The following is a 144179-nucleotide window of genomic DNA, read 5'->3' as shown; positions in this document are numbered from 1 at the left end:
AAATGCTGGTCACATTGCATACTTATTGTTGTATTTGTTACACATGTTTGATATTGTTTTGTACCAGGTTTTGTTGTACTGCCTGACATTCTGTATTGACATCCAAAAATATAATTAAAAAAAAAAAACAAGAATGTCAGATTTGAAATGTGTATCCTACCAGAGCTGGTGTTAGACGTGGCTAGGACACTGGGTATAAATTTGGGAGGGGACCCCAAAGCCCCCTACCAGGCCATGCCTTCTTCAGCTTTCAGCAGGTTTAGGGCTCTCTCTGGCCAGGGGGCAGTTGTCCTAGTTTCACCCCCCTAACATCATTTCTGGCATGTGTGAACTTGATATTTTGCCTGGTATAGGAGGAAATGCATCTCTTTCTATTTCTTTGGTGTGGCTTCTTGGGGGTTTGGTTTAATATATGTTTATCAATTTTGGTCAGCTATTATGTGTTTCGCATATGTGTTCTATATGTGTGTCCAAGGTATACTGTTAGCCTGAATTTTCTATGTAGCGTTCTGTAGTAATTTGTCCCCATGTCATTCTCTAGTCCCTAACTGGCCCTTCCTGATGCTCTTTGGGAATGACCCAGTATGGGTGATGCTGTGTTAGTACATGAAATTGGTCAATGGGCTGTTGCTCATTGCAAGAATTATAATTGCAAGACACTGGAAAAGACCAGTGCCACAGTCTATTACACAGTGGCTTAGAAAAATGTGAAAGATTGTCAGCAGCACAGAGCAGGTAACATATGCGGTGGAGGGGAGGTATAGGGGAGGTAGAAAGTGCAGGTAACATATGAGATGGAGAGGAGTGGAGGGTCCAGCAATGCTCACTCTCTCTTCCTCCCCTCCAACTCCTGGTCCAATATCACTTCCCCTCCATCCTTCCCTCCCATTATCTAGCATCTCTCTCTCTCCCTCCTCCCCCCCCCCCCCCCCCCACCCACTGCATGGTCTGGCATCTCTTCCTCCCCTCCCTCTCCACTTGCAATTCAGCATTTCTCCCTTTCTCTCAATCCACCCCCAAACTACCTGAAACTTGTCTTCTAGAGAGCAGCAGCACAGCAATACATCTAGGCCTTACATGGATGCTTTAGAGAAAATATTGCCCCAATCTATAATAGTCTGGGTCCATTATAAGCTTTGATCTGAAAAAGTTGTGTGCTATAAGAGATCTTATAGCTTTTTTGATTACCATCTGATGCCTTTGTGTCCTTTCATTATATTGCTTTGAGTTTATCTAAATTTAATTTAACTATAATATTTTGCCTTTTGACATTGATAGGGTTTGCCTCAATTTATAGTTCTACCTGTTTCCTCTTGCATTTGTTTGTTTTTTTTTGGGGGGGGGAGAGGATATCTAGTTTTCCCCTTTTTTCTTTTATGAAATTTAAAGGATGCCATATACGGAGAGGTCCATTCAACCTTTTCCACTGCAGATTTTCACCTTAAGTGGGCCACTACAACATCTGCTTGATCAAGACTGTGAAGTAACCTGTAACCCAGGCAGGGATTAGAATTTCCCTATATGATAAGGGGTTAAAATATTATTCTATTGTAACCCTATAGGTTAAATTTTAAAAGATTACCTGGCTCCTTCTAGATCTGGTGTAGAGACAATGAGCAGTGCAGTGAAACTGAGTAGTCTGTGTGCATACACTGAGTATTCCGCATGCTGATGAACTCTCAAGAGAGCGACAAACAGCTCAGGTTGGCAGCTAGAAGGGAGCTGTATTGGTGAGAACATGTTACTAGCAAAAGACTGGAAGAAAGTTGATGCTGGAGATCATCACCTGAAAGAAAAGGCGCCCACCGTTCAAGAGAGCCAGAGAGAAAACAAAGAGAACAGCTAAGTGACTGAAACTATTAAAAAAGTGCACATAAGAGAAAATAGTAAAGGAAACCTGAACAATAAATGAGAGATAACTAAAAGAAAAAGAAAAGTAGGGGAAAACTTACCTGTTGAGATCCTTGAAGGTCTCCGGAAATCTGAAAGATAGGAGAAAAGAAACATTAAAGAATCTAGTGTTTTGTAAAATTGAATGTGCTTAAATGATTTATGTAATATTTATACTTATCTGAAAATGCTCTCAATGTTTCTAGAGACTAAACTGATTTGTGTTGCAAACCTGTAATTGAAATACATATGTTAAATTTGCAAGTTGGTAAAATTTCATTAACATTTAAATATAATTCAAAAAATAAAAAAATATTTTCTTTTTATTGTCAAACTCCCTGGTTGCCGTTGAGTCTTTTTGGGGAAACACTGTGTCATATTTGGTACCATCAAAGTAATACCTTGCTCTGCCACCAGGGGGTTTACATTATTTTATATTAGTTTAGTTTATTATTCTTGATAAACCAAAACCACGTTTCAGCTGAGCACATCAACAAAGCTTAAACAATTTCTTTTGTTCTTCTGCTTACGTTATCTTTATAATGGGGCTTTTTGAGAATTTCTAGCTCTTTACAAGCCTTTTATTTCTGGAATTTTTTTTTTTTTTTTTGTGAAGGAACCAATTTACCTGTGCATAGGAAACTAGTCCTAATGCACGGGGATTCCCTTTTAAGCAAGCAGAAAAGAATTGAGGCAACAGTTTTTGTAGTGTACAAATTGTCTTCCTCTTTTACTTAAAAAAGAACACAAAATTTCTGTTGCCAGCTCAAATCTGTAGGAGAACTGTAGTAGTAGTAGTCCTCAATGATTTCAGAGAATGTTGAAACTGACATAAAAGCAGAGATGACAGATTTTGTGAACACTGCATAATTACAGTACTTCACTTCTAGCTTATCGTGAATCCCTGTTGTGTCACCTAAGATTGCAAAACCCACCAAACTGCAAGATCGGCAAGATCAGCATTCTAAGAAATCTGCAGCAGTAGCTCACGTAGATGTTCGTGTCTGGTGACAGCACTACAAGTGAGATCAGAGACCAGAAAATGAGGAAATGACTTTCAAGCATCAGGTCACAACAGTAGTGGGAAAGGGAGGAGAATGACAGAGTTGTGAGAGAATAGGGAAGGAGATGTAGGAAAGGAGGAAGAAACTGATTCTATTTTTTTTTTTTAATTTTCAGATCAAAGTGCATTTCCTCCTGAATTTACATTTTTCTGACAAAAATGTTAGTGTTTATTGAACAGTATCATAGATACATATATATATGAGACAACTATTTATATGTGGCAACAAATACCCCCACACACTCCCAACTCAGTCACATGATTCTTCTTTCCTCCATCCCCCACCCCTATCAAGTTATTAAAACATGTTGAAAGAGAAGAGCTTATGTACATATATTTAGGTCATAATATCAGATTATGCGCCTGCATCCCACCAGGCCTTGAATGGTTTCTGGACAGATGAACTGTTGGAGCTTAGTTTTGCACCATGGGAGAGCAGGTAGAAAAGTGCTCATTTCTTTTTTTTTTTATTCATTTGTTATCATTCCATTTTATTTTCTAGTAGCACATGCTATTTCCAGATAGGATGTGATTTACTATCGATTTTTTAGTTTTATTTATGCATTCACATTTCATTACTATAGTACAAGGGACTTAAGTTAAATCGCGGGAGGATTGTGAAAAATTACAAGAGGACCTTACGAGACTGGGAGACTGGGCGTCTAAATGGCAGATGATGTTTAATGTGAGCATTAGTGCAAAGTGATGCATGTAGGAAAGAGGAACCCAAATTATAGCTACATCTTGCAAGGTTCCACGTTAGGAGTCACCGACCAAGAAAGGGATCTAGGTGTCATGGTTGATGATACGTTGAAACCTTCTGCTCAGTGTGCTGCGGCGGCTAAGAAAGTAAATAAAATGTTAGGTATTATTAGGAAAGGAATGGAAAACAAAAATGAGAATGTTATAATGCCTTTGTATCGCTCCATGGTGCGACCACACCTCGAATATTGTGTTCAATTCTGGTCGCCGCATCTAAAAAAAGATATAGTGGAATTAGAAAAGGTGCAGAGAAGGGCGACGAAAATGATAAAGGGGATGGGACGACTTCCCTATGAGGAAAGGCTAAAGCGGCTGGGGCTCTTCAGCTTGGAGAAAAGATGGCTGAGGGGAGATATGATAGAGGTCTATAAAATAATGAGTGGATGTGAAGCGTCTGTTTATGCTTTCCAAAAATACTAGGACTAGAGGGCATGTGATGAAGCTACAAAGTAGTAAATTTAAAACGACTCGGAGAAAATGTTTCTTCACTCAACGTGTAATTAAACTCTGGAATTCATTGCCAGAAAATGTGGTAAAGGCGGTTAGCTTACCAGAGTTTTAAAAAGGTTTGCACGACTTCCTAAAGGAAAAGTCCATAGATCATTATTAAATTGGACTTGGGGAAAATATTTCTGGGATAAGCAGCATAAAATGTTTTGTACTCTTTTTGGGATCTTGCCAGGTATTTGTGACCTGGATTGGCCACTGTTGGAAACAGGATGCTGGGCATGATGGACCTGTGGAGGGGCATTTTCGAACGGGGACGCCTATCTCTAAGGGCATCCATCTCTAAGGATGTCCCCGCGAAGGGGCGGGGCATCCCGTTTTATCAAAACAAGATGGGCGTCCATCTTTCGTTTCGATAATACGGTCAGGGACGCCCAAATCTCAACATTTAGGTCGACCTAACAGATGGTCGACCTAAATGTTGAGATGGTCGACCTTAGAGATGGTCGTCCCCAGTTTTCGGCCATAATGGAAACCGAGGATGCCCATCTCTTAAGCACACCCCCGCCCCGCCTTCGGTACACTGCCAACACGCCCCCGTGAACATTGGTCGTCCCCGCGACGGAAAGCAATTGAGGACGTCCAAAATCGGCTTTCGATTATGCCGATTTGAACGACCTTGAGGGAAGGACGTCCATCTCCCAATTTGTGTCAGAAGATGGGCATCCTTCCCTTTTGAAAATAAGCTAGTTGGTCCGTCCCAGAATGGCAATACTTATGTACTTATAAGATATCAAGAAAACAAAAAATTAAATCTAAGAAATAATTATATAAGAATGGGAAAATTAGGTTCTTACCTTAGTAATTTTCTTTCCTTTAGTCATAGCAGATGAATCCATTAAGAGTGGGTTGTGTCCATCAACCAGCAGGGGGAGATAGAGAGCACTGAAAAACCATAGTGCCTCATGGCCAGCTAGCTCCACCTGCCTCTTCAGTATTTGAAGCTTCCAAAACAGTGTTACACCGCAAAGCATAATAACATGAACTTTCCTCACAGCGGATGAACGCCCCAGAACAGGAGCAACAATTCAAAGGAGGGACGAACTCAACCTCCTGTAACAGAACAGAAATCCTGAAGACTGTTTTCCAACTTCTCCCAATGAGGGAACATATCTACAGGAAAAACTGAACATAAAATAAACATCAATCACGTGGAGGGGCATAATCGAACGCAAACACCTATCTCCATGGGCGTTTATCTCCGAGAATGGGTCCGTGAAGGGGCGGGCCGAACCGTATTTTCGAAAAAAATGGACGTTTTTGAGCTGGGCGTTTGTTTTTTATAGCGATAATGGAAACTAAAAACGCCCAGCTCAAAAACGTCCTAATCCGAGCCATTTGGTCGTGGGAGGAGCCAGGATTCGTAGTACACTGGCCCCCCTGATATGCCAGGACACCAACTGGGCACCCTAGGTCAGTGCGGTGGACTTCAGAAAAAGCTCCCACATGCATAGCTCCCTTACCACGGGTGCTGAGCTCCCAACCCCCCTCCCCCAAAACCCACTACCCACAAATGTACAACACTGCCATAGCTCTTAGGGGTGAAGGGGGCACCTACATGTGGGTACAGTGGGTTTTGGAGGCCTCCCATTTACCAGCACAAGTGTTACAGGTGGGGGGGGATGGGCCTGAGGCCACCTGGCTGAAGTGCACTGCGGTACCCACTAAAAGTGCTCCAGGGACCTGCATACACGCAGGCCTCTAGGACTTGTTGCTGCTGTATAACATTGGCACACCAGTTGACACCTGAAGACTAATCTCTCCGAAAATGTCTTTTATTGGAATAACCGCGTTTACTCACAGTTAACTGCAGATCAGAGGTTGTGCCCCACTGGCAACGAGTCTCCCTGGTACTGAGATGAGCAGTAGGTCAGAGCTGGCAGAATGCTGTACAATGCCCTCTTTCAGCCACATTCAAGGTAAGAACTAAGTTCTCTAACGTGGCTAACACAGGAAAGGGAACTAAAACTGGCTTACAAAAATGGCCACTACCACATGGACTACAACAGGAAACACAACAGGGCACACTCTGACCCAGTAGGCAGGGGGAAAAGCACCATGGGAGAAGAGCCTACCAACTACCAACATCGTGAGACTGTAACACAAGCTAATGAAATCACGGAGCCCAATACCCTACACCCACCACAATGCAATGCTGATGTGACCCTGTACTGCACCCGAGAGCCACATCTGACCCAGGGAAAGGCTGTGACAGGATCAAACACATTCTGCTGTCATGGAGGTGGGTACGGCATTTGAGGCTGGCATACAGGCTGGAAAAAAAGTTTTTAAAGTGGGGGTTTTTTTGGTGGGAGGGGGTTAGTGACCACTGGGGGAGTTCGGGGAGGTCATCCCCGATTCCCTCCAGTGGTCATCTGGGCAGTTGGGGCACTTTTTTGGGACTTGTTTGTGAGAAAAAAGGGTCCAAAAAAAGTGACCCAAAATCGCGGTCAAAACGCCTTTTTTTTTATTGTCATCTAAAGAGGCCCATCTCTCCTCAGCTGATAACCACGCCCCAGTCCCGCCTCCACCACTCCTCTGACATGCCCCATCAATTTTTTCGTTTCCGCTACGGAGTGCAGTTGGAAACGCCCAAAATCAGCTTTCGATTATACCGATTTGGGCGCCTTTGCGAGAAAAACGCCCATCTCCCGATTTGGGTCGCAATATAGGCGTTTTTCTTTTTCGATTATAAGCTGGTTAATGAATCACTGAGGGAGGGCTCATGGATTCATGTGCTATGACTAAAGAAAATTACCAAGGTAAAAACCTAATTTCCCTTCCTTGTCATCAAGCAGATAAATCCATTATGAGTGGGATGTATCAAAGCAATCCCTAGGTAGGGTGGAAACAAGCCACACCACGCACAGGGCCGTGCCAACACGGCAAGCGGGATAAGCATGGCAGGGGGGCGCCACCCTCTGGGGGGGCGCCACCGCATCATGCTCACCTCGCTCGCCCTCCCGCTCCCATTGTTCAACTGCCCGCCCTCTTCTCCCCCCCCCCAACATCCCTTTTCTTTTTAAATTTATCTCCGTGGCGGTCCAGCAGCGCAACGTCAGTGAAGGAGGTGGCGCTCCCGACGTCTCTAGCCTTCCCTTCGCTGTGTTCCGCCTTCTTCTGACGTCATGGAAATGACATCAGAAGAAGGCGGAACACAGCGCAGGGAAGGCTAGAGACGTCGGGAGCGCCGCCTCCTTCACTGACGCTGCGCTGCTGGACCGCCACGGAGGTAAATTTAAAAAGAAAAAAAAGAAAAGGGATGTTGGGGGGAGAGAAGAGGGCGGGCAGTTGAACAATGGGAGCGGGAGGGCAGGGGAGAGACGAGCATGGATGCGAAGGGGGAGGGGAGAAAAGGGCGGGCCAGGCCAACTGGGACATAATGGGAGCAGGAAAACAGAGGAGAGAGGAGCATGGATGCGAGGGGGGGTCATGGAAGGAAGAGAGGGGAATTGCTGGATAGGGATTAATGGAGGGTGACAGAGGAGCATGGATGGGAGGGGCAGGGCTCAGGGAGAGAGGGGAATTGCTGGATAGGGAATTAGGGATGAATGGAGGGGACAGAGGAGCATGGATGGGAGGGCAAGGCTCAGGGAGAGAGGGGAATTGCTGGATAGGGATTAATGGAGGGGGACAGAGGAGCATGGATGGGAGAGCAGGGCTCAGGGAGAGAGGGGAATTGCTGAATAGGGAATTAGGGATGAATGGAGGGGACAGAGGAGCATGGATGGGAGAGCAGGGCTCAGGGAGAGAGGGGAATTGCTGGATAGGGATTAATAGAGGGGGACAGAGGAGCATGGATGGGAGAGCAGGGCTCAGGGAGAGAGGGGAATTGCTGGATAGGGATTAATGGAGGGGGACAGAGGAGCATGGATGGGAGGGCAGGGCTCAGGGAGAGAGGGGAATTGCTGGAAAGGGATGAATGGAGGGGGCAGGGGACAGAGGAGCATGGATCGGCATGGATTGGGAGGGCAGGGCTCAGGGAGAGAGGGGAATTGCTGGATAGGGATGAATGGAGGGGACAGATGGGCATGGATGGATATGGATTGCAGAGCAGGGCTCAGGGAGAGAGGGGAATTGCTAGATAGGGATGAATGGAGGGGGCAGAGGACAGAGGAGCATGGATGGGAGGGCAGGGCTCAGGGAGAGAGGAGAAATTGCTGGACATAGATGGGAGGGAAGAGAGATGAAGGAGATGAAATGAGGGAAAAGGGAGAAAAACTGCACATGGATGAAGAAAATAGGCAGAAGCTGAGGACTAGAAATGAAGAAGAAAGGAGGAAAGGAAAGAAATAAATGGAAACAGAGTTAAGAGGACAGATAGCAGCAGAATCAGATACTGGGCCAGCATGATCAGAAAAAGAAAGTCACCAGACAACAAAGGTAGAAAAAAATCATTTTATTTTCATTTTAGTGTTTGGAATATGTCCAATTTGAGAATTTACATCTGCTATCTTATTTTGCAATGTATAGCAATTTGTTTCTAAGAATATTGCTGACAATTCCTGTCAGTGTGGCAAGTGGTGAGCGATCATTTTCACGGGGGGGGGGGGGGGGGGGCTACCGCCGCCGCCGCCGCCAACTGATAGTCTGCAGGGGGGCGCCAGAGACCCTAGGCACGGCCCTGACCACGCGCCACCACTTGTGCTTCAAAATGCGCGTCTCTCCTGGCAGCCACATCCAGCCTGTAATGTCGGGCAAAAGAGAGCTTAGAAGCCCATGTTGCTGCACTGCATATCTCTTGAAGAGAGAGTGCTCCAGTTTCTGCTCAGGAAGAGGAAATCGCTCTTGTGGAATGTGCCTTAAAGGCTTCAGGCGGAGGCCGGCCAGACAGCAAATATGCTGAAAAAATAGCTTCTTTGAGCCAACGGGCTATAGTGGCCTTAGACACTGGAGACCCTCTGCGCGGACCTGACAATAGAACAAAAAGATGGTCAGAGGTCCTGAAGGCATTTGACATGTGCAGATATTGCAACAGAGCCCTGCACACATTCAGAAGGTGCAACTGCCCAAATGATTCTGGAAATTCCTCTTTAGAAAACGAAGGCAGGAAAATAGGCTGGTTTAGGTGAAACGCTGAAACCACCTTAGGCATGAAGGAAGGCACCGTACGTACCATAACTCTGGTCTCTGAAGATTGCAGAAATGGGTCTCGACAGGACAGCGCCTGGAGCTCAGATACCCATCTCGCCGATGTAATGGCCACCAAAAGACCGTTTTTAAGGATAGATCCTTCTTCGAAGCTCGCCTAAGTGGCTCGAAGGGTGAACACTGAAGGGCCTTTAAAACTAGCCCCAGTTTCCAGGCCGGATAGGGAGCCTGCACGGGAGGACAGAGCCGAAGCACCCCTCTGAGAAACCGTGCCACATGCGGGTAAGCAGCCAGGAAGGGCCAGCGACCTTCCCTCGAAAACATGCTAAGGCTGCCACTTGAACACGCAGGGAATTATAGGCCAAGCCTTTTTGTAAACCATCCTGCAAAAAGTCAAGTATCGGCCAGACAGAAGCTCGCATGGGTGTGATCGCTTTAGAAGCACACCAAGCCTCAAATTGGCGCCAAATCCTGGCATAAGCCACGGAAGTGGAACGCTTGTGGGCCTGTAGGAGAGTGGAAATGACTTTACTGGAATATCCCTTGTCTCTCAATTGCGCCCTCTCAATAGCCATGCCGTAAGATCAAAGCGGCAGGCGTCCTCCACGGTTACTGGTCCCTGTGACAACAGATTCAGTACCAGAGGTAACGGCCAAGGTGCCTCCACCAGCATCCGCCGGAGGTCCGCATACCACGGCCTCCTGGGCCAATCCAGGGCGATGAGAACCACCTCTTCTTGATGTAGCCGAATCCGCAGGAGAACTCGCCCTATCAAGGGCCACAGAGGGAACACATACAGGAGGCCCTGAAGCCAGGGTTGAGCCAGGGCATCCAACCCCGCCGAGCGAGGATCTCTCCATCTGCTGTAAAAGCATGGGACTTTGGCATTTGCACTTGAGGCCATAAGATCCGCTACAGGCGTCCCCCATTTGAAACAGATCTGCAGGAATACTTCGTCTGCAAGGTCCCACTCCGCTGGGTCGATTTGATTCCTGCTTAGATAATCGGCTTGCACGTTGCTCTGACCTGCAATGTGAGCTGCTGACAGAAACTGCAGATGTAGCTCGGCCCAGTGGCATATTTGAGTGGCCTCTGCGGCCAATGCTTGACACTGAGTGCCGCCTTGTCGATTTATATAGGCCACTGCTGTCGTGTTGTCTGACAGAACTCTGACAGCCAATCCTTCCAGGGTCAATTGAAAGGCCAGAAGCGCCTGAAATATCGCTTTCAACTCCAAGCGATTGATGGACCACATCGACTCCTTGGGTGTCCAGAGACCCTGGGCATGTCTTCGCCGGCAATGTGCACCCCAGCCCTTCAGGCTGGCATCTGTTACCACCAGGCACCCATCGGGGAGCGCTAGCAGCATTCCTCGCCGCAGCATGCTGTCTGAGAGCCACCACTCCATACTGAGTCGGGCTGCAGTGAGCCACGTGAGTCTGCATTGATAATCCTGAGATATTGGAGACCATCGTTGAAGCAGGGAACACTGCAGAGGTCTCAGGTGCGCTCTTGCCCATGGCACCACTTCTAAGGTGGCCGTCATCGACCCCAACAGCTGGACAATGTCCCAAGCTTGCGGGCGAGGCATCCTCAGGAGCAGACGAACCTGATTCTGAAGCTTGCACTGCCTTTGCTTGGGTAGGAATACATACCCCGATGCTGTGTTGAACCGGACCCCCAAATATTCTAGAGATTGCGAGGGGGTCAGGTGACTTTTGGCTATATTGATGACCCAGCCCAGAGATTGCAGTACTGAGACCACGCTGGCTGTAACATGATGACTCTTTTCTGCAGAGTCCGCTCTGATGAGCCAGTTGTCTAGGTACGGGTGAACCCGGATACCCTCTCGCCTGAGAAAGGCGGCTACTACCACCATTACCTTTGAAAAGGTTCGAGGAGCTGTGGCGAGGCCAAAAGGCAAGGCCCAAAACTGGAAATGTTTTCCCATCACCGCAAAACGCAGAAACCTCTGGTGCGGGGGCCAAATTGGTATGTGCAAGTAAACTTCTTTTAGGTCTAGAGACGTGAGAAACTCTCCTGGCTGTACCGCCGCAATGACGGAGTGCAGGGTTTCCATGTGAAAATGCCACACTCTCAGAGACTTGTTGATTTCTTTTAAGTCTAGGATTGGCCGAAAAGACCCTCCTTTTCGCGGCATCACAAAGTAAATGGAGTAACGGCCAGAGCCGAGCTCAGCAGAAGGCACTGGGCACACCGCCCCTAGGTGAATCAAACCTTGTAAGGTCTCCTCTACTGCCGCCCGTTTGGCGGCAGAACCGCATCGGGACTCCACAAACACGTCTCTTATCGGGGCATTGAATTCTATTCTGTAGCCATCTCTGATCAGGTCCAAGACCCTCCTTATGAAAGAGGAAAAGTCGTCCTCCAATAACAGGGAGCGAGGAGAGGGCTGGCGCACCATCAATGAGAGGGTCGCCCTTGAAATCCAGGCGTTGAACCAGCTGCTGCGGAACGCTTGTCCGAGCGAAAGGAGTTCCTCTGCTGAAAACGGGCACGAGAAGTGAACCCAGCAGAACGCCCCGGGCGGTACCTTCGAGCTTCTCTGAAGCGAGGTCTGTAAGAGGAGGGAACCGCCTGACCCTTGGAGGAAGGCCGTGGCCTGTCCTCGGGTAAGCGCTGGGGTTTAGTATCCCCCAGGCCTTTAACAATGATCTCCAACTCCTCACCAAATAGGAGAAGGCCTCGAAAGGGCAACTTCACCAACCTTTGCTTAGAGGCCATGTCAGCCACCCAATGCCGTAGCCACAACAGGCGGCGAGCCGCCACCACCACAGCCATCTGTTTAGCCGAAGCTCTGACCAGATTATAAAGGGCGTCAGCCAAGAAAGACAAGGCTGACTCTATCCGCGGTGCCACCTCCGCAAGGGGCTCTGCTCCATCTCCGGGCTGTTCCACTGCCTGTTGTAACCAAGCAAGGCAGGCTCGGGCAGCGTAACAGCTGCTACACCCGTAAGGATAGGCCTGAAATCTCAAAGGGCCGCTTTATAGCTGATTCAAGGCGTCGGTCCTGCATGTCCTTCAGGGCAACTCCTCCTTCAACCGGGATGGTAGTTCTCTTTGTCACAGCCGTGACTAGGGCATCCACTTTAGGCACAGCTAGGCGCACCAAATTCTCCTCACTTAGAGGGTATAATTGCCCCATAGCACTGGCAACTTTCAAAGGCCCCTCGGGGTCAGCCCATTGAGCTGAAATAAGCTCTTGGATGGAGTCATGCAAAGGAAAGGCTCAAGCAGGCTTCTTAGTACTTGTCATCCTCGGATTAGCAGAGGAGAGCTCAGCACTCGCAGGATCTTCGATAGAGAGGGCCTGCAGTGCATTAGAAATCAGCGCTGGCAGCTCATCGCGGTGGAAAATCCTCACCGCGGAAGGATCATCTGGATCCAGTGGCAATCCTGCACCTTCCTATGGCTCTCCAGACCACGAGGGCCTGCCAGACCCCTCACTCCTCACATCCTGACCACGGAGGGGGGGGGGGGAACGGGGTTGCGTCACTCTCTGAAGGGGAATCCACCCTTCTGCGCTTGTCCTGCGACCATCTGTCAGGGGAAAATGCACCTGACGGTAATTCAAGGCCGGGCTCTACTGGAGGGGACACAGGTAGCCGGGCTGATTGAGACCCCTGCGGGAGAGCTCTTTTTAACATAAATGCTTTATGCAGCAGTAAAAGAAATTCAGGGGAGAATAGCTCACCCTGGCCTCCCGGTTCCAGTCCGGGGGAAATGGCTCTCATATTAGCCTCCATTCGGCTCCCCTCCAGGCTCACACCCCTCCGCCTCAGCGGGGGTCACGCCATGCTGTTCCAAAATGGCGCCCCCTGCCAGCTCCACAGAGCGGGAAGAAACCTCGCTCGCCATGCTCGGGCTGGCTCTGACGTCAGAAGAGCACGATTTACAGAGCCCTGCTGCTGATCTGCGCTTGCCACAACAGGAACAGTGCTTTACAACCTCCGCAGCCATCGCCGAAAACGGAGGAAAATTCAAAATGGCGGATTCGCGCCAAAATCGCCCCGAATGCGGGCCCACCCCGGAGGAGCTTCAAAATACTCTTACCTCTCCGGATCGAGTCGACAGCTCTGATCCGCTGCACAAACTGAAGGAAAGCCTCTTTTCTTGGATCACAGCGCTACGCGACTTTTTTTTTTTTTGACGCTGTGAGGAAAGTTAGAGGCAACAGCGCAAGAGGCAACTTTTTCCACTCCGGAGGATCAGTAGCGTGGGAAAGGCAGTGAAAGGGTGAACCTATGTGCCTGCATCCACAGCGTGGGCAAAGACAGGGACAGGGCTTGCCTATGTGTCTATATCCACATCGGGGGCCGGGTAAGGCAGAGAAAGGGCGTACCTATGTGCCTTTAAAGTGGACACCATCAGCCACAACACCCCTGCTACAACTGGCAACAGCACAGGAGCCACCCCAGTGATTTGGACGTTTTGGCATTAAAAATGTCCATCTGCCCCTTTGTGCTGCTTTTTGGACATTTTTATGTTTTGAAAATTATTATTATTATTATTATTACATTTGTATCCCACACTATCCCACCTTTTTGCAGGCTCAATGTGGCTTACAATTCATCGTGGATACTGGAAATAGAAAAGAATGTACATTTGGTTTTACAGCAAGTTTTGGGTACATGATGGTGAAATACATAATACTGGAAATAGAAGAGTGTACATTTGGTTTTGCAGAAGTTTTGGGTACATGATGGTGAAATACATGATAGTGTTAAAGCCATAGACATTAGACACATGATAGTGTGAAAGCAAAAGACATTAAAGAACATTCCTGGATATCTTAAAGAATGTAGAGTTATGCGTGTTGTTCTTTATGATATATTTTGTCGAAGAGATAAGTTTTCAGGAGTTTGCGGAAATTGGTCATTTCATAGACCGTTTTCAGGTTGCGTGACAGTATGTTCCAGAACTGTGTGCTTGTATAGGAAAAGGTTGATGCATGCATTAATTTGTATTTCAAGCCTTTACATTTGGGAGGATGAAGATTGAGGATTGTGCGGGAGGATTCTTTTTGCATTTCTGGGTGGTAGTTCTATTAGGTCTGATATGTAGGCTGGGGCATCACCATGGATGATTTTATGGACCAAGGTACAGAGTTTGAACGTGATGCGTTCTTTGAGTGGGAGCCAGTGTAGTTTTTCGCGAAGGGGTGTTGCGCTTTCGTATTTTTGTTTGCCGAATATAAGTCTGGCTGCCGTGTTCTGGGCTGTCTGGAGTTTTTTTAGTATTTGCTCTTTGCAGCCGGCATAGAGTGAATTACAATAGTCCAGATGACTGCGTACTAGTGATTGTACCAGGTTGCGGAAGACATTCCTTGGGAAAAATGGTCTGACTCTTTTTAGTTTCCACATTGAATGGAACATCTTTTTAGTTATGTTTTGCATGATTCTCAAGTGTTAGGTGTCGGTCAATGGTGACTCCAAGGATTTTTAGGGTGTCTGAGACTGGTAGACTTAGATTAGGTGTGTTGATGGTGGTAAATTCCTTTTTGTTGTATTGCGAGGTGAGTACTAGGCATTGGGTTTTTTCAGCATTTAGTTTCAGTTGAAATGCATCTGCCCAGGAGTTCATAATGTGTAGGGTTTAGTTGATTTCGTCGGAAATTTCTCTTATATCATGTTTGAATGGGATAAAGATCATTACATCATCAGCATATATATATGGGTTTAGATTCTGATTCGATAGTAGCTTAGCCAAGGGTGTCATCATTAGGTTGAATATGGTCAGTGAGAGGGGGGATCCCTGTGGAACTCCGCATTCAGGTGTCCATGTGGCTGATGTAATCGAGTTTGATGTCACTTGATATGAGCGGGTGGTTAGGAAACCCTTGAACCATTTGAGAACGTTACCTCCGATTCCGAAGTAATCGAGGATGTGTAATAAAATTCCATGGTCAACCATGTCAAATGCGCTTGACATGTCAAATTGTAACAGTAGTATGTTGTTGCCGTTTGCTATCAATTGTTTGAGTTTGGTCATAAGCGTGACTAGTACGGTTTCCGTACTGTGATTAGAGCGAAATCCTGACTGGGAATCGTGCAGTACCGAGAACTTGTTTAGATACTCTGTGAGTTGTTTGGTCACCATGCCTTCTGTTATTTTGGTGATTAAGGGAATGGATGCTACTGGTCTATAGTTCGTTAGTTCATTAGTATTTTTCTTTGCATCCTTGGGTATGGGGGTGAGTAGAATGTTACCTTTCTCCTTTGGGAAGAGTCCATTTTGTAGCATGAAATTCACATGGTTAGTTAGATCCATTATAAATTGTTGGGGGGCCGACTTCATGAGGTTGTTTGGGCATATATCTAATTTACAGTGAGATTTGGCGAATCTTTTAAGTGTCTGTGAGATAAGATCTTCTGGTAGTATAGTGAATTCAGTCCAGATCCTGTCTGCTGGGTGGATTCCGGGTTCTGGGTCTAGGCATTCTAGGAGTGTAGTATATTCGATTGGGCTGGCTGGTATTTTGAGTCGTAGTTGTATGATTTCTCCTTGAAGTACTTCGCCAAGTCGTCGGCTCCTGGAGTGTCTTTGTTGTTTTTGGTGACTGGGGTTGTGTCTAATAATTATTCACGAGTTGGAAGAGTTTGTGTGTGTCTTTGTAATTTGGCCCGACTTCAGTTTTGTAGTATTGTCTTTTGGTTTGTCTTACGGTATATTTGTATTTCCTTCAGAGTAGTTTCCAAGCGTTAAGAGTGGGATCATCTTTTTTTTTTTTGTTCCACATACGTTCTAGTTTCCTAACTTGTGTTTTGAGTTTTTTCAATTCTTCATTGAACCATGGTATTGAGTTTTTCCTGTGCGAGGTTCTGGTTTGGATTGGGGCAATGTTGTCTAGTATCAATTTGCATCTATTATCCCAATTAGAGAGGAATTGGATTGTGTCTGTCTTTGTTGTCCATCCGTCAATGTAGATCTGTTGCCAAAATTCAGCTGGGTCTATTTTTCCTCTTGTGGTGTAAGTTTTTCGTGTTTGTTTGTTAGGTAGGTCTTTCATTCTCCATTGGAGGGTGATGTTTGCTTTGTAATGGTCTGACCACAGTATAGGTGACCAATTAGTATTAGTTAATATAAAGTTTGGTTGTGGTCAAATTTGTGTGTTATGATATCTAATGTGTGTCCTTTTTCGTGTGTCGGTTGCGTATTTGGTTCTTGTAGGTCCCAGAGTTGTAGGAATTCTTTGCAGTCTTGGGTACTTGTTGTGGTGAGATCTTCCAGGTGTAAGTTGATATCTCCTATTAGGATAAGGTTAGAGGAAGAGATACAGGTGTTCGAGATAAAGTCCATGAAGTTTGTTTGGCTATCACGCCAGTTTCCTGGTGGTCTGTAGAGTATAACTGCGTTAAGGTGTTCCTGTAAGTTTGGGTGACTTATTCTTATGGAAGCGATTTCAAGTTGTGGCAGTATGGATTCAGCTATGTTTGTGATGTTGAATTCAGATTTGTATATTATGGCTATTCCTCCTCCTCTTTTTCCGTTTCTTGTCCAGTGTGTAATTCTGTATCCTGGTGGACATAGTTCTAAGATTATAGGGTCTTGAAGGTTATGGACCCAGGTTTCAGTGAGCACCTTAGTCTACAATATTAAAGGAGGCCAAGGAAAAAAAAAAAAGGAAAGACAAAGGCAGGACTACAGCAAGTCAATTACACAGCCAGACTTACCACCATGAGACTGAAATTTTTGAATTAACAACTTCCCTGATATTCAAAAAAGCTAAGAGCTGTTTGGAGTGAAAAAACAAAAATGAATTACCCTCAGAGATAATCAAACACCAAGAAATGTTAAAAGAAAGCTAGCTCCAAGGGTTAGGACCCTAGGTTTTATTATCAAAAAGTCTTTTCACCACTTCTGCACTGCTTGTGACAGATCAGGAAATATATATATTTTAGTTCCCAAAAACAGATCATTCAAGTTCCTGAAGTATAGACATAAAACCAGGTTGTGGGCAGATTCCAAAGCAAAGGTAATCACCAAAGTGGTCCTCTGCATAATCACCTCTAGAGAGGATTCCATAAACCAAGTGAGATCCACAGACTTCTGAACAGTAGTGTAGTAAAGGGGGAGGGGGAGAGTGGATTGCCTCGGGTACCATCTTAGCAGGGGCACCACCCAGCAATAGCACAGCATCAATGTGGCTGGCAGGGATCACCAAGCACTACCAGCTGATGACTCCCGGCATCTCTCCTAACCCCTACCCCCAACGATAGTGGGTCCCTTAACTGCACTCACCCCCCCCCCCCCCCCCCCCCCGGTACCTTTTAAATCCTTCTGTTCTTCACTAGCAACGAGCAGGTACTCCTACTTGCTGCTCACACCAGCCCCGAGCCCTTCCTCTGACGTATCTTCCTATTCAGGAAGTTACGTCGTCAAAGGGAAGGCTTGAGCCGGTGCAAGCAGCAGGTAGAAGTCCCACTGGCACCATATTGAAAGGGTCACCTTGATGAGGAACCAGGTTTTTTTTTTTAACAAAGTGAAGTTTTACCAGCTTCTTTATTTGCACTTACTATACCGCTTTAGCTTGTGCACAGATCAAAGTGGTTTACATACTAACAAAATACAACTAAAAGAGACAAAGAAAAGGAACTCCAATATCCAATAGGACAAGTGGGAAAGAAAAAAACACCACACATATACCAAACAAAGGCTAGGAGAAGCCTTTCACCTTATTCCCTGTGTGGCTGTGTTTACTAAAGACTCAGGCCTGTCCGCGGAGTCACACTACCACATCAAGATAAACAGGACAAATAAGAGATTAGGGAGTTACTAGTACATTTATTATGTGAATAATAATCATTCACATAATAAATGTACCGTACCAGTATTAAACAGGTGAATAAAGGGTTAAGAGTTAAAAAGAGCCTCAAAAATGTGGGCTTTTAGCCATGATTTGAATAGGGCCACAGATTGAGAATAATGTACCAACTCAGGAAGTCTATTCAGATTATGCTCTTTAAAGTACTGCTGGCAATTTATAAGATTTGAGATCTTGATTGTTATATGTATTTCTTTTTTTTTAAATGTTTATTTATATTTATTGAACATACACAAATCGCACAGAAATAATTGTGAACAAACAGTATCGCCACTTCCCTCTGCTACATCAACATTAGTTTTTGTTTTGTTTCCATTACTCTGTAATCCCCTTATATGCCCCTTACCCCCTCCCCCACCCTCTACCCCCTTCCTCCCACTTAGTTAATTGTCAAGGCAGGGTCCGGCTGCGCCGACCACTCAATATATGAGTCCCATATTCGATGATACACTACCAGGCGACCTTGTCGCATCGCCGTTAGCTTAGACATTAGGTGAATGTAGTCCAGTTTCCTTATAACAGTCCTGAGTCCCGGCAGAGTTTGTTGTTTCCACGCCGCTGCTAGCACCAACTTGCCAGCCACCAATATCTGGGTAGCCAGCTGATACATATATTTTTTGGACCCCTGGGGTCGCATATGCAAAAGGCAAAAGTCCATTGTCATAGGAAAGTCTGATTTCGTTATGCTTATAATCAATCTCACCACTCCTGTCCAATACTGTTGAGCATGAGGACAGGCCCACCATATGTGAGCCATATCTCCTAACATTTCACATTGACGCCAACAGAGAGCCGACCCCCCTTTAAACATTTTAGCTAATCTCTGTGGTGTGTAATACCAACTATACAATATTTTGTAGCCATTTTCTACAAGAGCATTGGAAATTGACACCTTAAGCAATGAAACAAACACTCGTTCCCATACTGAGTATTCATGAGAGACCCCCAGTAATTTTTCCCATTTATGTGTGTAGTATAGAATTGGCTGTGTTTGCAATAAAAGTGCTTTATATAGCCTAGAGATTCCCCCTCTACCCCCTCCTCCGGCCATAGCCCTCTCTAATTGCGTTTCCTCCAGACTCAACTCTTCCTTTGCTCTCCTCAAAATGTAATCCCTTAGTTGGGTATATTGAAATGCATTAGACGTTGGGATCCCGTATTCCTCTTGTATTTCTGCAAATGTTAATATTTCCCCCTCCTCCCACATCTGCCCCAGCTCCCATAAGCCTCCCCGCTCCCAATTCCTATATCGCGAATCCAAAGATCCCGGTGTGAATCCTGGTGCATGACGTATTGCGGTATGTAAAAAGTGTATGCGTCCTCTAAAGAATCTACTACGTATATTACTCCAGGTTGTGAGTGGCCACCTAATAATCGGCGGCACTTCTTTTATTATCTCTCTGATCTCTCGTTCAGAGAGCCAAGGGATAACCCTCAAGGGGTGCGAGCCGCACCAAGTCTGCTCCATAGCCTTCCACGCCTTCCCACCTCCCTGCAACCACTCTGCTAAAATGCGAAGGTGAGCCGCCTGGTAATAAAGCAAAAACGAGGGCACCCCCATACCCCCATGTACTCTCGGCTGATGCATCACTGACCGACGCACCCGTGGCGGCTTCCTTTTCCATATGAAGGAGAAGACTCTGCGCTGCAACCCCTTAAGAAACTTGTCAGGTAGAGAAATAGGAAGCGCCATAAATAAGTAGAGCAGCTTCGGCAGCAAGATCATTTTAATCGCATTTATCCGACCCATCCACGAGATTGTTAGGCCTCCCATCTCTCCATTTCCAAGAAAAGTTCCCGTACCCTTACAGGGAAATTGGCCGCATACAGGTCCTCAAATCGCTTTGTAATATTCACCCCTAAGTATTTGATACTTCTGGAGGCCCACCTAAAGGGGAAAGCGGCTCGCAACCTTGTTACTTGGTCCATTGGTATGGAGATGTTCAACACCTCGGATTTCTCCATATTAATCTTAAATCCAGCCACCCAGCCAAAATCCCGCAATGCCGCCCCTATAATTGGAAGTGATGTACCGGGGTTTGTTAGAGTAAGGAGAATATCATCCGCAAATAATAGCACCCGAGTTTCAGTGGTTCCCATCCTCAGTCCACGTACGTCAGGGTGTGATCTAATGTAAGCCGCCAAGGGCTCCACGACCAAGGCGAAAAGGAGTGGTGACAAGGCACATCCCTGTCTCGTCCCCCTCCGCAACAAAAACGGTGTGGACTGGCTCCCATTGACCTTAACCGAGGCCGTGGGCGCTCGATATAATAGATATATCCAGTGCATGAACCCTTCCGGAATACCTACCCTCTTCAGGGTTGCAAACAAAAATGGCCAATGCACCCTGTCAAACGCCTTTTCTGTGTCTAATGAAAGGATACATAGTGGCTGTTGTTTTATATGTGCAAATTGGATGAGGTGGAGTGCCCTGCGAATATTATCAAATGTTTGGCGCGCCCGCACGAACCCCGCTTGGTCTTCGTGAACTAATTGCGGTAAATACTGCTGCAGACGGGATGCCAGGATCGCAGTAAAGATTTTATAGTCCACCCCCAGAAGAGAGATTGGCCTGTAAGAGCCGCACAGCTGTGGATCTTTGCCTGGTTTGGTAGGACTATGATATTCGCCTGGTGCCAGGTCTCCGGAAGAGACCTTTGTTCTCCCAAATCATTAAACGCCTTCAACAGTATAGGAGCCACCAGGGACCCAAAAGTTTTATAAAACTTGTTCGTAAATCCATCAGGTCCTGGTGCTTTGCTGGGTGCTAATTCCTTTATTGCCTGTAAGACCTCTTCTAACTCAATTGGTCTGGAAAGTCTAAGCTTGGCACTCTCCGTAAGTGTGGGCAGTACATTCCTATCCAGGAAGGCCTCGATCTCAACTTCCTCTGGACTAATATCTGGAGTATAAAGTTTTTCATAAAAGCTCCTAAAGGCTTCTTGTATGGCCTGAGGATCCGTTATGCGGTCCCCCCTGTCATTTCTCAACTGAGTGACATGCGCTTTTTTTGCCTGTTGCTTTAATTTGTGTGCCAATACCCTGCTGGCCTTGTTGCCAAACTCAAAATGAGTCTGGCATATCCTCTGCAGTTGCTCAGATAGGTCCGCCAATTGGAGCTCCCTAATCTCTTGCCTTAACTTATGCGCTTGGTCTAGCAGAGTTCGTGCTGGGCCTCCCTTACCCTGTCTACTTATTAATTTCTCCACCTGTGCCAATTGCTTGCGCCCTGACTCCTCTGCTCGAGTTCTTTCCAGTCGCACATGTGCTTTCAAGGCAATAAAGTGGCCTCTCATCACCGCCTTGAAGCCCTCCCATAGCACCCCAGGGGTCACCTCCCCATTATCGTTAAATTGGATATATTCTTTAATTATCTTCTCAAATTGAAGTACATGAGTCACCTCAGCCAGCAATGCATCATCCAAGCGCCACTGTTATATGTATTTCTTAAAGTATTTTCTGTTATGCAGGGGGGGTGATATATTTTTCCATTTTAGGAGCATATGTAAAGTGCTGTAATTTTGAGGTTCCTTCCTCTACCATAATAACATAAGAAAATAAGAGTAGCCTTACTGGGTCAGACCAATGGTCCATCTAGCCCAGTATCCTGTTTCCGACAGTGGCCAAGCCAGGTCACAAGTACCTAGCAGAAACCCAAATTGTGGCAACACTACATGCTACCAATGCAAGCAGTTGGTTCCCATGTCTGTCTCAATAGCAGTCTATGAACGTTTCCTCCAGGAACATGTCCAAACAATTTTTAAAACCCAGATACGCTAACCGCTGTTACCACATCCTCCGGCAAAGACTTCCAGAGCTTAACTATTTGTTGAGTGAAAAAATATTTCCTCCTATTTGTTTTAAAAGTATTTCCAATTAACTTCCTTGAGTGTCCCCTGGTCTTTGTACTTTTGAAAAGAGTAAAAAAAATCGATTTACTTCTAGTCATTCTACACCACTCAGGTTTTTGTAGACCTCAATCATATTTCCCCGTCTCTTTTCCAAGCTGACGAGCCCTAACCTCTTTAGCCTTTTCTCATATGGGAGAAGTTTCAACCCCTTTATCATTTTGGTTGCTCTTCTTTGAACCTTTTCTAATTCCACTATATCTTTTTTGAGATATGGCAATCAGAACTGAATGCAATACTCAAGATGCAGTCGCACCAGGGAGCAATATAGAAGCATTATAGTATTTTCGGTCTTATTCACCATCCCTTTCCTAATAATTCTTAGCATCCTGTTTGCTTTTTTGGCCGTTGCCACACACTAAGCAGAAGATTTCACCATATTTTTCTTGAATGCTGACCCTCAAGGTGGACTCTAGCATAGGGTAACTGATTTAGATTAATCTTTCCAATGTGCATCACCATGCAGTTTCCTAGTCTTCCTGCAATATTTCACAGCCCACATGTGTTTTAACAACCTTGAATAGTTTGGTGTCACCTGCAAATTTAATCATCTCACTCATCGTTCCTATTTCCATATCATTTATAAATATGTTCAATAGCAATGGTCCTAGTACTCATCCCTCCTCCAGTGAGAGAAATAAACATTTAACCCTACCCTCTGTTTTATGTCCAATAACTAATCCCTAAACCTAATCCACACCAGAACCTTGCCTCCTATCCCATGACTCTAAGTTTCTCAGGAGTCTCTTATGAGTACATAAGTACATAACGTAAGTATTGCATTACTGGGACAGACCAAAGATCCATCAAGGCCAGCATCCTGTTTCCAAGTGGCCAATCCAGGTCACATGTACCTGGCAAGATCCCAAAACACTACAATACATTTTATGCTGCTTATTCTAGAAATAAGCAGTTGATTTTCCCCAAGTCCATCTTAATAATGGTCTATGGACTTTTCCTTTAGGAAGCCAGCCAAACGTTTTTAAACCCCACTATGCTAACTGCTTTACTACATTCTCTGGCAACGAATTCCAGATTTTAATTACACGTTGAGTGAAGAAATATTTCCTCTGATTCATTTTAAAATTACTACTTTGTAGCTTCATTGCATGCCCCCTAGTCCTAGTATTTTTGAAAAGAGCAAACAAGTAATTCACATCTACCCGTTCCACTCCACTCATTATTTTATAGACCTCTATCAACCTTCAGCCATCTTTTCTCCAAGCTGAAGAGCCCTAGCCACTTTAGCCTGTCCTCATAGGGAAGTCGTCCCATCCCCTTTATCATTTTTGTTGCCCTTCTCTATACCTTTTCTAATTCTGCAATATCTTTTTTGAGATGCGGTGACCAGAATTGTACACAATATTTGAGGTGCGGTCGCACCATGGTGCGATACAAAGGCATTATAACGTCCTCATTTTTGTTTTCCATTCCTTTCCTTGTAATACCTAACTTTCTGTTTGCTTTCTTAGCTGCAGCCAAGCACTGAGCAGAGGGTGACTCCTAACACGGAACCTTGCATTACGTAGCTATAATTCAGGTTCCTCTTTCCCACATGCATCACTTTTGCACTTGCTCACATTAAAGGTCATCTGCCATTTAGATGCCCAGTCTCCCAGTCACTTAAGGTCCTCTTGTAATTTTTCACAATCCTCTCGCAATTTAACGACTTTGAATAACTTTGTGTTGTCAGCAAATTTAATTACCTCACTAGTTACTCCCATGTCTAGATCATTTATAAATATGTTAAAAATCAGTGGTCCCAGCACAGACTCCTGGGGAACCCCACTATCTACCCTTCTCCATTGAGAATACTGACCATTTAACCCTATTCTCTGTTTTCTATCTTTTAACCAGTTTTTAATCCACACTAGGACACTACCTCCTATCCCATGACTCTCCAATTTCCTCTGGAGTCTTTCATGAGGTACTTTGTCAAACGCCTTTTGAAAATCCAGATAAACAATATTGACAGGCTCACCTTTATCCATGTTTGATCTCCCCTTCAAAGAAATGTAATAGATTGGTGAGGCAAGATCTCCTTTCACTAAATCCGTGTTGGCTTTGTCTAATTAATCCATTCTTTTGGATATGCTCTGTAATTTTGTTCTTTATAATAGTCTCTATCATTTTGCCCGACACTGACGTCAGGCTCACTGGTCTATAATTTCCCCAATCTCCTCTGGAACCTTTTTTAAAAATCGGCATTACATTGGCCATTCTCCAATCTTCCAGTACCATGCTTGATTTTAAAGGTAAATTACATACTACTAACAATATTTCTGCAAGTTCATTTTTCAATTCTATCAGTACTTGAATTTTAGATCTGTCAGTGCTGGTGAGACCTCTAGTGGGGGATTTAGAGAGATGCATACATCTTTTGCAAAAGCTATGCAAGGCTGTTAGGTTACTCCTAGACAAGCGATGCTGTTTGCAGTGCCTTATCCAGAAAAATTACATTTTACAGCACCTCTGACAGGAGGTGCTATGAATGTGAGTCCAAATTTACAGTCTTTAAGAAAACGTTCAAGTGTCTCCTAAATATTTGTAATAGAAGACCATGCAACCCAATATTCAAAAGCACCTATTTGGCCCTATCTGTAAATTTTCAGCAGCATTCTGGAGTTAACAGTGCAGCTACAGGGAGAGGTATAAAAAAGTAACCCCCTACGGTTTTTTGCATTTTTCTCAGCAACCGTTTTGAATTTCAAAGAGAAATTTTACATATTTATTTAGTTATCATACTTATGTATTACTATTAAACAGCATTCAATTATCTTATATTATATTGATGTTACTACCTAGCAATTTTTGCATGTTAAAAATATGTGAGCTAAAACACAGTAAAATAATGAATGTTAAACAAATGATACAATTAATGCGTCGGAATTTTGCAGTCACTGTGAATGCTCAAAGTGTGCACCCCTAGCTTTAACACGGGCCTTCTGTCGCTTTGGGAATTTCTTAACAACCTTTACGATCAGTCCCTGTGGCAGGCTGTCCCAGATCATCTGCAGTGCTTCCTTGAATGGAGCTTATGATAGGCCGCCAACATTGCTCCCCAGACATGGTAGTCCAAGAGGTTTAGGTCCTGCGAATTTGGAGGCCACTGGTCCTTTGTATTAAAATCTGGACAGTTGACCCGTTTTCTTTTCTTTCTTTTTGTTTTTTTTTAATAATGGTAGTTTTACAATGCAAACTTTTTGAATACACAAAAATTGCTGGGTGATCATGCTAAAAAGTCTGTAACATTGCCAGGTTTAAAGATACTATCCAACTTATTTTCGAAAGAGAAAGCCGGCCATCTTCCAACACAAATCGGGAGATAGCCGGCCATCTCTCAAGGCCAGCGAAATCGGCATAATCGAAAGCCGATTTTAGCCGGCCTCAACTGCAGTCCATCGTGGAGCCAGCCAAACTTCAAGGGGGCGTGTCGGAAGGGTAGTGAAGGCGGGACAGGGGCGTGCCAGGGCGTGCTTAAGAGATGGGCGCCCTCGGCTGATAATGGAAAAAAGATGGTGTCCCTGGTGATAATTTGGTCCACTTTATTTGGTCCCTTTTTCAGGTCCAAGTCCCAAAAAAGTGCCCGAACTGACCAGATGACCACAAGAGGGAATCGGGGATCACCTCCCCTGACTCCCCCAGTGGTCACTAACCCCCTCCCACCCTCAAAAAAACAACTTTAAAAACGTTTTTTGCCAGCCTCTATGCCAGCCTCAAATGTCATACTCAGGTCCATCACAGCAGTATAAAGGTCCCTGGAGCAGTTTTAGTGGGTGCAGTGGACTTCAGGCAGGCAGACCCAGGCCCATCCCCCCCCTACCTGTTACACTTGTGGTGGAAAATGGAGCCCTTCAAACCCACCCAAACCCACTGTACCCACATGTAGGTGCCCCCTTTCACCCATAAGGGCTATGGTAATGGTGTAGAGTTGTGGGGAGTGGGTTTTGTGGGGGATATAGGGGGCTCAGCACCCAAGGTAAGGGAGCTATGCACCTGGGAGCTATTTTTTTTTTTTAATTTTTAGAAGTGCCCTCTAGGGTGCCCGGTTGGTGTTCTGGCATTACAGGGGGACCAGTGCACTACAAATGCTAGCCCCTTCCACGACCAAATGCCTTGGATTTGGCTGGGTTTGAGATGGCCGGCATCGGCTTCCATTATCGGCGAAAACCAAGGCCGGCCATCTATGACATTTGGCCAGCCCCAACTGTATTATCGAAACGAAAGAGAGCCGGCCATCTCGTTTGAAAATACGGTCGGCCCCGCCCCTTCGCGGCGCCATCCTCGGAGGTGGGCGCCCTTAGAGAAGGGCGTCCCCGGTGAAAAATGCCCCTCTATCTATATTTATGTGCCAAGTGGAATGAGATTAACATCAAATAAAGCTGTAAAATTTCATGTTGAAATTCTAAGCAGTTGCTGAGAAAATAGCAAAACACTTTAGGGGGGGGGGGGGTTACATTTTTTTGCCTCACCCTGTATATGAAGGTACCTACTTTCCTTTATATAATACTAGTATAACCAGTATATATGCTTGTATGCAGTTAGGGGCGAGCACTTATGCCAACCATAGAGATGGTATAGGTATTTGCACATGTTACAGTATTATATGTTATGTATGTTTGAGCCCCCCCCCCCCCCCCCCGGCTCCACCGAGACTTGTGCAGAAATACACATATGTATTGAATCACGCTTAGGTGCAATTTTGGCATTTACCCACATATGTGCATGCATGTAATCAGCTAGTGCTTATTTTACAGAATTACCTCTATGGGGCAACTCTATAAGTTTCAAGTTTATTAGGAAAATTTACTATCCCACCCATCAAATGTGTGCCTGAACAGCTTACAATCTAAAAAAAGAGATAGAGTGAGAGAAATAAGACATGTGGAGGGGCATAATCAAACGCAAACGCCTATCTCCATGGGCGTTTATCTCCGAGAACGGGTCCATGAAGGGGCGGGCCGAACCATATTTTTGAACAAAATGGACGTTTTTGAGCTGGGCGTTGTTTTTTTTAGCGATAATAGAAACTAAAAACGCCCAGCTCAAAAACGTCCTAATCCGAGCCATTTGGTCGTGGGAGGGGCCAGGATTTGTAGTACACTGGCCCCCCTGATATGCCAGGACATCAATTGGGCACCCTAGGTCAGTGCAGTGGACTTCAGAAAAAGCTCCCACATGCATAGCTCCCTTACCACGGGTGCTGAGCTCCCAACCCCCCTCCCCCAAAACCCACTACCCACAAATATACAACACTACCATAGCTCTTAGGGGTGAAGGGGGCACCTACATGTGGGTACAGTGGGTTTTGGAGGCCTCCCATTTACCAGCACAAGTGTTACAGGTGGGGGGGGGGGGGTTGGGCCTGGGGCCACCTGGCTGAAGTGCACTGCGGTACCCACTAAATGTGCTCCAGGGATCTGCATACACGCAGGCCTCTAGGACTTGTTGCTTCTGTATAACATTGGCACACCAGTTGACACCTGAAGACTAATCTCTCCGAAAACATCCTTTATTGGAATAACCGCATTACAAACAGTTTAACTGCAGATCAGAGGTTGTGCCCCACTGGCAACGAATCTCCCTGGTACTGAGATTAGCAGTAGGTCAGAGCTGGCAGAATGCTGTACAATGCCCTCTTTCAGCCACATTCAAGGTAGAACTAGTTCTCTAACGTGGCTAACACAGGAAAGGGAACTAAAACTGGCTTACAAAAATGGCCACTACCACATGGACTACAACAGTAACACAACAGGGCACACTCTAACCCAGTAGGCAGGGGGAAAAGCACCATGGGAGAAGAGCCTACCACCTACCAACATCGTGAGACTGTAACACAAGCTATGAAATCACGGAGCCCAATACCCTACACCCACCACAATGCAATACTGATGTGACCCTGTACTGCACCCGAGAGCCACATCTGACCCAGGGAAAGGCTGTGACAGGATCGAACACATTCTGCTGTCATGGAGGTGGGTACGGTATTTGAGGCTGGCATACAGACTGGAAAAAAAAGTTTTTAAAGTGGGGTTTTTTTTGGTGGGAGGGGGTTAGTGACCACTGGGGGAGTCCGGGGAGGTCATCCCCGATTCCCTCCAGTGGTCATCTGGGCAGTTGGGGCACTTTTTTGGGACTTGTTCGTGAGAAAAAAGGGTCCAAAAAAGTGACCCAAAATCGTGGTCAAAACGCCTTTTTTTTTTCGATTATCAGCTAAAGACGCCCATCTCTCTTCAGCTGATAACCACGCCCCAGTCCTGCCTCCACCACGCCTCCGACACGCCCCCATCAACTTTATTCGTTTCCACGACAGAGTGCAGTTGGAAACGCCCAAAATCGGCTTTTGATTATACCGATTTGGGCGCCTTTGCGAGAAAAACGCCCATCTCCCGATTTGGGTCGAAATATAGGCGTTTTTCTTTTTCGATTATAAGCTGGATAGAACCTGCAATATGAGGAGCAGAGGAAGAATTACAAAATCAAAAAGAGAGGTGGAAGGGAGAAACACAAAAGGGTAACAGTGTGTTCCAGCACACAATTTGTGACCCAGCAGTCAACCATGAGCATCTGCAAAAAGGAAAGTCTTACGATCAGCCTTAAATTAAGACAGAGAGGGAAGAAGTTTGAGAGTAAGTTGCAATTGGTTCCAGAAGTGAGGGGCCTGAACTGAAAAGAAAATGCCGAATGGCAAATGGTAAAGATTCATGAAAAGAAGTTACAACAAGGGGTCCTGCTGTGGCGGACCACAGAGTTCTAGAAGGGCGGTAAGGGAATTAATGACAACAGAGAAAAGAGGGTTCTTTAGTGGAGCAAATTTTTATACACTAGGACAAGAAGTTTGAAAGTGATGCAATAAGTGAGCAGCCTTTAGAAGTGGAGTAACATGGTCATATTTTTGTGCCCCATAATTAGCTTAATGGCTGTGTTTTGGATAAGTTGTAGTAATTTAGTTCTTTCAATTTGATTCCTGTATAAAGAACAAGTACTGTATACAGTACTCAAGCTGGGAAATGATTAGGGAGTGTACTAAAATATTTAGTGCAGAGGGGTAGATGAAAAAGCGAATGGAACGAATCATTCTGAGCTGATGAAAAGAATGACGAACTACTGAGGATATCTGAGGGATAAACGTAAGGGAAGTGTCAATGATGATTCCCACTGACACTATCCACCAGTGGAATAGAGACAGTGCCCAGGAAGAGAAGTGCAGCTTATGTTTTGTCAATGCAGGCAGTAAATAATACTGCCTGTGATTTGGCAGGATTAAGGCAATGTTTATTCCCCTCGAGTGAGGATACAATTGTGGAGAGTTTCTGGTTGATACAGCCTATCTGCAAGGGGTCAGATGGATCAATAATGCTGAGGACTTGTATATTGCCTGCATGTAGGAGCAAAACAAGCACTATGAAACACTGTATACAGCACTGTATGCTCCTATATAACAAAAATATTTGGAATTATGATACATGGCACTATCCAGCATTAACAACCTGACTTTAAAAATGCAGACTCAGACTTATTTCATCTTTCACTGCTAAAGCCTTTTGTTTAATGAGCCTCAGCCTTGCATACAGTCAAAAGAATGCTGCCAAGGTTGTCAGTGTATCAGAATCACAACATTGTTATCAGTACCAACAAAATGGCTCAACAAGAACTTTTAGAATTTCCCTTGCAGCTGGAGAAGCACTGTGGCTGTCAAAACTGCACTTATGAAAACCTAGCTCCTTATCAAGGTGACCCTTTCAATATGGTGCCAGTGAGATAATCTTGTGGCCTTTGAAGCCACAACATGTGGGATGTTATGTGTGCATCACCCACAAGGCCAGAATGCATGACATCAACCCAGCTGCAGCTCATGATTACTGAGTAAAAAGGGGCTCATAACTGATATAAAAGGCTGCTGTGTTGACATTTCATCCAAGGTGCAGCCCCTGCTATCTGTCTGACTGACCATCTGAGGAACACTCTGCCATCTGCTGGACGACTACATCAGGTTGTATAGTTGTCATATATAGATATTTTAGAAGTGCTATGGGTTTAGATTAGCTGACAGAATTTGAATTCCATCTAGGGTAATGTATATTTACTCTGAACTATTTCTATAAGACTTTCATGGTCCTTATGCTTGCCTTCTTTTGACATTATTTTTGCTGCTATTGTAAATAAATAAGCACTCTATTTTTATAATACCCATGGTTGTGGTATTAGTTCTGTCATTATTTGGGTGTTGGGAATTCTGGTCTGAAGATAAAAGGGAATACATTTGCTTCTCACACTACATTGTCTAATGCTGGAACGTGGCTGAATCACATTCTTTTTGTAATCTGTACTAAGCATCAGGTTTACCAATAACACCCTAAAAGGTTATCTGTATACACCCACATATGTAAACAAAAGGAGCAAAATCCAAAGACTGAAGGAGTGTAAGCAATGGTGATAGAAAAATATTAAAAAGAGTAGGCGAGAGAATTGAACCCTGAGGAACACCAGAAGCTAAGGAGAAGGGCCGAGAACAGGAGGCAGGTAAATGGACAGTATAAGAATAATCAGTAAGGTAAGAAGAGAATCAAGCGAGGACTGTATTCCTTAACCCTATCTGGTAAAGTCTATGTGACAGGAAGGAATGATCAACCATATCAAATGTTGCAGAGAGATCAATGGAGAGAAGGAAATTAATTTAGCCTGACTAAGATTATAGTGGATTTAGGTGGTAAGCCCTAAAAGGGTTGTCTCAGTACTATGATTAGACCGAAAGCCAGAGAATGTGGTAAAGGCGGTTAGCTTACCGGGATTTAAAAAGGGTCTGGACAGCTTCCTAAAGGAAAAGTCCACAGACCATTATTAAACTGACTTGGGGAAAATCCATTGCTTATTTCTGGGATAAGCAGCATAAAATGTATTGAGATTTTGGGGATCTTGCCATGTATTTGTGGCCTGAATTCAGGGCCGGTCCTAGGGTTTCTGGCGCCCTCCTGCAGCCTATTAGTCAGCACCCCTACCCATCCAGGGGCAGGATCACTATGGCTCCGCCCCTACAGTAGTCACACCCCTTTTACTAGCCATAGCATCATTGAAAATATTACACCTGTCTTCCCTTCCCTCCCCTCCATCTATGTCCAACAATTCTCTCCCTGCCCTCCCCTCCATCCACCCATGTCCAGCAACTCCCCTGCCCTCCATCCATCTATCCATCCATATCCAGCAATTCTCCTCTCCCCAGCTGCCCCCCTCCATCCATCCATCCATACCCAGCAATTCTCCTCTTTCTCCCCTCCTCTCCATGTCTAGCAATTTCTCCTCTCTCCCTGGGCCCTGCCGTCCCATCCATGTCCATCTTTGTCCATCGATGCTCCTCTCTCCCCTTTCCTCCTCCATCCATCCATCCATATCTAGCAAGTCTCCTCCCTCCCCTCCCCTCCATGTCCAGCAATTTCTCGTCTCTCCCTGGGCCCTGCCCTCCCATCCATGTCCATCGATCAATGCTCCTCTCTCCCCTGCCCTCCCGCTCCCATGTCCACCTGCCCGCCCTCTTCTCTGGTTTAAATCTTGTGTTTAAATTCACCTCTGACGTCGCAGCAGCTGCGCAGCATCAGTGAAAGCGCTGCTGCCGACATCTCCCAGCCTTCCCTTTGCTCGTTCGTTCCCTCAGTGTCCCGCCTTCTTCTGACTTCATTTCCTTGCGAGGGCGGGACACTGAGAAGGGAACAAACGAGCGATGGGAAAGCTAGAGACGTCGGGCAGCAGCGCTTTAACTGATGCTGCGCAGCTGCTGCGACGTCGGAGGTAAATTTAAATATAAGATTTAAATGTCCTAGGACGACGCGGGTACCGGAGCAGGAAACCGAAGGCAGGGCTGCTGTCAGGGTCCGGGAGCTGAGGTAAGCAGTGAGGGTCAACATGGCGCGGCGGCGCCCTCCTGCCATGCTTACCTCGCTTACTGGGTTGGACCGGCCCTGCCTGGATTGGCCACTGTTCGAAACAGGATGCTGGGCTTGATTGACCTTTGGTCTGTCCCAGTGTGGCAATACTTATGTACTTATGTAAGAACATGAGTTTTGTTGATGAATTCAAGTAACTGCTGATGAACTAGCGACTCAATCAGTTTGGCAGTGAACAGAAGATTGGCTTTTCACTGATAGTTGTTGCAGTCACTCACTCACAGATTTAGAGGAGTCTGAGTTTAGGCCTGATAATAATTGTTTTCCAAGCTAGTGGCACATGGCCAGCAGTGAGACAAGTAGTGGCCAGAGAAAAAAAGAAACAGAATGAAAGCATTGGAGAATATCTTAATGAAGCCCGAGGGGATAGGGTCTTGAGGAGTGGTAATGAGTTTCAAAGACCTAAGAACCAGAGTGAGCCTAAACTGTGAAGGTAGTTCAAAAAGTATCACAAGGCGGGTTGTCTGTTTTCATTTATTTTTTGATTTATTGATTTTTATACATGACTTAAAGCCCACAGATACCAGTATAGTGCACTGTGGGTTACAAAATTTTAAATGAATGAACACATCATTCAGTTAACACAGCTTGAAACAAATAACACCAGTGCAAGTTAATCCAATCTATATTAAAAATCTCAATTAAGGGAAGGTACTAAATATTTCTTAATGAAAAAGGTTTTAAGCAAGCTCTTAAAAACATAATAATTACTAAGGGCCCTGTTTACTAAGCCGCGCTGTAGGTGTGCTAACCTTTTAGCGCAGGCTAAAAATGAGTGTGTGCTAATGCTAAAGACACCTATAGGAACATATGGGTGTCTCTAGCATTAGCACACGCTAAAATGTTAGCAAGCCTACAGCACGGCTTAGAAACAGGGCCCTAATTGTTCTAACAGCAAAGAATTCCAAAAGATAGGGACCTGATAAAAGAGAGAAGAAGTCAAAAATCTAGTAAATTTAACTTTCTGCACTAAAGGAAAATACAATAGAAGTTGACCACGCTACTGATCTGATTTGCCACCTAATGACAGATTCGACTCAGCTGCCAAATAATGCAGAGCCTCACCATGCAAAATCTTAAAAACTATAATCCTCAATTTAAACATAGATTCGTGACTCAACAGGGAGCCAATGTAAGGTCAACATAAAGGGGGTCAGAGATTCGAATTTGCCCAAGGAAAAAATTAATTGAATTGCCGTATTCTGCACAACCTTCAGACTTCTCAAAGAAGACTTAGTACAACCTGCATAGACTATTGCAGTAATCAATCCTGGACAAAATGGACTATGAGCTGAAATGTAAAAGTATCAAATATTTCCTAATATGGCAAAGCTTAAGTAGAAAAAAAGAATTGCTGACAAACAAGTTGATATTACGGGCAGGCACACTAACTGATGGCCTGCTACATGATAAATCTGGTATACAGCTAGTAATTTATGTTTGAAATGGGAAGCCAGAACCTGTGCAATAGGCATGGAATCAGGGGACACTTTAGTAGTATGAGAGACAGTGAGGAATCTTGATACCTGCTAGAGGGCAGCTGTATTTGGTGCCTTAGAAATTTTCTTTGAGTAATAATTATAGTTTATTAAAACTTGCTATACTACCCAAGCTGACTGCCAGAACTGGGCGGTTTATAGACTAAAAAGACAAAATAATAGAAAAGAAAAAGAACTACAATATTTTGATAGGAAAGTAATAGTAATCACAACAAGCAGTTAAACCAGAGTTTAAAAAAAGATTGGGTAATAGTAACAAGGACAGAGGTAAGGAAGGGCAAATAAGGGGAAAACAGGAAAAGGTAGGGGGAAGGGAAGAGGGGAGGGGGAAACGGTGATGATTTAAATGCAAGCTTCTCTCACGTAACTGTCCAGATGAAATGCTTGCATGAAAAGCCATGTTTTTAAAGCAATTTTAATGTTTTTGAAAGATAGTTTAGAATGTAAAGGTGGGGAGGGCAGAATTCCAATGGAAAGGAGCCATGAAAAAGAAAGCAACGACAGCATGTAAACTGAAGCTGTGCTGCCTTGGGACTAGGGCAAACCAGACGATGGTCATTTAAAGATTGCAAGAGTCTAGCTGAAGAATAGGAATATGTAGAGATGCAACATAATCTGGATAACCATACCTATGTACCTTAATTCTGTTTAGTGGTCAGGAGAGCTTTCTTATACAATATAGCCAGTTCCTGATATATAGTAAGAGCGACAGGCATCCGCAGACTCCACCATCATTGTTCAGATTGTCTAACAGGGCAGTCTATCAACTTGTATAGTAATCAAAGTACAGCAAAATATACAATAACCCCATTTTAAAAACGATATGAGATAACTCAGTATTTGTAAAAATCAGGAAGCAGCAATGTAACAAATGCAATGCGATCTGCGGAACACAGTTTTCTGTGAATCGCGTTTAGCGGATTGCATTGCATTTACTACATTGATGTTTCCTGGTTTTGACATACACTGAGTAGAGAGATGTGTAGCTGTTCTTCTAAAAGCAGTCAATAGAAATAGAATAAAATAAAACATAGAAAAGAAAATAAGATGTTACCTTTTTATTGGACTAACTTAATACATTTTTGATTATCTTTTGAAGGTAGCCCTTCTTCATCAGATCAGAAATAAGCAAATTTTGATAAGTAACAGCATATATAAGTGAAACATCACAGTATTTCAGTGACAGTCTGAAAGGATGAGAGAGGGATGGTTTTCTCACCTAGCCCACCCCTCCCTCATCCTTTCAGACTGTCACTGAAATACTTTGATGTTTCACTTTTATATGCTGTTACTTATCAAAATTTGCTTATTTCTGATCTGACGAAGAAGGGCTATCTTCGAAAGCTAATCAAAAAATGTATTAAGTTAGTCCAATAAAAAAGGTACCATCTTATTTTCTTTTATATGTTTTATTTTATTCTATTTCTATTGACGCCATATACTGAGTTATCTGATATCGTTTTTTCAATGGTGTTTATTACATGTTTTGTTATACTCTGGGGCTCATTTTCAAAGCACTTAGACTTACAAAGTTCCATAGGTTAATATGGAGCTCATTTTCAAAAGAGAAAAACGTCCAAAAAGTGGCATAAATCTGCATTTGGACGTTTTTCTCACAAAACTAATTTTTAGACATTTTTCAATGAAGTCCATCAGAAATGCGTTCAGATCACAAGGGGCTGTGTCAGTGTGTTAAGAGCAGGATCTGGGTGTTCATAGAACTTGGGATGTTTTTCAGCCATAATGGAACAAAACAAAACCGTCCAGGACTAAAACTAAGACATTTTGAGCTAGACCTGTTTTTATAACAAATAAGGCACATAAAGGTGCCCTAAATTACCAGATGACCACTGGAGGGAATCAGGGATGGCCTCCACTTACTCCCCCAGTGGTCACTAACCCTCTCCCTTCCCCCAAAAATGTGATTAAAAACATTACTTGCCAGCCTCTATGCCAGCCTCAGATGTTATACTCAGGTCCATTAGAATAGCATGTAGATCCCTGGAGTAGTATAGTTGTGGGTGTAGTGCACTTCGGACAGGTGGATCCAGGCCCATACCTCCCCCCTACCTGTTACACTTGTGGAGGAAACTGTGAACCCTCCAAAACCCACCAGAAACCCACTGTACCCACATATAGGTGCCGCCATAGGCGTAGACTGGGGGGGGCGAGGGGGGGCAATGCCCCCCCAAACGACGATGAGGCGCCGCCGCGCCATTAGTTTAAAAAAAAAAAAAAAACACATGCACGCACGCGCTCCTCTCCATCCGCTTGGCTTCCCTGCTCTCTCTGTCTGCGTCCCGCCTTCCTCTGACGTCAGAGGAAGGCGGGACGCAGACAGAGAGGGCAGGGAAGCCAAGCGGAGTAGCGGACGGAGAGGAGCGTGTCCGTCTACCCCTCTCTTTTCCTCCCTCCCTCCGCCGCAGGCAGCAGTCTTTTCCAGCGTTCCTGGCAGCGGTAGCGTTGTACACGCTGCCTTCGGTCTGCCCTGAAGCCTTCTCTTCAAGTTCCTGTTCCCGCATAGGTGGGAACAGGAACTTGAAGAGAAGACTTCCGGGGCAGACCGAAGGCAGCGTGTACATCGCTACCGCTGCCAGGAACGCTGAAAAAGCTGAAGACTGTTGCCTGCACCGGAGGGAGGGAGGGAGGAAGAGAGGGGGTAAACGGAGTCACCATCTTGGACCTCGCGGGGGGGGGGAGCAGAGGGAAGATGGATGGGACTGGGAGGGGTGGGGAGCAGAGGGAAGGAGCAGGAGATGAATGGGACTGGGAGGGGTGGGAAGCAGAGGGAAGGAGCAGGAGATGAATGGGACTGGGAGGGATGGGACTGGGAGGGGTGGGAAGCAGAGGGAAGGAGCAGGAGATGAATGGGACTGGGAGGGGTGGGAAGCAGAGGGAAGGAGCAGGAGATGAATGGGACTGGGAGGGGTGGGAAGCAGAGGGAAGGAGCAACAGATGGATGGGACTGGGAGGGGTGGGAAGCAGAGGGAAGGAGCAGGAGATGAATGGGACTGGGAGGGGTGGGAAGCAGAGGGAAGGAGCAGGAGATGAATGGGACTGGGAGGGGTGGGAAGCAGAGGGAAGGAGCAACAGATGGATGGGACTGGGAGGGATGGGACTGGGAGGGGTGGGAAGCAGAGGGAAGGAGCAACAGATGGATGGGACTGGGAGGGGTGGGAAGCAGAGGGAAGGAGCAGGAGATGAATGGGACTGGGAGGGATGGGACTGGGAGGGGTGGGAAGCAGAGGGAAGGAGCAGGAGATGAATGGGACTGGGAGGGGTGGGAAGCAGAGGGAAGGAGCAAGAGATGGATGGGACTGGGAGGGGTGGGAAGCAGAGGGAAGGAGCAGGAGATAAATGGGACTGGGAGGGGTGGGAAGCAGAGGGAAGGAGCAGGAGATGAATGGGACTGGGAGGGGTGGGAAGCAGAGGGAAGGAGCAGGAGATGAATGGGACTGGGAGGGGTGGGAAGGAGCAACAGATGGATGGGACTGGGAGGGGTGGGAAGCAGAGGGAAGGAGCAGGAGATGAATGGGACTGGGAGGGGTGGGAAGCAGAGGGAAGGAGCAACAGATGGATGGGACTGGGAGGGGTGGGAAGCAGAGGGAAGGAGCAGGAGATGAATGGGACTGGGAGGGTGGGAAGCAGAGGGAAGGAGCAACAGATGGATGGGACTGGGAGGGATGGGACTGGGAGGGGTGGGAAGCAGAGGGAAGGAGCAGGAGATGAATGGGACTGGGAGGGGTGGGAAGCAGAGGGAAGGAGCAGGAGATGAATGGGACTGGGAGGGGTGGGAAGCAGAGGGAAGGAGCAAGAGATGGATGGGACTGGGAGGGGTGGGAAGCAGAGGGAAGGAGCAAGAGATGGATGGGACTGGGAGGGGTGGGAAGCAGAGGGAAGGAGCAGGAGATGAATGGGACTGGGAGGGGTGGGAAGCAGAGGGAAGGAGCAAGAGATGGATGGGACTGGGAGGGGAAGCAGAGGGAAGGAGCAGGAGATGGATGGGACTGGGAGGGGTGGGAAGCAGAGGGAAGGAGCAGGAGATGGATGGGACTGCGAGGGGTGGGGAGCAGAAGGAAGGAGCAAGAGATGGATGGGACTGCGAGGGGGTGGGGAGCAGAGGGAAGCCTACTGGAAAGAAGACACTGAATAAAACAGAAGACACTGGGACCAAAGCGAATAGAAAAACTAAATGATCAGACAACAAAGGTAGATAAAAGTATTTTATTCATAATTTATTAATTGAAATGTGTCAGCTTTTTGAAATGTGCATCTGTGATATTTTGCCTGTAAATTCAATTCCTTCCTCCACATTAGCATATTCATTTGCATATGTATATATGCAAATGATATGCTAATATGCTCCGCCCATTCTTTGCCCCCCCAAATGAAACAGTCAAACTACGCCTATGGGTGCCGCCTTCACCCTTAAGGGCTATGGTAGTGTTGTACAGTTTGGGGTAGTGGGTTTTGGGGGGCTCAGCAGACAAGATAAGAGAGCAGTGGTGAGATGTGTACCTGGGAGCATTTTATGAAGTCCACTGCAGTGCTCCCTAGGGTGCCCTATTGCTTTCCTGGGATGTCTGGGGGACTGGCTCCTCCTACATCAGAATGGCTTGATTTTGTGCATTTTGCACTTGGACTTTTTTTTTGAAAATGGACCAAAAAACAAAATGTCCAAATCACAAAACCTTGTTCAAAACAGTATTTTTTTAAAGACATTTTTCTTTTTTTGAAAATGATCTTCTTTTCTATTCAGATTTTGGACGTTTTTTGCAAAACTTCCAGAATTGGACTTAAACATCATATCGAAAATGCCCCTCCACATAACTTTGTAAGTCTAAGTGCTTTAAAAATGCACCTCGACGACTACTATACAAGTTAATAGACTGATTTGTCCCTAAGACTCCTGAGCAAGGTGCCTTCCGTGTCGAAATGCAGGACTGGGTTGTCATATTTCGAGTTCTTGTATAGCATTGAATGGTTAATAAATATCCCAAGATTGGAACCTCAGTGGTCGCTCCCCCCTTTTTGTTGTTGTTGTTTGTTATGTGTTGTTTTTCAAAGGGGCCCTCTTCTGCTCTCCTTTTTTCATTTTAATAAATTGTTCACAAGTTTGTATATTTTTTTATGTTTATGTGATGGCAGCCTATAAACATTTCACATTATTTATTTGTTGTGTGATGCTTTTGTAGGCCCTCACTACTTATCTCCATATGATCTTGTTTTTGTCTGTGCTGTTTTTGTTCCACTACCTTTACAGCTGTCTGCAGCATCTCTTTGTGTTTAGGAGGTCTTGGTTGAACCAGAGCAAGGTTCTGGTGTTTGGTTTTCTTCTGTGCTATGTTATCTAGTGTTATTGTTCTCATCTCAACTCAGTGCTTCATAAATCTTGTTGAGGATGAGGCTAATTGGGTGATTAAGCTACAGTGAAATTTTAAGGTTTAGTCCCAAAAGAGGAATACTGATATTTTGCCTCTGGTGTTGTGATAGTTTACGTATTTGTTCTCTATCTACTGATCTTCTCTTTCCAGTAGAGAGTGAATGTGAGTGTTCTGTATCTGACCAGGGCACTGGTGATCATCTGTGTTTGGATATGGAGAAATCTATGTGGGATGTTAGTCTGTAAGCGAATAAGTATAGTAGGTGACCTTTGTTGTGGGAGAGTCTTTCGTTGGGCTTACAATGTTTCAGGATGCTATGTACTCTATTATTTCTTTGGGGTATTGGTCCTCTTGGTCATCTAGGTGGATATTTATGTCTTCAAGTATTAATACAATGGATTGAGATGTTGATATGTTTGAAGTGAAGTCCATAAAGTCTTCTCTTGTGTCAGGCCAGCTACCTGGTGGTCTATAGAATAGTATGCAGCTTATTTGTCCTTGTAAGGTAGAATCGGTGATTTTGCAGGCCAATATTTCTAGTATATTTGTATAGATATATGTATAGCTAGCATCTGCAGGATGCATATTTTAAATGCCACTGGCTCTGAAGCTAGTGGTGCTAAACAGGTGGACTGATAAGTGCTGTGACAAGTGTTTAAAACAAATGCTGACTGTAACATTTGAATGCAGACCCATTTGTTTATACCAGTATGCTTTCAGTGTAAATTGGGATTCTGGCAGAATGGAGATCCTGACATACCTGCTTTCAATGTGCTAAATGCTCAGTTTAAATTATTGACTCCAAATTATTTTGAAGTACTAATGCTATATCTATCCATTACTATGCATCCATAGAATTCAGAAGAGACTAATGACACCTAGATTTTCTCACACACATGAGTGGAGCAGTGACAAAGCACGAGGCGTTCAATTTCCATCTCACAGCAGAGACATTTTTAATAGCATCCCCCACTCTTGCATAATAAATTGCCTTGAAATATATAGAATAAACCTGGATTGATTAGGTACATCAAATTCATTGTGAAAATGTGGCAAACTACACCCCATCTAAATTATGTAAATGGACAATTTCTCATTCCTACAAAATTAAAGGGGGAGGGGTGGGACTTTCATATATAAACAATTTATTGCTGATAGGTCAGAACAGACCAGTATTTAAACTGAATGTCAAGGATACTCATATGTACTTTAATTCAATGATATTAGATAGGGTTATGCACATACAATTTGGGCATTTAAAACTGGAACTAGATCTCAAATAATCTCGATTGGCTCACTTATTTTTGCCCTGTTGCAGAATCATAGCATACACGTATTCAAACAGTGTCAAACATAAAGCACAGGAAAAACAAGATGCAAGATAGAGCTACTTAGCTGTTCTGGTGTCAGCTGCAGCTGTTGAAGTGTGCTTCAATTACAGAATGCCTCAAAGGAACGAGAAGCAAAGGGAAAACCGAGGCTCCAAAATGCAGTGCCATCTTGTTTACTGAGAGAAATCTCTTTGTTAAGGTTGCTAAGATGCCCAAAACATCATGTCTGAGTTGCCATTCTTAACATCAAGTTCCAGCGGAGAATATTTGGGAAGTTTCCCTGTCCTAAAAACATAAAAATTGTCATATTGGATCAGACCAAAGGTCCATCTAGCCTAGTATCCTGTTTCTAAAAGAATAATCTGGACAGGAACAGCCACATTTTGGTGATGGTACAGAAAAAGAAATGAAAGAGTTTAGCAGTCTGTGCAGAGAAAGAGAGAGAAATCAAAGATGATCAAAGATTATAAGCTGAAAAGACAAGGAGGATGACTGTGTTATCAAGAGAAACAGAGAGTGAGGAAAGAGAAGAAGTGGGTTTAGAGGGAATGATAATGTTAGATTGATTGTGAGCCCTTGTGCCTAGGCTGAGGCCTAGGAAGGATCTTGGCCAAGGCCTAGGGTAGACCAAACAGATGCTACACAGTAACAAGGGCCACGAAGCCCAGCACACTCAGGGACACCAGCAAGCATGACCAGAAAAGGGAGGTAGACCAGTCATACGGGCCGCAAGGCTGAATGGGAACCCACTCGTACAGAGTCCAAGCACACGGGTTGCAAGGCCAAACCAGAACCCAATCATACACTAGAAAAGGGAAACGGTCAATGAGAGGTCCCAGAAGGACTGACACTCGGGCGGCGCACACAGCACTAGGCACTGAAACAAAGGGAAAGACGTCAGAACCAAACAGGCAAATACAGATAATAACCAGAGGGAGAGACAAAAGGCTACACAGAGGGGCATAATCGAAAGGGATTGCAAGTTGTCATGAGGACGTCCTCACAGAACATCCCCAACCAGGGACGGGGAAACCCGTATTTTCGAAACAAGATGGACGTCCATCTTTGTTTCGATAATACGGTCAGGGACGTCCAAATCCTGAAATTTGGTCATCCCTAGATTTGGTCTTCCTAGACTTGGTTGTTTCTGATTTTCAGCGATAATGGAAACCAAGGACGTCCATCTCGGAATTGACCAATGCAAGCCATTTGGTCATGGGAGGAGCAGCATTCGTAGTGCACTAGTCCTCCTGACATGCAGGGAAACCAACCGGGCACCCTAGGGGGCACTGCAGTGGACTTCATAAATTGCTCCATATACATAGCTCCCTTACCTTGTATTCTGAGCCTTCCCAAAACCCACTACCCACAACTGTACACCAGTACCATAGCCCTTACGGGTGAAGGGGGGCACCTAGATGTGGGTACATTGGGTTTCTGGTGGGTTTTGGAGGGCTCGCTGTTTCCTCCACAAATATAACAGGTAGGGGGGGATGGAGCTGGGTCCCGCCTGCCTGAAGTGCACTGCACCCACTAAAACTGCTCCAGGGACCTGCATACTGCTGTGATGGAGCTGAGTATGACATCTGAGGCTGGCATAGAGGCTGGCACGACATATTTTAAAAGATGTTTTTTGAAGGTGGGAGGCGGTTAGTGACCACTGAGGGAGTAACGGGAGGTCATTCCCGATTCCCTCCAGTGGTCATCTGGTTAGTTCAGGCACCTTGTTGTGGCTTGGTCATAAGAAAAACACGGCCAGGTAAAGTCATCCACATGTTCGTCAGGGACGTCCTTGTTTTTTCCATTATGGGTCAAGGATGTCCAAGTGTTAGGCATGCCCAAGTCCCACCTTCACTACGCCTCCGTCATGCCCCCATGAACTTTGGCCGTCCCTGCAATGGAAAGCAGTTGGGGACGTCCAAAATCGGCTTTCGATTATACCGATTTGGACGACCCTGTGAGAAGGACGTCCATCTTCCGATTTGTGTTGAAAGATGGTCGCCCTTCTCTTTCGAAAATAAGCCCGACAGTAACCCGGGTAGCAGAAGGCAGTCCCCAATATCAGCAAAGGGGTAAAGCTGAGTAGGAGCGAGACTACTACTAGACTCACAGGACAAACAGGAGCAGAGCTCAACAGATACAGCAGGGAAAGGGTAAGACAGACTGAAAAGAGGGACTGCTAGAATACACAAGGCAGAAAAGGACCAGTGCTCACCAGAGCCAACTAACAGACACTGCAGACAAAGGGAAAAGCAGGCAAACGAGAAAGGACTACTTCTAAATACACAAGTCAGAAAAGGCGCAGTGCTCACAAGAGCCAAATAACAAGCACTGCACACAAAGGGTTTAAAGCAGGCTAAAAAGAAAGGCTGCATTTAAAAACACAAGTCAGAAACGGAGCAGTGCTCAGAAGAGCCAAATAGCAAACACTGCAGGCAAAGGGATAAAGTAGGCTAAAGGGAACACTAAACAAAGAAAGAACGTTCTTACCACAGACTCAGCCAGAACACACAGCCAGGCAGGGAAAGGCAAGGCAGGCAGAGAGACAGCTAACACAGCACAGAAGCAAAGTAATCAGGAAAGAAGCTGGCTATTACCGACACACTGAACAAACACAGACAAGGGGAAAAGGCAACCAAACTACAAACAAAACCCTGTGCCACATGCACAGGCTAAGCAGGACAACAAAAGCTCACAGCTGCTAGAGATAATGCTAGAGCATCCTATGTAGGGAGAGGTGTCACGACTGTGGCCGTGACCCCTCTTTGACTCACCTTATTTCTGATGGTCAGCTTCTGAGCTGGCTCCTGTCTGTTCTTTCACCTTGCATTGTTGTTTCTTCCTGTGTGTTTCAAGCCTCACTATGGTGTTCATTGTGTTTCCTGCCTCTGTCTTGTAGAGTTTCCACTTCCTGCACGTTTCAAGCCTCGCTTTGGGTGTTCAGTGTATTTCCTGCCTCTGTCCTGTTTATAAGGAAGTGGTGCACTTTCATTCAGGGTCTTTGCAATGCCAAAGGTCTCCAGGTTAGTCCGTGTGCAGTGTAGCCCTTCTGCCTTGTTCTAGTCTGTGTGCTCGTGGGCACTTCTGTCTTGATTTCTTGTTGCTTTGTTTATTGTCTGTGTGCCTGTGGGCACTTCTGTCTTGATTCCTTGTTTAGGGTGCCTGTGTGCACTTCTGCTTCTGTTCTTCTCGGTCTGTTTGTGTGCTAGGTTTAGCCTTCAGCCATAGTTCTGTTGTTTGTCTGTGTGGGTCAGCTTTGTATCCTGCTTGTGTCTGCCCTGTTTGCTTTCAGCTTCCATTCCAGCCTAGCCTGTTCGAGAATCCTGAATCCTGTTCCAGTATCCTGTTCCTGCCAAGCTTGTTTGAGAATCCTGAATCCTGCTTGAGTATCCTGAATCCTGTTCCTGCCAAGCTTGTTTGAGTATCTTAAATCCTGTTCCAGTATCCTGAATCCTGTTCCTGCCAAGCTTATTTGAAAATCCTGAATCTTGCTTGAGTATCCTGAATCCTGTTCCAGTCAAGCCAAGTCCGTTCCTGCATCTGGTTCCTGTCAAGCCAAGTCCTGTCAGCATCCAGTTCCAGCCAAGCCAAACTTGTTAGTCCAGTCCTGCTTGGGGGGTTTTGCCTCCTGCTGCCGCTTGACAATAGTAGGCCAAGGGCTCATGTTGTTCCAGAGTCCGTGACTGTTTGTTTAAAGCCTGGGACCGTGACAAGAGTTATGTTTAAATAGGGTTTAAGATCTGATATCTGCTGCCTCAGACGTCAGCCCAATCCCTGACATGGCCAATCAGGAGCGAATCCCAGTCACTTCCCTGCCTGTCCCAGTAGGATCATAACAGATAAGAAGCTCATCTTGGCCATATTTAGTTTCAGCTGGCAGAGGGACATCAGGCAGCAGCTTCAGACAAGCAAGCTGAGACTTGGGCCTGGATTCCTGGTGAAATTTCTGGTGTGGACAAGTAGATCTGGGTGTCATCAGCAAAATCATGGTACTGAAAACTATAGGATGAGATCAGTTCACCAAGGGAACAAGTATAGAGAGAGAAGAAAAGAAGTCTTAAGACAGGTACACTGACTGATAGCAGAAGATCCACCTCAAGACAGAACAGAGCCCTGAAATCCAAGTGAGGACAGTCTATCGAGGAGTAGGTGGTAATCAGCAGTGTAAAAGAAATAAATAGGTCAAAAAGGATGAGGATTGAGTAAAAGCCTCTGGATCTGGAGATTTTGTGAAGGAGAAATTAGATCTTAGCTGCTAATTTTCTTTCCTTTAATCTCATCAGATCAGTCCAGAAAGTGTAGGTGCTGCTGAGTTCATTAGTCAACAGGTGGAGATTAAAAATATAAAAGTTTCTATAAGGACACTGTGCAATATCTATGCTTCGATATTTTGTGTAAAATAAAAGGTTTATATATAAATGAACTTTCATTCCTATAGAAATAGAGTAAATACAGAATAAAACAGTGCAAAACTGAACAAGAGAGGAACCTGAACAGCGCAGCAGCCAACTACAGCATATGAAAACTGCATCTCTGATTATTGTTGGGAAGCTAGACTGATCTGGTAAGAACCAAAGGATAAGAAAACTGTCAAGCAAGATTTCATTTCTTTTCCTTGGCGTCCTCTCCAGATCAGTCCATAAAGTATGAGACATTAAAAAAGCAGTGATCAAGTTGGGAGAGATCCCTGTCTCACTCACAGAAACCCCAAAGGTAGCTTCTTCATGAGTTGTGACATCCAAGTGATAGTTTTTTTTTAACAGCTATGATGAGAAGACTATCTAGCTTATTTTCGAAAGGGAAGGATGCCCATCTTCCGACACAAATCGGGAGATGGGCGTCCTTCTCCCGAGGTCACCCAAATTGGCATAATCGAAAGCCGAATTTTTTGCGTCCTCAACTGCTTTCCGTCGCAGGAACGACCAAAGTTCATGGGGGCATGTCAGCAGTGTACCGAAGGCAGGACAGGGGCGTGGTTAACAGATGGGCATCCTCGGCCAATTATGGAAAAAAGACTTTACTTGGCCCCTTTTTTTCATGACCAAGCCTCGAAAAGGTGCCTGAAATGACCAGATGACCACTGGAGGGAATCGGGGGTGACCTCCCCTTACTCCCCCAGTGGTCACCACCCCCTACCACCCTAAAAAAAAAATTAATAAACATTTTTTTCCAGCCTCTGTGCCAGCCTCAAATGTAATACCCAGCTCCCTGACGGCAGTATGCAGGTCCTTGGAGCAGTGTTTAGTGGGTGCAGTGCAATTCTGGCAGGCAGACCCAGGTCCATCCCCTCCCCACCTGTTACACTTGTGGTGGTAAATGTGAGCCCTCCAAAACCCACCTGAAACCCACTGTACCCACATGTAGGTGCTCCCCTTCATCCCTAAGGGCTATGGTAGGGTGTACAGTTGTGGGGAGTGGGCTTTAGGGGGGGTTGGGGGGCTCAGCACCCAAGGTAAGGGAGCTATGCACCTGGGAGCAATTTGTGAAGTCCACTTCAGTGCCCCCTAGGGTGCCCGGTTGGTGTCCTGGCATGTGAGGAGGACCAGTGCACTACAAATGCTGGCTCCTCCCATGACCAAAGGGCTTGGATTTGGTCATTTTTGAGATGGTCGTCCTCAGTTTCCATTATCGCCGAAAACCGGGAACGACCATCTCTAAGGTTGACCATCTCAACATTTAGGTCGACCATCTCTAAGGTCGACCTAAATGTTGAGATTTGGTCGTCCCTGACTATTATCGAAATGAAAGATGGACGCCTATCTTGTTTTGATAATACGGGTTTCCCCACCCCTTCGACGGAACGTCCTTAGAGATGGACGCCCTTAGAGATGGTCATCCCCATTCGATTATGCCCCTCCACGTCACTACTTTGCAAATGCCCATTGAAGAGACTGCCCAAAGCTCTGCCAAAGATGCTGACATTCCCCTTATGGCGTATACCTTTAAGGAGACTGGTTGCCCGCTAGTAGATATGCTGAAGGAATCTTATCTCTTAACCAGTGAACTATCTAATCTAATCTAATATAGGCATTTCTATTCTGCTTTACCTTGGGAGGAACAAGGTGGATTACAAAGTAAAGCAAATGGAATAGATTCCATTTAATAAACAATTAAGCTCATTGAGTTGATCAACATTATTTATAACTGCAAAGTCCTACAAACATTGAGTAAACAAAAAGATTTTCAAAGCCTTTCTAAATGTAGTATAACAGGTAATATTTCTGATATCCTTAGGTCATAGGCGTAGTTTGACTATTTCATTTGGGGGGGCAAAGGAAGGGGCGGGGCATATTAGCATATTCATTTGCATATACAGTGGGGGAAATAAGTATTTGATCCCTTGCTGATTTTGTAAGTTTGCCCACTGACAAAGACATGAGCAGCCCATAATTGAAGGGTAGGTTATTGGTAACAGTGAGAGATAGCACATCACAAATTAAATCCGGAAAATCACATTGTGGAAAGTATATGAATTTATTTGCATTCTGCAGAGGGAAATAAGTATTTGATCCCCCACCAACCAGTAAGAGATCTGGCCCCTACAGACCAGGTAGATGCTCCAAATCAACTCGTTACCTGCATGACAGACAGCTGTCGGCAATGGTCACCTGTATGAAAGACACCTGTCCACAGACTCAGTGAATCAGTCAGACTCTAACCTCTACAAAATGGCCAAGAGCAAGGAGCTGTCTAAGGATGTCAGGGACAAGATCATACACCTGCACAAGGCTGGAATGGGCTACAAAACCATCAGTAAGACGCTGGGCGAGAAGGAGACAACTGTTGGTGCCATAGTAAGAAAATGGAAGAAGTACAAAATGACTGTCAATCGACAAAGATCTGGGGCTCCACGCAAAATCTCACCTCGTGGGGTATCCTTGATCATGAGGAAGGTTAGAAATCAGCCTACAACTACAAGGGGGGAACTTGTCAATGATCTCAAGGCAGCTGGGACCACTGTCACCACGAAAACCATTGGTAACACATTACGACATAACGGATTGCAATCCTGCAGTGCCCGCAAGGTCCCCCTGCTCCGGAAGGCACATGTGACGGCCCGTCTGAAGTTTGCCAGTGAACACCTGGATGATGCCGAGAGTGATTGGGAGAAGGTGCTGTGGTCAGATGAGACAAAAATTGAGCTCTTTGGCATGAACTCAACTCGCCGTGTTTGGAGGAAGAGAAATGCTGCCTATGACCCAAAGAACACCGTCCCCACTGTCAAGCATGGAGGTGGAAATGTTATGTTTTGGGGGTGTTTCTCTGCTAAGGGCACAGGACTACTTCACCGCATCAATGGGAGAATGGATGGGGCCATGTACCGTACAATTCTGAGTGACAACCTCCTTCCCTCCGCCAGGGCCTTAAAAATGGGTCGTGGCTGGGTCTTCCAGCACGACAATGACCCAAAACATACAGCCAAGGCAACAAAGGAGTGGCTCAGGAAGAAGCACATTAGGGTCATGGAGTGGCCTAGCCAGTCACCAGACCTTAATCCCATTGAAAACTTATGGAGGGAGCTGAAGCTGCGAGTTGCCAAGCGACAGCCCAGAACTCTTAATGATTTAGAGATGATCTGCAAAGAGGAGTGGACCAAAATTCCTCCTGACATGTGTGCAAACCTCATCATCAACTACAGAAGACATCTGACCGCTGTGCTTGCCAACAAGGGTTTTGCCACCAAGTATTAGGTCTTGTTTGCCAGAGGGATCAAATACTTATTTCCCTCTGCAGAATGCAAATAAATTCATATACTTTCCACAATGTGATTTTCCGGATTTAATTTGTGATGTGCTATCTCTCACTGTTACCAATAACCTACCCTTCAATTATGGGCTGCTCATGTCTTTGTCAGTGGGCAAACTTACAAAATCAGCAAGGGATCAAATACTTATTTCCCCCACTGTATGTATATGCAAATTATGCTAATATGGAGGAAGGAAGGGAGCAAGAGCTGGCTTTTTTGGGAATAACCAGTGTTCGTTTGACGATGGCTAGCCACTGAATCGGAGAGGCAGTGGGTTTGGCGGCAGGCAGTGGTGTGCTGGTAAATGTTAACAACAGACTCTCCCCCCCCCGGTCCCCCTCTGCGCCCCCCCCCCAAATTGCAGAGCTGGCTTTAGCCGGGAGAGAGCCTGGGGGGGGTGGGTATAAATAAGTAAATATAAACTTTTAATGTTGAGCACCTGATTCTCAAAGTGAACATATTCCAAACACTATAATGAAAATAAAATAATTTTTTTCTACCTTTGTTGTCTGGTGACTGTTTTTCTGATCATGCTGGTCCAGTATCTGATTCTGCTGCTATCTGTCCTCTTAACTCAGTTTCCAGTGCTTCCTTTCCATTTATTTCTTTCCTTTCCTCCTTTCTTCTTCATTTCTGGTCCTCAGCTTCTGCCTATTTTCTTCATCCATGTGCAGTTTTTCTCCTCTCTTCCTTTTCCCTCATCTCATCTCCTTCCTCACTCTTTCCTCCCCTCCATCCATGTCCAGCATTCTTTTCTCTCCCCTGCCCTCCATCCACCCATGTCCAGCGACCCTTCTCTCCCTTTGCCCTGCAAGCACCCATACCCAGCGACCCTCCTTTCTCCTTCCCCCATGCCCAGTGGCCCTCCTTTCCCCTGCCCTCCATCCACTCAGTCCAGCAGTGACTCTCCTCTCCCCTGCCCCCATGCCCAGTGGCCCTCCTTTCCCCTTCCCTCCATCCACTCAGTCCAGCAGTGACCCTCCTCTCCCCTGTCCCCATGCCCAGTGGCCCTCCTTTCCCCTGCCCTCCATCCACCCAGTCCAGCAGTGACCCTCCTCTCCCCTGTCCCCATGCCCCTCCTTTCCCCTGCCCTCCATCCACTCAGTCCAGCAGTGACCCTCCTCTCCCCCTGCCCCCATGCCCAGTGGCCCTCCTTTCCCCTTCCCACCATCCACTCAGTCCAGCAGTGACCCTCCTCTCCCCTGCCCCCATGCCCAGTGGCCCTCCTTTCCCCTTCCCTCCATCCACTCAGTCCAGCAGTGACCCTCCTCTCCCCATACCCAGTGGCCCTCCTTTCCCCTTCCCTCTATCCACCCAGTCCAGCAGTGGCCCTCCTCTCCCCTGCCCTCTCTTCACCCCCCCCTCTCCCTGTTCCTTCTCCCCCCCCCCCCCCCCGCAGCGAGCCAGTTCTCCTCCCTCCCTCCGGATCCATCCCTCACCAACTTGATCTTCGAATTCTTCGCCTGCCCGCTAGCGCTGACTCTCCCCTGCCGGTTCGCGCTTCAAAATGGCCGCCGAGACTAAGTCTCGCGAGGCCGGCTCTGGAAGTCTCGGCGGCCATTTTTAAAGCGCGAACCAGCAGGGGAGAGAGCGCTAGCGTGCCGGGCAGACAAAGGATTCGAAGATCAGGTCGGTGAGGGACGGATCCGGAGGGAGGGAGGAGAAGGAACGGGGAGAGGGCGGGGCGAAGGAAGAGCTGCCTGGTGCCGGCCCTGCGTTTGGGGGGGCATTGCCCCCCCTCGCCCCCCCCCAGTCTACGCCCATGCCTTAGGTAATTTGTTCTACAGCTCTGGTCCTTTACTAATTATCATTCTATTCCTGGTGATCATCTTACAACAGGTAAACATAGAAGGAACCTTCAGTCTTATCTCTAGAATAGGAACAAAGGGTCCTAGAAGTGGATGTCATGTCCCCTACCTCAACACAAGCGGCATCCTCAGGCTGCGCAGGGTCCCGTTGACCCGCACACTTGACTGGCACAGCTCTGAGCCATGTATGTGTAGTTTTTTCTCAGGGCTTGTTCAGAGAGACAGTGGTTGCAGGCTCCTTGATTGCTTTGCTTCCATGCACCTGTGTCTGCTCTCTCTCTGACTGGCTTCCAGGCTCCTTGATTTCTTTGCTCCCACGCACCTGTGTCTGCTCTCCCTCTGCCTGGCTTCTCTTGCTTCTCTCCTATTGGTCTTCCGGTTCCTCCTCCCCCTGCTCTTGTCCTAGGCTGTGCTCCTTCTCCCTGCTGGTTCCTGCTGATGTCAGACGCCAGCACTTTATCAGCTGAACTCTTCCTGGACTCCATGCTTCAGCTTCTACTTTGGTAGGTGTTACTTGCTCAGTAGTTTGCTTCTTCTCTACTTTGTCCCTCGTTGCTGACTTTGCCTGTACCTGGATTACTCTTTTGCTTGCTGCCTGCCTATTGACTTTAACTGTGCCTGGATTACTCTCTTGCCTGCTGCCTGCCTACTGACTTTGCCTGTACCTGGATTACTCTCTTGCCTGCTGCCTGCCTACTGACTTTGCCTGTACCTGGATTACTCTCTTGACCTGCTGCCTGCCTGGCTGATACGTTCACCACCAGCTCCGTCTCGTAAGTCCTGCAGGCCGCCCGCACCTAGGGGCTCAACCTCTGGGGAACAGCGGTCAGTGCAGGTGAAACCCGGGGTTGTCAAGCAGAACCTGGTCCGAGTACCGGGCTCAGCAGTGCTCTACTTGGTACAAGAACTCACAAGTCTGACAGTGTATTCCTCGTTCGCAAGATAATCATGAGCTAACCCATGTAAAATTTAAAAAAACCGATAAAAGCAACTTTAAATGAATTATACTCTGAATCAGCAACCAGTGTAATCTAATCAAAAAGGTGTAGCATGATTAGCATCTACCTCCTAAAATAAGCTTAGCAGCCACATTTTGCACATGCTGTGAGCACTGAATAGAGGAATTAAGTAATCCCAGCAAGACTAAATTACAATATTCTAACTGACTGGTAATTGTAGCCTGCAGAACTGTCCTTAGATGTGATGGTTCCAGAAAAGGCTTAACTCTATGAAGAAACTTCAGTTTAAAAAACAATATCAAATGATGACGGAACCCACAATGGAGGGAGCGACGCTGGATCTGGTGCTCACAAATGGGGAAAACGTGTCAGCCTTTCCTTCTTTATTCTTTCCATAGTTGTACAAAACGTACTTTCTTCCAGATACCTCATCATGGCCCTTCAAACATCAAGGAACTCAAGGACAAAACGCTGTACCATAATCTTCTCTTCAGAAGGATGGAAGAACCAAAGTCTGATTTAAGTGAAAGGGCAAAATCACCTTTGGAAGGAAGGAAACCATTTGAATGGAGACTCCCATTTCTGTAAATTATAAGAATGGATCTCTTCAGGAAGGTGCTTGTAATTCTGAAATTCAGTGAGCCAACGAACTTGCTACCAGAAACTGTTTTCAAGCTAAGATCCTTAATCGTAGCCTTTTTAAGGGTTGAAAGAGTGGCTTCTGCAAAGCTTTGAAGGCCAGATTCAAATTCCATTGTGGGCATATGGACTTCACAAGTGGTCAGAGCCAGTTAACCCCTTAGAGGAAATGAAATACATCAGGGTGAGAAGCCAAGGAGATGTTTCAAGACAGCCTCTAAAACAGGCTAAGGCCACAATCTGAACCCTTCTAGGGTTTATTATTTGTAGCATTTGTATCCCACATTTGGATGCATATGTGGATTTATATTTAAGTCCTTTGCAGCTGGGGTAGTGGAGATTCAAGAATGTGCGTGCTGATCTTTTTGTGTTCCTAGTTGGCAGGTCTGTGAGGTCTGACATATAGATCGGGGCTTCACAATGAATGATTTTGTGGACCAGGGTACAAACTTTGAACGCAATTCGTTCTTTTAGTGGGAGCCAGCGTAGATTTTCTCTTAGGGGTTTCGCGCTTTCGTATTTTGTTTTACCAAATATGAGTCTGCCTGCTGTATTTTGGACATACTCTTCATGTCCCCCTGCCTGTTGACATAGGCTATAGCCATCACATTGTTGGAGAAGATTCTGACAGACTTCCCCTGAACAGGTAGGGTGAAGTTCAGCAGTGCCTTGCAGACTGCTCTGAACTCAAGATGGTTGATTGACCATGCTGTCTCAACAACCACTTTCTCTAAGTCACATACCCCTTGCAATGGGCTCCCCAGCCTGCTACACTAGCATCTGTAGTGACACCCAGTTGGAGATGGACAATGGAACACCTTTCTGCAGGTTGCCAACATGTAGCCACCAGGACATGCTGAAGCAAGCCCATGATGTCCATGGATTGACCAATGTTGGATACTGGGCTTGATGGACATTCTGTATGTCTCAGTATGGCAATGTTTTTGCATTCCTGTACTTATGAAGGGGAGGATGGTTTAGAAATATGGAAAGTGAAGAGTCAGTCAATAAAAAAGGAAGAGAGGGACTTATCAGGGGTTTGATAAATAACAGCTACCTGCACAGGAAGTGGAGTGAACAGGCTGATGGAGTGGATTTCAAAGGAAGAAAAGGAGTGAGACTGAAGTAGAAAGGGTTGAAACTTACAAGAAGGGAAGAGTAGCAGCCCAACACCACTGTTGCAGCCAAGGGAGTAAGGTGTTGGGAGAAATGGTGACTTCCATGACAGAGAGCAAAAACTGAAGCACAGTCTTTGTAGAAAAACCAAGTCTCTGTTAGAGCAAGAAAATGCAGCATATGAGAGATAAAGAGGTCATGAATGTAGCCAATCTTGCTGTGACATTACACAGGGCTCATTAGAGAGGGAGGAAAGAGAGAAATAAGACTGGAGAGGTTGCAATTTAACATGCACAGGTGAGGTGAGTTATTTAACCATTTTTAGCCCACCTATGCCTAGGTAGAGTACAATAAAAAATACACACAGTTTTTTAAAACAACAAGGGCCCTGATTTAATAAGGTGCACTGGCGTTTTTAGCACGTGCTAAAAATTAGCATGCGCTAACGCTACAGACACCTATAGTGTGACCTAGTAAACAGGGCCCTTAAAAATAAACATTAAAAGCACACTGAAACACCCCCTATACCAATCAATCAATAATGCTACTCTGCCTAAGTGGATATCTAAGCATAAACTCATTAATGGAAAACTTGGGGGGGAAATAAGTCTTAAGCTGTTTCTTATAATGAGAAAAATCAAATGCCACAGCTGATCAGCAAATAGTTCCACAAAAAGGGACCGATAGCAGAGAAGTCAGTGTTCCTTCTAACTATATAATTTATTTTGGAAAAGAGGAGGGCCTGGATTGGAATTGATATCCACAGTGGAGAGGAGAAGGATAAAGATTATGGAGTTTAGGGGATGCATGCCAGCAGTGAAAAAGACAAGGTATGTTTAGTCAGAATGAAGGTGGTTGAATGAAAGGAACAAAACATTGAAGCTTGAGATCTGAGGAGAAGGTAGAAGACAAAATGGTTGAGATGATGAAAGTGTGATCTTGAGGAATGTAGTGATTTGAGATGGGAAATAACATTGGGGAAAGCTAACACCAGGAAAAGAAAGTGTAGAGGAGCTATAGGAAATCGAAGGAGAAAACAAAATGCAAACCCTGGCAGACAGCCAGAAAGAGCATAGGGTAAGAGTGGAGGCCCAAGTAGTATATGGGGTGGACCCAGTGGTGTGCTGGTAAATTTTTAACAACAGGCTCTCTCCATGGTCCACCTTGGCGTCCCCCCCCATCCACCTCGGCGCCCCCCCCCCCCCATCCACCTCTGCGCCCCACCCGTCCACCACTGCGCCCCCCACCCAACTCTGCACCCCCCCCCAAAAAAAATTGCAGAGCTGGCTATACCCCGGGGGGGGGGGGGGGGGGGGGGGGCGGCCAACACATTACTCTCTCCAGGAAAAAAAAATTAAATTATCCCAGGTTCCAACCTAATTCATGTTTAATATGGGATAAAATGCCATAAATAAGTAAATAAATATAAACTTTTAACGTTCAGCACCTGATTCTCAAAGTGGACATATTCCAAACACTATAATGAAAATAAAATTATTTTTTTTCTACCTTTGTTGTCTGGTGACTTTGTTTCTCTGATCATGCTGGTCCAGTATCTGATCCTGCTGCTCTCTATCTGTTCCCTTGACTCCATTTCCAGGGCTTCCTTTCCATTTATTTCTTTTCTTTCCTCCTTTCTTCTTCATTTCTGGTCCTCTGCAGACTTGACTGTACAGTGGATCCAACTTCTGCCTATTTTCTCCATCCATGTGCAGTTTCTCTCCTCACTTCCTTTTCCCTCATCTAATCTCCTTCCTCTATCTTCCCTCCATGTCCAGCATTTCTTCTCTCTCCCTTCCCTCCCCTCCATCCATGTCCTGAAACTCTCCTCTCTCCCATGCCCCCCTCTACCCACCCATGCCCAGCAGGTCTCTCCCCTCCCCCCCTCTACGCACCCACGCCCAGCAAGTCTCTCCCCTGCCGCCCTCTACCCACCCATGCTCAGCAAGTCTCTCCCCTGCCCCCCTCTACCCACCCATGCCCAGCAGGTCTCTCCCCTGCCCCCCTCTACCCACCCATGCCCAGCAAGCCTCTCCCCTGCCCCCCTCTACCCACCCATGCCCAGCAGGTCTCTCCCCTGTCCCCCTCTACCCACCCATGCCCAGCAGGTCTCTCCCTGCCCCCCTCTACGCACCCATGCTCAGCAAGTCTCTCCCCTGCCCCCTCTACCCACCCATGCCCAGCAGGTCTCTCCCCTGCCCCCCTCTACCCACCCATGCTCAGCAAGTCTCTCCCCTGCCCCCCTCTACCCACACATGCCCAGCAGGTCTCTCCCCTGCCCCCCTCTATGCACCCATGCCCAGCAAGTCTCTCCCCTGCCCCTCTCTACCCACCCATGCTCAGCAAGTCTCTCCCCTGCCCCCCTCTACGCACCCATTGCCAGCAAGTCTCTCCCCTGCCCCCCTCTACCCATCCATGCCCAGTAGGTCTCTCCCCTGCCCCCCTCTACGCACCCATGCCCAGCAAGTCCCTCCCCTGCCCCCTCTACCCACCCATGCCCAGCAAGTCTCTCCCCTGCCCCCCCTCTACCCACCCATGCCCAGCAGGTCTCTCCCTTGCCCCCCTCTACCCATCCAGCGATTCTCCTCCCTCCCCTGCCGCTCCAAAGCATGTCCAAAATGTCCTTCGCTCCCACCCTCCCCTCCCGCTCCCCTCCGTCTTTTAAAATTACCTCCGTCGAAGCGCGCCATTTAAAGCCCTGCTGCATGCTGGCCGTCTCCAGGCTTCCCCTGCTTGATTTGGATGATGTTCGTGCCTTAGTCCCGCCTTTGCGAAAAAAGGAAATGATGTCAGAATGAAGGCGGGACTAAGGCACGAACATCATCCGAATCAAGCAGGGGAAGCCTGGAGACGGCCAGCACAGAGCAGGGCTTTAAATGGCGCACGCTTCGACGGAGGTAATTAAAAAACGACGGAGGGGAGCAGGAGGGGAGGGTGGGAGTGAAGGACATCTTTGGACATGCTTCGGAGCGGCAGGGGAGGTAAGCATGGCCTGTGATGGCACCCTCCTGCCATGCTTACCTCCCGCAATGGAGCCGACTCGCCCCCAACAACAACCGGCTCGCAAGAGCTGTCAAAATTTAACAAGCGGCTCTTGTGAGCCGGTGCGAGCCGGCTCCAGCACACCACTGGGTGGACCTATAAGTCACCACTGAGGATGTAATGTAATGTAATATGATGCTTGTATCCCACTAACTCCCACAGAACAGTGGTTCAAAGTGGATAACAAAAGATAAGCAATAAAAAAACAAAGAGAAAAAAAGAACAAGTCCTAAAGTAATCAAGCCAAACATTTTTAAAATAAGTTGTCAAATTCATCCAAAAAAAGTAGTGTGAAGGAGAAGCTCGACTACGAAAAGGTAAAGAATGCCAAAAGTGTACTGCCTGAAAACCAAAAGAATTTTCCAATATTTTCTTATATCTGACTCCTGAAAAAGACGGAAAGAACAAAAGAAAAGAGATCCTGTTGTTACCAGAAATAATTTAAATGTTCTTAGTATCCATTAAAAATGTTACAAAATTGTCACAGTCCTAATATGATATTTAAGAACAAAGAGCAGGGGAATATTTTAAGAGCGCTCGCTAAAATTTCTCCACCACTTACTCACAAGGTAAGAACGATTCAAGAATAAAAGGAATTAAGTGTACTTATTGGATTGCATTAACCTGCATTACCAGGTCTAAAGGACAAGAACACTATATATTTAGATTCAAAAGGTTTATTATTTTACAATATGATTAATAACCCTTTATTATTCCAATTTATAGAAGAATCGGCTTCAGACACTCAGTGAGCGTATTATAAAAGTATTTAGCTCACTGACTCTTACCGGTGGCTTTCCATATTCATTTAATAAGCCTACCTCGAGTATCCTCATAAGCCTTAGACTTCTATTTTTTCTTTTTATATTTTTTCGTGTCACTTGCTGCAAGTTAGAAAGTATAGGAAGATCTCAAATTTGAAACGGTACTGCTCCTTATGAAGCTGGTGGCGAAACGGGAGCTCGCTGTAGGGCGTACCGAAGTCCTATATGGAGAGCAGCAGATAAGTGTACCTTTTAAGTAGAATATGAAAAAGTGACACGAAAAAATATAAAAAGAAAAAAATAGAAGTCTAAGGCTTATGAGGATACTCGAGGTAGGCTTATTAATGAATATGGAAGCCACCGGTAAGAGTCAGTGAGCTAAATACTTTTATAATACGCTCACTGAGTGTCTGAAGCCGATTCTTCTATAAATTGGAATAATAAAGGGTTATTGTCTTGCTATTTATAGTAGACTTGAGAAAAGAAGATTAGCAAGTTCCATTAGTTTATTTAATTGTGACAATATGATTAATGCAATCATATAAATAAGGTTTCAAATGAGAGATAGCTTTTAAAAAGGATCTTAGTACAGAGAATTTGTGCATAAAATAGAACAAAGTAACAGGTAGGTTAACTTACAGTCCTTGTTACAAGCATGCTGTGGTCCAGCTGATTGATGAGCATATGGTCAGGAGCAAGGCATCAGCAGACCCCAAAGAGAGCAGCAGGTCCCAAGAGAGAGAGAGAGAGAGCTGGGCAGGGTTGCCAGCTGGGAAAAATTTTCCCAGCCCAAAACCAGCCGTAAACCCGCCCAAAAACCGCCCGCAGCCAACCCCCGCCTCCTGCATCACCGAACCCGCCCCCCCGCATCACTAACCCCGCCTCCCGCGTCACCGAACCCCGCCCTGTGTCACTACCCCCGCCTCCCGCGTCACTAACCCCGCCTCCCGTGTCACTAGCCCCGCCCCTGACGTCACCCCTGATGTCAACCCCGCCCCTGAAAGGCTTCTATTGGACCAAATTGGACCAATAGAAGCCCCGGCAGCGGGAAAACCGGCCAATCGGCGGCCGCGAAAACCACCCAATCCCGCACCGCGGCCGCTCGAAAACCCGCCCAAATCCCCGCAACCCACGCGATTCGAAAATTCCCCGCAGCCGTTCCCAAAAAGCCGCCCAATTCTGCGGCTTAACTGCAACCCTGCCGACAGTGGAGCTGGGCTGTTTCCAGGCTTTTTATAATGTCCTCTGAGTCCTGGGTATTGTAGTTTGCAGGGAATCTTGGGTATCGTAGTTTGCAAGGAAGCATGGTTACATGTTTCCTGGATATCTGCTGGCAAATGGCTTTTCTATAGCTTGAGGGTTTCAGTCTGCTGTAATAGGTGGAGTTTCTTTTGTCATTTGAGTCATAGGAGTCTCTCTGTCTGCTTCAGTTTTTGTTCTCTAGAGATGTCTTGGTGACCCTCCCAGCCAGCTTTTGTCTCTGTTAAGTGTTTGTAATTGACTAGCCCTGCTATCAAAAGTCCCCAAGAAAAAGGAAGGGGGAGAGAGGGGCTTGAAATGAAACTATTTTCTCAGCTGTAGTTTAAAACTGTATTTTTAAAGCTGTATGTTTGTATTGCTATATATGATCCAGCAAAATATCATGCTACATATTGCAATAATAAACTGATACCATTACACTGTGATTAGAAGGAAACTAACATAGACCAAGAAGGTATTCTGGGGAAGTCCCATCAACATTTTGAATACTGTACATGCTAATTTAAAGAGAAGTATACAAATGGGCCACATGGAGGGGCATTTTCCATAGAACATCTAAATCAGAATGTGGCCGTTTTTCAAAAATGTCCAAATTCTGAACAGGAAAGAAGGTCATTTTCAAAAAAGACAGATGTCTATCTTTTGTGTTTGAAAATACTATGAACGTTTTGTGATTTGGACTTTTTTTTGGTCCATTTTCGAACAAAAAATGTCCAAATGCAAAACATCCAAACCAGAGGAAGAGTGGCTTAATGGTTGGTGCAGCGGGCTTTGATCCTGGCAACATGGGTTCAATTCCCACTGCTGCTCCTTGTGACTTTGGGCAAGTCAAATGCACAAGGGGCATTTTTGGAAATGACATCTAAGTCTGAATTTGGACGTTTTTTGTAAAACATCCAAAATCAGAACAGGAAAGGTCATTTTCTACAAAATAACTTTTCTTTTTGAAAATGCTGTTTGGAAAAACATTTCTGATTTAGACATTTTATTGTTTGGTCCATTTTCAAACAAAAAATGTCCAAATGTAAAATGTACAAAATACACAAGAAAATCCACAATAGAGTGAAACCATTCACGTGTTCTAAGTGTGGGTAAAAGCTTTGGTTGTAATGTAAATCTCAAAGTGCATCAGAAAGTCCACAAGGGAGAGAAACAATTTGCATGTATAAAGTCTGGTAAAAGCTTTGGTCAGAAGGTAAACCTCACAATGCACCAGAGAATTCACATAGGAGTGAAACCATTTACGTGTCCTGCGTATGGTAAAAGCTTTGGTTGGAAAGAAAGGCTCACATGGCATCAGGGATGAAACCATTTACATGCACTGAGGAGGCAAAAGCTTCAGTTGTATTGGAACAGGTAATTATGGAATATACACTCTTGCTATGAAGTATGGAAAAATAGCACTCTGATATTTAGATATATATAATGAGACCTCCTTTTTATCTATAGATCTGAATTCAAAGCCCAAATCTACTGATAAACAATAGACACAAGGCTCAGATGTTATAAAAAAAATAGAAAGCTTGGCATCAGGTAGAATAGTGGAAAAGTGACATCCCAGGAAAGCAATAGGGCATCCTTAGGGGCACTGCAGTGGACTTTATAAAATGCCCCCAGGTACACATCTCACCATTGCTCCCTTACTTTGTCTGCTGAGCTCCCCAAAACCCACCCAAAACCCAATACCACCAAGTGCACACCACTACCATAGCCCTTACAGGTGAAGGGGACACCAATATGTGGATACAATGGGTTTCTGGTGGGGTTTGGAGACTCACAGTTTCCTCCACAAGTGTAACAGGTAAGGGGAGGTAGAAGCCTGGGTCCACCTGTCTGCAGTGCACTGCACCACTACTAGACTACTCCAGGGACCTGCATGCTATTCTAATGGACCTGGGTATAACTTCAGAGTCTGGCAAGTAATATTTTTAATCACATTTTGAGGGTGGGAGGAGTTAATGACCACCAGGGGAGTAAGAGCATCTTTTGTGTGGACTGGAGTAGCCTAGTGGTTAGTGCAGTGAACCTTGCTACTGGGGTAGTGGGTTCAATTCCATCTGCAGCTATTTGTTATAAAAACAGGTCTAGCTCAAACCATCTAAGTTTTAGTCCTGGACGTTTTTGTTTTGTTCCATTATGGCTGAAAGACGTCTAAGTCTTAGGAACGTCAAACTCCCACCTTCAACACGCCCCTGGCACGCCCCCTTGAGATTTAGACGTTCTTCTGATGGACTTCAGAGAAAAACATCTAAAAAGAGGTTTTGAAAATACTGATTTGGACATTTTTGTGAGATAAATGTCCAAATGCAGACTTATGTCACTTTTGGACTTTTCTCTTTTGAAAATGAGCCCCAAGTCTCCCCAGCACCTACCAGGTGGTTGGAAGGAGCACAGGGAAGCATGAGCAGAGGACCGAATGATTCAGGGTGGACCTAGTCATCCTGGAGGACACTGGGAGGAATGCACAGATGCATAGGCGCCTACTCTGTGGTGCTGTGGGTGCTCGAGCACCCCCAATATTTCACCCACCGGAAAATCATTCCCTCCCTCCCTCCTCCCTTCGAGTTCCAGGTCCCCTCCCTCTGAATTTTAAAAGTCATCTATCTTACCTCGTCGGAGTTACGGCGGCAGCAGCGGTAAAAAGCGTGCAGGCTCGGCGCTTAGTTCAGTTTTCCTTTCTCTCTCTCTCAGTTCTGGTCCCGTTCTCATTTCCTCTTTCCGCAAGGGCGGGACTAGAGCTGAGAGAGAAGGGAAAACTGAACTAAATGCCGAGCCTGCACGCTTTTTACCGCTGCTGCCGCCGTAACCCCGACAAAGTAAGATAGATGACTTTTAAAATTCGGAGGGAGGGGGCCTGGAACTTGAAGGGAGGGAGGGACGACGACCCTGGACCTTGGAGGGAGGGAGGGAGGGAGGGGGGACCCTGGAACTGGGAGGGAGGGAGGGAAGGGGGACCCTGGAACTCGGAGGGAGGGGGACCCTAGAACTCAGAGGGAGGGAGGGGGCTCTGGAACTCAGAGGGAGGGGGGAGGGAAAGGAGAGAGAGAGGGGAGGGAGGGGGCCTGGAACTGGGAGGGACTGAAACTGGGAGGGAGGGAGGGGGGCCTGGAACTTGGAGCGAGGTGGAGGGGGGACAGGGGAGGGGGAGGGGGAGGAGGAGGGAGGGGTGGGGGAGAGGGAGGGGGACGAGGGGAGGGAGAGGGAGGAATGCACCACCTGTAAAAAAAAATGTCAGCACCCCCAATCATTTTGAAAAGTTGGCTCGTATGCACACACAGATGGTTTACAAAACCTCCCCCAGCAGTCTTACTAATCCACTGGGCTACAGATTTAGCCTTAAGCCAAGAGATATTAATGGTCCAACGTAACATCACAGTTACTGTTTGCAGAGGATTTGACTATTTAGCAGAACAACTAAAGTTAGTGAAAAGCTTTTTAAATTACATTATGGTGCCTGTTGGCCTGCTTAAATTTAAAAATATCTCCATAACTGAAGATTATAACGTTAACTTGAGCAGAAAGGTATATATAATATAAAAATGCTTCCAGCAATAAAGAACAACTCGGATGCAGCAGCTCATAGGTTTACTTGCTTTGTTTTGAGTGTACGGGGATGACGGCTGAGCGGGGAAGGGGAAACTTAGATAAACGTAATTGGTTTCAACGTTTTAACGTCACTTGGTCTCCTGTCTATTAAATCTCCTTGTTTGAGTGTACCCAGAACGACGGATGCGCGGAGAAGTGGAAACACAGAATAACGTCAACTTATTGACGTCATGCCGAGGATCAAACCTCCTTGGACCCGCCTCCTTTTGACGCAAGTTTCTGTTTGGACGGGTCAGCTCAGCTCCTAGAGGCTAAGCACTAGCACAGGCCCGGCAAAGGTCCTGGTGCATGCAGCTTTCATGCATAGCTGCTGTTGCAGGGCTGAAGACTTACTACTGAGTGAAAAGGTAAACTGGAGGGGAGGGGAAGGGAGATCCAGCCGCCTGCGGTCCGTGAGAGAGATGTGCGGGACGACGCTCAGCAGCGAGAGATGCAGGAGGGAGGCAGATTAATCATTTTTAAATCACGATTGATAACACTTTTTAATTGTGGCATTAACCGCGCTTAACGTGCAGCCCTAGATATTACAGGAGACTGAAAATAACACTGAAAACTGCTTTAATAGCACAGAATGAGGTACATGTGTAGAGACCTCCAAGGTTCTGCACAGTGTGGATATCAGAGACCTGTAGTGGCTTTACTAAAAAGAAACTGGACTGTCTTTGACTTGTGAATACCTCACAGCATCCAGCACAAGGGGATGAGTGCTCTCCTTAGGAATGAAGTAATGGTGGGAGGAGACCCCTTTTGGAAAGAGACTATTACTGGTACAAAACCACAGCCCAGTATGATTTATTTGGCTCCTGCTTATCTTTCCCCCTAAACCAACCTCTCCTCTTCCCCATTCTCTATTTCTGTGGATAACACTCTCATCCTTCCTGTCTCATCAGCTCACAACCTTGGGGTCGTCTTCAACTCCTCCCTCTCCTTCTCTGCACATATTCAGCAGACTGCTAAAACCTGTCATTCCTTTCTCTATAACTAGCCGTTAAGCCCGTTAAAACGGGCGAGATTTCCAGCTACCCTCCTTGCCGCCGCTCCCTTCCCCCTCCATGCCGGGCCCCCTGCACAGACCTGACAGCGCCTCTCACCTCCATGTGAAAGCGCTGTAGGCAGTAGATCGCTCTGCTGCTGCCTGCAGCGCTTCCACACGGAGGTGAGAGGCGCTGTCAGGTCAGTGCAGGGGGCCCGATACGGAGGAGGGCGAGAGCGGCGGCGGGGATGGGGGGGGTGGAGGTTGGTGCGCACGATGTTCGTTTCCAGGCGGCAGCGTCCGACAGACAGTGACTCCGACTCCGTTTTCCTCTCTGTTCCGCCCTCTGACGTCATCACGTCTTGATGCTGAGGGCGGGACAGAGAGGGAAGTCTCTACTGTGCATTTGCAGGTGAGTCGGTCACTTGCCATTTATATGTTTGATATCACCAAAATTCGCCCTTTGCGATCTGATCATGCTACCAGAACCCTCATCCACACTCTTATCACCTCTCGCTTAGACTATTGCAACTTGCTTCTCACAGGTCTCCCACTTAGCCATCTCTCTCCTCTTCAAATTCTGCTGCACGACTAATATTCCGCCAGTGTCATTATGCTCACCTCTCCTCAAGTCACTTCACTGGCTTCCTATCCATTTCCACATACAGTTCAAACTCCTCTTATTGACTTATAAGTGCATTCACTCTGCAGCTCCTCAGTACCTCTCCACTCTCATCTCTCCCTACATTCCTCCCCAGGAACTACGTTCACTGGGTAAATCTCTCTTATCTGCACCCTTCTCCTCCACCGCTAACTCCAGACTCCGTTCTTTTTATCTTGCTGCACCATATGCCTGGAATAGACTTCCTGAGCCGGTACATCAAGCTCCATCTCTGGCTGTCTTCAAATCTAAGCTAAAAGCCCACCTTTTTGACACTGATTTTAACTCCTAATCCTTATTCACTTGTTCAGAACCCTTATTTTATCATCCTCACTTTAATATTCCCTTATCTCTTGTTTGTCCTGTTTGTCCTAATTAGATAGTAAGCTCTGTCAAACAGGGACTGTCTCTTCATTTTCAAGTGTACAGCGCTGCGTACGTCTAGTAGCGCTATAGAAATGATAAGAAGTAGTAGTAGATACCTGGCTGTTGTATCTAGTTCTGGAGGGGCTCAAGGATTTTGGCTAGCCCAGCCATAGTTTCAAGAGGAGTAAAGTGGTGAGCAGTGACAGTTACTGTGGCTTCTGCACTTGCTTAGAGGTGTAAGCTGGAATGGGGAACCAGTTCACTACTACTTCTAAAGAAAAGGAGAAATAAGTGGAGTAGTTGTTGGAGAAACAAAAGATCCTGGTTCTGAGAAGCAGGCCATGACAAATAGAACATCCTTGAAATCTCCAAAAAAAAAAGGAAAAATACAGTGGTCCCATCTGAGGTATATTGGCTATGAAAGTGTGCAGGAGTAAAAGAAAAAGAGTCTCATCAGAGTGAAAAGTCCTGGGACAAATTTTCTAGCTGCCTGTAGTTTTGCTAAGTCAGCTTCCAGTTCCCATACTTTCATGCATTTCTGGAATTTTAGATTGGCTCTTTAAAGATCTTATAAAGTTTATTTATTTATGACATTTGTATCCTACATTATCCTGAACAAGCTCAGGTTCAGTGCGGATGTAGAAAAAAATAATCCTTTATGCACACAAGGTACTCTATAAGGAGTAGGGTGTGCCTAGACTATACACCCAAGGGCCAAAGCAGGAATGAGTCTTACTGATTTAGCAGAGAGAGCTACTCTCATACGCCTCCAGATATACTTCACAGCCTCAATAGATTCAAACAGAAGTGTTGCTGTACAAAGATAAACACGCACAGTTGTTTATTGGACAAATATTCTGATGAACAGGAAGAATGAACAAGAGTTCTGTATAGAAACTAACAGATTGTACATAATTTGGCAGGTCAGTGGGCCAGCCAAAGAAGAATGTTTAAATTATACTGGCTCATCTGCCATGCAGGTAGAAAGAGGTAGTGTCAACCTTTGTGTTAGTCCATGTGATCAGAAGGAGATTGATAATGTGTTGGCTGCTGTTGACATTTGCCCGAGGCAGGCAAAAGCAGGGTCAGCATCAGTGTTGGCCCACAAGCTAGGAGAAGGGCATTGGAAGAGAGGCATGTGACTTCAATGTCAAGTGCAGGCCAGAGACAGGTACATAAGCAGCAACATACTGGGACAGACCAAAGGTCCATCAAGCCCAGTATCCATTTTCCAACAGAGTCCAATCCAGGTCACAAGGGAAATGGGACTTGATATACCGCCTTTCTGAGGTTTTTGCAACTACATTCAAAGCAATTTACATATATTCAGGTACTTATTTTGTACCAGGGGCAATGGAGGGTTAAGTGACTTGCCCAGAGTCACAAGGAGCTGTAGTGGGAATCGAACTCAGTTTCCCAGGATCAAAGTCCACTGCACTGCTACTCCTCCACTCCTTGTGATCCCAAAAAAGTCAAATAGATATTTCATGCTGCTTGTCCCAGAAATAAGCAGTGGATTTTCCCAATTCACCTTAATAATGGTTTATGGACTTTTTTTTTTTAACAATGCTAAATTAATTGCTTTTACTACATTCTCTGGCATCCAATTCCAGAGCTTAATTACGTGTTTAGTGAAGAACTATTTTCTCCAATTTGTTTTCTTTGTTTTTTTTTTTTATAAATCTTGTTTATTGATATGCATAACAGGATACAAAGGAAAGGACTTCACAACATCAGTCAGAAAAAAAACAGTATCCATACAGACATAATAAACTGCTAATATAGGCGTTGACTTTTATCCCAAGAATCCTTCTATCCCTCTCCCATCCCCCCCCCCCCCCAACTAATTCCTTTTATTTTTCGGTCAAGAATTCAGAATTGTACTACGTGCAGTTGGAGTAAGTCCCAAAAAGGAGACCAGGATTTACAGAATAGATCTCCTTTTTTTGAAGCTAAGTCAGAGATTCCTGTCTGCTCTAGGGAGCTGAGATGGCTCATAGATGAGTGCCACTGAGATATTGTGGGGCCATTGTGATCCAACCACAGCTGAAGGATTACTTTTTTTGCCATTAGCATAGATCTTTTTAGAAAAGCCTTCGAGCCTTGAGGTGCAGGACCTGAAATGTGGAAAATGTCAAATAGTTGGCTGGGTGTTGGATTCCATTTGATGTTCCAGAGCTTCGATACGTGATTAGATAGGTCTTTCCAAAAAGTCATTGTCTAAGAACAAGACCAGAACATATGTCCCAGATGAGCTTCTCCACCGGAACACCTAGAGCATGAGCCATTGTCTCTTAATGTGGCTCGAAAGGCTCTATGAGGCGATATATGTAGTCGTAGCACAAATTTGTAATGTAGCTCCCACAAGTTAGCATTTTCTGTCAAATGATAAACTGATAATAATCATGATTCTACTTGCTCTGATTGGAGCTTCAAACCCAGTTCAGAGTTCCATTGCTGAGTTACTTTGGAGAAGTCATATTTTGTAGTCGAATCTCTTAAATAAGAGTGAAAGTATTTCAGTGGGGTACGTTGCTGAGCATCAAGCTCTACAACCTCATTCAAACACTCCAAAACCTTTAGTGACAATGCTAGAGGAGATAAAGAATGTACATAGTGACGAAGTTGAAAATAGGCAAACATATCTGCATCATCTAAACCAAATTCCTCGCAAGAGTCGTAAAAGACTTTATGGCTCCCCGCTCTGTAACCACACGAAATAGATAATGTATCCCCCTGGAGTACCACCTGCGAAAAGTCAAAGAAGAACCACCCACTGGGAAGGCCAGATTACCCTGAATAGGGAGTAGAGGGGACATCTCAGGATTTATGGAGTAAAACTTACATATCCATCACCAAGCTTGACGCAGCGGGCGAAAAATAGTTGCAAATTGTCCCAAAGGGAGGGGCCCTCCCCACTGGGTCATGGAGCCAGTAGGCAAAATGTAATGACTTGAGAAAGGAGATCTCTGTCTGAGTGCAAGAAAAAAATTGTGTAGAGCAAAACCAATTAGAAAGATGGCGAGTGCAACTGGCTATTGAAAAGAGTCGGAGATTCAATAATCCCAATCCCCCCTTGGTACGTGGTAGCATGGCTCTAGAGAGAGGTATTCGAGCCCACTTTCCTTGCCATAGAAATTTAGTCAATCTCCTGTTCAGCCACCTTTCAGCTTTATAAGATAACATAAGGGGTATTGTTTGAAAGGTATAGATTCATTTAGGAAAAAGAACCATGTTGTACAATGCTACTCGCCCCAGCAAGGATAGAGGTAAACATTGCCATCCCTGTAAAATCTCTGTCCGGGTCTTTAGTGCTTCCAGATTTATAGTAGAGAGTTGTGTTAAATCTGAGGGGATATAAACACCCAAATATTTCACCGCTTTGTGTTCCCACTGGAGCGGAAAAGGGCCCTCCCACATCTCTTTCACTTCTGGCTGAACTGGGAGGGCTTCTGATTTTGGTAGTTCAGAGAGAACCCTGAGAAAAAGCTGAATTCATTAAGAACAGATAACAGCTGGGGTAAAGCTTGTTGTGGTTGAGAAAATGTGAGAAACAAATCATCTGCAAAGGCCAGAACTTTTATTGTTTGTCCTGGTAGAGAGACCCCAAATATATCCAGCCCCACATAGGATAAGACCTGAAATAGATAGTCCCAGTGAACCTTATTGAAGGCCTTTTCTGCATCTAGGCTAACAAGGAGTAGTTGTTCTTTGGTAAAGTGACAGTGGGCAATGGAGAGGAGCACCTTCTGAACATTCAAAACAGCATGTCGTCCCCTAACAAACCCTACTTGGTGGTTTTCCTATTAACGTAGGATGTGAAGAGCCAAACGATCGGCCAGAACACTTGCCAAAATTTTTAGATCTACATTTAATAATGAAATCGGTCGTTAAGATTCTACTTTGTCTTGTGGTTACCTGGTTTTGGAATAAGGGTGATCAGGGCCTCATTCTCCCCCGGAAAGATGAAACCCCGCTCCACCACTGAGTCATAATAAGCTATAAGGGGTCCACAAATTTGAAGTTCTAGCATTTTATAGTATTCATGTGAGAAGCCATCAGGACCCGGTGCGGACCCCATTGGAAGAGATTTAATTACTTTTTGAATTTCTTTGGCTCTTAGAGGTTGGGATAGCTGAGTTCGGACTGCCTGAGGAAGACATGACAAGCCCGTATCCTCCAAATAGTCCTGAACTGAGGGTCCAGGAGCCCGTTCTGCTGAGAACAGGTTTGTGAAATAAGAGTGGAATGCAGATATTATTCTTCTTGGTTGAAACACAGAGCCCCTGTTTAGTAGTAATTGTGGGAATAAAGTGGCGTGGTGACCATGTGCAAACCACTCGGGCTAATAACTTTCCGGTTTTATTGCCAAATCTTTGAAAATTGTGTCTTCGTGCCAATAAACGCAGTTTAGTTTTTTCATGGATAAATGAGTTTAATGCAACTAGGCTGCTGACATATTCTCACGAGTTATGTGGATGGAGTCAGGAGATATGCTTTTTTTGCTGCTCGATAGTCTTTTTCTAGCTTTACAATTCCCGCCGACAAGCATTTGGCTCTTGTGCTCATATAAGCTATCACTTTTCCCTTATCATAGCTTTAGAAGCTTCCCAAAAGAGAATAGGAGAAGAACACGAGTCCACATTCATTTCCTCATAAGTTCCCATTGGGATTTCAGGTGCTCTAAAAATTTGCTATCCTGACTCAAATAAGATGGGAATCTCCAGGTATGAGACAAGTGGCCCCTCCCATCTACATCTAGATCTACCCTTATTGGTGAATGATCAGAAACTGCTAAGGGTCCTATATTAGCTCAATGAACCCAAAAGAACCATGCCTGAGATAGTAAAATATAATCTATGCGGGACCATAAGCGGGTGAAATTTCGCTTTGGACCACCTGGGCCTGTTGTCTGAAGTACGAGTAGGCCCCAAAACAATGTACTCGATCCAGATGAATGACACCTTTATCCCCCACCAACGCAAATTTTTCCAGCAACCAAGACTGTAATGCGGTAGATATGGAGGATTCTTGAAGTGATTTCACAGTGGGCTGTGTTCTCCAAGTCCTCAATTTTCGCCTGTTGGGCGCGGGTTATTGTCTCCAAGCGTTCTATATCTGCGTTGTGAGACTGAAGTGTATCTTCCACCTCAGAAACCCGACACTCCAGCTTGCCGGTCCGTCGTGTTAGATCCGAGGCAGGTCTGGCAATCCCTGCAATTTGTTCCGAAAGTTGCATGAACCTAGAATCCAGCGCTTTAACGACAGCTTCGGTTAGTTCTGGTATGAATTCTGTGCGAGGGGCATCGATGGGGGAGACGGTGCCATCTTGTCCTCTAGTGGGCGGTTCCGATCCTGGCCTCTCCGCGATGATTTCGACGACATAAAGAGCGTTGTTCTATTTATAAATCTGTCCATATGCTCCCAGATTAATAAGTATAATGGATATTTCAAAAAATGCCATGTGTTTTGTAAGAGGAGTCGAAGGAAGAGGGTCCCTGAGCAGCCGGTTTATTGTAAGTCCACCGCCGATCACAGCATCACGTGACCCCTCTTCTCCAATTTGCTTTAAATATACTATTTACTAACTTCATTGTGTGCCCCCTAGACCTTGTACTTTTGGAAGAATAAACAAATGATTCACATTTACCTATTCCACTCCACTCACGATTTTATAGGCATCTATCATATTTCCCTGCAGCCATCTTTTATCCAAGCTGAAGAGCCCTAACCTCTTTAGCCTTTCCTCATAGGGAAGTCATTCCACTTCCTTTACCATTTTGGACATCCTTCTCTGTACCTTTCCAATTCTGTTATATCTTTTTTGAGATGCGTAACCAGAATTGCACACAATATTCGAGATGCGGGTGCACTACGGAGAGATGCAATTGCATTGTAATGTTTTTTTTTTGTTTTATCTTTAATTTCTGACATTCTATTTGCTTTCTTAGCTACCTCTGCACATTGAACAGAGGATTTCAATATATCATCAGTGATGACACCTAGAACCTTTTCCTGGGTGGTAACTCCTAATGTAGAAACCTTGCATCATGTAGCTATGAGTTGCTTTTCCGTACGTGCATCACTTTGTGCTTGCACATATTAAATCTCATCTGCCATTTCTCAGTGGTCTATGTTGGCCCACAAACCCTGAAAGAGGCAGACTGCATCAGTATTGTTTGCATATGGTGTGCACTTACCCCAAAATTCTATAAGTTTGTGCTTGAAACTCCTAATTTGCATGTGCAATTAATCAACTAACGAGCCAATTAATGCTGATAATTGAGCCCATCAGTTATCGGTGCTAATTGACATTGATTTAAATTTACGCATGCATATTTATACACTGCTCCAAAAAGAGGGCACAGCATTGGGAGGGTCATGGGCAGATCATGAGAGTTCCCATAATTTATGCACACTGTTACAGAATAAAGGGGATCCATACCTAATTTAGGTGCGAGAATTTACACCAGGGTTCAGCTTGTGTAAATACTCATGCCTAAAGTAATCACGGATCCCAGCGCAAGCGCTATTCTATAAACGGTGCCTAACTTGAGCGCCATTTATAGAGTAGCACTAAGCACCATTTTGTTTTGGCCCCAATCAGCACCATTTATAGAATTTGCTCCTTATGCCAACTGCATAAACCATTATTAATATCAACCAGTATCTAATATCTGACTTTATATTGGCATTTTTCTGAGACTATAGTGTTGTGAGGTCAGTGCAAAAGCCATATGATAAAGCTGCTGACTGTATAGTTTTTAACTCGAGCTTTCCACAAAAAATAACCCATAGGATTCAGTATTCAATGAGCCTGCGAATTACTGCCACATTAAAACTGTGGAAGTAATCTGCAGCTCATTGCAAAATGTCCTTCTTCCTACCACTGTGTGAGTAGTGATCGGTTCACACACTAACAAGAAGGGGGACTGTTGCAAAACGTCTAGCCACCTGCCTGGGGTTACCCCGAGGCCACTTAGAGGGTCTATCCCCAGCACAGCTCAGGACCGCTTGGACCTGCTGCTTGTGCTCTACACTAGCACCCACCTCTCACTGACTGGTGACAACCGCCTCTGGTCGAGTCTCCCACTGTCAAGTGATTTCTAGGTTACTGGGGCCACACTCCCAGTGCTCCCACAGTTCCCATAAAGCACTCAGACCCAACACACAAACCACCAGGATTCTTTCAGTCCAGACATAGAGGCAATAAACTAAATATTGCTTATTGTCTTTTAAAAATCAACAGTGAACAAAATAGTGCAATCAGCAAACAATAACAGGTAACTGAAATATGGATCAATTATAACACTAACTAAACATTTGCATGCTGTCTAACAGTACCTGGGAAGATCAGAACATATATTATCCGAGCCTCAGCAAAGTGTCTCTCTTTTCTCCCGGGCTAAGACTGAAGGCAAAATCAGTACACTCTAAAGGAAATGAGCTCCTGGTCCAATCAGAGCCCAGTCAACAAGAATTTAACAGTATACTGCTGCTTGTGTAAAAGAAAAAGAACATTCAGTTCACTGTAACAGCTCACTGTACAGCTTTACAGCAAAGAAATACCACCTGCTGGCCAAATAGGAGAAATACACCTCAGATCATAATCAAGGCAGGAAATATCCAATTCCACAAGCTTAAAACACACTGTTTCTTCACAGAGACATTTTAAAAAAGTCATCAACAGCCCTCATCAGCCCCAACATCCCTGGTAGTATAGCAGTCCCCATCTCTTCCCCTCAACCCAACCCCTCTGTCCTTGACCTAAGGTATCCCTGGTGTCTAGTGGTAACCCCCCATCCCCCATCTGACCTGACTCCCTCCCTTCTGAATTAAAAAAATTCTCTGATGTCTACTGGTACCCCCCCCACCCCAAACTGGAGAAAAATTCTCTGGTGTCTATATTTTTTATGTACATAGCTTCGACTTATGTTGCAAAAAAAATAATTAAGCAGATTTTAATAAACATAATGGCAGCCCCCCCCCCCTCCCCCTAACCTGACTCCTCTTCCCCCAATAAAAAAATTCTCTGGTGTCTAGTAGGAGCCCTCTAACCCACATACTGTCTGCCTCTCCCCCATGGTGTCATCTTGGCAAATGGCACCTGACCCTGCCAAGATACACCAAGCAGGATCAAACTAGCAAATACGTACATTTTCTCCTATTTGATCTCCGCACAGACTACCAAATAAGGGAAACGACTGGCAGACTGACCCCACTCAGGGCATCCTGGCAAGATCAGGCACCATCATTCACCTGCTAATGCTCATTAATTGCCCACAGTAGTTTTCTGCCTCAGTCCCACAGTGGTCTTTCATCTTCTTTGAAATTAAGCTCTACTTATTAGGAAGATATTTGTGTTCAGTATTTTGTCTTGTTTACTATGTAAACAGAAGATGGTATGGGAAGAAATACAAATCTAAATTTATTTTGCTATGTGGTGCTTTTCTGATTGCTTTGTTGCATGTTAAATAAAATCAATTAAAAATAAGCTCAGTCCTGCTACCCAGTCAACTTATGCAGAAGAATGAAAGATTAGGCAGTTAGATAGGTCGTATGACTCCAGAGTGCTAAATAGGTTATATTAACTGATATCTGCTTCAATTAGACTGTGGAGGCAGTGCATGCAATCTCATGATTATAGATATCAACCTGAATGGCTGGAATGTCTTCACTGAGCTAAAGAATACAGGAAGTCCCTATAACAGCCCACTCCAAATGACACAGTGATTACAATTTAGAAACTAATTACTACTGTAACCAATGAAACACAATACTTTCCTTTGTGTACATCCGTATGCTGCACAAGCTGGCATGTTTGAAATATAAGTGAAATCAAATAAAATGCTACCAACAATAAAGAACGACAACGTGGATAGAGCAGCTCTTAGGTTTGCTTGCTTTGTTTTGGATGAATGGGATGACAGCTGCACGGAGGAAAAGGAGATTGGACCTAATTGACTTCTCAATCTAACCTCCTTGGGTTAATCAAGGAGGTTGGATAAAAGCTCTTTGGGTTTAATCAAGGAGGTTAGATTGAGAACAGGAGACGGTATGAGGCTATCTAGCCCATTATATGGGTTGAAAGCAGTAGGCGGAGATTACCACCTCTCTGGTTCACCCGAAACAATAGCAAATGCTATTGAAAACAATAGTAAAGTTTATTAGAAATAAGAAACTGCCTATGCATAGTCCATCTGTACAAAATAAAAGGTCAAAAACTGTTCCAATTGGATAGGCAGTGCCTTAAAAGGTGGAGGGCAAAAGATTTTTTTTTTTTTACTTATTTGACAGCTTTTTAATTTATTTGAAAGGTTCCCATATGTAGATATAAGTATCATGAAATCAAAACTGAATATCACTAAAACAACTTAAAAAATTATTGTAGCTGTATTTTGTGCCCATTTTTCTACACTGTTCTATATAATACAGTAATACATGGCCAGATTTCACTGAGAGGATATCTTGTTTACTGATGGGTTCATCTTAACTGTTGTTGTAATCTGCCTGGGGAAGCCCGGTGTTATAAAGATTGGAAGTAAAATTAAACTCTCTTTTCATTGGGGAACATGGAATCACAGCTTCACCTCATCTCTTTTGTACAAATGGATTATTCTGTTTTGAGCATGTTTCAGGGACAAGTGTTTTTCATAAATCAAAATCATACAAATGTTTTCTTTCATGCAGATCTCTCATTGAAACATAACTAATAAATGGGCTATAAGCCCCTAATGCAATCCATTGGTTTTCTTATATTTTGTTCTTTAATGATTTATACTGTACTGAAACTGGAAATACAGTGAGACAATAATAAAATTCACTAATATCCAGAATTTATTAATTAATGTTATAATTGTTCACATTTGGGGTAATAACTGAGAAAATGCTGTTGAAATAAATATTACAGAACTGGAAAATGTTGGCACATTTAGACTAACTCTGGACTTCTGCATGAAGGTAGCTCTGCTCTCATTATTGAATATCTCTTTTAAAATAGTAGTAATAAACAATATTAAGTGCATTTTTATAATATACCACCGCATTCCACAAAACAAAAGGAGCAGGTTCCCACAAGCCATATTTCTCTTTTGATGTAGGTACAGGAAAAAAAAAAAATTTAAATGATCCCAGGTTTCAACTTAATTCATGTTTATGTAGGATATAACTGCATAAATAAGTAAATAGAACGTCTGAATGTTCAGCACCTGATTCTCATAACATGTCGTCTGTTATAGTGGCCGTTTACCAGGAGAAAAAAAAATCTCTGCATGAATATAACACATGCTAAGGTGTCCTATAACCATCCCCTCCAAATGACGTACTGATTATGATTTAAAACACATTACTACTCTACCTTTGAAAAGTTATTCCATTATACTTCCTTTGTCTACATCCGTATGCTACACAAGCTGGCATGTTTGAAAATATAATTGAGAGTAAATAAAATGCTACCAATAATAAAGAATGGCAGCGTGGATGCAGCAGCTCATAGGTTTGTTTGCTTTGTTTGAGTGCACGCAGAATGACAGCTGTGCGGGGAAGTGTAACAGAGATTAAGCTAAGTGGCTTCAACTTTTTGATGTCATGCTGTTTCTGTTTCAATATAGCCTCCTTGGATTTAATGACCTTAAGGTTGGTGCATATACGTGGAAAGATGCCATGCTTGCTCGACATTCACCTTACCCAATAGGCAACTGGGTAGAAAGAGGGAGGTGGGGAATTGTAGTTTGCGGTCAGCGACGCTGTTTGAAGGTATGTGTGGAATAAAAGAATTCTGTTGATTAGTTAAAAAGAAAAAAGCTTACATTGATGTATTCTTATGATGATCTAGGAGTTTGTTTTGCCACGTCAGTGCTACATCTGCAATGCAGCTATTTGGGATAGCATAGCTTAAAAAGCAGAAAAGTTGGTCGAGCCAGGACCTGATGGCTCAATCTGTTCTGATGCTCGACTGGCATTAAAGAGAATCAATTTTAATAATCATCAATTAGGTGGTCTAATAGAAATATTCAAATGTGACATAAATCAGAAGTGTAAAAGAGATTATGTTAATTTTCATAGCCAGCCGAAACCTTTATTAGTATAGTACCACTGCTTTATGTCTTTTGTGGTGGAATGGCAGTAGAAGTGTCCATATAGCAGATGTAGGTTAGCAGTTTCTTTTCTCGTATGCTGCATTAATCCTGCTAGTGAGGAATTGGCCTTCTGTGGGCAAGTGTGAGCTACGAATTGCAGTACTTTATTCTATAATTACTTGGTAGCCAGCTATGCTGAAGTTCCACCCGTTAGCCCAGAAGCTTTAGTTTCGTTCTCCTGATGGCGCCTAAGGGCGAAACATGTGACCACATGTAGAGAACGTTGCAATATGGAATATTAGCCACAGGAGTAGTGGCACGTTAAAGTTTTGTGGACACAATTTTGATTTTTGGACACTATGTTTGTTTACCGGCAACATTGAAAATTGAAAGAAAATACACCACCATTGAGTGAAGTCTATGTATGCAGCTTATTCCACTTGGACAGCACACCAAAGCTAAGTATCATTTCAGTATAATATCCAATAAACCACCTACAAATATATGGGTAGGAAGGCAGGGTAGTGCTGTGATGGAGGTGATGGTGTTATGATCAAACAGCAGCTCATAGCTCAACTCAAACACCAGTTTCTGAGCACTATTAACACTATTTAATAATTAAATAATTTTAATTGGTATGTCATACCACTTAGTAATATGAAGTGAATTATTTAACATTCAGACAGAAAAAATGTATACAGTATAGTAGGTTTCTTTGCTACTTTGTATTGAATATAAGAACTGCCAAACTGGGTTGAACCAAAGGCTCATTTTACACAGCGTTCTGCCCCCATCATACCTTTTAAAATTTCTTGACATTATAGCTTGGGATATGTGTCAAATTTGGGGTAACACGCCTAAACACAGCCTGATAGACTTCCCACTTCAAACGTTCGGTAAGCATGGCATGAGTGTCCTCGCATGGCAAACCACATGCAAAAAGTTTGTCTGTTAAGAGTAATCAGATTTTTGACACATTAACAGGTAATTTAACTGGCAACAGGAAATGCTAAAGGCTTGGTTGCTGGTATTCTTCAAATTCCTGGGACAGTTACACTCATGCCATCTTCTAGAGAACAGAAGAACTCAAAGTATACTGCCATTGTAATAATCCTGTTGCATGCTTCCCCAAGCTCCCATTATTTAAGAGGGAAAAGCATAACTTTTGGGCCCTGGTTTGATATAACAGAGAGGCTTATGAGATTGTATTAAATATCTGTGCAGTCCCTCCTCATAACTTTGGAATAGTTAGACCTATATGCACCAAATTTTGTGTTGGGTTAGGCTCCTGTGGAGACATATTGGTATTTTATATTCTTGAATGTTGCTTAGTGATTTTCAGGGGTATACTAGGAGGGAAAAGTCTCTGTCTGTGTGTTGATGCACCTATATATGAGACTGGAGTAATTTCAGACAATTAAAAGTGGAGATCATGGACTTTAGAATTTGCCTATGAACTTACAGTTTGCCTTCAGGACTTCTTTAACTTTATCTTATGTTGCGGATGCCTATTACTTTGTCTCCTGTAAGTAAGTCACCATTCATTCCTTTCAGACAATTCAAACTCATAGCAATTATATCTTCACTGTTACCATTTGTCTGTGGGTCATTCCATGCCAAGTGGTCTAAACCTTCCCACCATAATGTCTCCAATTTGTTCAAATTTTATCTATTGCGCGAGTCAGGTGTTAAATGAAGTTTCCCAAAATTTGAGGACTCTAACTGCAATAGTTGCAGATCTAGACCCCCTTTTCTGAAAGGTTGTCAGTCCATGAGCGCGCGACACTTACCAAAATGCCATTTTTGGGGTCTAATAAAATCCAAACACATTTATAAGAATGGCTAAAAAATTCAAATCCTGTACAGCTTTTGATGCTAATTCCGATGAATACATTTTAACATTATGGATGCAAAATCCAGTCAAACAAGTTGACTCAAAGTGTGCATCAAAATTGGTCGCGACTCATCAGAACATATTTGGACCAATATTCAGACCGCAACAACGTCCATGCAAACAAAGATACGGACTTGAAATTTTGAACAAGCATTATGCGTGTGCTGGATATAATACTGCCAGATTTGCAACTAATCAGCATCTATAACCGCCCTGCAGGATCTCTTCAAAGTTGGCATTGTCAGCGCAAATGGTAAACTGTACCAAAGTTCGAAGCCAATTATTAGAAAAGAGTCTGCCTGAATCAGCTTGTGAACAGTATCATCTGAAAGAGAAAATTGTGCTCTACAACACTGATACGTTTTTGTTTTGCAATGCCACCATTAAGTAGCCATTTACTCAGGTCAAAGTATGTTATATTTAGTACGCTTGATGCGCTAATTTTTCTTCATTTCTAGGAATTGAGTCTTAATAGTCGCTTAAAAGTATTGATATAATTATTTATTCATTCGTATTTTATTCGTTGATTGTCCAATCGTTATTGTGCGCTGTTATCAGTTTGGTCGTGCCATCTCAGGTGAATATTCCAGCTTAATAAATTAGTGATGCTGAACAAATAGATAAAGTCACAAATCTTCAGCCTGGGCAGTATGTTGCTTGCATTTATGGTGGATTGGAAAAGTTTGTGAAACGTCAGTTGAACAGAAAGATGCTTTCATAAACCTTATGCATCCTCATGGTCCCGCTACTTCATTTTATTGGCCAGTAAGATGCGATACTTGCTGGATCCTAGAACAACTTATCATTGCTGTTATTCCAGCTCCATCAGTGACATCATCTGGTCGGCAATATAGTTTCCCTGAAACCGTTCTCTTGCAGATTAATGATGCTTTCAGAATGATGAAGTAACTGAAGAAGGCAGGCTTGGGAACCTGCAGTGAAGTAACTGAAGAAGGCAGGCTTGGAAACCTGCAGTGAAGTAACTGAAGAAGGCAGGCTTGGGGACCTGCAGTAAAGAAACCCACAATCAGGCTTGGGATCCTGCAGTAAAGATACCCTCCCGTGGCTGTTACTGCATGGCTATCGGGCATGGCCCCTATGGCGATGGGGATGCTGGTTTCAATGTGATAACCAGTAATGGCTCAGCCATCATGGACCAACGCAATACATCGCACACAGAAAATATAACATACTTTGACCTGCGTAAATGGCTACTTAATGGTGGCATTGCAAAACAAAAACATATCAATGTTGTAGAGCACAATTTTCTCTTTCAGATGATACTGTTCACAAGCTGATTCAGGCAGACTCTTTTTTAATAATTGGCTTTGAAATTTGGTACATTTTACCATTTGCGCTGACAGTGCCAACTTTGAAGGGATCCTGCAGGGCGGTTATAGATGCTGGTTAGTTGCAAATCTGGCAGTATTATGTCCAGCACAAGCATAATGCTTGTTCAAAATTTCAAGTCTGTATCTTTGTTTGCATAGACGTTGTTGCGGTCTGAATATTGGTCTAAATATGTTCCGATGAGTTGCGACCAATTTTGATGCACACTTTGAGTCAACTTGTTTGACTGGATTTTGCATCCATAATGTTAAAATGTATTTCATCGGAATTAGCATCAAAAACTGTACAGGATTTGAATTTTTTAGCCATTCTTATAAATGTGTTTGGATTTTATTAGACCCCCCCCCAAAATGGCATTTTGGTAAATGTCGCGCTCTCATGGACTGACAACCTTTCAGAAAAGGGGGCCTAGATCTGCAACTATTGCAGTTAGAGACCTCAAATTTTGGGAAACTTCATTTAACACCTGACTCGCGCAACAGATAAACTTGGCATGGAATGACCCCTGTTGGAGCACCTGTAGGGTGAATCTCATTAATAAGATTGTTTTTCTTATTTCCTAACTTAATCCACTGTGCAGTTATGAACACATCAGGAGTGCAAGTTCCACAGTATCCCAGAAAATCTCATCTATGAATTTACAAACCTCTCTCTAGGGCCTATGTGCTAAGGTCCTTTAATGTGTGCTGAAATGCTGAATTTAGTGCTTAACGTGTATTTAATATGCATGTGAGGGAGTAAGTGGTATATGGCAGGTGTCTTTAGGAATACTCCCTCACGGAGGATGCAGTTTAGCCACTTTACTGCAGGTAGCGCTAACCTGCCACGTCAGAGACTGAATCAGAGGAGTGTGGCTCAGGCTGAGAGGTGTTTAAATGTCCTTGAGTAGAGTGGATCGGGGAGGCAGGCAGAGGACTCCAAGGGTGTGACAAGCAGGGCTGCAGTGCTACCCTGTAAGTGACAGCAGAAGAGGAGTGAGGTAGAACAAGCTGTCTTACAACCTGGTAGACAGTGTGACTTGGGTAGTCGGGGCAGAAGCGGTACCCAGTATGGATACTGGAACAGTGGGAATTCCAGGAAAAGACACGGGTTGCCTGGTGAAAGATGACCAAGCATGTGTTTTGTGCCTACAGGGACAGGCCATAGGAGATAAATAAATGTAAATGCATGTAAATAAATATTTTCCTTTCACCTTTAATCTCTGTGTGGCTGTATTTATCAAGAGCCCAGGACTATCAGCCAGTCAGGTTGCCACAATGCATTAATAGATATCATCAGTAACACTAGAAAAATCCTTTAAGAAAAATGTTTACTGAACTGCCTAGTATGCAAAGCAGTTCATTAATATTAAAATAGCTTAATGCAAAGCATGTGAAACATATCAATTTTGTATTAAACTGCAAAAGACAACTGCATGTTAGTCAGGTTTAGTAAAACACATACTGGCATCAGCTCCCTAGGGGACTGACATGGCAAAGACACTAAAATGGTAATTCACAGGGAGAAAGGAAATGACCTCAAAAGAAGCTTTTCTGGTTAAATACTAACTAAATATTGGGTAAACCAATAAGAAGTTACATAAATCATGGAAAAAAATTTTAATAGCATCTGATTGTTAAATTATCCTTTACCTTGTTCTGTATCATTTTGTTAGTTTGAAGTAGTAGTTCTCAAACTTATCATGGGAGATCACCAACCAGTGAGTCTTTTCCAGGGGCGTAGCCAGACACCCAATTAAGGGGTGGGCCTGGGTCCAAGATGGGTAGGCAGAAGAACTCCATTTGTCCCACAGGTGATTTGGTCTCTCCTTCTCTCGCCTGCATGCCATATGGTCTCTCAAACATACCTTTGAAATAGCAGGTTTTCACCAGCAGCGAGCAGCAACTAATACACATTGCTCATGTTGGCCCCACAGCCTTCCCACTGATGTAACTTCCTGTTTCCGCATAGGCGGGAATACTTCGGAGGGAAGGCTTTGGAGCTGGTGCAAGCAGTCTGTATCAGTCGCTGCTCAATGCAGGCGAAGATCTGCTATTTACAAGGTATGCAGGAGGGACAGTCGTTGGGAGTTTTTGGCTGATGGGGCTTGGGGATCCCTGCCAGCCACATCATAGGTGTGCTGCTACTGGGTGGGCCTGAGCTCAAAGTGGGTGAGCCTGGGCCCACCCAGGCCTACCCTTGGCTATGCCACTGGTCTTTTCATTTGTATTTTTTTTCTTTCTACAGATTGCCCCTGGTGATACTAGTATAAATGTACTCAAGCTGGATATGGATTCCTCCTTAATATCTAGTAATTTAGAATCCTAAAATCACTGTTGAGATTTGGGGTGAAAAGACTGACACCAAGGTTAGTATATAAAAACTGAAATTTTGAGCTTGAATTGGAATGTTTTCTAGCTATAACCTTACTTTGCTAGAACTATAGTAGCTGGCTTATGGCTGCTTCTGTCACAAAATGCCTAGCACCCACCTGGGGTTAACCCTGCAGCCACCTAGAGGGTCCATCCCAGTACTGCTCAGACTCGCCTGCACCTGTGCATGTACTCTACACTGGCATACCCTCCACCCCACTGCACTGGGTTTTCTTTTGCCTCTGGGTGAGTCTCCTACTTGCAAGTTATCTCCCTGGTGGTTTCTAAGGACACTGGGGCCACAATCCCAGAGGTTCCACAGCTCTTAGAAACACCCAAAACACAAACCAGCTGGATTCTTAGTCCAGGAAAACAGAGCTAATAAATTAATAGTTTTATTATCAGAAAAATGGAACAGTGGACTGTGGAAAAAATAGATGAAATTAAACAAACAATAACAGGTAACTGAACAGGGATCAACATTAAACTATCTAAACACTTTGTTACTACCTAAGTAGTACCTGGGGAGTTCAGGAAAATTAAGTGCTTATAGGTTTTGAACAGGGTCTCAGTACAGAGATGTTTACCCTCCACACTCCCTCCCTGAGACTGATTTCAGCATATTCTGGCTGGATTTTTGAAATGCAGGGCCAATCAGTGTCCATAGCATTAACAATGAGAGGTTTCTGGCCAATAGCAGTGCAGGTGCTTTCCCACAGGGCTTAAGATGAAAAGAAACACTCACCTCTGCAATTTCTTTTAAAGCAGAGGACAGACACCACTTGCTGGTCAAATAAGGGAAATACATGTCATTCTATATAATAATTTGCACCTCCAACGTTCCATCGCTGTCTGGCTGCCTGGGTTCATAACATTTTATGACGTCAGCCAGCCTCCAGCGTTCCATTCCCCCTCACTGCCCCGCCCTCGTGTCAAAACGTAATGACGTCAGAGGGCGGAACAGTGAGAGGGAAGGGAACGCTGGAGGTGAGCTGAAGTCAGGATGTTACCAACAGAAGGGAAGCCAGCCAGGAAACGATGAGGTACAAAGGAAGAGAGAATCGTGGCACATTGAGGGGAGGGCAGAGCAGAATCAATGGATGGGAGGAGAGGACAGGAGAGAAGAGAATTGCTGTCATCTACTGTGTTACCTTGTTAAATGGTCTGCGTTATTTACTGCAGTAACTGTTAATGAGTGGTAAGTTACCATATGTTTAATGCAAGGCTCAGTCTGTGCCCATTCCCCATCCTGTTCCATTGCACTTAATGTGGGAGTAGGTACTTGCTAAATGTCAAACTTCCATGTCAATCAGTACCACAGGTGTGCACTAATAGTACTTTATAATTAATGTGTTAATTGCTTAATGAACTTTAGTAAAAGGTTCTCTTAGTGTCCATTAATTTATAATGATTTGAGTAATAATTTGGGACCCCAGGCAAGTCAGAAGGTAGCTTAGGTTAAAGCAGCAGAACTTGATTCTTTGAAACAATTTTCCCATTCCTTGCTTTCACTTGGTGTTATTGCTAGATCATTTAGAGAAAAACATAACAGTATACAGTTATATGAAAAAGTGTTTGCCCTTTCTAATTTCTCCTAATATTGCTTATGTGTTACATACTGAACAGTTTCTGATCTTAAAAAAAAAAGTAATAGATGAAGGGAACCTGAGTTTAACACGCATCACAATTTTTAAATTACTGTGGGCTCATTTTCAAAGCACTTAGACTTACAAAGTTCCATAGGTTACAGTTTGAAAATATGCCTCCGCCTCATTAATTTAATGATCAAAGTTATCCAACACCCATATCGCCAAGGTGAAACAGGACCTGCCCCCTGAACCTAACTGGTTGAACCACCTTGAGCAGCAATAATTGCAACCAAACACATCCTATAATATGATCTCAGTCTTCCACATCGCTTTTGAGGAATCTTAGCCTAATCTTCGTTGCAGAACTACTTTAATAATAATATTTATTTGTATTCCACATTATCTAAATATTCTAAGTGGATAATGATTAACAAACATAATTAATCAAAACAGATACAAAACACATAAATCTTAAAAACAAAATTTTCCAGCTAAAACTCTTCTCTTCATTCCTTACTCTGAAAATAAAATTAGCTTGCACGACTTTACAGTGTCTTATAATAATCAAAATCAGTTAATGGCTCATTCCCAGTCCAGTATAGTTGAGAAGAAAATATATTTTATTCTCAAATAGCTTAGCAATCTACTCTGTCCCATATACTTGTCTAAAAGAGTTTTAGATACGTTTTTAAAAAATTATTTCAAGTGTACAGTTCTCTGAACAGTTTGTACAGCATCTCTGTTGGGTTCCAGTTAGGACTTTGGCCAATCCAAAGCTTTAATTTTGTTTCTCCTCAGCTGTTTGAATGTAGACTTGCTTTTGCATTTTGGATCATTGTCTTTCTGTATAACCCAAATACTCTTCAGCTCACAAACGGATGACCAGACATTCTCCTTAAGAATTTTCTGATACAGTGCAGAATTCATGGTTTCTTCAATAATGGCAAGTTTTCCAAGTCCTGAGACAGTAAAGCATTCCCACACCATCACTACCATGTTGGTCTGCGGGTACGATGTTGTGCTTTATGCCAGAAATAATGGACCTCTGTTTTTCAGTGAGTTCTGTTTTTGACTTGTCTGTCCATAGAATATTATCACAAAAGGCTTTGAGGAACATTGAGATGTGATTCTGCAAATATGAGACAAGCATTGATGTTACTCCTGGATAGCAGCAGTTTCCACATTGCTACTCTCCCATGGGTCCCATTTTTGCCCAGTCTTTATTTTAGAGCCATGAATGCTCAACTTAGCTGAGACTAAAGACCTGCAGTTCTTTGGATGATGATGTTCTGGGATGTTTTCTGATTTCTGGATGAGTTATTGCTACACCCTTGGAGTAATTTTAGCAGGCCAGCCACTTCTGGGGAAGATTCACCTCTGTTGCAGATCTTCTCCATTTGGAGATAATGGCTCTCTGTGTTCAGTGGATTCCAAGAACTTTAGAAATGGTTTGGAACCATTTCTGGATCGATATATTTCCATAATCATTTTTTTCTTCTGGAAATTCCTTTGATCGTAGTATAGCATTCTTATAAAAAGTTTGTGGTATCTACTTTACTGTCATGGTAAAGCTCAATATATAGTAAAGTTTGATACTTTGGGGAAGGGAGGGAAGAACAATGCAAGTTACAGCTATGTGGGTGCTGGCTAACATTCCATGTCAGCAGCCCCATTGCTAAGTGGGTATAGTTAAGACTGCAGTTTGTGTGGTCCTATCTTCCTGCTTTGCTATGCAGGCAATGGCATTGAATATTGCCAGCATCCACATAATTGCTGATTCCTCCCCAACTCCGCCCCATAACGCCCCTCTCCTGCCTGTTTTCATGATGGCCATTTAGTGCTGATATTCACCGAGTGTGATTTAAGCAGGCAAGAGCCTCCTCCTTGCTTAGATCATTTTGAATATTGACCCCTAAACTTCTTTTAATGACGATGATAGGATCCCATTACTTTTATTTTATTTGTTACATTTGTATCCCACATTTTCCCACCTATTTGCAGGCTCAATGTGGCTTACATAATACCGGAGAGGCGTTTGCTGACTCCTGTGTGAACAAATGCAAAGTGATGATGTGGTAAAATAAGATTCATGTGGAACGGTCACATTAAGGAATAGTAAAGCGTAAGAATTGAGGTATGTCCTTTACGTACTTTAGTTTTGCAGTGTTTTAGAGTTTCAGGCATTTAAGCTTGGATCGGTAGGATAAGCCTTTTGAAACAGGTTAGTTTTAGTGATTTTCGGAGCGTTTAGGTGGCGTGTGTGTTTCAAGGCTTTTGGTTAGTGCATAAAGAAACTACTACTATCACTCCTTATTCATACTGATGCTAGTGTGGTGTTGTGATCAAAAAATGATTAAAATGTAATTGAAAAAATAGCCTCAGGTGCCCAGGGAACCTATACATAAGATTCCACTGTATTGGCTAACGTCACAGGCCCTACCACTACCCGAAAAAAAGCCACAATAATCAAATAAACTCCCCTATAAACCCAAAACTGGGGAGAAAAAATATTGTGGTCAAAAACGGAATGTGGAACACTATCAATTATCAAAATTCTGATCAAACCACCCACACTAAACATCAATGAATAATGATGGAACTTGTGAAAAAATACAACAATCCACTCGCTTCGCTCAACACGCTAACTGACCCTAAACACTCGGAAGTTCAATAACTACACTATTCTTAATTCTCAGCATACTGATAACCAGTGTGGAGCTACTTCATCAGGAAGTAGCAAAACAGTTGGGTCCCTTGCTGTCGAGAAATTAAAAGAGACATTGCGAGTTTGGAAGCATTAACCCACAAAACATTTTTTTGAGGATGTACAACGATTGAATGGGTGATTGAATGTAATCCACTATTGAAGTACGGACTTTGCTCATTCATGCACTGGGGACTACACGAAACGGAAGGTGTTACAAGGAGCCACTCAGATAAGTCTGAAGACAACAGTTGTTGCTCACAATGTGATTATTGAGGCTCCACACCGGTTATCAGTATGCTGAGAATTAAGAATAGTATAGTTATTGAACTTCCGAGTGTTTAGGGTCAGTTAGCGTGTTTGAGCGAAGCGAGTGGATTGTTGTGTTTTTCACAAGTTCCATCATTATTCATTGATGTTTAGTGTGGGTGGTTTGATCAGAATTTTGATAATTGATATGTTTTCCACATTTCATTTTTTGACCACAATATTTTTTCTCCCCAATTTTGGGTTTATAGGGGAGTTTATTTGATTATTGTGGGTTTTTTTGGGTGGTGGTAGGGCCTGTGATGTTAGCCAATACAGTGGAATCTTATGTATAGGTTCCTGGGCACCTGAGGCTATTTTTTCAATTACATTTTAATCATTTTTTGATCACAACACCCCACTAGCATCAGTATGAATAAGGAGTGATAGTAGTAGTTTCTTTATACATTTTTTACTCCTGGCAGTTGTTTATGTATTTTGGTAGTGCATTCCACAGTTGTGTGCATATGTGGAAGAAGCTGGATGCGTAAGTTGATTTGTATTTTAGCCCTTTGCAGCTTGGGTAGTGGAGATTTAGATATGTTCGTGATGATTCAGATGTATTTCTAGTTGATAGATCTATGAGGTCTGTCATGTATCTTGGGGCTTTGCCGAAAATGATTTTATGAATCCAGGGTGCAGATCTTGAAAGCAATACGTTCTTTGATTGGGAGCCAGTGTAGTTTTTCACAGAGGGGTTTTGCACTATCAAATCGTGGTTTTTCCAAATATAAGTCTGGCTGCCGTGTTTTGGTCGGTCTGGAGTTTCTTTAAGGTTTGTTCTTTGCATCCCGCATAATTCCATTGCAGTAGTCTCAGTGACTTAGTACCATTGATTGTATCAAGTTGTGAAATATTTCCTCGGGAAGAATGGTTTCACTCGTTTGAGTTTCCACATTGAGTGGAACATTTTCTTTGTTGTGGATTTCACTTGGCACTCTAGTGTTAAGTTACGGTCCAGTATGACGCCAAGGATTTTCAGGCTCTCTGAGATAGGGAGGGTATGATCTGGGGTGCTGATACTTGAGGGGTTGTCCACACTGTATTGGGAGGAGAGGATGAGACAGTGTGTTTTTTCTTTATTGAGTTTTAGTTGAAATGCATTAGCCCACGAGGCCATGATGCTCATGCTGAGCTTGATTTCATTGGTGATTTCTGTCAGATCGTGTTTGGAAGGGATGTATATTATGACATCGTCTGCGTAGATGAAAGGGTTAAGGCCTTGGTTGGATAGGGACTTCGCTAGTGGAGTCATCATTAGGTTGAAGAGGGTCGGTGATAGTTGTGATCCTTGAGGTACTCCACAATCTGCTTTCCACAGTGGAATGATTTGCTTGATTTTGAATTCACTGGATATGTTCTTGTGGTTAGGAAACCCTTGATCCAACTAAGTATATTTCCACCAATCCCGAAGTAATCTAGTAGTTGTAGTAATATATTATGGTTTACCATGTCGAGTGCACTAGACATGTCGAATTGGAGGAGAAGGATGCTTTTGCCTGTTGCTATTTCCTGCTTGAATTTGGCTAGGAGGGCAATTAGTACTGTTTCCATGCTGTGGAGGAGGCGGAATCCTGATTGTGATCCATGTAGTATTGAGAATTTGTTTATGTACTCAGTAAGTTGTTTGGTTACCATGCTTTCCATTAGTTCGATTACCAGTGGGATGGATGCTACTGGACGGTAATTGGTGATATCGTTTGCTTTTTTCTTGGTGTCTTTTGATAATGGGTGTGAGTAGGATGTTGCCATTTTCTCTAAGGAAGAGGCCTTGCTCTAGATGTAATTTAGGTGGGATGTGAGGTAGCTAGGAAGCAGTCGTGGGCGGATGGTATTAGGTAGCTGGGACAGAAGTTTACAGTGGGTGTTGGAGAATCTGCTCATTGCCTGGGTAACTGTTTCGACGGTGAGTGGATGCGAAAGTTTGACCTCAGGTTCAGTCTGCTGGGTATTCTCCAAGTGTTGGGTCTAGACCATTGAGGAGCTTCGATATCGGTGTTGTCTTGAGGTAGTGTGTTGCATAGGTTTCCAATTTTTTCATGAAGTACTTAGCGAGTTCGTCTACCAATGGGCTCTCTGTATGGTTTTAGTGACCAAGGTGGTGTCTATGAGTTTGTTTACGAGTTGGTATAACAAAATTTCTTCGTATCTTTGTAGTCTGTCCCTATTTTGGCTTTATAGTATGATCTTTGGACTGTGTATGAATATTTGTATTTTCTTGTGTTTGCTTCTTGTATGGACTTAACACCTTTGCATATCTCACCTACCCATCTTAACAGCCAAACAGCTGACTTGCTTATTATCCAAAAGACCTGCAATTTGGAGGATAAAAACATATTTCACACCTGATATCAAATTCAACATTTATCAGGAACACAGTACTGGAAATGTTTCCTTTTTTGGTGTGTCTCAAGAGAGATCAGGAAAAATATGAACCCTTTGATCCTAAAATAAAGTCAAACGATTCCTAAAGTCTTTCTCCAAGGTCAAGCAGGACAAAGAATTTGCACAAATGTGTGGCATAATCCAGTGGAGCCCAGCACAGGAAAACTCCTCAGCTTCTTTTCCAGAAGCTCTTGGAAGACTCGCCGTTCACACCTTGCTGCCCACCATTACTGCATGGGACCAGGAAATCTTGTTTCTTCTGAGGAACAGTGAAGACACTCATGTATCTCCTCACATTTTAGTTTTATGGCCTTTCTGCTCTTTCTTTTGTTTGAGTACTGCATGGGACCAGTATTCCCTTTCTCTCATTTTTAGTTCTTTAGTGTTATTTTCAGCAGTTTTAAGCTTCCTTTATTTTTCCATAGCTCATTGGCCCGCTTAGGCCTGAGCACTCTGGTTGGGGTGTTTATTTCTCTTTGATTTTTCTTCACCATTGAGCCATTTGATTTTACTTCAGTTGTCTTCCCCAACATGTCCCAAATATTTCCCACTGGTTTTAAGAGGTGCACCTGTGTGCGAAGACCATATCACATACTGATAATTGATACTTGGCATGTTTAGGGCCTGATCTCATGATGCTTCTTATAAACTCTGTCAGCAGCTGTTCAAGAGAACCATCGAGAGTCAAGAGCAGCACAGAAGTACTTTTTAGTGCAAGAAGTCTGGTACATTGAAATCTGCATTGGTCCCTATGTTCCTGGTAGCTGCATTAGACACTGGAGATACATCATCATCAAGGAGGACTCCGCCTGCCTCAACATCGACATCAGCTGTTGGCCCATTGGAGCCGAGCATCCTTGGATCTGGCATTGAGGACTCATCAGGATTCGACGTCGTCCTTGTCGGCACCAAGGACTGATTTGGAGCATTGGGCGGAGGCCGAGAAGCACCAGCATTGGTCCCCTTTGAAGCTCAGCACAGGTGCATTGGCATCGTCAACACCTGAGATGGGCCCACACTGGAACGGATGCTCCTCCTCCAGGGAATCGGTGCCAGTGCACCAGTCTTTCGATTCAGGCCCCAATACCTTCTGTGGACTTGACCATGTCAACAAGCCCCTGCTGTTTACCGGTGCCTGTCTGAAGAGCGATCCAAGCCATACTTCAGGAGAAGCTGGGGCGACTTCTTGCCCGATGATACTGTGACATCGAAAGCTTCTGTGTTGGACCTGATGTCACCAAAAGATCCTGAAGGTGTTGGACGATCATCGACACTGATGCTGACGTTGCGTTGGGGTTGGTATCTAGCCCCTCAGGGGAGGGAAGAAGCTCTCCTGGAGAACCAGGTCCTCCTTTTCCTTGGCACTCTTTCTAAGCGTGACAAGGGTGTAGTTGGAGTCAAGTGAGAAATTGGATGGAGGACTATTTTATTTATTTATAAAATTTATACCCCACCTCATCTACCAATTCGGGTGGTTTACAAACTCACATCTACAATAATTTTCACCATAAAATGCATACAATACAATAAAACCATCACATGACTGAATATACAAACAATTCATTACAATACACCTGTACTAATTAGAATAAAAAATGCTTTTAACTACCTTAAAAAGAGAAGGAGGAGTGGCCTAGTGGTTAGGTGGTGGACCTTGGTCCTTGGGGAACTCGATGTAACTGAGTTTGATTCCCGGCACAGGCAGCTCCTTGTGCTTCTGGGCAAGTCACTCCATTTGACCACCGCATTGCGCCTGCCCTGAGGGGCAATGCGCAGGGTACAAATTGTAACAAAAAAAAAATCAGTTGTACCAGTACATACATTGTTTTATACAGTAGCAAGCTTGCCTGGAATAAAATGCCTTTAACTGCTCCTGAATGGAGAATCAATTGTGCATCACGCAAGTGCTGAGGTCAATCTATTCCAAAATAGCATTGGGTGCGGGCAATCATAAAAATCTTCTTTCTATACATGTCAGTCTCACTTGGCGAAAAGATGGTGTACCTCGGCAGATTTTAATGTTGGGATTTCATAGTGCGAGTAGGGATGTAAACCTTTAAAGAACTAGTTAAACAGGCTGGAGACTGATCATACAATAACTTGAATACCGACAGACAACTTAAAGTTGATCTGCCAAGCAGCTGGCAGCAGGTGTAGTCTGAGACCAATCACGCCTAGGTTTCTGAGGAGGAGCCAGAAAATCTTTGGAGGTGGGTTCTCCGGAATTTCCCTCATATCCCTCCCAGCCACATAAGAGGAGAGAGCCTCCCCCTGAGGAACTCTCATTTGCCATTTTTATCAGGGAGATGGCTGAAGTCATCCTATCTAAGTTGGAGTTTGAGCCCAGAGCAGAAATGTTGGTCATTCTTGACTTTAAGCCCCTCCCAAGTAGGCTATGACAGTGCCCTTTTACAACATCTTCAGAGATGTACAGATGAAACTGTGGGAGATTCCCCTCCCCCCCCCCTTCAGCGTGGGATAGGCATAAAGGAATCCTGTGCAGAAGGAATGGATCCACAGAACCTTAGCTGAAATTGGGTGGCGGGGGGAAGAAGGGTTGGTGGTTGAGAGGCTAGGATAGGGGAGGGCAGACTTATACGGGGTCTGTGCCAGAGCCGGTGATGGGAGGCAGGACTGGTGGTTGGGAGGCGGGAAATACTGCTGGACAGACTTATACGGTCTGTGCCCTGGAAAAGACAGGTACAAATCAAGGTAAGGTATACACATATGAGTTTATCTTGGGCAGACTAGATGGACCGTGCAGGTCTTTTTCTGCCGTCATCTACTATGTTACTATTCACAAGAAAGTTGATTCTGTACATAGAATCCAAAAGGCTCCCAGATTTGAGAAGCTACAGCAGCTGCACCGCTCTATGGTTATTTATTTATTTAGATTTTGCTCACACCTTTTTTTTCAGTAGTAGCTCAAGGTGAGTTACATTCGGATACTCTGGATAATCCTCTGTCCCAGGAGGGCTCATGATCTAAGTTTGTAACTGAGGTAATGGAGGGTTAAGTGACTTGCCCAAGATCACAAGGGGCAGCAGTGGGATTTGAACTCACTGGAGGAGTGGCCTAGTGGTTAGGGTGGTGGACTTTGGTCCTGACGAACTGAGTTCAATTCCCACTTCAGGCACAGGCAGCTCCTTGTGACTCTGGGCAAGTCACTTAACACTCCATTGCCCCAGGTACAAATAAGTACTTGTATACAATATGTAAGCCACATTGAGCCTGCCATGAGTGGGAAAGCGCGGGGTACAATGTGACAAAAAAGAAAACCGGCCACCTCTGGATTGCAAAACCGGTGCTCTAACTATTAGGCCACCTCCTCCACTCTTTGAATTCACTGTCAAAAATGTGAAAAGCTCCAAATGTGGCCCTGGGGAGGTATGTGTGGATTTATGTGAGGAAGGTTTTTCAGAATGCTATGCTGACCTCCTGCATATATTCTTACCAGCTTTTCATGAGCACACTTTTTTTTGTGACAGTCAGAGGTGATATTTAGCGGCATTGCCTGGTTTAGTGTTGCTGAATATTGGGGGGGGGGGGGGGGGGGGGGGGGGGGGGGTATAGGCGGTCTCAGGGGATTTCAGTGGCCAGGAGTCTCTCCTGCTTTCTTATATCCTTGAATGTCAGCCCACTGGCGTTTCCAGGGATTCAGTCCTACAACTCCAACATAGAGGTCTGCCGAAAAGATTGAGCACGTGTCAAAGTCGTCTTCCAAATGACTCACTTGTGTTTTGTAGGTAAAGTGCTGAACAATAATAATCAAAGAATCCTCTGGAGCTCTTCAGAAGGCATCTCGGTGTTCCACGTATTGGCCCTAACTTTTTAAACAATATTTACACTCTTCGTTTCAACCACACTTCAGTTTCATTATCTTTTGTCCACTCATATATTGCTGTGAAACTGGCATGTAGTTAATCTAGGGATTCCCAGCTTCATGTTCCTATATTTTTGGGGGCAATTCTTGATAACTCTCAATTCCAAAATAGCTTAGGAATCTTGTTCCATAACTGATTTATAACTGTTTGGAACTGTTATTGATAATGCTTGGAAAACAATTTTGGCAGGACTGTTGCCTTCAGAGTTACTATCTTTCCATTCTCTTCATTAATACAGCTTTTTTTCTGTTGTTTCTTGACAGATGTTTGATAGACGTAAACTGGGCGATGGAGACTGTGCTTCTTCAATATGGGGTGAGCTAATGATTTAGAGAAAGCAATTCAGTAGCCTTTGCTTATCTTTATTTATTTATTTATTTATTGCATTTGTATCCCACATTTTCCCACCTATTTGCGGGTTCAGTGTGGCTTACAATACATTGTGAGTCATGGAATTACATTGGTTACAATATGGTTATGGTTATATTGAGAAGAGTTATGGGAAGACAGTCGAAGTCATACATGTTTTGGGAAACAAGTCAAAGTCAAACATAGTTTGGGAAATGGAACAGTAGAATGTAACAATGGGGAAGTGATCGGCGATAGAACACTGGCGAGAGAACTTAGGGTATAACAGTTCATCTGTGGGTAGGGTTTTAAGTGTGGTGAGATTAAGGGGAAGAGAGATCAGAAGGAGAGTGTATTGCCCTATCTCTGTTAGTGCGTAAGGACTTCATATGTTTTTGATTCTTGCCATAGCTTTTCTCGAAGAGGTGAGTTTTCCAATAGTTTGTGGAAGTGGGTTAATTCATAAATCATTTTCAGGTTGCGTGGTAGTGTATTCCAGAATTTCGTGCTTGTGTAAGAGAAGGTTGAGGCATGCAGTGCTTTGTATTTTATGCCTTTGCACTTAGGGAAGTGGAGATTGAGGAAAGTTCGGGATGATCTTTTGGCATTCCTGGGTGGCAGGTCTATTAAGTCAGACATGTATGCAGGGGCCTCACCATGAATGATCTTGTGGACCAAGGTACATACTTTAAAGGTGATACGTTCCCTGAGTGGGAGCCAGTGCAGTTTCTCACGTAAGGGTTTTGCACTTTCGTATTTTGGTTTTCCGAAGATGAGTCTGGCTGCTGTATTTTGGGCTGTTTGAAGTTTCCTCAGTATTTGTTCTTTGCAGCCTGCGTATAGTGAGTTGCAGTAGTCCAGATGACTGAGTACGAGTGATTGCACTAGGCTGCGGAAGACAGATCTTGGAAAGAATGGTTTTATTCTTTTCAGTTTCCACATGGAGTAGAACATCTTTTTGGTTGTGTTGTTCGCGTGAGTTTCGAGTGTTAGGTGGCGGGTCGATAGTGACTCCAAGGAGTTTTAGAGTTTCTGAGATTGGCAGATTTAGTTTAGGTGTGGTAATAGCGGTAAATTTCTTCATGTTGTATTGGGAGGTAAGTATGAGGCATTGAGTTTTTTCTGCGTTCAGTTTCAATCGGAATGCATCTGCCCAGGTATTCATGATGTGTAGACTTGGTTGATTTCATTGGAGATTTCATTAATGTCTTGTTTGAAAGGGATAAATATCGTTACATCATCTGCATATATGTAAGGGTTGAGGTTGTGGTTTGATAGAAGTTTTGCCAAGGGAATCTGTCTACATAAAGATGTTTAGTCTCTCTCTTTAGGGCCGTTTTCTTTGTCATTTGGACATCAGATACTTAATTGCAGAGAGGACAATAGTTCCTCCTCCATGATGCCTTTTCCCCTCTCCTTTCTAACTTTACGCTTTTTGGGTTGCTTTGCAGAAATAGGAAAGAAAGATACTGAGTGGTCTGTGGGAAGAGACAGCAGCAGCAGCAGCAGGTGAGTTTATTGGTATCCATTTTTTGTACCAGATTTCTGCCACCCTTCTTCTGAGCTAGTCATAGGCTGATGGAATCTGGTAGCCAATTTGGTTGCTAAATTTTGGTCATAATGTAAGCTCTGTTGACCATGCCCAATTCCTTCTTTCCTTACCTTAGTCATTGTCTATAAGGGCACATCTAGATACTCACGTTTATGTGCCCCTTATTTGGGTACATGTGCATATGCTAATATTCTAGAAAGTTGCACACACAAGTGTTAGCAGGGTGCCTAAGTGCTATTCTACAAATTCCCACTTAATTTACATAGCTCGTAGTTGCAAAGGGTGGGGGGGGGGGGCATATACATGGTCAGAACATAGGCAGGATTACTACTTGTGTGCAACTTGTAGAATATTATAAGTTTCATGCATCACTCGCATTTAGGTGGTCACACTTATGCCGGGTCTATGGCTGATGTATCTGTTACACTAGTATTCTATAATGGAATTTAAGCCCTCCAGGTTCTGTTACAGAACAGGATCTTTATTAGCGTCAGCTCCACTGTTCTTGAAGGTACCTGGTCAAAATAACCCTGACAAAAAGGCCCAAACACAAAATGGCTACAACAACAAACAAAAACAAAACCCAGACAAAATGTCCCTGAACAAAAGGGCCCACCCCTGAGTATTTTATCTGTTCTGCTCCTGCAACTGTGTGTCTTTGAGTTCCTCTGCTGCTTTGAGCAGAAATATGTCTCTCCTTTGACACCTCAGTTTCAATACTTACCGTCTGAAATGTCTCCCTCTTCCTCCTGCCTGCCCCAGCCATCTTCCAGTGTTCCTGTGGGCCACCAGCAGCATCAGCAAGGAAAACAAGTTGCATCGGCCGGCCCCAAAAGCATTCCCTCTGTTGATTCAGACAAGGTGGGCCACGACTTCCTATGTCTGCATAGGTAGGACATAGCAGAGAGAACGCTTCTGGGGCCGGCCGAAGCAGTTTGTTGATGCTGCTGGCAGCCCACAGAAATGTTGGAGGATCACCGGGGGGGGGGGGGGGGATAATAGATAGATAGATATCGGACAACGCAGGGAAGGTAGTAGGACGAAAGCAACATGCTAGACTATGTTCGGAGGTGGGTGGGAAAGAAGGGTAAGAGATGCATTTCCAGATCATGATAAGAGGAGAAAGGGAGAGAAATGCCAGAACGCAGGGAAGAGGATAGTGGGACAGAGATGACAGAACATGGGGGTGCGGACAGAGAGAGGCACTGGAGAGGGAGGCATATTATTTTGACCAGGCTACTTTGTCAGGGTGCTGTTCTGAACCAATGGGTGTTATCCCTTCCTACCAGCAGGTGGAGATATAGAAAACAGAATTCTGCCAGTGACATCACCAGCATAAACTAAGCTTCTCCCTGCAACAATCCAGTATTTCTCTACCTTCAGCAGGTGATAGGTTGTGATGACTGTGCTCCTGTCCCTGGCTTAACTCCCCGCTGTTCTTGCCGCAGCCGCACAGCATGATCGAGCCTAATGGCCGCTCCCAGGTCAGTCTCTGGTTGAGCTCAGAGCTTGGCTTTGAAGTGCCACTGTGTGAGACTTTGGCTTGGTCCTTCGGGGCCTTGCCAGAAGAGTGCAGGTCCCCATCCCTCTTGCCCGTTTACTCTGTTTGGGTGTACTCCCCCCACTCCCGATAAAGTGCTTAGTTTTGCAGCACATATACCCCCAAAAAGTTCAGTTAGCCCGGCTAGCTTTATGCCCTTGGTCAGGGGTTAATGCTATGATAAAGAATTAAGTAAGGAATTTCCATCTAGGCATACCCAGGGAGAGCCGGGGACAGCAGAGATGTCATGACCAACTGTCTTGTTTCTTAGATGAGGTCACTGGGGCCTTGGCTATGCTTAAGCCTCCCACAGTGGGGCCCCAAAGCAGTTTCCACTCCGTAAGGCCCTCATCTGCCTGATGGGCGGAGTGGGAGTCCCCAGGATGGTCCCCTCAGGGTTGCAAGGGCTTTTGCTCATATCTCTGCCTTTGCTGAGGAGGTGGAGAAGTGTTGGATATTCTGAAGTTGGATGCCCTAGTTATAGTGGTCACAGAGGTGACCGCTATACCTATCCAAGGGGTCTTGGCTCTTAGGGAGCTCCATGAAAAATATGTGGAATAGTAGCTCTGCCTGGCCTTTTCAGTGGGAGCCCCAGCATTCATTCTTCTATTTGTGGCAATTATGTAGCTCCATGCTGTGTTGGTTCCAGCTGTTGCTGGAGTCCCCAGAGACTTCTTGCCTGGAATCAGGTTCGACCTTTTTGGGCAGACATTATACCATCTGGTCCATCTGGCTTCTTGCTCAGTGGAGGCGTTGAGGGTCGCCTTTGGTTGTGGGTTTGCTACTGGGTGCGGATGCAGATTTTGAGTCAGCTGCCCTTTGGGGGGCACTTGCTGTTTGATGATGCCTTGGAGAAGTTGGTGAAAGATATGGGGGAGGCATGGCTGTCCATCTCCCTAAGCTGCAGCAAGGGTGTGCAGCGATCCTTGGCCTCAAGGGGGCGAGCCACTTCAGGTCCACTTGGTGCCTTTTAAGCAGGGGTCCTTTCGAGACCTCAAGTCAGCCAGGCCCTTGAGTCCCTTCAGTGGGGACCGAAGTTGCAGCTGCTCGGCCTTCCCAATGAGGATGTGCCAGGTTCCTTCTGGTTGGAGGCAGGCTGTCTCTCTTCTCTCCCATATCTGTCCCGAAGAGGCCACTTAAACACCAGGGTGTACTCGGGTGGGCCCAGGAAAGCGGCAGGGGAGCCAGCCAGCCTTTGCTGTGGGCTGGGGATGGCCCACCAAGGCTCATGGGGCGGCAGGGAGGCCAGCCAGCTTCGGAGCACAGATTCTGTGCAAATTTTGCACTCCGCAGTTGTGCAGAAGTCCGGCAGGAGTAACAGTATATTCTCCGAGGACAAGCAGGCTGCTTGTTCTCACGACTGGGTGACGTCCGCGGCAGCCCCCACCAACCGGAAGAAGCTTCGCGGGCGGTCCGCACGCAGGGCACGCCCACCGCGCATGCGCGGCCGTCTTCCCGCTCGTGCGCGACCATTCCCGCCAGTTCCTTTTTTTCTGCGACTGGAGAGAGTCGTGCCTTCTCTGTTTTCAGCCCCGGAAAAACCGTCGCGTTTACGCGAACTTCTTTATTTTATTTTACTTAGTTGCTGCGCGCTCCACTTTTTCTTTTCTTCAAAAAAAAAAAAAAAAGGAGCACGCGCTCCCTTTTTCCCCCTCGTTTCTAGCGGGGGCGTCACGTTGCGGCCTAGTGGCCGCCACGGTCCGATTTATTTTTTCGAGGTGTGATTACCGCCACCATCGACGACTTTAACTTCGCCGACGCGATTTTTCCGTCGATGTCCTCGAAGGTCCCAAGTGGATTTAAAAGTGTGGTCGGTGCGGCCGGCCGATCTCGCAGACTGACACCCACGCTTGGTGCCTCCAGTGCCTCGGGCCGGAGCACAATATCAAGTCGTGTTCCTTGTGTCGCGGTCTCCGGAAACGGACTCAGGTTGCGAGGCAAGTTCTTCGGGACCGTCTTTTTGGAACTTGCGCCGGCCCGTCGACCTCGACGGCATCGGTATCGACGGCCGGTTCTTCGGTACCGGTATCGAGGCCCGAGAAATCGGCACCGATGGCATCGACCCCAGGAGCACAGGTCCCGTCGGCCCGCCGGTCCTCCGGTGAGGGTAGGGGTGAGAGGCCGCGTGGGCAATCGGCCCCGGTCACTCCCTCAGCCCATGGCCCTCGGGACCGAACCCTGTCTGACCCGGTTCCTCGGGACCGAGGGGGATCTCCTCCTCTGCTCCACTTGGCGCCGATGACGGGCACCGCAAAAAATCAAAAAAGCACCATCATCGGTCGCCCTCGATGCACCAGGGTTCCGGTGCCGGCGAGGAGTCGACGCCGAAGCATCCTTGTCGAGAGGAGAGATCCCCTTCGGTTGTGGAGGTACCGACGCGTCAGGGTCCCAGCACTTCGGTGCCGTCTCCTGGACCCGAGCAGCTTCCGGCACCGACACCTCTACCGGCCCCACCGTCTTTCCCGGCAGCGGGCCTGGACAAGTGCCTCCGAGCCATCCTTCCGGGGATCCTGGAAGGGCTGATGCGCCAGGCGGTGCCGGCGCCGGGGGTGCTTGCGCCCTCGGCGCCGTTGACTGTGGCGCCGGCGAGCTCTAGCCCGGTGCCGAGGCCGTCGACACCGCCGCCGCTTGCGGCGCCGGTCTCGACCGCCACGCAGGTGGAGTCCCCGTCGACGTCGATGGAGGGAGCTTCGTCCCCGCCGGCGCGGGAGTCCACCGCTCGACGACACCGAGGCCTCGGTGCCTCGACGTCGAGCCGGGCCCGGTTAAGGACTCAGCTACATGAGCTTATGTCCGATACCGAGGAAGAGGCCTCGTGGGGGGAAGAGGAGGACCCCAGATATTTCTCCTCAGAGGAGTCTGCGGGCCTCCCCTCTGACCCCACGCCTTCACCGGAGAGGAAACTCTCACCCCCGGAGAGCCTCTCCTTTGCCTCTTTTGTAAGGGATATGTCTATCTGCATTCCCTTCCCTGTGGTCTCTGTGAATGAGCCGAGGGCTGAGATGCTCGAGGTCCTCGACTATCCATCACCACCTAGAGAGTCCTCCACGGTGCCGTTGCACAATGTCCTCAAAGAGACACTGCTTCGGAACTGGATGAGACCGCTGTCTAATCCCATCATCCCCAAGAAAGCGGAATCCCAGTACAGAATCCACTCTGACCCAGAGTTAATGCGGCCCCAATTGCCCCATGACTCGGCGGTCGTGGATTCTGCTCTCAAGAGGGCACGGAGTTCGAGGGATACCGCCTCGGCGCCCCCGGGGCGGGAGTCTCGCACTCTGGACTCGTTTGGGAGGAAGGCCTACCAATCCTCCATGCTCGTGACCCGCATCCAGTCATACCAGCTCTATACGAGCATCCACATGCGGAACAATGTGAAGCAACTGGCGGACCTGGTCGATAAGCTCCCGCCGGAGCAGTCCAGGCCTTATCAGGAGGTGGTCAGGCAGCTGAAGGCGTGCAGAAAGTTCCTGTCCAGGGGTATTTATGACACCTGTGACGTGGCATCTCGTGCTGCGGCCCAAGGTATAGTGATGCGCAGACTCTCATGGCTGCGTGCCTCTGACCTGGACAACCGCACCCAGCAGAGACTGGCCGACGTCCCTTGCCGGGGGGATAATATTTTCGGTGAGAAGGTCGAGCAGCTGGTGGACCAACTGCATCAGCGGGAAACCGCCCTCGACAAGCTCTCCCACCGGGCGCCTTCAGCATCCACCTCAGCAGGTGGACGTTTTTCCCGGGCCCGGCAGGCTGTGCCCTATTCTTTTGCAAAGCGTAGGTACACCCAGCCGGCCCGAAGGCCTCGTCAGGCACAGGGACAGCCCCAGCGCGCTCGTTCTCGTCAACAGCGTGCGCCTAAGCAGCCCCCTGCGCCTCCACAGCAAAAGCCGGGGACGGGCTTTTGACTGGATCCACGGGAACATAGCCGCCCTCAAAGTGTCCGTACCGGACGATCTGCCGGTCGGAGGGAGGTTAAAATTTTTTCACCAAAGGTGGCCTCTCATAACCTCCGACCAGTGGGTTCTCCAAATAGTACGGTGCGGATACGCCCTGAATTTGGCCTCCCTGCCACCAAATTGTCCCCCGGGAGCTCAATCCTTCAGCTCCCATCACAAGCAGGTACTTGCAGAGGAACTCTCCGCCCTTCTCAGCGCCAATGCGGTCGAGCCCGTACCACCCGGGCAGGAAGGGCAGGGATTCTATTCCAGGTACTTCCTTGTGGAAAAGAAAACAGGGGGGATGCATCCCATCCTAGACCTGAGAGGCCTGAACAAATTCCTGGTCAAAGAAAAGTTCAGGATGCTTTCCTTGGGCACCCTTCTGCCAATGATTCAGAAAAACGATTGGCTATGTTCCCTGGATTTAAAGGACGCATATACTCACATCCCGATACTGCCAGCTCACAGACAGTATCTCAGATTCCGACTGGGCGCACGGCACTTTCAGTATTGTGTGCTGCCCTTTGGGCTCGCCTCTGCCCCACGAGTGTTTACAAAGTGCCTCGTGGTGGTAGCGGCGTACCTACGCAAGCTGGGAGTGCACGTGTTCCCATATCTCGACGATTGGCTGGTCAAGAACACCTCGGAGGCGGGAGCCCTCCGGTCTATGCAGTGCACTATTCAACTTCTGGAGCTGCTGGGGTTTGTAATAAATTACCCAAAGTCCCATCTCCAGCCAACACAGTCTCTGGAATTCATAGGAGCTCTGCTGAATACCCAGACGGCTCAGGCCTTCCTTCCCGAAGCGAGGGCCAACAACCTCTTGTCCCTGGCTTCGCAGACCAGAGCGTCTCAGCAGGTCACAGCTCGGCAGATGTTGAGACTTCTGGGTCATATGGCCTCCACAGTTCATGTGACTCCCATGGCTCGTCTTCACATGAGATCTGCTCAGTGGACCCTAGCTTCCCAGTGGTTTCAGGCCACCGGGAATCTAGAAGATGTCATCCGCCTCTCCACCAGTTGCCGCACTTCACTGCTCTGGTGGACCATCCGGACCAATTTGACCCTGGGACGTCCATTCCAAATTCCGCAGCCCACGAAAGTGCTGACGACGGATGCATCTCGCCTGGGGTGGGGAGCTCATGTCGATGGGCTTCACACCCAGGGTCTGTGGTCCCTCCAGGAAAAGGATCTGCAGATCAACCTCCTGGAGCTCCGAGCGATCTGGAACGCACTGAAGGCTTTCAGAGATCGGCTGTCCTGCCAAATTATCCAAATTCGGACAGACAATCAGGTTGCGATGTATTACACCAACAAGCAGGGGGGCACCGGATCTCGCCCCTTGTGTCAGGAAGCCGTCGGGATGTGGCGTTGGGCTTGCCAGTTCGGCATGCTCCTCCAAGCCACATACCTGGCTGGTGTAAACAACAGTCTGGCCGACAGACTGAGCAGAGTCATGCAACCGCACGAGTGGTCGCTTCATTCCAGAGTGGTACGCAAGATCTTCCGAGAGTGGGGCACCCCCTCGGTGGACCTTTTCGCCTCTCAGACCAACCACAAGCTGCCTCTGTTCTGTTCCAGACTACAGGCACACGGCAGGCTAGCGTCAGATGCCTTTCTCCTCCATTGGGGGACCGGCCTCCTGTATGCTTATCCTCCCATACCTTTGGTGGGGAAGACCTTACTGAAGCTCAAGCAAGACCGCGGCACCATGATTCTGATAGCGCCCTTTGGCCCCGTCAGATCTGGTTCCCTCTTCTTCTGGAGTTGTCCTCCGAAGAACCGTGGAGATTGGAGTGTTTTCCGACCCTCATTTCGCAGAACGACGGAGCGCTTCTGCACCCCAACCTTCAGTCTCTGGCTCTCATGGCCTGGATGTTGAGGGCGTAGACTTCGCTGCGTTGGGTCTGTCGGAGGGTGTCTCCCGTGTCTTGCTTGCCTCTAGGAAGGATTCCACTAAAAAGAGTTACTTTTTCAAGTGGAGGAGGTTTGTCGTTTGGTGTGAGAGCAAGGCCCTAGAACCTCGTTCTTGCCCTGCACAGAACCTGCTTGAATACCTTCTGCACTTATCAGAGTCTGGCCTCAAGACCAACTCAGTAAGGAATCACCTTAGTGCGATTAGTGCTTACCATTATCGTGTGGAAGGTAAAGCCATCTCTGGAGAGCCTTTAGTCGTTCGATTCATGAGAGGCTTGCTTTTGTCAAAGCCCCCTGTCAAGCCTCCCACAGTGTCATGGGATCTCAACGTCGTCCTCACCCAGCTGATGAAACCTCCTTTTGAGCCACTGAATACCTGCCATCTGAAGTACTTGACCTGGAAGGTCATTTTCTTGGTGGCAGTTACTTCAGCTCGTAGGGTCAGTGAGCTTCAAGCCCTGGTAGCTCATGCTCCATATACCAAATTTCATCATAATAGAGTAGTGCTCCGCACCCACCCAAGTTCCTGCGAAGGTGGTGTCGGAGTTCCATCTTAACCAGTCAATTGTCTTGCCAACATTCTTCCCCAGGCCGCATACCCGCCCTGCTGAACGTCAGTTGCACACATTGGACTGCAAGAGAGCATTGGCCTTCTACTTGGAGCGGACACAGCCCCACAGACAGTCCGCCCAATTGTTTGTTTCTTTCGACCCTAACAGGCTAGGGTCGCTGTCGGGAACGCACCATCTCCAATTGGCTAGCAGATTGCATTTCCTTCACTTACGCCCAGGCTGGGCTGGCTCTTGAGGGTCATGTCACGGCTCATAGTGTTACAGCCATGGCAGCGTCAGTGGCCCACTTGAAGTCAGCCGCTATTGAAGAGATTTGCAAGGCTGCGACGTGGTCATCTGTCCACACATTCACATCACATTACTGCCTCCAGCAGGATACCCGACGCGACAGTCGGTTCGGGCAGTCGGTGCTGCAGAATCTGTTTGGGGTGTAAATCCAACTCCACCCTCCAGGACCCGAATTTATTCTGGTCAGGCTGCACTCTCAGTTAGTTGTTCTTCGTAGGTCAATTTTCTGTTATACCCTCGCCGTTGCGAGGTTCAATTGACCTGGGTTCTTGTTTTGAGTGAGCCTGAGAGCTAGGGATACCCCAGTCGTGAGAACAAGCAGCCTGCTTGTCCTCGGAGAAAGTGAATGATACATACCTGTAGCAGGTGTTCTCCGAGGACAGCAGGCTGATTGTTCTCACCTACCCTCCCTCCTCCCCTTTGGAGTTGCGTTTTCATCTTTTGCTTGTCATTCAACTGGCGGGAACGGTCGCGCACGGGCGGGAAGATGGCCGCGCATGCGCGGTGGGCGTGCCCTGTGTACGGACCGCCCGCGAAGCTTCTTCCGGTTGGTGGGGGCTGCCGCGGACGTCACCCAGTCGTGAGAACAATCAGCCTGCTGTCCTCGGAGAACACCTGCTAAAGGTATGTATCATTCACTTTGTGAATGCAAGAACCCCAAGTACATCAGGATTCTAATCGGTAGCACTGTTCACAGGTTGTACATATAAACTTCATGAGTCTTACGTTTCACCAGTGGGTTTATGGTTTATACATGTGGTCTTTCAGCCCAAACCCCTCCTATCTTAACGAAGGAGGAGGGACATGGACAAGGACTCTCTCCCTTCTCCTACCAGGCGTCTCCTCAAAATGGCGATGGTGTCCTGCTCTTCTCGGTGCATCCTGGAATGCACTGGATGGGCGTAACTCACATAGTTAAGCTCCGCCCAGTGCATCGCCATTTTGAGGAGGCGCCTGACAGGAGAAGGGATGGAGTCCTAGTTCCTCCATCAAGGTAGGAGGGGGCATGGCTAGAGGGTCCCACTGTACCCCAGGGCCTTATTTATCTTTGGGGGGTGGGGGGGGGTCTGGGTTCCACTGAACCACCAGGGATGGCAGTCTGGTAGTGGGAGGGAGGAGGTGGAAGTCTTTGTGGTGGTGGGGGGGGGGGGGGGTGTCTGGGGTCCACTGGACCACCAGGGCTGTTTGACAGTTCAGGGCTTTTCTGATTTGTACCTGGGCATTCACTCAAGGTTCCCAAGTTCAATTCTCCTGCAGATCTGGAAATAGCTCCCTAATGCTAGCGCTGACATTTTGCCTAAATTTGCATGTCATTAGCACTGAGCATTAGGGAACAGTGTTGCAGTGCTGATTGAGCGGTATTTCTCCGGCACTGTTCTGAACAGTGCCAGAGTTTTGAGCATCTGGGATTGTGGAGGATCCTGAGTTGTTGATGTTGGTGGACTTGAGTCTTCTATTTCGATCTGGCTTGCTATGACCCTCTCAGAGGTCGTCTCTGTTTTGCATCATCTGGAAAAATAATTGGATTGCCTTTCAGACATGGGTGTAGAAGAGAACCAACATTATGTAGTAGATGAACAGGAAAAGTGTCAATTAAGTTAAATGCTCTTTGATGCCATAAACAATGGATGAATCTGTTGCAGCACATGTTGGAAGAATGTTGCAGGTGGTAGGAGTCTGATCAATAGACAAGACTCTTGTTGCCATATTAAAGGCAGACACGACACATGTCATTTATCAGTGCTTCATGAAATCCAAAAGCAGCTTCTGCAGTTTTTTTATCATTGAATTCACTTTCCAGTTATCTATGATGTGTTAAGTTTTTACATATTGATATTATCATTTTATAGATGCTGTTCAATGTAGTTGGAACAGCCTGATTAAGGCTAGTCTCATGCTTTTAGAGAATGACACAGGGATAAAGTATGTCCCTGTCCCCACGGTTAACAGGGTTGCTAACTCCGCAGTTTTCCCATGGGCTTGGGTGACTTTTTTAGGATGCCGTGGGCAGTTTTCACCAGTCGTGAGTTGTGACTTGCTGGGCGTTTTTGGGACTGTCTGGCAGCTGTGCAGACCGCCCCGCGCCAGTTAGCTGATTGGCTCTGTCTCTGTCAGATTTGGAGCCGGAATGAGGCTTGGTGCATCTTGAGCCTCGTTCTGGCTCCAAATTTGACCAGTAGGAGGTGAGGAGGGTAATGAGGTCATCAGCTGATGACTCATCATCATCACGCTGGCGGTCTGGTCATCAGGAGTGTGAGGCACAGCAGTCACGTGGGAAGAGGAGGCAGAGCAAGCAAGCGAGCTTGACGGGTGTGACTCCCCCTTCCCGCTCCCCAGATAGCCTGTTGGGCAGCCTGGGCTATCTTTGAGCTTTTTTTTCGGTGCAGGTTGGGCTGGGAAATTTCTTCCCATCTGGCAACCCTGAACACGTGCCTCCATCCCTGTGCCATTTTCTAGTGGGGACCCTGATCTCTGCCAGTAGAAGAAGAACCACAACAGCTGCCTGCTGCTGGGGACCTAGCCCCCCATCTGCAGAAGTTATGGGCTGCTGTCAAGAAATGTTCAGTTGTCTGCTGCTGAGGACCCTGTGGCAGGAAAGAAGAAAAGCAACAGATGCATCCTGAGCTGTAAGAAGAAAAGCTGACTTATGCTGTCTACTACCAGGAGACTGGGCCTCCTAGTGGCAAAAGATAAGTTGCGCTAAGAGGGTAGGGGTGATAGGTTTGGTGGACAGAGTGAAGGGGAGGAGGGAAGGAGGAGATAAACCAGAGAGTATAAGGAGACAGGCAGAAGAGAGAGTGCAAGGGTGAAGCAGATAGAAGGGTTGGGGGGTGGAGAATACAAGGAGGGAAGAGCTCATGGGAGGAGTATGTCAAGAAAGCACGCTCACACACTTTTCAACTTGTTTATTTTTGTCTTTTAGTTTAAGTGTACAAACTCCTGATCAGGTTGTAGTGGGGATATCCAGCGTGCAGAACCGACAGGGATACTGCAGCTGCTGTCAAGTGCATTACAGCATCCTTGACCAGGTAAGGTGTTTCATCATATACTGCAGTGCAGTTCAGTAGCATAGAGCACTAATTCTTGTCATGCAGCTGTGGATTATCTGTACCCATTTGTTAGGTTTAGACTTTTTACATTATTTTCAATATAACATAGTTGAAAGCCATAATGTGCTGCATCAGCTTTATGCTGTGTGCTAGCATTGGCCCTGGGTTGCGCTAGTGGGTATTAGCTGTGTACTGCAATGCAGTTCAGTAGCATAAAGTGCTAATTTGTCTCATACAACTGTGGATCATCTTTACACATTGTCAGATTTAGACTTCTGTATAGACCTGCAGTATAGAATTGTTAAACTATTTGAAAGGCACAGTGTGCTGCATTAATCTCTTGTTGTATGCTAGCATTGGCTCTGTGTGGGTACTGGCTGTGTACTGTGGTGATTTTTCTGGATCATGAAGCCTTTGTAGTGGCTCTTCACACACACTGGAGTTTTCTGCTATTTGGATTGAAGGCTTTTATGTAAAACAGTAGGTCAGATATATTACTATTATGTTGAATTTTCATATGGAAACCTGAGAGTGGCAGTGTCAATTTGGCTTTTTTTGTCTATGTATGTATGAATATATATGTGTGTATTTGTGTGTGTGTGTATATATATTTTTTTTTTTTAATTTTATTTCCAGTGTTACAAGTATTAACTTGAAAAATCTGAAGGCAGATCAGATATATTAAAGGAACTTTTTTTTAAATTTTTATAATTATGTGTAATGTGCTCAGACCAGGGTGCCCTGAACAGAGAGCCACCTACCATCTTATCATCGCACATATAAAAAGAGTCCAGTGCATACCATGTAAATTGCTAATGGTGAAAAAGTCGCTATGTCATCAAAAACAATTGTTTAAAGTCCCAGGATAATCAAAAACAGTTGTATTGAAAATCAAACTTATCTTATGATGATCCATAGAAATCCATATAACATATGTGCGTTGCACTCAAACATTCATAACATCTTGCGTGATAGGTTGTCTTCTGTATTTCTCCCGTGTTTATTAAAAACTGTTGTTAAATTCCTCCCTTATCTCCAACACAAGCTATGTTTCATAGAAAAAGTTTCCCCAGGGAGATAAATCTAAAAAGAAAATTAGTGTGTATCTATATAAATAAAATCCCCCCTCAGACGTTCTGAAGCTCACTCCATCTGTGGCAGTGAAGCCCTGAACTCCTGTCCTCCTGGTAGGCTAGGCTATTCGGACTACTCACCCTCAGTCATAGACCCACACTCAGCCACGCCCATCTGCGCCCTAGGCCACGCCCCATCTACACACGTTCTAAAGTACACTCTGAGGCTTCAACAGTTCGTATGTTCGAAGCTCTGTAACCATTTTTAAGCACACTACATCTCTGCCTCGCCCTGACCTATCAGAGAAGGGAAGAGCGTCACAGCTGCACCGCTCTGACCTATCAAATGGAACTGAAACAGGAAAAGGGAGGAGCGTCACACCGAATGAGGGACCTATCAGAGGAAGTCAAATAGAAGAAGGGAGGAGCGTCAGAGGCGAAGGGGTCACTCGGGAGGAGTGTCACTCGCCTTGCTGTGCACATGTGCTGGAGGAGTTCTGCACCCGTTTCTCCTCCCTCTGTTTTCTCCGGTGGCCTTGGCAGCTGAATGTGAAACTAACTAGGGCGGGAGCTGTTGCTTCACATCTGGCAAAGTAAGTCAGCTCCTGCTGTGCACCCTCCCCTCCTGTCCTTTCAAGCAGCGAATACGAATACGAGCTGGGACTGAACAGGCAGCACAAAACTCCTTTTTGTTTTGTTTTGTTTACACTTGCACAGCTGACAGCTGGTCGCTGCCTGCGGTGCCCCTCTTCCTTTTTACAAACATTTTGCCACATTTCCTCTTTTTCCCTCTTTTCTTTCTCTGCAAACATGACAAGGGGGTTGGAAGAGGAGGTCCTGCACAGCCGTCTCCACTGTTGCCACAGGCTAAGCAACAGTTCAGGCACAAGGAGGGGAAAGATGAGGGCCAGAACAGGTACACAGACCACAGATGGAGTCGGAGGAGGGGGTCCTGACAGCACAGGCGAAGGGGGGAGGGGCGACCCACAGCCCTGAGAGAAGGGCTGCAGGGAGACCTGAAAGGAGGGGTGGGAGACTGACCAGATAGCGAGATGAGGGGTCCTGCGACAACACAGTGACAGACGCAGACGGAGGGGGTCCTTCGAGCAAACATAGAGAGGGGGGATGTATCTCCGTCACACACACTATCTCTCACACACACTCTCTCTCTCTCTCTCTCTCACACACACACACTCACTGTCTCTCTCACTCTCTAACACTGTCTACAACACACGCTATGTCTCACACTGGATCACATTCACTCTCCATGTGTCACACAGTCACTGTCAAACACTCTATCACTCTCATACACTCTTGCTCTCGCTCACATACCCACTCAAACACATTGTCAATCTCACACACACACTCTCTAACAGACACACTTGCAGCCACACACATTCAATCTGTCTCTCTCACAAAGTCACTCTCTCACACACTCTCTCAAACATACACACTCCGAGGAAAACCTTGCTAGCGCCCGTTTCATTTGTGTCGGAAACGGGCCTTATTTACTAGTATATATATATATAATGCCAAGCTTTAATTTACTGTTTGTATTGTTTTAATGTACTATTGTACTTTAGTCCTGATATTGCTTTGTAAGCCACATTGAGCCTACAACCAGTGGGAAAATGTGGGCTATAAATGCTTTAAATAAATAAATATAGTACTGAACACATTAATAAATGATAAATACTATCTAAATTTACTTAGAAACATTTCCAGCTTCCTTCATTACATTTTCAACTGCTCATCAGAGAAAGTCAGTCTGTAACAGCTTCTGTTCTGAAGACTTTTCAACCAAAATGTCCAGATCATGTCACTCTGGAATCAATTAGGATGGTGATATTGGAATTAGATAAAGCTATTTATCTCCATTTTAACATACTATCAGAGAGAGAGAGCTCAGAAACAAGATAAGAAGATTCAAACTATTGAGACTGATATTTCTACTTTAAAGGAATCTAAAAACTTACTTTTCCTTGTCAGTCCTCCAGACTGGTCCAGACGCTTGAGTTAGGCAAGCCCACCAGCAGATGGAGACTGAGGGGCCGATGCACAGCACCACCCATTAAATAAGGGTGCTATGAGAAAAACTATTGAGTCACAAACAGCAAAGGAGATCACATGCTAATGAGATGAACAGATTCCTCTTTGTGCATCGGTCGCTGTTTGCATTTGACAGCTTGCAGAAAATCCCTGGTAGTCCAGTGGACCGCCTCCTGACCCCAGAACAAAAAATCCCTGGTGGTTCCATAGACCCCTCCCTCCTTCACCCCCAAGCAATATCTAGTGGCCCCTGGCCCCCCACCCCCCAAGCAAAAATCTATCTGGTGGTCTAGTGACATCCCTCCCCTCCTCTCCCCATACCTTAAAACGGAGGCAGGAAGGTAGGAGCAACACATCCTCCCTCCTGCCTTTGGACTGCCTTCTCAAAATGATGGCGCCCCCCCCCTCCCCCCCACTCCTGCCTGGTGCATTGTGAGATTTTGAGAGCATAGAACTTGAACACCTTGGATTGCCTAAGGGTGTCTCCCATATCTTGCTGGCTTCTAGGAAGCATTCCAGTAAGAGATGTTATACGTTTAAATGAGTAGAAGAGGATAAGTACCATATAATCCTTATGATGCTTAGCCCCTCCCAGTGTATCCCAGAATACACCAGGCTGGGGCTTGGAGGTGCCATTTTCTTCTGGGCGGGCTCAGAGGCAGGAGGGAGGAGATGTTGCTCCTGCCTTCCTGTCTCCAGCATTTTAAGGCATGGGAAGGGAGGGATGTCGCTAGACCAGGTAGATTTTTGCAGGGGTGCTGGGATCCACCAGGCCATCAGGGTATTTTTGCTTGGGGGGGGTTAAAAGTAGACACGGTCTGTGCATTGCTGGGAATGCTCATTTTAATACTAATGAGCTCCTTGCACTGCATTTACATAGGGTTGTTGGTAACTGCTACAGGGATTGGTAAAAGGGACTCAAAACTCCTTTGTGCATTGCGTACTAAATAACATTTGCTTTAGACTGGCTACAACCAGTCTAAAGCAAACGTTGCCAGCACGGTAGCCTTTGTGCATTGGGCCCTGAAATCACATGACTTTGAGAATTGTTAAGTATGCTGTGCAGTTTCCAGCCAGCCAGTATTCTCGTTCTCCAGCAGATGGTGGATGTGTGAGCCTGTGTAGTCATCCAGCCTGGTAAGCCCAGAGGACAGATTCCCAGGGTACTACGTATTGTAGTAAAAAAATAAAATTTGGAGGGCACTTTAGCTGTTTCTGGCTCTCTTGCCTGGAATTTAGGTATATGGCGCTGTGGAAGCCAGTTTTGCATCCAGGGTGTGTCACACCCACATGACTGGGTGTCTCCCCTCCCTTACCCCCCCCCCCCCCCCCCCCCCCCCACACACACACACATAGTGGAAAGACCGTGTTATGCTTCAGCTGTCAACTTCTTTGGGACTCTTCCTCTTTGTTGCAGTGCTTGTAAGCTAAGTAAAAACAAACAAAACAAAAAAATGATAGAGAAAACACAAAGAGGCAAATCTAGTACAGCTCTTCAGTGTGCTGCTTGTACAGTAGTCTATAAGATTACTTGTGGTCCTCTGGGGGTTGTTTTTGGCTTCCTTGTGCTCTCTTTGGGGGCTTGAGTTGAAGCAGCTGTTCTCTGTTATGTCAGATTTCAGTCCCATGATACTTGGTGATGAGTTCGGAGTACCTGCGTTGATGTCATGCCTGTGGGCCACAAAGGGGTCAAGCTTCAGGGCCACATTGTAAGTACTGTGATGACCCCAAGGAGACTTCCATGACTGATGGAGACTTGTGGGAGGTGTCGGCTGTGGGCATGCATGCCAGGGCTGGAGAGTACAGCTGGTGCAGGTGGATTGGTGGGATCTGCCACTATATTAAAAATGGCTTGTATGTGGGATCAGCCACTGCATCTGATAGCAGAGGCCTTAGACCCATGTTTTTCATTCCCTTCCACAGCTGGCTATGACTGTCTCATGGGAATGGATTTCCTACCGAGTTTATCTGGGCCATGTTTAGAGCTTGGAAGGCTGGTGATTCTATTGGCACTGAGAGGAAAGAGGTCGCTCATGCTAAGAGGCCTGCTAAAAGATCCAGAGTTCAATGAGTTGAGGACCTGGAAGAGTTGATCTCTTGCACCTCTGAAGAGGAATTCAGTTTTCAGGAAGAAGAGAGGAGGATGTTTCCCCCTTGCATGCTATGGAGGTGGCTACGCCTTCTGGGGAATACTGTTCTGTGGTGCACATTTTTCACAGGGAGGAGTTGGCAGAACTGGTTGCTCAGGTTTCAACCACTTTTTTGATGAGAAGGACTCGCAGGTGGCATCCCCCACACTTCCACAGGAAGGTGGATTAGAAAGCCTCCTAATTCTTCTCCCATGCACTAAGATCTCAGGATATGGTACACTCAGAGTGGGCGTCCCCAGATATGCCGTATAAGGTAGCCTGTGCTATGGCAAAGTTGTACCCAATTCCTGTGAAAGATCAGGATGTTTTGAGACATCCCACGGATGTTCTGGTCATTGCAGTGACACAGGACCCACAGGGTTGTAGAATGAAGACTTTGCTGAAGCTGACCTTTTTTTGATCTTTCGTCTTAGCCTTACAAAGTTTGATTTGTTGTGATTTGGTAGCTAGGGCTTTTTTTTCATTGGTTAGTGTTGAGAATAGAGGGGTCTCGAGCCCCCCCTAGAAGGCTAGAGTGACCTTAATCTGACTCCATCTCTAAATAGCACTAGTACTGGGGTAATCGGGGAGTTGTGAAGTTCTAAGAGGAATTGCCACTGAGAGAGACGTTAGGTCTAAGGGACCCGCATTAGTCCGCCTCTCAGCACTGGCAAGGAATAGATACCAGCCTTATGACAAACTGGATTTAGGTTACAAGTTATACAATGCCGCGAAAGATAGCCTGATATAGCAAAAGCATTTATACTTATAGCCTTTCATCATTAAGTGAAGCCCACAAATCATCATTTGGAATGAGGAGTTTATTTGCTAAGGTATAAGTCAAATCAGTGATTGACAACAGGCATGTACAATCAATTAATTATAGGAATATAATAAGCTGCAAACAGGTGTTAAATATTTGCTAATCTTTTATAATTTCTTTTACCAATTAGAGGTTTTACAAGGGAAAGCAATTAGGTAATTTGTTAATTCTGCTGGACACATTGGTTTCCCTTGGAGAGAGAGTGACAACCCTTTTCTCTCTAACTCAAACCAGGAAATACCCTGATTTTTATAGGTGCCCTCAGGATATGGATAATATGACAGTAGATATACCTGATTGGATCTATGCTAATGTCATGGTTGTCACTGATTGGCTCATGCTAATGAGTAGCTTCTATCTTGCTAACATGGTTTTGTCTTTAGCTCGCTTGATCACAAATCTTAAGCAAGACCCTGCTCACAGGAAAGTCTCCCTCCTCTCTTGGACAGCTAGTTACCTCTTTTCTCTGCACCTGGCATGACTCACTCATTGCTCAACTTGTTTTTCTAACTTACATTAGAGAAAATTCCACTTTGTAACAGATACGGGCTTCCATTTTGTGTTGAAATCCTCCATTTTGTTTCCATATCTATTAACTTAACTTTTAGGCCTCAATCTGGGCTACAAACTAGGTCATACTTTTCCAGTAAGCTCCCAGTTATGTCAGCCATCAGATTTCTAACTCAGCCAAGGTCTGTAATGGCCTGAGCTCTATGACTAGGCCCACCACCATTCCGGTGGGGGGGTCTCTGGCTGTACCATAATTATACATTCCCCACTTGTCACCCCCTCTGGAGAGGGGTGACACAAAGCTCGTCAAGCTTGTCATCATCCATTCCAGAAGGCGGCAAGCTATCAAACGAGAGGGGGAGTTTTGGTCTTACAAATTGCTAGACGGTATGGTGCAAGATAGGAAACTTCATTCTCAGGTGATATATTATTTGGGCATATGGACTTCCCTTTATATTACCCAATCCCTTGGGCCTTAATCCTGATGTCATCTCTCTTGAGACTTACTCAAACCTGTAGTGAGTAAGGTTTTATGAATGGGACAAATCCATGAGTTCATCTACAAAATCTCATGAAGTATAGGTATGTGGGTAATAGCAATTTCAGGTGGATCATGCTAATAAATACTTTCAGGTCTTGCTATGGCTTCTATTGTATCTGTTGCATAGTGCATGGGGAGATAATCTAATGTATCTATCTCAGTGGTCTTGAGAAGGAACAGTGGTTTTGATTGAGCATTGTTATGGGCTCAACAAATATATGGTTAGTACTCTGATTGCAGGCTGTTTAAGGTTGTAGGTATTCAGAATCCTTAAACAGGTCGGAATTCCTGGACCTTACTATTACTCATCATTGGCATCATTTCATATATCCGTTACCCCACTTGGAGCTTAGTCAAACCTACAGAAAGACATGCAGCTTAAGTAAGCCTACACCAAAGTTAAACAATTGCATAACTGGTTGTTACTAACAGAGTTTACACCTACATTATGATATCATAGCCAGTATTAGGGTTTGATGTTACCCCTGTATCTGAGTAATATCAACTTCAATTTAAATTACATAAACAGAAATAACGGGGAAACTCTTAGAAAAACAATTAGAACAAAAAAGGAAATAATAGGCAAATAAAAATAAAACCTTTTCAATATATAAAAACATTAGAAAGGGTTCTAGATAGATTAGGGTTGAGTATCTCCTCTGTGAAGGAAGAGGTGACCAAAATTGAGTTGGGATCTTCTTTTCTTTTGGCTGATGCTCTGTATAATTTGTTGAGTTCTTCAGCCAAAAACATTGCCCTAGTGCTTCAGGGTTGGTCTGTGGATGTGGCCTCCAAGTTCAAGCTTTGTATGCCTCCTTTCAAGGGCTCTTTGCTTTTTTGGTAAAGAACTGGATAAACTTGTGAAAGGATTAGGTGACGCTAAGGGTGCCCCACCTGTTTGAGGACAAACCTAAGGGGATTGGTCAGGGGACCTCAGGTCATGGCTGGTTTAAGGAATCATGTTGGTATTAGCCTGGCCAACTTGGTGGGGGTCAGCAGGGCCATTACTTTCAGAGAACTTGGGCCTTTTCGGGGCGGTTGTCAAGGGGGATTCTCTTCCTGTTTGGCCCCTCTTGGAAAATCCCAAAGTTCACAATGATGGTGTCGAGATCCTCACTCTGGTAGCAATTGGGGTTCAGTTGAATGAGTTTCACCAGAGGTGTTCCCAGATCACCATGGACCAGTGTGTCATTGAGGTGGTTTGAAACAGATACTCTAGGGTTCCAACATCCTTTACCAGATCTCTTTTCTAGAATCGCCTCTCCCGGTGGAAAGTGAGAGTGGTTAGGGACACCTTGCAACAGCTCATTCAGCTGCATACAGTGGTGCCGGTCCCCATAGAAGAACAGTGGGTAGGGAGCTACTCCATTTATTTTGTGGTTCCCAAGAAAAAAAGTGCCTTTTCGTCCCATCCTGGATCTCAGATGTGTGAATAGAGCCTTAAAGATTCCCATCTTCCTCATAGAAACTTTGAGGTCTGTCATTGTGGCAGTTTGTCGCAGAGTTTTTCTTGCCTCCCTCAGACTTATAGAAGTTTGCTTGCACATTCCATTCAAAGAAGGTCATCAACAGTTCTTCCATTTTGTTGTATTAGGTTAGCATTTTGTTTTGTGTTGGTTTTTGGATCGGCAATGATGCCATATACCTTTTCCAAAGTGATGGTGGTGGCAGCAGCTCTACGTAAAACATGCATTTTTGGTACATCTTTATGTGGACGATTGATTGAGTCGAGCAAAGTCGTTTCTTGAGAATGAAGAGTTCACTTTCCAAGTCGTGCAGTTTCTGGAGTTTCTGGTTTGGGTGGTAAATCCAGTCAAGAGCCTTCTGATTTTGTCTAAGTCACTGGAGTACCTGGGAGTGAGATTCGACACCCAATTGGACAGTCTTTCTCCCACAGGACAGAATTGTCAAGCTTCAGGATCAGATTTGCAACCATCTGGCAGCAAGAGTTCCGAGAGTCGAAGATTATCTCCAGGTTCTAGGCCCCATGGCGGCCATGCGGGAAGTGGTGCAGTGGGCAAGGGCACATATGCGCCCTCTCCAGCATTTGCTGCTTTCTCACTGGTTGCTGCAGGCCAGGACTTTGAAAACATTTGGGAGAGAGACTTTTTTTTCAGGCCTCGATGCTCGTTGCCCGCATCTAGCCTTACCAGCTCTACATGTGCCTTTTCTTGGAGTCTTTGGTGAACAGTACACTTGAGTCCGGCGGACTCTTTCCCTTGGCAGATGTACCATACCAAGGGGACTGTTTGGAGAGAAAGTGGAAGAGGTCGCTAACCTCATTATTATCTCTCGGCATTTTCTATCTGTATCTTCAACAAGAAGATTTTTGACCAGGTCTAGGTGGCGTTCCTACTACACTCAAAGGCGTAGGTTCCTTCCTCTTGCTCACTTTCTCAGGCGACTCAGCCCCAGCGTCCCAGGCTTTACCAGCCCCATCCTCAGAAGTCCCAGCTGGCTCCCCAGTCAAAGCAGGGCACAGGACAGGCTCCAGCAGACCGTAGTCACTCAGAGTATCCATCCCAGACGGCTTACCAGTCGGAGGGAGGATCAGTTTTTACCAACACAGATGGCCCTTTGTAATCTCCAATCGGTAGGTTCTTCAAATAGTCTGTCTCAGGTACGCTCTTAAGTAGCATCAGAGGCCTCCAAATTGCCCACTAAGAATGTCTTTCATCAACTCTCAAGCACAAGCAGGTACTTGTAGAAGAAATCTCCACCTGAGCAGTCGAACCTGTACCACCAGGGGAAGAAGGGAAGGGATTCTATTTGCAGATACTTTCTTGTGACCAAGAAAACAGGAGGATAACGACCCATCCTAGACCTAAGGATTGAACAAATTTCTAGTCAAGGAAAAGTTCAGGATGATTTCCCTGGGCACCCTTCTTCCTCTAATTCAGGAGAATGACTGGCTATTCTCGTTGGACAAAGGATGCCTATACCCACATTTCAATACTTCAAGTCACAGGAGTATCTCAGATTTCGAGTGGGGAAACGCCACTACCAGTATTACATTCTGCCATTTGGCCTGGCATTTCTCCCCAGAGTTTTCACCAAGTGTCTGGTGGTAGTTGCAGCGTATCTACGCAGACTGGGTGTGCTATGTATTTCCCTACCTAGACAATTGGGTGGTCAAGAGCACGTCTCCGGAAGGAGCCATGGAGTCCATGTGGATGACTATTCAAGTGTTGCAGCTACTGGGGTTAGTCATCAACTACCCCAATCCCACTTTCATCCAGTTTGCCAATTGGAGTACATAGGAGTCCTGCTAGATACAGTGGAGACTTGCGCATTCCTTCCTCAAGTGAAAGTGGATACGTTAGTAATGCTTGCTTTGCAGGTCTACAGCAGCCAGCAGGTTTCAGCTTGGCAAATGTTGAGATTGATGGGCCACATATTCTTGACAATGCATGTCATTCCTATGACACGTCTCCATTGAGAGCGACCCAGTGGACCTTAGCTTCCCACTGGTCTCAGGTATTCCTGTATGTCTGGTTCCATGAGGGACACATCTGGTGTGTAGAGCCCTTCATAGTACCCAACAAAGGCCCCCTGAATTCCCTCCGCTGAAGTATAAAGCCCCCCTCTGTCATCCCCAGTGGACCCAATTTGGGATTGCCCTGCCTGTTTTTGCAATTTATGGGCAAGGAGGCAGCTAGCTTTATTGCAGAATTCAAAAAGTTGTTGCTTTATCTGTTGTAATTTAGTGGCCACATCAGACATCTGTAATCTACAGAGGTTCATTTGTAAGGATTGCAGTTTCTACCCTCCCCTAAACCTGACCTCTTGCTGTTTAGCTTGTTGTTCCAAGATTGCTATACTAGATTGTAGGGCCTGTTCCTTACTGCCTTGTTTTTTTCCATAAATAGGCCTGTAAAATAATTTTTCCCTGCGTAACAGCCTTATGCAACGTAATGGGTCAACATCCCCCGTATCATTATGTTGAAGATATTCTAGAAGATCTTTTTCCAGCTGACTTATATTAGCTGGGTCTAGCAGTAGAGCATCATTTAGGCGCAATATCTAATCCCTCCCCCAATCCACTTTCACTGAAAGGTCCAGCAACAGGGGGGAATGGGCCGACAAGGTACGCGGGCAAATTTGAAATGCCTGAGCCTGCCGCTAAACAGCTAAATCCCTGAACCAGTAATTTATGCAGGAGGATGTTTTATAGACAGCGGAATAGCACGTATACTCCCTTTCCCTTGGAAAAAAGGATCTCCACAAATCCACCAATCCCTATTGGGCAAAAAAAGCTTTCATTGCCTTCCTAACTTTCCAGGCATAGGTAGTCCCTCTGGAGGTGTTATTCATAGCAGAGTTTAGCGTGAGATTGAAATCCCTCCCCCAACTATAAGATGTCCCAGAGCGTGATTTGACAGTAGGTAACCCAGCCCTTGTATAAAGGTTCCCTGGTCCTCATTGAGGGCATAAACATTAAGTAGTGTGTAAACTACCATGCCCAATTGCACAAGAAGAAGAAGGTAGTGTCCCTCTTTATCATGAGATACTTAGCAGACAGAGGCATAATATAGGTGAGGATATTTCAATTTCTTACAATAATTTTCATGAGCAGTGAGCAGGTGTTTCTTGAATAAACGCTGGAGCTGCCTTAGTCTGCTCAAGCCCTTTAAATAATAACTCATTTATAGGGAGAATTAAGACCTCTAACATTGTAACTGAGCAATGTAATTATATCCAGAGCCCTAAATATACACAAAAGAGGTTTAAGATCAGAAGGAAAAATTGGAGACCCCCATATGAATCCATCCCCAAAGTGATCCTACCTATCTTGCCTCAAAACCAAACTCCCCATCCTCCACCACCCCCTCCCACTCCATCCCAAAAATGACACAGAAATAAAGGACTCCACCCCCCTGGAGGAGCTCCTTCAGTGGAGGAAGTGTGTTCCCAAGGGTAATTCCCCTACCAAATGGTTGCAATCCCCTCCAGAGAACCCAATAGGTCACATCTCAAAACACCTAAGCTCTTATATGTAACACACAACCATAACTAGCAATCAAGAACAACAAGCAAAATGTGCCAGAACATGAGTAATGACTCTTAAGGCATCAACTCCCCCACTCATATGTTAAGTCAGTCAACAAATACAGTGGGGGAAATAAGTATTTGATCCCTTGCTGATTTTGTAAGTTTGCCCACTGACAAAGACCTGAGCAGCCCATAATTGAAGGGTAGGTTATTGGTAACAGTGAGAGATAGCACATCACAAATTAAATCCGGAAAATCACATTGTGGAAAGTATATGAATTTATTTGCATTCTGCAGAGGGAAATAAGTATTTAATCCCTCTGGCAAACAAGACCTAATACTTGGTGGCAAAACCCTTGTTGGCAAGCACAGCGGTCAGACGTCTTCTGTAGTTGATGATGAGGTTTGCACACATGTCAGGAGGAATTTTGGTCCACTCCTCTTTGCAGATCATCTCTAAATCATTAAGAGTTCTGGGCTGTCGCTTGGCAACTCGCAGCTTCAGCTCCCTCCATAAGTTTTCAATGGGATTAAGGTCTGGTGACTGGCTAGGCCACTCCATGACCCTAATGTGCTTCTTCCTGAGCCACTCCTTTGTTGCCTTGGCTGTATGTTTTGGGTCATTGTCGTGCTGGAAGACCCAGCCACGACCCATTTTTAAGGCCCTGGCGGAGGGAAGGAGGTTGTCACTCAGAATTGTACGGTACATGGCCCCATCCATTCTCCCATTGATGCGGTGAAGTAGTCCTGTGCCCTTAGCAGAGAAACACCCCCAAAACATAACATTTCCACCTCCATGCTTGACAGTGGGGACGGTGTTCTTTGGGTCATAGGCAGCATTTCTCTTCCTCCAAACACGGCGAGTTGAGTTCATGCCAAAGAGCTCAATTTTTGTCTCATCTGACCACAGCACCTTCTCCCAATCACTCTCGGCATCATCCAGGTGTTCACTGGCAAACTTCAGACGGGCCGTCACATGTGCCTTCCGGAGCAGGGGGACCTTGCGGGCACTGCAGGATTGCAATCCGTTATGTCGTAATGTGTTACCAATGGTTTTCGTGGTGACAGTGGTCCCAGCTGCCTTGAGATCATTGACAAGTTCCCCCCTTGTAGTTGTAGGCTGATTTCTAACCTTCCTCATGATCAAGGATACCCCACGAGGTGAGATTTTGCGTGGAGCCCCAGATCTTTGTCGATTGACAGTCATTTTGTACTTCTTCCATTTTCTTACTATGGCACCAACAGTTGTCTCCTTCTCGCCCAGCGTCTTACTGATGGTTTTGTAGCCCATTCCAGCCTTGTGCAGGTGTATGATCTTGTCCCTGACATCCTTAGACAGCTCCTTGCTCTTGGCCATTTTGTAGAGGTTAGAGTCTGACTGATTCACTGAGTCTGTGGACAGGTGTCTTTCATACAAGTGACCATTGCCGACAGCTGTCTGTCATGCAGGTAACGAGTTGATTTGGAGCATCTACCTGGTCTGTAGGGGCCAGATCTCTTACTGGTTGGTGGGGGATCAAATACTTATTTCCCTCTGCAGAATGCAAATAAATTCATATACTTTCCACAATGTGATTTTCCGGATTTAATTTGTGATGTGCTATCTCTCACTGTTACCAATAACCTACCCTTCAATTATGGGCTGCTCATGTCTTTGTCAGTGGGCAAACTTACAAAATCAGCAAGGGATCAAATACTTATTTCCCCCACTGTATAAAGGTAGCTCCAAAAGTGATGAAAAGAAATCCAGGGCCTCAAGGCCCATAGTCCCTCAGGTGGCAGCTGCTGCAAGTTTTTCGCAGAGTGCTGATGCTTCAGGCAGCCAGAGCCTTTGGTGGCCCACTGCCATTTCGGTGGGCTAGAAAAGCCCAGGGTGGATTTGCAACTGGTTGAAGACGGCACTGCCGCAGTGGGCCCCGCCGAGTTCAGAAAGATGTGTTGCGCCTCTGCTGCGGAGTGTATCTGATGCAATTTTCTATGTTTGTAAAATACCAAAGCAAACAGGTGGCACCACTTATATTGTACACACACTGCTCTTAGTTGTAGGGTCACAGGCTGAAGCTTTGAACGGTAATTCAGGGTGGCACCAGCGAGATCCTGGTAAATCTCAATAGGATAGGAATCCCACTGGAAAGTACCCATTTTTCGTGCCACATGCACTATGTTTTTAGGTTTATTGTTGCGAGGTGCTCCCAGCGTGCGATAGGTATGCTCTAGGCCAGTGGTGGCACATTTTTTATTCAATAGTGTGCCCGCTATAGCTTGCACCACCCGCTCACAGTCCATATAGTTGGGGGTTTCTGGTACCCCTCAAAAGCGTAGACTGGAGCGCCAACTCTTATTTTCTAAGTCCTCAAGCTTCTCCATCACCAATGCATTGGATGTCGGCAGCTCTTGCATTTATGCGTCAACTCTGATAAGGGCCTCTGTATGCTTGTCTAAATGCTGCTTGGAGTCCTTGACCTGACGCCCAAGCTCTGATCTCCGAGCACAGGTCCACCCCCAATGTTGTTAGTTCCTACCCGCTGGAAACAGGTCAGGAGACAGGGAGGGTCTAGCTGCGAGGGCTCCGACACCATTTTGCTGTTCGAGTCAGACCTCGTAGCACTAGGCCCTGCCAATCCACAGTAGGCAAAAGAAGTGGCGTAGCCATGGGTGGGCCCAGGTGGGCACAGGCCCACCCACTTTGGACTCAGGCCCACCCAGCAGAAGTACAGCAGTGATGTGGTTGGCGGGAATCCCCAAGACCTGCCAGCTGAAGATTCCTGGCATCTCTTCCTCTAGGAGATTGTGGGGGATCACTTAACTCCACTCCCTTGACCCTTCCCCTTTTTACCTTTAAATCCTTTAGTTCTTCACCGGCAGCAAGCAGCAACACATTCCCTGTGCTCACACCGGCCACGAGCCTTCCCTATGATGCAACTTCCTGTTTGTGGGACCAGGAAGTTGCATTAGAGGGAAGGCTCAGAGCTGGTGCAAGTGAAGAGGAATGAGTTGCTGTTCGCTGCTGGTGAAGACCTAAAGAATTTAAAGGTACTAGGAGGGCAGGGGAGTAGAGTTAAGTGACCCCCCAGATTGTGTGGGGGGAGAGAGAAATGTTGGGGGGCGGCAGGGGTCAGGGTTGTCATGCCCACCCATTTTGGGCTCAGGCCCACCCAAAATTGGGTGTCTGGCTACGGCCCTGGGCAAAAGTGGATAAATCTGCTGCTTTGGGGTGCTCGTTCACGCCCAAACAGCTTTACTCCATTGACGACGACTGCAGGTATGAAATGAAATGCTAATATTGGGAAATCTCTGGGAGCGCTGCTCCTATGCAACCATACCCTGACGTCACTTCCTCTCATCAAAGACAGATTCCAGTGGACAACCCACATTCTTTCTGGTTTATAGCCTGGTCCTTGAAGTCCTGCTTGGTGATCTTCACTCCTCATAAGGCTTGTCATAGCTCCACCTCCTTGCATTCATGATCTTGAGACCTGCTGTAGGGGTCTTGGTGTTTGTCCTTGGTGTGCAGGAATACCTTCTATTTTAGCATTTCTCCAGATTAGTTGGTTGAGGGGCCTAGTTCTAAATTGCTTGAGGTTCAAGTGCCATGTTCTGCTTTAGAGGTCTATTTCAAAGAAGTTTCCTGGTTTTATACCCGGATGTTGTTCGTTTCTGGCGGGGGAGGCTTAAACACATTTGTCCCCATCTCTTGGATCTTGTGCTGTAGTGGGATCTCAGACTAGTGCCTGGTGCTCTAATAGGCTCACCTTTCAGCCTTTAGCACCTCTCTGAAGGATGTCTCCTTAAATACTGCCTTTTTAGTAGTGATCTATTCAGCACACCAATTTTTTGAGTTGTAAGCGTTGTTGTGTAGGGTCCCCTACATGTTGTTCCCTTGGGAGGCAGTCACAATCCATCTAGTTCCATCTTTGCTGCCCAAGATAGTGTTGGCCTCTCATGAAAACCAGGCTATTTCTCTTCTGGCCTGCTCCAGAGAAGGGTGTCAGAGTAATGATAAAGATGGCCATGTGGTAGATATATGCAGGATTCTCTAGTATTTGAAGATGATTGTTTACGCAAGTCAGACAAGGCTATTCATTCTCTTTGGTAGCACTTGCAAGGGTGAAATCAGTTCCAGATTAACTTTGGCAGGGATGCAATAGCTTTTGCATATTTGCTGATTGGATTGCAGGTGCCAGATGTCTTGTGAGCCCACGCGACCAGAGCTCAGGCCTCTTCTGGGTGAAGGCCAGGGCACTGACTCCAGAGAATATTTGTGTGGTGGCTATCTGGTCATCTCATTTGTTTGAAGCATTACTGGCTAGATTTGCCGACTAGATTGCTTTGGGGGCTGAGGCTTTCCAGGCAGCCGTGTCTTCCACCTGCCTGATTTAAGATGAAGCTTGGGTACTTCCCACTTATCTGAAGTGATCTAGCAGGATAAGAAAGTTTCTTTTCCTTTAATCAAGCTAGACTAGGTCAGGACCCTCCCAGTAAAGCTGACAGTTGACTGTTTTGCTCCTCTTCTCTTTGGCAGAATTGTTAGAGATGTTTTTACCTATATATTTTTTTTTTTCTTACCCTCAGGAGATTATGAAAGTTCATGCTGGGCCTATCTAGTCTAGGGGCCAGGAAAAGTCCTGCTAGGCAGAAGCGTAGCTAGGTGGGGCGCCAGGGGAGCGGTCACTCCCCCAAATGGATTTTTGTGGAAACGGCGCCTATGCGCTGCATGGCCCGAACCCGCCTCTCTTCCCTTCCACCGCTGCTGCTTCAAGTTCAGTGCAATGGTAACGGCACTGCAGCAAAACAAAGTACAGGAGCTATTGTCGCGGATCCACTCCACACTACGCTCGAGTCGCAACTGCCAGTTCCACTCCCTGGACCCTGCCCCGGAACAGGAAATGATGTCGGAGGGGCAGGGTCTAGCAGCCGCGAATCTGCACAGTGTGGCTCCGCGATTGTTTTGCCGCTTCGGCGCTCCTGGACTCTGGAGTAGTCAAATTAAGATGGAGCATTAGCAGCTGTGGGGTGTCGGAGGGAGGGGAAGGGAAAGAGGTCAGATGCTGGAAGGAAAGGGGAAGACGGCAGAGGGGACAGGAGCTGGATGGGAGGGAAAGTGCGGGGTACAAATATAACAAAACAAAACACGTGCTGGTTGGAAGGAGGAAGAGCGAAGAGGGGCTGGATGGGATCCTGAAAGAAAGAGTCAGAAAGAAGGGGAGGAGGAAGATCTGGAAGAGACAGTTACTGAATGGAGAGTGGGAAGGGGCAGGTGCTGGTTGGAAGGAGGAATAGAGGGGACAAATACTAGAAGGAATGGTCAGAGAGAAGGGGCAGGTGCTGGAAGGAAGAGTCAGTGAGATGTTTAGAAAGGGGACAGATGGCGAAAGGAAGGTGGAAGAGAAGGGACAGACTCTGGAAAATAGGGAGAGAGAAGGGAGAAAGGGGGCAGACATTGGATGGAAGGGGAAAGAGTGCAGGCTGGATGGAAAAAGTAGAGGAGGCACACACTAGGTGGAAGAGGGTTAGGGGCAGACACTGGATGGAAGGGGGGGGAGTTTGTTTTTTTTTTGCTAACTCTCCCCCCTTTTCCAACACCTTCTCTTTCCTCCCTACTGTACAGCACCTTCTTTCTATTTTCACTCCTCTGCCCAGAATATTCTCTCTTGTTTTCTCTCACCCCCCTCCAGCATCTCTCCCTAACACTCTATCCAGCTGGATGGAAGGGGATAGGCCTCTAAAGGGGTTGAGTGAGGGCATTTGCTGGCTTGGAAGAGGGAGGGAATATTGGAGGATGCTAGACATGAGGTGAGTAGGAAGACGGGGGAGATGCTGGACAAGGGGGAATAAAAAAACAGAGGGGGGTACTGGACATTACACAGGGATGAGGACCAAGAAGCGGTATTCTGCACATGGGAGGAGTAGGGATATAGGGGAGATGCTGACATGGAAAGGAGAGAAGGACAAGGAGGAATGCTGCATACGAGGGGGGAGTAGGGTGTCAGGAGATGCTGAATGGAGGTGAGGGAAAGAGGACATCCTGGATGGAGGGGGGTAAGAGAAAACAAAAGAGAATATACTGGTCAGAGGAGTGGCCTAGTGGTTAGGGTGGTGGACTTTGGTCCTGGGGAACTGAGGAACTGAGTTCGATTCCCACTTCAGACACAGGCAGCTCCTTGTGACTCTGGGCAAGTCACTTAACCCTCCATTGCCCCATGTAAGCCACATTGAGCCTGCCATGAGTGGGAAAGCGCGGGGTACAAATGTAACAAAAAAAATGGAAAAAGGGTGCTGTACAGAAGAGAGGAAAGAGACGGTGATGGGATAGTTAGCAAAAAAAAAAAAACTGAAATAATAGGATGAAGAATGGGAGGGCTGGAGTAAGGGAAAAGAAAACTGTAGGCAGATGTGGTTAAAAATAAAAAGGAAGATTGAAGACTGAGTAGTAAAAATGAATGAAGTCTAAGAGGCAGAAAACTAAATGAAGGAAAGCTGAAAGGAAAAGATCAATTCAGAGGTGGATATAGGAGAGAAAGTGAAGAAGGCAGGAAGGGAGATCATGTGAAGAAAGTTAAGAAAAGCCAGAAACTGGAGACTGAGACAAACATGATGGGAAAAAGAAAACAAAATGACCAAACAACAAAGGTAGAAAGAAACAAATTTATTTTTAATTCACTGAATGGAAAATGTCAGTTTTACAGTAAGTTTACACCACATTCTTTATATTTTGCAGAGTGCTGTTTTGATTTATCTTTCTCTAGTGTTGCAGTGTGGCTTCTTGGGTTTTAAGTTTAGTCTACATATTCATATTTTAACTTTGTGGTAATTTATTCTGTACCTGGCAAGGGTGTTCAGTGTTTGTGACTGAGGCCAGGTACTCTGTTTGTACCTAGTTTCTATTTAAGCATCTGTAAGAATTCAACTTGTTCCAGTTTTCCAATGGGCATATTGGTGTTCTAGTTCCTACTGTACTATTTCCTGTGTTGCATTTTTCTAGATAAGGTCTTTGTTGTGTTACTTCTGTAAATCAGTGGTGTTATGGTCAAGTAGATTATATAGATTTTGAGTGACTTTTGTAGGCTTTGTATTACAGGTACAGCTGTTCCTCGGTAGAGTACAGGGGCGTTCCTGCTAATGGTGTCACCAGACTCATGGCTGAAGAATGGAGTGTTGGTTCTCCTGAACCACAGCAGAAGGGCCAGCGCCAGTGGCACCAGCACTGCATTCTTCAGTCATGATCATGACAACACTAGCAGCACGAGCACTCCTGGTTGACAGAGTATGAATTGCAGCTAAGTGCTAAAGAGCCAATGTGGGGTGAGGATGCTCTAAGTTAGAGTGTGAATGGTAAATAACTGCAAATACTTTGCTTCTTAGTTTAGGAAAAATTCAGTGAAAAATGTTTGGGCAATTCATAATGTGTTACCGAGCAGCATTCTTAGATGACTATAAGCTAACTAACCATCTCTCTATATAAAAGGCAACACCAATGTTCTATGAAGCCTCCAGCCGGAAGTGTGAAGGGGGCGAGATATCCGGTTTCCCTATGAGTGTCTGCCCCGCCCTCTCTGTAACACAGTCAGTGAAGGAAAACAGCAGAGCATAAATCAAATCGCTGGCTCTGTAACAGTGAAGGACTCAGAGGGGGGAGGGGAGAGAGGCCAGAGGGCAGGGACACACACACTCCCACATGCACACAGAAGAAAACATTGCTAGCCCCCGTTTCATTTGCATCAGAAACGGGGCTTTTTTACTAGTAACAAAAATAATATCAATTTTTCTATTGTGCAATGCGTTTCTCCACTACCAGGGAGTAGACACATGTTCATACTGTTTCCTGTGGTTTCCAATTTGACTTCTGCTAGTTCAGTTGTGTGATCGTTGCTGGCGCCTATTTTACAAAAGTCTGCTCCCCCTGACCATAAAACCTAGCTACGCCTCTGCTGCTAGGGTCAGTCTCCTGGGAAATGGGGATCATTCTGTTCTCTCTGTCTCTCTCTCCTTAGCTTTGACATCAGTTATCACTCCTTATACCAGCATCACCTGAAAGTTCTAGTTCTTTGTCTGCTAGCAGGGGTCACAACTCAGTCATCTAGACTGGTCCAGCAGGATTCAGTGAAAGCACACTATAGATCAAGAATCAATACAGGATAATTATTTTCATTTCATTTTTTGATTCATAAACTGTCTTCCTGGGCAACACTATGCTTGTCCAAAGCAGTGTACAAAACTATACATATAATACAAATAAATTCAGCATAAAATACAACATAATAAAATGTCTCAACCAAAGAAATAGTAGTAATCATGACACACCACTACTGCCAACTCCAGACTTCGCGCCTTCTGTCTCGCTGCACCCTACGCCTGAAATAAACTTCCTGAGCCCCTACGTCTTGCCCCATCCTTGGCCACCTTTAAATCTAGACTGAAAGCCCACCTCTTTAACATTGCTTTTGACTCGTAACCACTCGCCTCCACCTACCCTCCTCTCTTCCTTCCCGTTCACATTAATTGATTTGATTTGCTTACTTTATTTATTTTTTGTCTATTAGATTGTAAGCTCTTTGAGCAGGGACTGTCTTTCTTCTATGTTTGTGCAGCGCTGCGTACGCCTTGTAGCACTATAGAAATGCTAAATAGTAGTAGTAGTAATTGCTCTTCTTTCCTGCTGTCCTTCAAGAACTAAACCAATTCCTTCTGACCCTAGCCTTCTAACCCTAGGAGCGGTGTGATAGTGAAACTGTTGCACTTTTGATCTATTTTAATGGTTCTCAGAAGTCATAGATTGTTTCTGGCAATAAATGAAGTTCACACCAAGAATAGGGTGGAGAGGGCCCAATATCAAGAGACTTTCTAGCAGTGAATCATATGAAGTGCTTGTCAAGGTTTTTGTGATTATTACCAACTGACCATTAAATGCTCCTTCAATCGATATATTGCTGAACTTCAATCGATTGACCCCTGAGGAAGGCTGATAGAGCTGAAACACGGACCATGTTGGGTCCCAATAAAGGTTTTTGGAGCATCTTACCCTTGTGTGCGGTGACTGATCTCTTGATATTGGGCCCTCTCCACCCTATTCTTGGTGTGTTCGTTTGCTGTGGAGAGTGTGAACCCCGCTCTGTTTTTCTGTGCAATAAATGAAGTTCCACTGATGCTGGCATCCACCAAGCTGGGAATTCAGGTGCTCACCTTTTTCTGCTATTAAAGCTCAAAAATGATTAACATCTTTTACAGTCATTGCCATTGGTGAAAAACTCCTGGCCACAGCTGGATCACAGCCTCAATTTGTACTTGTGGAATGAACTACAACTTAGAAATTCTTAACAAGATTTTGTATTAAAATAAGCACGCAATGGAGGAGTGGAGTGGCCTAGTGGTTAGAGTACCAGTCTTGCACTCCAGAGGTGGCCGGTTCAAATCCCACTACTGCTCCTTGTGATCTTGGGCAAGTCACTTAACCCTCCATTGCCTCAGGTACAAACTTAGATTGTGAGCCCTCCTGGGACAGAGAAATATCCAAAGTACCTGAATGTAACTCACCTTGAGCTACTACTGAAAAAGGTGCAAGCAAAATCTAAATAAATAAATAAAAATACATAGTGGCAATATGAGGTTCCGCCTCTGGCTTAGTTCCTGAAAGAGTCTTGTCTGGATGAACTTCTGACTTCTAGCCATCAGCTGTAAGTAGGCCCTGCTTGGCTGACTGGTTGTCTTAGTCTGCTGTATCTCTGCCACTTCCTCTCAGAAACCATCTTCTTGCCAGGACAGTTATGATCATAAATTTTAAATGTTCATCTTCTTCAGTGGGAGCCAGTGCAGTTTGGCAAAAAAAATACTTGATTATTCTCCCTCCTGCTTAGGTTTGCCAGGGATTGAGTTGCCATACTCTGGACTATTTGCACCTTCCAAATCATTTTAACTAGAAAACCTATGTATAATCTGACATTGCAGTAATCCAGAAACTTAACTGCAATAGTCTGCATTGCTAATCAGAGAGCTTTATCATTCAATTAATGCTGCAGCTGTTTACCAATCACAATTTAAGGTATGCATTCCTTGTGACATCAGCAATTTGCAGCTGCCCCACTCCTCCTTGTTGCTAACAAAAACCTAAAGATCTTAACATCTTTCAGAGAGAAAGGTATATTGTTCATCTTATGCATTACACTTCAACCATTCTTATCCCTATCGCTAAGACAGAGATTTCCAGTTTTTGATCATTCAGATCTAGCCATGTTTCTTGCATCCATCATTGAATTGCATGTTAAATAATTATTCATTTGTATAATCATCTTGGGCCTTTTCCTAAGGGAGACCACCAGTTTAAAATCAGCAGCATACTCCAACGGTGCCTCATGCTTGGGATTTAGAGTATACTCCATAGTTTTTGGTGCACAGATTGGTCATAATGGTGTGTTGTCTGGAGTTTTTCTTGATAGTTTTGTCCCTTCATATTGGGGGTCAACCGCCTGAAGGACAGAAAGACAATGTTCTAGTGTGATAACTTTGCTGTGATAGAGGTTATCAGATGCCACTCTACCATGTGCCCACTAGTATCAAAGCTTTTGGCAGAGTAGCATGTCTTTGGCATAATGCTGATGCAAGAGCATGTGCTCACTGCGTCTACCCCTCGTTACTCTCTCCGGTTTGGTTTATTTAATTGTCACTGTCTTCACTCTGTTTTCTTACATGACATCATTTCTGTTCACCGTTTTGATTTTCTGTGTCTCTCTGAGACCTAGGTAAGGGACTGTGAGGAAGCCAGTATTTATCAGGACTTGCCCCCTGGTTTTAATGCATAACCTTCAACTTGAAATTCTAAAAGAATTGGAGGCCTAGCAGTTTGCTTCTCTGTCCTTTTCACAGTTACTTAGATCCGTTCTACGAACTTCTTTATACCCAGAGGTTATTGCTTTGAAAATAACATTTCCTATATCTTTTGTTTGTTATTCCTTACCAACTATTCTTCAAGCAGATTAGGAAATTGTTCTACAAACCCTTGCTGATGCTTCCACTTGTTACTCCTGCTCTTCGAAAGCCTTGGTTTCATAGTGGTTTATTTCTTCTTTGACAGCAAACTCATAGGGCATAATACATATCAACTAGTAGGCACTACAATTATGAGTTGAGATTGGCTAAAAAGACTTTTATTATTCTAAACTTATCTCAGATTCTAAGACTCCAAATAGTAAACTTTTTTCAGTATTGTTAGGCAACTCTCTACCCCCAATTTTACAATTTAGCCATGTCCTGTGCCTTGTGATGATTCACTTGCCCTCTTTTTCCAATAACATATCTATTCTCAGCTGTTCCATATCATCCAATATTAATTCACAATTGCCCCCACCTATCGTTACATCTACATAGCACTCGCTTCCTTCCACTTCGTCCTCCTTTAACTTATGAAATTTGGAGTTTGGTCCTCTGCCCTTTTGTTTCAGTTTTCTGAGCATGGACTCCTCCTTCTTCTGCTACTTAATATGGTCTCTCAAAGACTATTGTTAAGCCCATTTAAATAAAAAACCCACGTTGGATCCTCTTCCAGAGTATTAACGTCCCATCTCCAACCCTAGCATTGTTTCCAAGGTCACAGAAAAATTATTTTTTGAGCAGTTAGTTATTGAACAGCTCTCCTTACTTCACCCTCGAACAGGTTTTTGCTCTAACCAAAGCACTGAAATCATGATTACAGCTCTCTTAAGTGAACTTCATTCATCGCTATATGCAGCGACATTGTCCTTTTGGTATCTCTCAAACTCTGTAACATTTAATCTGGTAGATCACACACTGCTTCTGTCTCGTTTACATAGTATTGGTCTATTGGGAACTGTTTATAATTTGTTTTCATCTTATTTCTTAAACTGTTCTTACACTTTCAACTTCATGTAGTTCAGCAGAAATTAGTCCCACAAGACTCTGTACTCTCATCTCTACTTTTCAACATTTTCATGAATCCTTTAGCCACATTGATTCAAGACTGTAATATTAGATTCTTCTGATGTACTCAACTTCGCCATTCTCACCAGATTTAACTCTGCTACAGTCTTGTCTTTTTGCTTTATCTGATTGACTTTGTCCCCAGAAACTGGTTTTGAATCCATCAAAACACTACTGCTTGCTAGGTCACTGGTTCTAAACCATATTCTAAACCTACTCTGAAACCAGTACTCTTCAGTATTCCATTATGGACTGTAGATTCATTTCGCTATCTTGGTGTCTTGATTGACTCTCGTCTTATGTTTAAGCACCAAATATCACAGGTAGTAAAATTAGGTTTTTATTGACTTCGCCGTCTTCATGCTGTTAATTATTTTCTGGATTTCTCTTCACTGCATACTTTGATACATGCATTCATAATCTCCTGTCTTGATTATTATAACACTGTTTACTGTGGTATCTCTTCTCGTCAAACCCGGCACTTGCAGACTCTTCAAAATTCTGCCACCTGTTTTTTTATGTAAGGCAAGAAGATGTGACCATGTTTCTCCATTACTTAGCTTCTATAGTTAGCTTTAAATTTCACCCTTGGTTCAAGGTCCTGTGTATTACACGCAGAGTACTTCATTCAGGCTCCTTTGGGGACCAAACACAATAACCAGGCCTCAGTAGGGCTGTCCATAGAGTTTGCTGTAAGTGGTCCCTGCTAAGTCAGTTATTCAATGCACTTATTGTGGCAACTGCTCAACCATCAAGGGGTGGGGTTGGAGAAGGATTTGAAATGAGTCAGCATGAAGCAGGCCGTTGTCTCAGTGGTGGCCTTTTACTAAAGAACCTATTACAGTTTTTGCTTCATTTGGATTACATCAAAGCCTGGTAATTCAGAGTGGGCCTTGAGGTCATGTTTGATGGGGGGGGGGGACAGATTCTTGCGACTTAAGGCAGACCTGGAATGCTGTTAAGCAACCAAATTAAAGGAAAAGGGGTGATGTCATTCCTGTCAGCCCCCATCTGGAAGGTCTGCTTATTAAGCAACTTTGCTAGCCCTTTCAAAGCCACTACCTTCAGGGAAGGAGAAGTCAGAAAAGAGGCTCAGACTGCTGTTACTAATTTTTTTGTAAGCCAACTAATAAAGCTGTGGCCATTACCTCTAAGCAGATGTGACTCAAGTATTAGTATCGTATCCCAGGTGGCTGGTTTGGGGGTACAGTGGCACAGCTATCCCTGTTACAGATGGGTTGATATAGATATATTTCTCTTGCAGCATCTTTTGAGTGCTCAACACAGATGTTTTGCCAATTGCTGTAGATGTCCAACTGGTTCCAACATCCTGATGCACCGTTTCCTACAAGATGTCAGGAAATATCATCCCCAGCTATACCATGACAACAGGTAAGATTTAGTGCATTTTTCTTGTTTTATTATGGATGGGGAGAGGGAGTTCTTGTGCTCTTGTGTGTGATTTGTTTTGTTTTTTTCTTTTTACACTATCCTGTGGAGCAAGCCTAATTAGATGATTTGCAAGAAATTAAAAGCTTTTCCTTTCTCTGTATAAGGTTACTACATCATTGATAAGGAAATTAAATTAGCATATTCCCACATGCTTAGGGTTACCATATGTCTGGTTTTACCCGGACTTGTCCTCTTTTTGAGGACAAGGCCAGGCATCCAGGCAGGTTTTACCAGCTTGCCCATTTGTCCGGATTTGTGGACGAATGGGCAGGCGGGCCTCAAGGTGTCCTATCCTCCCCTCCCCTCCTTTACCTTATTGTAGTGACCTCTTTGGGGCAGGAAAGAGCCCCCTCTTTTTTCCTGCCAGGGCGGCTGTAAACCTGTCTTGCTCCCGGCGCCTCTTCAAAATGGCTGCTAAGAGTTCAAGAGGCAGCCTCGTGAGACTTCCGCAGAAGTCTTGCAGGGGACTTCCGCAGAAGTCTTGCAGGGTCACTGCTTGAACTCTCAGCAGCCATTTTGAATCAGCACCAGGAGCAAGACAGGTCTACAACCTCCCGGACAGGAAAAAAGAGGGGGCTCTTTCCTGCCCCAAAGAGGCCACTAGACCACCAGGGCACTACAATAAGGTACAGGAGGGGAGGGGTAGTGAATGAATGGAGTCATATTGGGTGGAGGGAGGCTAGAAAATTGGGGAGGGGATATACATGGGGGGGAGAGAAAGGGAATCTGGCTTTTTTGGGGGATGGGGTCAAAATGACAGGGGTGGGGTGTGGCAGGGGGGGGGCGGGCACATGTCCTCTTTCTTTAGGGCTAATATGGTAACTCTACACATGCTCTTTTAGTTTTCTGTCCTGGTCTCTTCAGTGGGGATAATGCCATTAAGATGTGTCCCAATTGACATGGGTAGCTTTACTGATTATTTAGGTACTGCAGTATGTTAAATCTTTTTAAATAAATATATATGTGTGTTTGTAATGTATCTATGTAATTATAAAAGTTGTTACTGATTGTTTTAATCATAAAATTCCAGAAAATTCATTAATTTAGAACTATATATTGTAAGTCTTTATTATGCATTTTTTTTTGTTAATATGTTGCTTCTAAACTGATGTAATCTGAATTTTACTTGCCAACGTTTTTTTTATAAGGTCCTAGGTGTTTTACCTAGTTTTTCTTGTTTGTGATCCACTTTGAACTCATTGGGTATTAGCATAATACAAGAACAGAGTGCAATGTAATGGGTGATCATAAAGTGATGTCTTAAATTATAAAATCTTGGCCACATACAAATACCAGTTCTATCTGCAATTTTTGTCTACCATATTCTTTAATTGCTTTCCCTTAATGGGGTTCAGAGCGATTTATAAATAAAGCAACAACAACAAATGCATAACAGGATATCAAAAACCCAAAATAAGATACATCTGTATCCAAATAAAATACATTATAAAATCAACATATAAAGAAAACAAACAAAACGTGCAAAATTAAACACCAAACTAAAGGAATATGATGTTAATAGCTCCAGCTGTTGGTTGATGGTCAAAGGAGTACTTAAGTGACGTTCCAGTTAAATATCTTGGCCCCGTTCAATTTAAAACCTTAAAGGGAAGGCATGAGATCTTAAATTTTGCTCTGAGTTCTGTTTACTATTGACAGTCTGTGAAGATCACATAAAAATTGTAAAATACATGTGCTAAGAAACATCGGGAAATAAGCACACTGCCATAATCTATCTGTAAAGGATGTAACCATAGGGAACCCAATACAGAGAGAATTAAGTAATCAGTATGCTATATAACAAGAGCACAATGTTGTGTAAAGTTGATACACAGCGTAAACCCATGCCCTTCCTATAGTATCTGTTTCTTTGAGAGGGTTCAAAACCACCCTAGATTCTTTAAACAGAACCTTAAAAACAGTAGTCCCATCAAGATCATCTGACAATTCTGTATGCCGCTTCCAGTTTTGAGATTCAGGGTGCCTCTGTTTTTGAGGGTTTAGGGATAATCTATTTTCATTCATCCAACAAGAAATAAATTTGAGACAATGACTGATAGGTACAGTGAAGGATTCTGTTTCTTTGCCACTGTACAGTACATCTGAAATCATTCACATAGGCTTTAATACATAAACACTAAGCAGGACCCCTTTTAAACTGCTATGAGTGATCATATAAAAAGAGCCTGAGGGAGAGACATCAACAGGTGCTGGATGCACGAGAGAGCACTGGAGTGGAGTGCAGTAGTATCACTCCTTTAAGACCAGAGTTAAGAGGGAATAAGAAATGTGGTAGTAAAGGAAGTTGGCATAAGGTTAATTCTTCCAGAACCTGCCTTGGTTCGTTGCTCTGCTTATGGTATATGGATGAGTGGAAAAGAGGGGTGGGTAGCCTAAAATTCTTAATTTTTTTTTTTTTTTAGTTTTTGGTGTCATTTATGGGATTTTTCATTTTGGTTTGGTTTGTTGGGCTTTTTTTTCCCTTTTGGGAGCAATGTCATATATTGAACACACTCTTCACAAAGTGTGTGCATGTGGATATTAATTTTTCAAGAATGCATGTTATTTATCACAGGAAAAATCACCAGTCTTTTTTGAGGGGGGGGGGGGATCCTGTTTTGGACTGAAAATGATATATTGTTGGTGTGTCCATGTTTTTTCAAACAACTACACATTCTTAGTACAAAGGTTTAGTAGTGTGGTTGCCGTTTTGTCAGTTGATTTGGATGTATAGAAATAAAGGTTTAATAAAAACAGCAAAAATAGATGTGGTATCTTTCTTTATTTTGCTTATTTGTGTTCGTTAAGCTGATTTCTATATAGGGTAAGATTTTAGAAACCCTGATGTTTGAAGTTAGGAGTAAAAGCTGCTAGAAGACCAAAGTGACATTCAGACTGGAAAACTAAGAAAACATAAAAGGAATTCTTGAAAATGTGAATGTGTTAAACTGTTTGTCACATTCAAGTTTTAGATTGTTATTGAGTATGCTTTTTTTATCTTTATCAGTTGCCCTTGATGCATTTATTCAGACATGGTCACTTAGGATGACGGGAATCTGATGTACTGTCCTTTTTACATGCTACAGTTCTAATCCCCTTCACCTCCTACCCGACTCCTGAGAAAAGAGTCATCCCCTGCTGCCTTGGAAGCTGAAACAACTGTTAATTTGCTGGATTGAAATGCTTAACACTGTCAGTGGTTCCTGGAATTATACAGCAGTCTGTAGAAAGCTTGACACCCACGCTCTGCCTTGGTAGTGCATTAGTTCTATTTATATTACCCACTGTATGAAATATCTCTAATGTTCTGATTCTGTTATTTAAATGAATAAGTAGAACAAAACTGTCTTTCTTTTCTCAGAGTTGACCACCTTCATGACACTAGTCCTCTTCAACCATTCTGAATACATCTTGGACTGAAGAGGGTTAAATTGTGCCTCTAATTTAGTCCTTGAGTGAAATGGGCTAGTCCAGATCTTGATGAATGATTCCCTACTGATGTCATCCTCTGCATTTACTTAATCCAACATTGGGCTTCGGTCAGTTTTCAGAGGACAAACAGCAAGCGCTGGCAGCCACCATGTCCTGAAGATGAGCCCTAAGATAGGTCCAGATAACATTTACATGGTGTAATCAAAGTTCTGTCTAGAGAGATGCCACAGCACTTGGATGGAAAGAAAGGGATATCTTTTAATTTCTCACTTGGATGTGAATCAACAATTTTTTATTTTTTTGAAACAAAATAATCCTGATGTGCTATTTTACAAGAGAGTTTGGGAGGGAGGGACCCAAAACATATTTATACCACTGAACTGATACCATGTCAGACCCTCTCCCATGGTTCCAAATAACTTCCAGCCCATAAAGAAAGAAAAACCTGGAGCTTTTATAGTTGTAAGGGCAAGGAATTTCACACAGAAGAACTATGATAATCATGATACCAAGAAATATTTTAGAAATGTTATGCAGCAGAAACACAACAATACTGAAATAATTACCAAAAAACACCATGTTTGAATTTGCCAAAAGCAGAAGGCATGGTGGGAGCATTCTTTCTAGTAATTGTATGTGCAGGAAAACTCTTGATATTCCTGAAGCTCCCACAAATAGTAAGTGATACCATTATTGGAAATGCAGGAAATGACAGCATGTTGCACTCTCAGATACTTCTGGAGTTACAAACAAGTTATTTTCCTGTTCAAATGGACTTATAATCTAACCCCCCCCCCCCCCCCCCCTTCCATTCACTTTGAATGGACTGCGTCGGTATTACCGCACCGTCAGCTGCTAGTGCGGCTTTGTAAAGTGGAGGGGGGGAGTAAGTAGGTGTTCTTCATTGCAAGGCCCAGGAGCCAGCAGCAGCCTCCATTGACCCTTAACTATGGCTCCCTAACTCTCTTCTCTCAGTAATATACATTTCCCTCCACCTTGTCCAGAAGGGTTTTTTTTGCTGGCACTCTCTCCAGAACAACTGCTCTGTTTCCCTTTAGGACTGTGCAGCTTTCAGTGAGTTGGAGTTTTATACTATACAAATTCCCATGCTGTTGGGAGACTATGCAAACCGTCAAGCTTGCCAAAGCCATAGGATGCTGGAAGATTATATAGTAGCTGTCTCAGAGGCAGTGTCTGCTTCAAGACTCTGGGAAGGGTCAGGGGCATTAAGAAATCCAGGGAAGTTGCAGCTTGGAGAGATTGGGGACAGGATGGTGGTGCCTGCCTGGGGGGAGAGGCTAGTGGAGTTGAGACTGACTGGCATAGGGTTGGGGGCAGGGTGTGTATTGGGAGAAGAGAATGTTAGGGGAAATCTGGGTTAAGGTAGATAAAATGGGCTGAGGGATAGGCAAAAGTATGGAGACTCAAACTTCATTTTGTTTACACATGTTGCTCTGAGTGCGCCTGAACAGCTGGCCTGGCTTCATCACTGGAGAGGGACCTCACCCCCTTATGGCAATATCCACTTTATCTAGCGCTGGTCCTGGCTCTCATGTTGAAATCTTTTTTTTTTTGCCAATGTGGCCCCCCTTTCTAAAATAGTGAAGATCACTTTTTTACAATTCTTTTAAACTCTGGGCAAAAATGAATACATTTTTTTTGTATGCCATCTGCAAAAGGCAAGAAAAGATAAGATTAATGGATAGTATATCTTCATGTTAAGATGCCAGATTAGGTAGGAGATGTTGCATATTCTGGTGCCATCTCCAACTTATACAGTTTTTAGGAAAAATCTCAAAGCATTTCTTTTCCAAAAATTTGTATTATATAACTTGTAATAGACTGTTACTTGTTTAGGATTGTATATTTCCTGGTTTATGTTCCAGTTGTAATCTGCTTGATCTGTGAGGTGAAAGTGGACTATAATTTCTGAATTATTATTACTACTGCTAAATTGTACCTGAGAAAATAGAGGTTTAAGTAACTTGCCCAAAGTCATAAGGTACATCAGTAGGAAAAGCAGGATTTGTAACCTAGCTTCTCTGATTCTCATCTTACTTGTGTTAACTACTAGGCTGCTGGAGGTGTGTACCCTGTTGTCTGTTATGTCAACATGAAGATCCTTACCTGTTCCCTGGACATAGTAAATAGGGTCCTTTATGTTTTAAAAGTAGAAGCCTCTTATCATTTTCAAGTGCTTTTATTTGACATACATCGATTCTTTCAGGTGACATTTCAGTAGAGCAGGTTGTGATACCATTGGGTATTCAAAGAAAGGCTTCCAGTGGTAAATGCACTGGCACATATCCTATATAATAATTTGCACCTGCAACGTTCCATGTCTGGCTGCCTGGGTTCATAACATCTCCTGACGTCAGCCAGCCTCCAGCGTTCCATTCCCCCTCGCTGACCCGCCCTCGCGTCAAGACGTAATGACAGAGGGCGGAACAGTGAGAGGGAAGGGAACCCTGGAGGTGAGCTGACATCAGGAGGGATGTTACAAACGAAACGGAAGCCGGCGCCAGCCAGCCAGAGAACGTTCAGGTACAAATCAAGGGGAGGAGAGAATCACGGGACATCGAGGGGAGGGAGGAAGGGGAGGGGAGGGCAGAGGAGAATTGATGGATGGGATGGGAGGACAGTAGAGGAGAGAATCACGGGACACGGATGGGAGGGCAGGGAAGAGGAGAATCGCTGGATATGGAGGGGAGGGGAGGGAAGAATTGCTGGACATGGAGTGGAGCGCAGGAGAGAGAGGAAAAAAAAAAGCTTACATGACAGCCTTCCTAGGGCCCGCTTCATTGTTTAGGAAACGGGCATGGTTCCACTAGTAGAAATATAATTTAATCCACAATGTTTTGTGGGTCTACCACGGGATGTTTTCACAGGCAGACTGTAATGTCCAGCATTATAAGTGGGAGTAGTGGAGACAAAGACTGATTGTGAATTCAGGAAATCTTGGAACAAGTGCATAGGATTTTCCAAGGGATAGGAAAGAAGGGATGGTAGATGGTATGGATGATCAGACTGGATAAGCCATATGATTTTTATCTGCCTTCATGTTCTTTGTTTTCTATGAAACATTTCTGCTCTGTAGTTTTTGAAGTTACTGAGCCTTTAGTTTGAGGTGCACAGACTGCTCACTGTACAACTGTCTGTGATTTTTATAGCTAATGAACTGAAAACAAATTGATATTGGTGAATCCTGTTGCATTTTGTGCTGAATTGGCAGTGTAATTATTAAATGTTGAGCATATTACTGCATAATCTTATTTTCATTAAAATCTTTAAAAAAAAATTCCCACATTAGTAGATGAAATATTTAGAACTGAGATTTCAGCATGGTGTCTGGAAAAAAATATTATAGAATTCTGCTTGCAGTGCATCAGTAGCACATTGACTCCAGTGTCCAATAGAACTGATACTGCAATCGTAGGTTCTCTTACGTGCTCTGGCATTCAGTGGAATAGTAAATTACTCCATGCCTAAAATTCTTCTACTATAAATTGAATTTGTATTTTTTGTTTTCCTATGCTATCCTATATAATAATTTGCACCTCCAACGTTCCATGTCTGGCTGCCTGGGTTCGTAACATCTCCTGACGTCAGCCAGCCTCCAGCGTTCCATTCCCCCTCACTGTCCCACCCTCACATCAAGACGTAATGACCTCAGAGGGCGGAACAGTGAGAGGGAAGGGAACGCTTGAGGCGAGCTGACATCAGGTGGGATGTTACGAACGGGACAGAAGCCAGCGCCAGCCAGCCAGAGAACGTTCAGGTACAAATCGAGGGGAGGAGAGAATCGCGGGACATCGAGTGGAGGGAGGAAGGACAGGGCAGAGGAGAATTGATGGACATGGATGGGACGGGAGGACAGTAGAGGAGAAAATCGCAGGGCAGGAAAGAGGAGACTCGCTGGACATGGATGGGAGGGCAGGGGAGAGAGAAAAACAAACTTACATGACAGCCTTCCTAGGGCCCGTTTCATTGTTGAGGAAACGGGCATGGTTCCACTAGTATTTATATAATTCTTTTTTTTTCTTCTCAGGCCTACTTATGATGACATGCCAGATGTTCTTAGTTTGCCTACTCCTAAGGAAGATTCCTGTGATAATTGCCTGCTTCCAGGCGATGAGACAAAAGACACAAGTGAAATTGAAGGAGAAAAGCGCACCTTAGACAGTGAATTTGCCACTGAATTGTGCAGATCAAAAGGGCCTTTCATGCCATTCATTCAAAAGCCAAGGCCTACAACACAAATTTGCCACCAAAAGCAGTGCATGTGTAGAAGTATAAAAAATTGCATTCCATTAGACAACATTGCAACCAGTAGCCATGAAGCCTTGTTCAGTGCTGTAAGCCCATTACCTCACAATTCTCGTTCTGTCCCTCTGGCTTTCAGTTCGTCTAGTCCTAAAATTGCAAATAATGCATTCTCAGCTGGGAGATTGGATCAGACAAAACAACGGATATGTATAAATCAGGAAAACAGATACAAAAGCCCAAGTTTTATTGGGGTATCACCATTATATCACTTAAAAACTCCATCACTTTTATTGCAGAGAACAGCTGTTGACCCAGAGGTCTCTTCTCTTACAAACTTAAGTTTGTCTTCTTGGACACATGGTTTAAAATCTCAGGGTGAAACTAGGGCTTCTGAATTACACCTCAAGAATCTAGTGAGCTCCTACAGTGATGAGGCACAGCAGTACATAGGAGAAGATGATAGGTCTAAAAGTAAAGAAGCCAGGTGTAGCAAGATCAATTTAACTTCTGTGGATGAAATAATTGAAGATGTTATTTTGAAATACTGCTATGGAATTTCACCTATGAAGTTGTCAAGCAGTGATGAAGGGAGTTCCTCCTTAAACTTTCAATCGCTCTTGGAACATAGCAAAACAGTGGATTCTGATACAAGTTTTGATTTGAATGTACCTGTTCATTCTGGGGTTAATCACTCCAAGGCATTTATCAAAGAGATTGACTGTCTTCAAGAAATCCATGTGACCCTGCAAGATGATAATTATGAATCGCAGCTCAGCTCTGTTCTTAAGGCATATCCAGTGAAAAAAGAAGAGGGAAAACAGGAGGATAACAGTAAAGAAGTAGTTATTCAACCTCTGCCTCATGTGCCACCATCCTTTGTGGGGAAAACCTGGTCCCAGATAATGTATGAGGATGATTTAAAAGTTAATGCACTTGTACAGGAATTCAAGGAAGGGCATTTTCGAAGTTATTTTGATAGTGAGTCCTTGACCAACTGCAGCGGGAAGAGTAATAAAACACAGAAAGTGGAAAGAAATAATGAGCCTCTTAAAAATAACAGAACAGAGAATGCACCAATAAAAGCACTATCACCAGTCTCTGATCATGTAAATGATGATGCTGATTCTTATAGTCCCCCTTCAACTTCAAACACTCTATGCAAATTATCAAGTGTTAAGAATCCTGGAAAAAGGACATGGCGTCTTGCTTCAAGATGTCAGATTGTTAAAGTCAGCCACGGGACCCAGACAAACATAGTCAACTGCCCATTGATCAAGAGAAAACTCGTAAGGAAAGAGCAAGAGCCTGTTTCAGAAAAAGCAACATTTGATTGGTTGGAGAATGAAAGAACTCCAGAAATGAGAACCAGGCTTTGTGCTCTTAAGCTTCCTGAATCATACCGCAAATTTTTGAGGCCTATACAGCCCAATTCTGTGGTCTACGTTCTTTCATGTCCAGAGATGAAACCATGTAATGGAAAACCTGCTGTTATTCAAAAAACAGGGCAACACCAACACCACTCCACAGATAAGTGTTCTATAAGGTATAAATATAAACCATGTCCTCTTAAGTATTATGACCCACTGACTAATAGGGTTCTGAAAACAGTTCCTAGGAGCTCAGTAAGAAGAAAGGGTAAGAAAGCTCCTTGTGCTCGGCAGCTGTTTAGGAATCTTAACATTAATTTCAACATGAAGGAAGTAGGTGATGGGCAGAAAGAAAGTAGTCTATCTATGAAATCTGTCAGTTTGTCAGATTTAAGCAGTTCATCTTCAGCTCCTCTGCTTGCAGATATAACAAAAGGGAAGGATTTCAGCTCAAGTCTAAGACTAGGTGGCTCTGCAGATTCTACTGAGGAATCCAAGTTAGCGCAGTCAGAGGTGAAGTCCTGCAGGCACCTTATTCTTCCTCTAGATCACAGTCAGTGGGGGAGAGATATTCCATTAAAGTCACCGAACAACATTAAGAGGCCAAAAAAGAATTTGCTCTTAGAAAAAGGAAATTCAAAAGTTTCAAAGAAGAAGAAAGGAGGATCAAAGAGACAGCCTGATATTTCAAACAAATCTTCTGGAATTCTACGTATTCCATGTACTGTTACAAGAAGTAGAAGGAAAAAAGCCCTGGAAAAGGAAGATTGTAGAACAAGGAGAATAACAAAAGCACAGATTAATAAGTCTTCTGGCCAAAAATTCTCTGTGTCTTCTGTTCAGGGATGTCAAACAAGGCACATGACTGTTGGAAAAAGATTTGCAAAGAAACAGCCTGACACAAAGAAGGTTAGAGGTTAGAAGAGTTTGAAACTTAGATTTATTTTCAGACAAGTTAGAAAAAAAAACCCAAAACTTCCCATATAACCAGAACTAACTACTTCTATCCTAAAGGAGCAAGAAATGAATGAGAATAAGCGTCTTCCCGGCATTGCCAGAAAATCCTCTTGAAGAGAGGCATAGACTAGTATATTTTCATGTGAATAGGGCGTGATGTGAGAAATTTTTATTGCAATGCTAGAGAATAGGCTGTAGTAGAAATGAGGAAACTAAAGGTACTATGACAAGGTCCAGTTGTGTTCCAATGGGAGTTAACCCGGTATTATTCCACAGTTGTGGAAGATGAGCACACTACATATTGCACAAAGTGTTCTATTATAAATTTTTAATATAATTTTTATATTTGTCAAACACTTTTGGCTCTATTTACTAGATTTCAGTGCACCCTTTGCATGCTGATTATATAAAAATCATGCCAAGGATGTGTTTTTCAGCTAAAATATTTCAAACACTTAACATAAACAGCTTACCAAAACTTCAACTTGTTTCAAACTCATTTGGGAATTTATACCTCACCCTTTCAAAAAGAATGGCATACCAGTGAAATTGTTCCATTTAGTACATTGACTGTATTTAAAAAGAACAATATCTGACATTCCTGTAATTGTAATGCCATCCCAGGTGGTAATTTTATAACTTCATGCAAGCTTGAAAAGTATATGCATCAATTTGCCTTATGTGAACTTTGGTGAATGTTCAAAACAGAAGTATGTGCATACTTTCACTATGAATATTAATCCAGATAAATTATGCACTTAGGGGACAATTCTGTAACTGGGCGCCATTGTTAGGTGTGAGAAGTAAGTAGGTAGTGCGCTTATTCTATAAAGGCAATTACATACATAATTTTGATTTATAGAATACCAGCCTAAATCGGCATAAATGTGCTGGGTCAATGGTTGGCATAAATGTTAGCACCTACATGCAGCTATCTAACATGTAACTTAAAATATTCTGTAAGTTATGTACGTAAACGTTGGCCTAGCATATGCTGCTCCCCAGTGAGAGCACCCCTTGTGATTATGCGTTAAGACATTTGTGTGCATATCTTACAGAATACCACTGAGCAGACAACGTGCACAAACGTGTCAGTGTGCATATGCTTACGTACGTGCTTGTATTTTACAAATATGTGCACACAATTGGTGCCTTAACTCTAGGCCCCCCTTAAAGAGTTAGGACGTTAACATTGATACCCAGTGTTTACCACACACAGATTTTATTTGGATGTATTTTTGTACATGTAAACACATTTTCAAAGTGTAAGTATAAATGCAAATCCCTTCCCAACCCTGGCCCCAGGAATGCATTCATTCAGTTTACCGGCATACCAGGAGTACAGTTTTATATAAGCTCATTTCAGCAGGTAAAGCTTTCAGCAGTGGTTCAAAAAATGATGTTCTGTATATCTCATTTCTTCTCTGAGGACAAGCAGGATACAGTAGTCTTACATATAGATGTCATCATCTTGATGGAGCCCACATGGGAATGCTCTCCAGTTTGTTTACACAAAATTTTGAAAGTTGAGCTGTGCATGCATATGTCTTCCCAGCTGCTGCTTTTGCATAGAACCTAGCTAATCACCATTTTGCCATGGAGGTGGTTGCACTGTCTTGGTAGTGCTCCTCAGTTTGCATCAAAATTACATTTGGTTTCATTTTTCTTTCTCTTTTTTTTTTCCGCCTTGCACTTTGTAAGTCCTGTTACTATCAACCTTAAGTTTTACAGTCATTTAAAAGTTCGGGTGTTTAAAATTTTCTGCAGTCCAGTTTGGTGGTCATAGGCCTCGGGCATCCAGCCAGGTAAATTTTTTCATCATTGCGTCTGCTTGATTTCACTGCAGCTACCTTTCCCAATATGTCCCAGAAAAAAGTTCCCACTGGCTTTAAAAAAAATCATGATGATTCTTCTTTTCTCCTGTAGTCACAGATGTCAAAAAGGGGAATTCAGGTCAAGAGAAATGGCATAAATGTATTTTTTGACACAGATATTATTAGCATTGGCAGTACTAGTCTCCATGGCTCCCAGTGCTACATCAGCATTGAGTACATCAGTCACCCTTTGGGGTTGGTCATCTTCAGATCCTATTCCGAGAAACAGAAGGGTTTCGTCCTCTTCGGCTCTGAGGGACAAAGATGCTGGACATCTAGTGCTATATGAATGATTAATAGTAGTAGACCTAAGGACACTGAACAAATTTCTGGCTAAGCAAAAGTTCGTGATGGGTTGTTTTTTGGGCACCCTAATACTCATAATACATAAAGGAGATTTGGTTTGTTCTCTGGACTTAAGATGTTTACACAGATATATATATATATATATATATATATATATATATATATATATATATATATATATATATATATATATACATCTCCAATAGATAGGACAAAACTTACAACGTGCAGGGACACTTGGAACTACACAGTATAATCCCAGCAGTTTAAACACTTTTTCTATCACCTCATTCTAAGTCATCCTACATTACTTATGTAGAATGAGCTGACACAAAAGAATTTTTTTTGAAAGGGGATCTTCAGATGTTACAACAGAAGTGCTGCAAATCATCATTGATCCAAAATTAAAACTTTTTTTTTTACTTTAATTCCAAATATTAAATACATAAAGCTACTTAGCTTCTAGCAACAGTCAGAACCTCTGCTGACATAGCCAGTTTTTATTTTCTTCTTCAGGGAAGAGATCTGATTTACTACATCCAAGTTCCTGTCTTGACATTGGGAAAGAAGTGTGTATATATCTATTGTGGGTAATTACTGTCCAGTTTCTGGCATTCCATGAGTGGCTAAGCTTTTGGAGTTTTTAGTATATCAGCAGTTTTATGAATTTATTTTTTCTAATGATTGTCTGCATTTTACTCAGCATGGTTTCCATCCTTTACACAGTACTGAAACCTTACTCCTCTAACATCTGAAGTAAAGGATATACTGAGTAAAGGTAGTCAGGCTGATTTGCTGCAGATTGATATTTCAGCAGCCTTTGATGCTTTGATGATTCATAGGCTTGAAGAATTGGATATTGGTGCAAAAGTGCTGAATTGGTTTACAGAGTTTTGGGGTAAGAGAACTCATGTGGTTCACAGAAATGTAGTTTTTCTGATTCTTGCTTGTCCCTCAGGGGTCACCGCTATCTCCTTTGTTGTTTATATGAGGTCATTTGGTGTTTGTCCTCTTTTGAGATACAAGTACTGTCCTTTGCAGATGATACATTTTTTTATGTGTCCTGCATTAGACAGTTTTTGAACAAACCTTTTCAGTGTTAATTGAAACTATATCTAAGATTGATTTATGGGCTAGTGTACACTTTCTAAAATTGAATAGGCAAAAGACCAATATTTATTATTATTTTCCTCACACCTTTTTCAGTAGTAGCTCAAGGTGAGTTACATTCAGATACACTGGATATTTCTCTGTCCCAGTAGGGCTCATCTAAGTTTGTACCTGAGGCAATGGAGGGTTAAGTGACTTGCCCAAGATCACAGGGAGCAGCAGTGGGATTTGAACCGGCTACCTCTGGATTTCAAGACTGGTGCTCTAACCACAAGGCCACTCCTCCACTCAGGGAAGAGGTCTGATTTACTACATTCGAGTTCCTGTCTTGACATTGGGAAAGAAGTGTGTATATATCTATTGTTTATTTCTTCCTCCAAAAAGATACAAAATTAAAATTGCAGCCTCACTACTTGATTCGTGACACTTGTGTAGATTTGTAAAATGGGACAGCTACGTGTCAAAGTCTCACCACTTCCATGTGGAAGCTGCTGGCCCGTGCTGTTTATTTTATCCATGTGTATATTTGTAAAATAGTTGCTCCCAGTGGAGGAGTGGCCTAGTGGTTAGGGTGGTGGACTTTGGTCCTGAGGAACTGAGTTCAATTCCCACTTCAGGCACAGGCAGCTGACTCTGGGCAAGTCACTTAACCCTCCATTGCCCCATGTAAGCCGCATTGAGCCTGCCATGAGTGGGAAAGCATGGGGTACAAATGTAACAAAAATAAAAAAATATATACATGAAATATACAAAATATTCAGGAACTTGACTGTATATTACTTATTACTTAAAAAGAAATATGAATATGTGCTCAGAAATAAAATCAGTACCCCCAAAGTAATTTTGAAATCACATCTAGGCACCCTTATCTCAATCATTGCACAGTATTGAGATAGCTTTGAAAATACGCCTCTATGACTATTCTATCTGTGTTACATTGTAATAATTCCATCTGATTGAGATGCTTCTTTTTTGTAATCCGCAATGAATCCTTTGGAGATATGGCGGAATATAAACTATGAATAGAATAGAATTATCTCTTATCACCACTTTCTCCAGGATGCATTATCCTCTTGGATGGGCCAATCCAATCTGGCAAAAGGTATCCCATTCCACATTCCTCAGATCTTAAAGACATTGATGACTGATATATCCATCCTAGTATGGTGAGCTCATGTATATGGGTTTTGAACTCTGTGGTCTGTTCAGGAAAAGCTTCCAGGAGCTAAAACCAACAGTTCTCCAATCAAATTATTCTAATGCAGAAAGACAACCAGGTTGCAATGTATTACATCAAGCAGGGAGGAATGTAGAAGAAGCAGTCAGAATGTGGAAGTAGGCCATCCTTGAGGATGTCCCTCAAAGCCACATAGCTGGCAGGGAAAGACAGATGTCTGGTGGACAGACTGAATCAGATTCTGCAACCTTACAAGTGGCCCCTGGAAGAGGGCATATCTCGGAATAT

General features: G+C 44.8%; 1 protein-coding gene across 8 annotated transcripts; it reads left to right on the top strand.

The window, feature by feature from the left end:
• Positions 1 to 61368: 61368 nt before the first annotated feature.
• Positions 61369 to 140626, top strand: ZDBF2 (zinc finger DBF-type containing 2). Of its 8 annotated transcripts, XM_030209249.1 has the most exons (9): positions 61369 to 61506; positions 67283 to 67387; positions 73770 to 73914; positions 79708 to 79828; positions 90964 to 91015; positions 92500 to 92557; positions 103779 to 103884; positions 129215 to 129342; positions 136883 to 140626. In XM_030209249.1, exons 5-9 carry the CDS (start codon positions 90964 to 90966, stop codon positions 139386 to 139388), a joined length of 2850 nt encoding a protein of 949 aa, XP_030065109.1. In that variant the 5' UTR covers positions 61369 to 61506; positions 67283 to 67387; positions 73770 to 73914; positions 79708 to 79828; the 3' UTR covers positions 139389 to 140626. The 8 variants fall into 8 exon arrangements, with proteins under 8 accessions (XP_030065109.1, XP_030065108.1, XP_030065112.1 ...); XM_030209248.1 differs by lacking the exon at positions 67283 to 67387; XM_030209252.1 differs by lacking the exon at positions 73770 to 73914.
• Positions 140627 to 144179: the final 3553 nt, after the last annotated feature.

This window comes from Microcaecilia unicolor, chromosome 7 (assembly GCF_901765095.1).
Source record: "Microcaecilia unicolor chromosome 7, aMicUni1.1, whole genome shotgun sequence".
Taxonomy (NCBI): Eukaryota; Metazoa; Chordata; class Amphibia; order Gymnophiona; family Siphonopidae; genus Microcaecilia; species Microcaecilia unicolor.
Note: the sequence above shows the minus strand (reverse complement) of the source record. Positions and strands in the feature narration are given on the sequence as shown.

Bases quoted from the DNA above. Each gene is read 5' to 3' on its own strand.
- ZDBF2 (XM_030209250.1), top strand. From the start codon at position 90,964: ATGTTTGATAGACGTAAACTGGGCGATGGAGACTGTGCTTCTTCAATA. The intron at 91,016-92,499 runs GTGAGCTAATGA...GTTGCTTTGCAG, and splicing joins CTGTGCTTCTTCAATATGGG to AAATAGGAAAGAAAGATACT. The intron at 129,343-136,882 runs GTAAGATTTAGT...TTTTCTTCTCAG, and splicing joins CAGCTATACCATGACAACAG to GCCTACTTATGATGACATGC.